At 42.4% G+C, this 144,179-nt stretch overlaps 3 protein-coding genes, 1 long non-coding RNA gene and 1 pseudogene across 11 annotated transcripts; 1 reads left to right on the top strand and 4 right to left on the bottom strand.

Moving 5' to 3' along the window:
• Positions 1-8,844: 8,844 nt before the first annotated feature.
• On the top strand, positions 8,845-18,863 carry LOC131910547 (uncharacterized). Its single transcript, XR_009379153.1, has 3 exons — positions 8,845-9,214; positions 17,868-17,931; positions 18,544-18,863. It is a non-coding gene; the product is annotated as an uncharacterized LOC131910547 (long non-coding RNA).
• Positions 18,864-29,528: 10,665 nt separating this feature from the next.
• Spag6 (sperm associated antigen 6) lies at positions 29,529-90,442 on the bottom strand. Of its 2 annotated transcripts, XM_059263651.1 has the most exons (11): positions 90,308-90,442; positions 90,138-90,233; positions 70,616-70,782; positions 66,158-66,341; positions 50,944-51,149; positions 49,916-50,089; positions 48,629-48,781; positions 46,086-46,277; positions 40,136-40,252; positions 36,186-36,331; positions 29,529-29,769 (listed from the first exon to the last, which is right to left on the bottom strand). In XM_059263651.1, exons 1-11 carry the CDS (start codon positions 90,330-90,332, stop codon positions 29,700-29,702), a joined length of 1,530 nt encoding a protein of 509 aa, XP_059119634.1. In that variant the 5' UTR covers positions 90,333-90,442; the 3' UTR covers positions 29,529-29,699. The 2 variants fall into 2 exon arrangements, with proteins under 2 accessions (XP_059119634.1, XP_059119635.1); XM_059263652.1 differs by lacking the exons at positions 66,158-66,341; positions 70,616-70,782.
• Positions 90,443-102,665: 12,223 nt separating this feature from the next.
• On the bottom strand, positions 102,666-112,159 carry Bmi1 (BMI1 proto-oncogene, polycomb ring finger). 6 transcript variants are annotated; one of them, XM_059263647.1, is made up of 11 exons: positions 107,985-108,133; positions 107,481-107,611; positions 107,105-107,201; positions 106,487-106,542; positions 106,348-106,398; positions 106,093-106,201; positions 105,974-106,013; positions 105,590-105,688; positions 105,281-105,361; positions 105,054-105,192; positions 102,666-102,924 (listed from the first exon to the last, which is right to left on the bottom strand). In XM_059263647.1, the coding sequence occupies exons 2-11, from the start codon at positions 107,590-107,592 to the stop codon at positions 102,893-102,895; spliced, it is 816 nt and encodes a 271-aa protein (XP_059119630.1). In that variant the 5' UTR covers positions 107,593-107,611; positions 107,985-108,133; the 3' UTR covers positions 102,666-102,892. The 6 variants fall into 6 exon arrangements, with proteins under 6 accessions (XP_059119630.1, XP_059119627.1, XP_059119628.1 ...); XM_059263648.1 differs by lacking the exon at positions 102,666-102,924 and adding an exon at positions 104,872-104,971; XM_059263644.1 differs by lacking the exon at positions 107,985-108,133 and adding an exon at positions 112,034-112,159 and having other exon boundaries at positions 102,666-105,192.
• Positions 112,160-113,289: 1,130 nt separating this feature from the next.
• Positions 113,290-117,075, bottom strand: Commd3 (COMM domain containing 3). Of its 2 annotated transcripts, none has more exons than XM_059263649.1 (8): positions 116,873-117,069; positions 115,465-115,576; positions 115,291-115,354; positions 115,160-115,194; positions 114,771-114,831; positions 114,633-114,689; positions 114,485-114,544; positions 113,290-113,625 (listed from the first exon to the last, which is right to left on the bottom strand). In XM_059263649.1, the coding sequence occupies exons 1-8, from the start codon at positions 117,009-117,011 to the stop codon at positions 113,566-113,568; spliced, it is 588 nt and encodes a 195-aa protein (XP_059119632.1). In that variant the 5' UTR covers positions 117,012-117,069; the 3' UTR covers positions 113,290-113,565. The 2 variants fall into 2 exon arrangements, with proteins under 2 accessions (XP_059119632.1, XP_059119633.1); XM_059263650.1 differs by having other exon boundaries at positions 113,580-113,692; positions 116,873-117,075.
• A 6,278-nt stretch (positions 117,076-123,353) lies between these two features.
• Positions 123,354-123,447, bottom strand: LOC131912129 (small nucleolar RNA SNORA70; annotated as a pseudogene).
• Between the last annotated feature and the right edge of the window lie 20,732 nt (positions 123,448-144,179).

Here is a 144,179-nt window from a genome sequence, read left to right as displayed (position 1 = left end):
CAGTCTCCTGAGTGCTAGAACTATAGGTGTGCATCATCGCGCTCTCTCAGTGAGAGATTATGATTCATAGGCCCGTCAGCACGTTTATACTTAGCAGACCCCATACCGGAATCCTGTCAGGAGTGCAGCCCCTTGCCCTTAGAGTTTACGGTAACCTCAATGTTCCAGAAAAGTCACTCTGGCAGCCAGGGTAGGCGCATCAACCAGAACCGGGATAAACGAACCTGCGAGTCCTACACAACCCAGACATGGAGAAGCAGATCCTGGACAGAGAGGCAACTCCCCAGGGTTTTCTCTAGACATTCCTAGAGCTGGCTCCTGTGTAACGCCCGCCAACTTTTATCACCGGAGTGCTGGGAGGACGGACAGAAGCTAGAGCTTTCCTGACACTCCTGGCCATCCCCACCTAGCATCGCCCCACCAAGACGATGCTTAGACGTTAAAATTTAACAAGTAAACCTTTCAGCTGCAAAGCCACAACTTCTGTGCCTCTCAGTTCCTTCATTTGTGTGCATGAGAATTAAATTAGATGACATGTAAAATGCTTTGGGCTGGCCCTGGCCCACAATGGACATGTAACAGCCACCAGCTCCTATTTAACATTGTGCCTGTCAAATTATATGGCAACTCCACTAGGACCTCATCACTCTCTATAGGGATAATAGCACACACACCAGGAGAACATTCCTCTGTGGCAATGGAAAGTCAAGCAGGTAACCGCAGGATGGGGACAGGGGGAACAGGAAGTGATCTGGCTGTATTTTTACATCTGGAAAGTCTATCTTCTACAACCATCCCGTGTGATGACTTGGTTACAGTGTTCTGGAATTTTCTCCACCGTTTGTTGGGTTTTCCACATACTGTATAGTCCACACAGGGAAATCCAAACTTCGTCAACCTGTTTCCTAAATGTAAATCTTCATTTCCTCCACCTTGCAGTGTTTGGTATCATTCCTTTTACACCTTTTAAATGTAATTTTCTGCCTCTAGATGTGTTCTCAAACATTTTCCTTAAATAATTATTGGATAATTACACTTAGTCCCCAAAATGAGACTGGGAAATGCTGGCATGCCACAGGGCTTACGGAGGTTAAAGAAGCTGTATGACAGCAATGCTTGAATGATTTGTTGAGAGCAACAAGTGTTTATACAAATCTATGAGGGTTAAGGAGCCCCAGAGACTAATGAAAAGACTACTCTTAAGGGGCTTACACTGTCAAGAGAAAATGATTAATAATACAGGATAATGGCTAAGTGGGGACAGTTCAGCCAGTAAAAGGCTTGCCTTGTAAGCCTGGGGACCCGGATTTGGTGCCCAGAACCAATGGGAAAGAAAAAAAAAAAAAGGAGCCTTGTGGCACAGCCCTGTAATAGCAGCAGTGTGAGGGCCAGAGAGGGTTATGCAGACAGGAAGATTCCTGGGGATCGCCAGCCAGCTAGCCCAGCTGTATCGGCTAATGCTGGTCCAGCGAGAGACCCTATGTCAAGGAAGAAAAAAAGGTGGGCAGTACCTAAGGAACAGCACCTCAAGTTGGGTTTTGCCCTCCACATGCACACATTTGTATCTCTCCACCCATAGACACACACACACACACACACACACACACACACACACGGAAATCAGGAGAAAATGGTAAATCAAGACAGCCTACACTTGGACAGGCTGGAGGGCTGTCTGTTTCTCCTCTGAGCCTCGCTCTCCTCCTTAGCAAGGCCAACGATAGCCACACCCTTATGGACTGACACTGGGAAGTTTAAGGGAAGGAATGCCTGAAAAGTACTAACGTGTGAGCTGGCGAAGCAGCCGGTTAAAGGTGAGAAATGCTTTTCAAATAATGCACAAACTAAACTTTGACATAAAAGTGCTGCTTTAGTAATTTAAAGTACATGCTTAATGCCAGTCATTCAGAGTCTACAACCTCAGGGCTTGGGCACAAAAGGGCAAAGAGCCCTTATGCTTGGATTCCCGAGGACAAGTCGGACAAGAGAAAAGATATTTTTTTTTTTACACATAATCTTTGGGTTTTGGGAAAATAGTTGTCAATTAAAAACTCAGAGACAATGTGAGGTTGAAGATACAGCAAGTCAAATATTCTAAGTAAGCGGTGCTATGCAAACGGACAACTGATTCTTCCCAGAGTGCTGTCTGCCTTCTGCTACCACACCTTGTTTAACGGCCGCGATAAGCCCCGAGGACACTCAGCTTAACTCATAGGACTTTGGACTTTGTAGATGTGAACAAGCTTCGTCATTTATTGCTAATGGTGGTGATTGTGCTTGGAGACCATTTTTTCAGTTTGTATTGCGTGGAAAGACTGCCTGCAACAGATATACCATTAAAACATTACAGCTCCCCAGAGGACAGGCTACTTTGAAAAAGACATGTGTTCCTGGTTGGCTTTACCAACTTTAACACAAATACCGAAGGAAATCACACATATCCATATGTAAAACTAAACCATTTTCACGTTGAGGTGAGAAGTCATCATTTTAGCTGTGTTAGTAAAACAGCTCTTGTACCAGGAAAGGAGTTTTTCAGGGTGTTCTGTTTGCAACACTACCGTAAGAAGTTTGAAGCACATGTGAGCATGTACACTATGGTGATGCCTTATGTGTGAGCACTCAGCCACAGCAGCCCCCAGCCTCGGTCCCTACCCCAGACCATCGTATCTTTCCCAAGTCCTCCTTCCCACAGTATCAGAGGCAAATTCTAGACATTATATCATTTTACTTGGAAACATTAACAAAACTAAAATAACTGATAAGATGTGCCACCCAAATTGGCAATGTTCAGATTTCTAAATGTCTCATGATATCATAATTAAAAAAAAAAAAAAAAAAACAGGATCCTGGGGCTGGAGAGATAGATGGTGAGAAGTTGAGAGCACTTTCTGCTCTTGCAGAGGACCCAGGTTAGGTTCCCACAACCCTCTGTGACCCCACTTCCAAGGGATCTAAGACCCTCTTCTGACCTCTGCCAGCTCCAGGATGCACATGGTACATAGACATACGTGCAGACAAACACCAATACTCGTAAAATAGAATAACCTGAACACAAAATCAGGATCCAAATAAAGTACACACTTTGCAGCTGATTGCTCTGTCCCCTGCATCTCCTTTGTCCTACAACCCTACTCCAGCTCTTTGTCCCCTTGGCAATTAATTTTTACAAGAAACTTAGTTGCTTGTCCTGAAAGTTTCTTTCCTTAGGATTTTGCTGACTGCATCCTGAGGTGGCATTTCACATCTTCTTCTTTACTCTGTCTTCTAGGAATTGGTAGTCGGAAGCCTGGGCCACATGTAAGACGTTTAAGTGTTTCCCTTGGCCTTTATCTCCTTCCATTCATTCAACTTTTACTTAAATATCTATTGCCTATCTCTGCAGGTTGCTATGGAAACAAAAGTGAAACAGAAACTTGGAAAGCAGTCAAGGAATACAAGAATTGCAATCCATGTTTAAAATCACTGCTAAGGCAATCCCAAGTGGTAGCAGCTTCTAAAAAGTTGTAAGCCTGCATAAACCAGTGCATTTCTTCACATCAATCTCAGCTCACCCTTCCGTAAGCCAGTGCATTTCTTCACATCAATCTCAGCTCACCCTTCCATGAGTGTGTTTCCTTCACCCGTCTTCCCTGACCATAATGAGTCTTGTACTAGACCACTAGAAAAGTAGCAAAGTCTCTCTCTCTCTCTCTCTCTCTCTCTCTCTCTCTCTCTCTCTCTCTCTCTCTCACACACACACACACACACACACACACACACACACACACCAACAAAAAGTCATAAGGCAAAACTAGTGCTTCTCTTGACTTCCATATGATAGGCAAATCAATCTTGCATGCTCAGGCCTACGGGAGAGAACCGGACACACATGGAAGGCACGCAAGTATCTCTGCAGAGGATCTGTCAGCTATAAAAACAGAGTCCTCTTACTTTTGCATAGTTTTCCCATCTGTTTATGCACTCTACACTCTATCATCCCAGGAAATACTTCTATTTTATATGGAGAAAGTCAGGGGCAGGAAGATGTCAAACTTTCCCAGAACCGTACAGCTCATTACATCTGAAGTGAGGCTCCTGGCTCCCAGCTCACCATTCTTCTCTTTGTATTGTGCTGTGATTCAAACACCAGAACACTGTGGAAGAGGGAAAGGATTTGATACATTTTTTTAAAAGCCCATAAAGTAGAGTGTAAAAAAGACACCATAATTTTCAAGCTGATGGAAACAGTTGTGAAATCAGAATTTAGATGCAGTTTATATCTGTAGAAAAAAAAACCAGTATGAAAAAGAAGTAGAGATGTGGGAAAGATGTCAGGTAAGCTCTCATATATATATTTTCCTCTCTGTGTTTCTCTGTGTAACAGCCTTGGCTGTCCTGAAACTTACTTTGTAAACCAGATTGCTTCTGCCCCATGAGTGCTGGCATTAAAGGCATGCACCACCTCGCCCAGTTTACTCTTAGGAAGCTTTGTTGGTCCTTAAAGGAAGATGAGGCAGAAAACCCATGGCTTTAGTTAACTCCTGCTTCTTACCAGCCATCCCAAGATTCAGTATTAAGTCAAGAGCACTTCATCTGCTCACAGTTCATGGGGCTAGCAATTCAGGCATGGACAGTGAGGCCAGCTCTTCTGGGCCACGTGTTCTTTGACCAGGGTACCTCACCTGGGACTACACGGCTGAAATGGCTTCATCTACATGCCCAGGGACTTCAGTGCTGTTGAGTGAGGTACCTTTCTTCTCCTCTAGGTTTCTCTTCCTCCTCCCCTGACCCTGAGCACTAACCCCATGCTCACACCCCTCTCGATTTTGTAATACAGCTCATGTTTATACGACAGCTGTGTTCCACATGGGTAAAATATATCATACAGCACAGCATCATTTCCATTTTATTCTGTTGGCCAAAGCGAGTTAGAGTATCTGCCTAGATTCAAGAGCTGGAAAATAGATGCCAGTCCTAATGGGAGAGTGGTTTGGGCACACTGCAGAAGCTATGGCTAGGCTCATTGAAAGAATCCAGATACACAAATTTAGTTTGTATGGTGGTTTTTATGTATACATGCTTATGTATTTGTATGCACATGTGTGTATATTTGTGGAGGTCAGAGGTCTGAGCCAAGTTTCTTTCTCAATTGCTTCTCCACAGTAATTCTTGAGACAAGGTCTGTCACTGAACTTGGAGCTCACTGATTCAGCTAGGCTGGCTGGCTAGCAAGTCCCAGGAATCCTCTGTTTGCTGCTTCCACAGCACAGGTGATTTTTATGTGGCTGGTGAGGATCTAGACTCAGGTCCTCATGTTTGGACCAGCAAGCTTTTTAATCTACTGAGCCATCTCCCAAGTCTCTGGAGTTATTAAATAAATTCCAGAATAGACAAGCTAATCAATAGTAACAGGAGACAGATCATGGGTTGTTTGGAAATGATGGGTGGGGATTGCCAGCAGAGGGGCACAATCAAACTTTGGAAGTGATAAAAATGTTCTGTACACCGATTGTTGAGGTGTACACACAAAAAAGCACATTTAATGTGTGCATTCACAGTAATTTTCTATTTATGCTCCTATCAGTGTTTTAAGTGATGGATAAGGAAAGTGAACACACAGAGTGACGTACACCTGTAATCCCAGCACTTGGAAGGCAGAGACAAGGGGATACTGAATTTGAGAACTACTGTTTTAAACACATATCTAAGCTTTCTATTACATGAGTTCCCAAAGTAGCTGTTCCACAGAATCTTCCAGATGCTTTATAAAGATACCAACACGAGGACTCCAATTCCACTGGTTATAATTTAACTAGTCAAGGGCAGGCTAGAAACCAGTCATTTTTAAAAGCCTCCCAAGTGATTCTTGTAAGCCAGTCAACACCACGACTCAATAGCACAGCGAGTAATCCATCCCTGACCTCAATATTTGGGCAATTTCAGGAGGAAGGTTGGGAGGAAACCAGCTGACATCTTCCCTTTAGACCAGAGAAATGTTTAGAGCAGGGAAATGTTTTAGCAAATCTGAAATACAATACATTCCAACATGAAATGGGGGAAGGAAGAGAATTCTAATTAAGCTATGGCCTTCAGAGAACATTTTAGGGCAGTGAGTACTTTTTAGACTTAAGGGAGAATTTTTAGAGAAAACTAATGGAATAAAATCAAATGCAGTATAACTAACATAAATTAGGATTGACAGTTCCTTCTGAGGCTGTGTTACACACCAGGATCTTTTCATACAATCGGGATTTCTAAGCTAGTATCATTAACTACTTTCTAAAAATCCTCCAAGAAGTCTGATACAATGGTGCATACCTGTAATCCCAGCACGTAGGAGGCTAAGTCAGAGGGTTGCTGGGAATCTGAGTCCAGGCTGACGTACTGTGTGAGACTCTGTCAAGAGAGACAGAGACCTCGAGAGGGAGAGATGAGAGAGAACAAGGGGGGAAGAGAGAGAAAGGAGAGGGAACGAGGAGGGAGATGAAAGGAAATCAATCTTGAGACCTCTGTTTTTAAATGTTTGTTTAATGTTGCTATTTTCTGCATTCTGTTTTGGGGTGTGTTGTAAAGTTGGCTATGATCAAAGCTTAGGTGAAGAAAACAGTCTTACAGCAGGGTAGAAGCTGACTAGATAGTAATTATTTTCATTTACACAATAGCCAACTGAAAGAAACCAGGGAGGTTAGACTTTTAGCAAATGAAAATTTAAAAATTGATTCTTTTGCTAAAAGTTGGCTTCTTAAATGGCTATGACCTTACATTTTATTTCATCACATTTTATTTCACATATTTATTTCATATATTTATATTTTGAGTGAATCGAGGGAGGGACAGGAAATAGGAACAAATTTAAAAATCTGGTGAAGGGACCTGGGTTGTAAAGAAAGCAGATGGTCAATGAATGATCAAAACAGGAAAAAAGATGCGGTGGAGGAAAGGTCCTGGTAGTGGGATAATGCAGAGCGTGGAAAGACTTGTCTGTTCGCTGCTGTATCTGTGGCATCTATAACAATGCCTGACACATAACAGACGCTCGCTAGCCAAATAGACTTGAACGCATGACCTCCAAAGACATGTCCAGTGTTGCATCCTAGGAAGCCATCATTATTGGAACGATTGCAGATGCATACATGAAATCTTACCCTTCTCATGAAAAGCTTTTCCAGCTCTACTCTGACCGGTATTAGGTATTACAAACCTGCCTAGTACAGGTGTAGACTTTTCCTAACCAAAAGACATGGAAATTGATACAGGAGAATCCCTTGGGGCTAGCTGGCTATTCTGAGTCTCCACACTCCCATTTCATCTCATTTCCCTCGAAACTAAAGAAGGGTCACCCAATTTTCATCCGAAGCACTCTCCAGGTGTGTTTTCAATAGTGTATAATACTGTGTAGGCATTTGTAAAGTCCCACAGCAGCCCACCATGAATGCTACTCAAACTACCATATACTGGAGATCGGTGAACAATTATGGATGTTCATTTTCCTCATACACTTTAGGTGAATTGGCATCACAGTATCAGTCCCTAGAATGAAAGCAGCACAGAGGAGAGTTCCTTTTTTTTTTTTTTTTCCTTTGGAAAATGAAATGGCAGACTGGCTACCTCTTAGCCATTCCTTATGGATTACTGAGCCAAAAAATAAAAGTGAGTCAGGAGAGCAATTTTCCTTGTGTCTTGTGGTTTTTATCCTCAACTCAGAGGACCTTTAAATAATTGTGGTTGCTTCTTATTTGCTGACTCAGCAAATATCTGCAAAAAAAAAAAAAACGCTCCCAGTACATTGCCAAATACTACACACCCTATACTCCAGGGAAAACAGTGAACTCGCTGTTCTCATAGGTTTACAGGGAGAAACCAATGAACAAAGATGAAAACTATCTAATGTTAGCAAGGGGTTAAATGCCATGCTTGTGGGGGATAATTGGCGACAAAGAAACTGTAAAGCCAAACTTGATTCCTAGTCTGCCTTGCTATTTTTTGTTTTTTGTCATTCCTGACAGGTTTTATGCTCAAACAGATGCCTTCCCCGATGACTCAAAGCCGGTCTTCTTGGACTAGTTTCTTCCCACATTCTGTTTCCGTAGTCGTGAATCATATTATGGGGACCCCTAACCTAACTACCCCAGGATGGTTCCCTCCCCTAGGCGCCAAGGCTCTCTGGTTCCATTGCTTCTGCCCAGGGTTGTTCGCCCCGCACGGGCAGGCCTCCGCAGAATGAACAGCCCAGCCTGTGTGCGGCCAGCCCGGCTTTCTCGGGTTTTTTTTTTGACACAACATGATGGTGCAGGGAGCCAGAGAACTTGGTTCCGTGCAAAATTTTCGAGCACGAGAAAACATCAAAACCCAGCCCCGAAGGCCGGTAGCTCGAATCCCAGCGAGAAGGTTGTGCACAAACCCTCCTCGGGCGCGGGCCGGTTCCTCCAGCCCGGGAAGGCCGCAGACACAAAGCCGCCCTGAGTCCGTGAGTGGCCGCTGGGAACAAGGCCGCCGCGCTCGGCAGAAAGCGAAAGTCGGCCCCGGGGTCCGGCGGGGCCAGGCGGGGCCAGGCCGAGGCGCCGCCGGCTCGGTCCCATCGCGTCCAGACACGAAGTCTCCCGGTGCCCTGCAACCAGGACGCCGCGCAGGACGAAGCCAGGTCGGTTCAGCGGACGGCGGCGTGCGGCCAGCCACTCCCGAGGAGCTCAGAAGCAGGAGCGGGAAGGCCGCCCGGCTGGCGCCCGGCCGGGAAGTAGGGCCGCCCGCGCGCGGAGCGGAACGCCTGCGGTGGCGCGGAGTGAGACGCCGGGTGTAGTGCGGCAGAGCGCGCTCGTATATAAGCGCGCTGCTTCTGTGGGCCACAGGCATAGCTGAAGTTCGGGTGTTCTTGCTGTCGGGCTCCCCTTTCTGGGAGCTTGAGGATCTGTGCACCATCTGTGCACTCCAGTGGCCCTGCGGCCGTCCAGCTGGAGCCCTTGGTCCCGGAGGCACTTGCGTGGGCACCGGGCGTCCCGAGGGGGTGGCGACTTCAGCCTCGGGGAAGCCCTGGGCCTGGGGTTCCAAGCATGACTCGTCCACTTCCAGGGTTCATGTTTTGCCAGCGTCTGTTCCACGTCGCTTGGTCCCATCTGTCCCCTCATGCTTCACAGCAGGTGCTAGCAGGTTGGCTGGAGTTGGTCGGTGCTCCCTTCCCAAACTGAACTGCTGTCCATCAGGGTGGTGAAGAGGAACTGGAATGAGGACCATGCAGGTAAAGTTGTCTGAAAGCATATCGTGCCCCAAAAGGTGGCACAGCGTTGACTCAGTGTGAATACGGATCTGAAAATACTGTACTATGAGGGGAAATCTCAGAAAAGACCATGGTCAATTTGAGTCCATGTCTGAGTTTTTAGAAGATGTAAACTAGATACACAAAGCATTTGCCTGGCCAGAAATTGAAAGGAAAGGAGGACACTGGAGGCCAGAAAACAACTGTGTATCTCGAAAGGAGTGGTAGTTACATCACCGTTGCCACAATTCATTGAACTGCAGTCTAAGTGGATAAAGTTTATTCTATTCAAACTATAGGTAAAATAAATTCCTCAAAAGTTGGCTGCAGTAGTGTGTATTTTTTGTCGAGGGGGGGAGCGGGGGCGGGATTCTACCTTCTCATCAAATCTTAGCACTTAAAAATTGGCCTCGAGGTTAGCTTTTCTTTGGCAGTGTTTGAGTGTTGGATATACTTTCCTAAAAAATTTCACAATCAAAACAAACGATTTTTTTTCTCCCGGTTTTGGCTCTGGATTACTGTCTCATTAATGTGCCACTTTAGCAGCAATCGGTTGAGATCAATGCCAAATATCACTATTCGGGGTTGGGAGAGAGATAAAAGTCTGGACTTCTATTTATTTGGTTTCTGCTGGTGTATCCTCACAAGAATTAAGTCCTAGATCGGCTTTTACATGTTTTAAACATCTGGAAATTTGAAAAGTTGAGATGCATGGTTTTTGTGTAAAACAGAAAACACTTTCAATTATGATTATAAAGCTGTTAATCTGGAGCTCTAATTATATGTTTTTAAGTCATTTTCGCAAAGCTATGTTTTGCTTGTTCTAAGCTCACCAGGAGAGGATAAATTACAAGCCTTTAAAAGCAACATCTAGCTCACAATGCTTTGCAATTTTTCTTTGCATTATTTTAAATATCAGAGAGTGAAGGTCATGCTTTTAATGGTAATAGCCACTGATTTGTGGCAAAATGTTTATTGAAGATTCATCAGGCACATTCTGGCTCCCACCTGACCTGCCAATCATCTGTAACTTGATCAACAGTAATTTGAGATGGGACTGGCCAGGGTCATATGTTAAATAGAACATTTCCACTTTTCTGACCACAAAATCCTCCCTTTCCTGGCCACTTAAAAACTGTTACATAATCTGCAAACACGTGAATCTAATGATTTCTGCAGCGGACCTTGGTAAGGATCGTACATTTGCAAATATGCTTTTCTGTTGTCACAGAGTTTTCTACTAGCAACTTAACTGCTTAAAATTCTAACCTTGAAAATTATTTTTAAAATGTATTCTGCTTTCATCTACATCTGTAGTTAGTGAATTGGTTTTTACAGTGAAATTTTTTCCTCTTACTGTGTTTACAGTTTTTAACATTTGCGCTTGAAAAACCTTTCATCTGAATTTAATTATGACCAAAAAAAAAAAAAAATGAAGCAAGGCTGTGTAGATAATGTGTATATTTTCAAAGAAAGTAAAAGGCATTTAGGAATATCTTAGGCTATTCATGTCTATGAAATAGCAGAAGGAATCTTTTTTTTTTTTTTTTGGTTTTTCGAGACAGGGTTTCTCTGTGTAGCTTTGCGCCTTTCCTGGAACTCACTTGGTAGCCCAGGCTGGCCTCGAACTCACAGAGATCCGCCTGGCTCTGCCTCCCAAGTGCTGGGAATAAAGGCGTGCGCCACCACCGCCCGGCCTCAGAAGGAATCTTAAAGGAACAGGAGAACATCTCCTTAAATCCTGGTTGCTAGTTCTCCTCAAATTTCTGAGGACAGACAATGTTCAGCAACCATGCAGGTTTGTGCTTATAGATAGGTCCTGGCCTCTTCAGTAGGTCATAAGCTTGCTGTGGTTGTGTGCTAGTGTTCAAAACATTTTTATAATTCTTTATGCCACTAGTGTCTGAGTCACATTTTAAATGGCATAGTCAGTGTTCAAATCTTTGCCCACTCAGAGCAGAACAAACTGTTAGAAATATCTGAAAGTCATTTGCCACCTCACCTAGCTTACCAGCATTGTTAGACAGGTGAAATTTTAATAAGAAAGAATAACAAAACTAAGTAAAATGAGCAGTACTTAAAACAAAAGCACAATAACCAAATCATCATCATCATCATCATCATCATCATCATCCTCATCATCATCCAAAGAAGGAGGATTGAAGAATGACTACTGCAAGAGAAATGGATGAATTAGAGACTGATAAAAACAGATCAATTCCAAAGGAAAGAGATCAAGACAAATCTCTGGAGAAATCCCTGAAAAATCTGTTTAACAAATTATACGGAACATAAATCAAACTGTAAAACACAAAGGAGCTAGCACTGATAAGGAGTTTGTTTTTAATTACATGCTGCTACCATGACTACATTTTTGTTTTTATTTTTCCTGGAAAGACAAAAATCACTAAAAATTAGACAAGGAGGAGGAGGAGGAGGAAAGTGAAGTGTAAATCAAAGCCAAGGAAGGGCTTTTTAAAGGCTTTAGGCTTAGAAATGCTATAGGCATATCCCAACAAACTTCACAGGACATATAATTTCCTTTTAGAATATATAAATACTTTAAAGATTGTTTTTTATGAATTGAAATGTATCATAAAACTTTTCCAAAATGTTACAAAAAAAAATTTAAATGTAACTTCATACAACAAACCCAGTGTCAGCAAATTAAATTGAAATACAGTAAATCACTTTTAGCATGGTACTTTTTTCTAGAAATAAAATTTTATTTATTTATTTATTTATTTATTTATTTATTCATTCATTCATTCATTTATTTTGGTTTTTCTTTTTTTTAAATTTATTTTATGTAAGAGATTTTCTAGTCATTTTACTTATCAGCCACAGATTCCCCTGTCCTTCCCGCCATCCTCCCTCCTCCCACCCCCCAGCCTTTCCCCCCAATCCATCCCCCATTCCCACCTCCTCCAAGGCAAGGTCTCCCCTGGGGAGTCAGCCCAGCCTGGTACATTCAGTTGAGGCAGGTCCAGTCCCCTCCTCCCTGCACCAAGGCTGAGCAAAGTGTCTCAGCATAGGCCCTAGGTTCCACAAAGCCAGCTCATGCACCAAGGGCAGGTCCCGGTCCCACTGCCTGGGGGCCTCCCAAACAGTTCAGGCTAATTGACTGTCTGACTTATCTAAAGGGCCTAGTCCAGTTCCATGGGGGCTCCTCAGCTATTGTTTTTTTTTAAGACAGGGTTTCTCTGTGTAGCCCTGGCTGTCATGAACCTCGCTCTGTAGACCAGGCTAGCCTCGAACTCAGAACTCAGAGATCTGCCTACCTCTGCCTGGGATTAAAGGCTTGAGCCACCACTTCCCAGTGAAATAAGATATTTTAACATTATAAAAATATAGCTAATACAGTTAGGCCATAAAAGAAAAAGTCTTAAGTGATAAAACTCTAATATCTGTTCTTGATTAAAACAACTACTTTAAAAACATATTTGTTTTTATCTTCTATGTATGGGTACCATGTATGTGCAGTGCCCACAGAAGCCAGACAAGTGTGTTGACTCCTCCAGAACTGGACTTACATGGTTGTTACATGCCATCTGAGTGCTGGGAACTGAACCTGGGTCTTGTGCAAGAGCAACAAGTGCTTTTAATCACTGAGCTATCTCCCCCACCCACAGATAATTTTTAAAAACTCAGCAAAAAGAAAATCATTAACCAATGTTATCTTTCAATAATGGTTTATAAAATAATTTATAAGGAAGCTAATTCTTCTATCACCACACCTCATTCTTCCTGCCCAGAAATAACTTCTATTGGTAGTTTCTTGCAAACTCTTCCAGAAACTCTCATACGTGTGTTCTTTTCTCCTTGGAACAAATTGTGTGTGTGTGTGTGTGTGTGTGTGTGTGTGTGTGTGTGTGTGTGTATTCTTCAATAGCTCCCTGCCCCCCTTTTTGAGACAACAACCTGTTACTGAACCTGGAGCTCACCAGTTAGTGAGGCTGGCTGAAGAATGAGCCCCCATTCCCACCCCACCCCAGGCTGGGGTTACAGATGCACGCCCCTGGCTTCCATGTGAGTGCTGGAAACTAAGTCAGGTTCTTGTTCTTACACAGATGGCCCTTTACCAACTGAGCTGTCTCCCAGCCCATGAAAAATTTAAAAAATAAAATCACACCTGGATATTGTCCTGTGCTTGCGTTTTTAATTTCATAAACTTGACTGTCCTTTTGTGTCAGCATTTTTTATAATTGTCAACTATAATTACATGAATGAATCACAATTTTCACTCACTAATTGGGAACCACTTAGATTGCTATCTAGTTTTCTGCAATCACATAGCAGTGGAATGTTCCTATTAGTTAGGAAAAACCATCATTGAACTTCTTTGACTATTAGTTAGGACTAATACCTCATAATGGAAATGAAGAGCACTGTATGAATAGGTATTTCTCCCATCCAAGTACTGAACAGGCCTGTCCCTGCTTAGCTTCCGAGATCAGACAAATCAGGAGTGTTCGGGGTGGTATGGCTGTAGACATGAATAGGTATTTCTAAGCCTGTATCCAGAAGGGGAGAGTTTGTATCCCTTTGAAAGTATATGCAAAAATGTTGAAGGTAAGTGATTGGCAAATGTTATATTATTATTCACTCTACTTTTGTTCATATTTTAAAATTTCTATACTTAATCAATCATATAACCATAGAACCATTATCATTAAAATCATATATAAAGATGCTTATTATCACTGTTGTGATTTAAAGTTATGTTGAAGTACCCAAAAAGACAAAAATGTAAATAATAGGGAGACTATTGTAAAAAGTGGGAAAAATGCTTTTATTTGCAGGTAATACTTCTACCTGCAAAACTTTAGAGACCTAATTGAAAAGCTACTGTAAAATATTGAAAATTGGGGCTTGGGAGATGGTTCAATGGGTAAAAGTGTTTGCTGTGTAAATATGGGAACCTAGCTGGGCCATGGTGGCTCACACTTTTAATCCCAGTACTCAGGAGGCAAAGGCAGGAAGATCTCTGAGTTCAATTCAAGGCCAGCCTGGATGACATAGTGAGTTCCAGGACAACCAGGGCTACACAGAGAAACTTTGTCTTGAAAAACCAGTGTGTGTGTGTGTGTGTGTGTGTGTGTGTGTGTGTGTGTGTGTGTGTGTGTCTGTCCATCCCCAGCACTGAAGGCAGAGACAGGCAGATCCTGGGAGCATTTTAGTCAGCCAGTGAAAGACTCCTGGAAGGAAATAAGGTAGAGAGAGAGAATGGGACACCTGATGTCCTCCTCTGGCCTCTGTAGGTATATACACAGGTGTGTGCATCTATACACATGCACACCCACATGGAATGCAAACATACGCTGTATACATATATATGTGCATACATGTATGTTATATATAAAAAGGTTTTCTAGTGATCTACCAATTACCTGTTGGGTAATACAACTGTTGAAAAGACCCTATTCAAAGTAACTAAATGACCCTACACACATACATAATGTTGGCAAGAACTGAGTGAGATCTATATCCCAAAGGAAAAGGGGGGCAAAGACTTGAATCAAGATATATATGCTACTGGGTAAATATCTATAATTTTAACTAAAAAAAAATCTCCAATTTTTTTGGAGGTTTGATTTGAAACAATTTCTATCTGGAGGAAAAAACAGAGTAACCAGCATAGATCTAAGATGAAGAGTAAAAGCAGAGATGGTCACTTCACCAGATGTTCATACATATTAGAAAGACTAATAATTACAGTGATATTAAATTACTGAAAAAAGATTGACAAATAGATTAATAGTTTTGAATAGATAGCTCTGAATTCAATATGTCAGTAAATGAAGCATCACTAATGGGGAGGACATGGATTATCAACAAGCAGTACTAGGAATCCTGGCCAGTGGCTGTGGAGACATCTGACTGAGCACATGCTTCTACATGCTGAAATCCATCCCCGGTTAAAGAGGGAGGCGTGAAGAGGGTAAAGGGAGCAATGGGACACTGAAAGTGTAGTGCAAGACAAAAGTTACAAGTAATAAGTCGGAGCGCAGCTGTTTGTGATGGCTATCACGTAGGAGAGCTGGCATTTGCATGCTAGCATCGGTCCTTCACGGTGTTCTGGGACTTTGTACAGTTGCATCAATATATGTGCATGTCAGTGCGAGAAACCCCTCAGAAGAGAGCTCTTTGAAAGACTCATCCCGTTTCTTTTGGAATGCTCAGGTTTTGTTGTTTGTATATTTTGTGTGTTCTCCCCTCATTTCTCTCCCATGGGGTAACATTTAGGTTGTAAATGCTTTTTTTCTCCAGTTTCTTTTTCAAAAGTGTGCCTGAAACATGGCACTTTCCTATATTCTCTGGAAGAGAAGGATTTAAAATTATGCTGAGATCTATAAAACAACAATAATGTAAATGATAGGAAGACTGTTGCATGACAGTGGAAAGGATGCTTTTGTATTTATTTACACAATACTTTGGCCTATAAAAACAGAAGTAAAGTACCTAGAGAACCAGTTGACCTCTTTACCATACTCATTTTCCAGACTGGAAAGGATGATTTCTTTGTGTATCTGCATGTACACACACACACACACACACACACACACACACACACACACACACCTTTTAAGGACACATTGACATCAAAGTGAAAAGTCAACACAAACAAACCACTTGAAGTAAATGTATTAATGAAGCCATGGGGGTGAGCTGGGTTTGGTGAGAGGCAAAGGTTCCTTCAAATCCTCAGAGGATGGTTCTCAACCAGCATCCTCACATCTTGCTGCTGCTTCCATTCTTAACTGCCACAGGCCACACTCAGGGGCTATAGCTTAACTGTGGCAGTCCCCAAATAAGAACCCATCCCAGAGGCCTTGGGCTACAGAGATGGGAGACTTAGAGGAAGTGCCCTGCCTTCAGTGGGACCCTGCAGCTGCCTGCCTTTGTGTTGGCATTTATAGGGAACAGAGATGGCCGTAAGCGTGTTCTGACCTTGTGATCTGCAGGAATTCCCTCATGTAACCATTACCGAACAACCCTAGAATATAGGTATTTTCTGTATTATGAAACTGAAGTACAGAGAAGTAAAGAACCTTGCCATCATCCACTCAAATGGAAACAGGTGTGGCTGTGGTTTGAGCTCTTTGTAGGAGGCTCTTACGATCTTCACAACTTTGTGAGGAGGTCAAGAAATATCCTTCCTAGTTTATACTAAGGCAGTGGGAAGCGCAAATGGGTTACTGGAATTAATACATTTTTGTTCAGTGATCAGAAAGAAACAGCTGAGCAGGGATAGATATGTGATAAGGAATGAATGGAGGGAAAACGGCTTAAAAAGGGCCCTGAACTTTTTTAGATGAAACATGAGCTCCATAAAGGGGAAGAGGACTCGAGAAGAAGCACACGGTGGTAGTGTGGTGGCGGTCCTGAGCACAGAGAGAATGCAGACATGCCAGCCTTAGAACTGTCGAGATCCACAGCAGTCTGGGTAGTAGACAGGAGCAGAAATCACACCCATGCTGCTCCCTCCTGTGGTTTTGGAATCTACCTTCCTGAAATACTAGCTCCCATTTGGTATCGCTGTTTATGTAAGACTCTTATTCATTGTGTGCAACTGTTTATCTAAGACGCTTATTAATTTAGATCTCTGCTTATTTACATAGCTTTTGTTAGTTTAGATAACAAGAGTGTAAGCTGAATGTAAACCACCAAAATGAAGTTTCGATTAAGCAGAAGGATTTTTGCTTACTTTCTGAATATAAGCGTGGCAATCAAGTTTAGGTAACTATTTTTGGAGTTTTAGAACTAAAACAGTATCCGTTAGCCTCTGAACTTGCTGCTTGACTTTTTTAATCATACTTTTTTTTTTTTTTTTTTTTTGGTTTTTCAAGACAGGGTTTCTCTGTATAGTTTTGGTGCCTGTCCTGGATCTTGCTCTGTAGACCAGGCTGGCCTCGAACTCACAGAGATCCACCTGGCTCTGCCTCCCGAGTGCTGGGATTAAAGGTGTGCACCACCACTGTCCAGCTTAATCACACTTTTTAAAAAAATTCTGAAGTGTTCTATAAGTAGCCTTACAAGCAACATACATATGACGAAAAACTTTTATAAAATGATTTGCTAAATGTGATTATTTTCCATTAAGATTGTCACTTACCTGATTTTTGTCTGGCTAATTTGGTAGATATCGAAACTGATGAATTGTTAAAAGTGTTTAGTTTTTTTTTTTTTAATTTAAAATTGATGCTTATCTGCCAGCTGCAAGGGGAATTTGTTTACCTCCTTTATGTTTCAATGTTGTCCAGTTTTGCATAAAGGTATGTCCCTATCAGAGTTACCATTACAAATATTGTCTCTTTAGTGTTAACACATAAATAAGTGTAAGTTCTAAATCCTCTACCAAAGTAGCAAATTCCGAGTCCTAAGCCCTTCCCAGCCTCCCCTGCACCTCTCCACATACATTCTTTCCTCTCTAATCTCTGTCATCCAAGTCCCTCGGTGACTTAGAGCAACCAAACAGGTTTCTAGTGTTTGAACTAATAGGTTTTATGGTTTTTTTGTTTTTAAAAGATTTTTCAGTCTGAAATATTTTGGCTATGCCTCTGGGGAGAAAAATAAAAGATACTTTTAATCCATGGTTATAACAACCTTTTTATGATTTTCTTTTAATTGCTAGAGCTGACATGAAGGAATACAAGATGATTCATTCAGTGAGAATTTGGATGCTGGTGGAAATCCAGGTGAGTTGAAAGAAAGGCCTGGAACTTGTGGGGGAAATGGTGCGGGGAGGAGAAAAGAAAACTGAACACATGCAGGAAAACCCACACAGGCAGCTTGAGCTCTACTGTTTAAGCCCGATCAAGGCCAGTGACACACCACAAACACCAGGATGGGGGGGTGGGGCGGGAGCCCAGGGTGAAAAGTTCCTAAGCTGACTATTACGTAGATGTAACTCACTGACTAGTGTGCCCATGTGGGATTTTAATTACTCGGACATCTGTTTAGCGAAGTGTACTGCTAAATAGGGATCAGATACAGAGATCAGATTACGTGGGGAGGAGAGTGGAGATGACATTCATGAGTCAGAAAGGAGAGCTATCAGCCAGGGGAAAATCAATCCTGGCCTTACGTCTCACCAACAGAGAAGCAATTATTTTAGCTGTGGGGCTGGTTAGCATCCTCGGCCATGAATTTAATTAAATAAGCCTCGAGTGGCGGAAAACAGAACAAAACACCGTATTTAACTGTCAGTAAAACATGCAGCATATAAATGATCCAAATGCCTCCCCCCCCTCCCATAGGTCTGTCATAATCTTCCTTCCTTTGCCTAACTTAGTCTTTTCTTCCCAAAGGCCTCCAGTGAACTCGTTGGTATAGATGGTTTAAACCAGAGCAGCGGAATGTAGCATGGACATCGTTGCAAAGGAGTAATTTGAAAAATGGAAGAAAAAAAAAAAAGATGCAAGGATTGAGTCTCCATTTGAGTTCCTTCCTTGGGCTCAGTACAAACGCTAATAAATTCACAGGGATATCTTGAAATAAAACCCCTGTGACACTCTTACTGATCCTTATTTGGCACCTTGGATGGATAAGGCAAAAGACACAAAACTTAAAAGTTCAAGTGGTCAGAGCAAGAACGGTAGGAAACTTCCCTAAGCATGGAAGAGACCGAGAAGAGTACATGGTTGCTTTTGAGATGGGTATGGCCACGTAGAGCCCTCTTCTGGGTCTTTCTTTGTCTCAGGACTAGCTCCGGACTCTGGTCTCCTTCCCCTTCCTCAACTGCCTCCCTGGGCAACACCAAAGTTCTTCCACAGCCCAACCTGGATTCATCTGGCTTCCTCCAGATGCCGGTCTAGAACTGCAAGCAGCAGTGTTTGTAGACAGCAGAATCCAGCAGGAGAGAACCTGAGTGAAACTGCACATTTACAAATGTGGTGCCAGCAGGGAGCAACCAAGCCACTGCCCTATAAAACAAGTACTGTGCGCTTAGTTCCTACTAGCAGGGAACAACCAAGCCACTGCCCTGTAAAACAAGTACTGTGTGCTTAGTTCCTACTAGCAGGGAACAACCAAGCCACTGCCCTATAAAACAAGCACTGTGAGCTTAGTTCCTACTAGCAGGGAACAACCAAGCCACTGCCCTATAAAACAAGCACAACCAGTGTGCTTCGTTCCCAGTGCCTCAGAGCCACTCCGAAAGACTCAGTTATCACTGTTTCAGGAGTCAATTCTAAAATTCCCAGGAGACTTTGATTGGTGAGTTCACACAGTAAATATTCAAGCGGCAGCTGTGGGATTCATGCTGAAGGTCTCCTCACAGTGTGTGTGTGTGGTGGGGGTGGTTCATTCCTCCTAGTAGTGGTTTTTGTTTGTTTGTTTGTTTTTGCTATTTTAAAATCCTAACAATTGCTTCAGGCACTGCAGTCTTACCATAGCAGAACTTGAAAAGAGCCTGTTCCTGTTTGGGCAAGCTGTCCTTTCATAGCGTCTTCACCTGGGCCAGGGATGTAGTTCAGGGACAGAACATTTGACTATCATGCTGTAGACTCTGGGTTTCATCGACAGCCCTGAAAAAAGAAGACACAGCCAGAGCGGAGTTCCTTTAAGGATCACCAATGGCCAGGATGGTTCATGGGACTCTGCAGGCTCATTCATTCCGTAATCTCTTCTTGATCACTTCCTAGCACCAGGCTGAACACAAAGAGGACCAAGTATGGCTCCTTGCTTGCCCTTGTGAGTAAACCTAGATGTGGGTATAGAATAAGCAACAATTTAAGGCTGCCTCAGAATAACTGCATATGAACACTGGGTTCTAAAACCTCTTCCCTTGTACGAGAAACCTGAGGATTTTTGCCTGGTGTGAGGCAGTCATTGGTACGGAAGGTAAGATGTCAACTATTCAGGGCCTTCCTTATGCTACCTGGAATGAGAACTGAGTTGACTCCATGAGGAAGCCTAGCCTGGTCTTATTTCTTTTCATGCTATAATTCAGAGGATATGGTTTGATTATGGAGTTGCTTTTTGAGAAGTTGATGGTGGGCCGGCCAGTGAGATAGCTCAGCAGGGAAAAAAAGTGTTTGCTGTGTGTAAGACCCACGGGTTTGATCCCAGAACCCATGTAAAGTTGTTAGGAGAGAGCTGGCTCCACAAAGCTGTCTTCTGGCCTTTATACTCCTGCTATGGCATGTAAGCCCACACATGCCCTTGACACACAAGACTTCGTATATAAAAAAAAACTTTCTGCCACTAACAATTCCAAAGCCTACTCCAGAGACACACGGATTGCCTCTGTGCTCACCATGTAAATTCTAAAATTCTTAGGAAATCTGAAGAACTTGGATTATTTTGATCTGGCTGGATTCCAATGTGACCCAGTTGCCTCAATGCTCTTAAATTACTTTTAGTCAAATATAGGTGTTAATTTTAAAATTTGACAAACTATTAAGATTCATTCTGGCTGTGAGTAGATTTAATTCAATTCATTTCTGGGGTTAGGACATAAAACATGACTAGCCATATGGAGTAGTACACATCTATAATCACAACACTATGGAGGCTGAGGCAAGAGGATCTCAAGTTCAAAGCCAGCTTAGGCTTCAAGCAAGACCCTATCTCAGAAAAATGGAAAAGGAAAATTTAAAAAAAAAAAAAAGCGTGACTCTTAGATTCTCCACTTGAGACAAGCAAGTGCAGGCTCATTGCTGGCCTTTACTCCTGAGGAAGCTGGGCATATTTGTGGGGAAACTACAGCTGCTGAGGCCACAGTGGGTCTCCAGTGTGGAGTAAGTACCTCTCCCTTCTCCTCACCCTAGCCCATCCCGTGCTGGTGCATAACCTAGTGCGTGCAAAAACCCAACCACTCATAGTCCCTGGTTGCCATGCCTACCCCAGACGTAATTTCTGTTCTTGTCAGTTTTCTGTTAAAACTAAGAATGGACGTCAAGAGATACCCCTATTGTATCACATGTGTCAAATATTCTTTCCTTCCTGCCTTCTTTCTGTAATGCAGCCTCGCCTCCTCTGGGAGACCAGGTTCAATAATCACTACTGCTACAGTATTGAGTACTGCACTGAGTGGCAGCTGCATTGTAAAGTATAATCAGATCCTGGATCCTTTAATGACATATCACCCCTCTGGGAAACAAGGTTTCCTGACCCAGAGAATGTAAGGTTTGGGTAACAGGAAGCACAATTGCCCAAATGTACCACCGAGAATGACATGAAGCAGGGTCATGCCTACTTCCCTCAGGCCTAATTTCCATATACTTTAGATATAGCACCCATAAAATGTTCATTGATTTAGGGGGGCATCTCAGTCTATGAAGTGTCATCTCTAGGCTGGAATCTCCAAACTGGAGAGAACTAGTGGACTCTGGTCCAAGGCACTGTTACATGGGCATCAGATAGTAACCGTAGCTGGAAGAGCCTTGGTGAATGGAAGACCACACTACTGAAACTCTACCTAACCATTGTCCCCGCACACTTGACCTATCCCTGTACCCTTGTGCCAGCACTACATTGCTCTGAGCTGACTTACATGCGTGGCTCAGTGGTGAATGTCTTTCAGTGTCACTTTGGTAGCAGCTGCTTTGAGGACGGTTGACATGAAATGGGGAAGTTCAACCTTCATATTCATACTAGGGTTTCTCCTGTGTCCCTGATCAAACGACTACCATGCATCTTACCCTGAGCCACACTTCTTCCCATGCAAAGTGGGTAACCAGTGGATCATCAGGAACTTTCCCCATTTTAAGGATTTCCCTTCACCACCCCTTTCAAGGTCATCTCAAGATTACGTAGCACAACAGCACCCATCCTTAGTTTGCACTTTTGACTAAGCAATCTGTGAAAAAATAGGTCACTGTCCCCTCACCCATCAGTCTGCTCAAAGGGCAACCCCATGCAGCCATAGTTATGAAGACCAGTACAATGGCAGTGGATGACATTTGGGTCTAGTCTCTGGTGTCTTCCCTCTATGTTCATGCCCAACTCCATGTCTGCTACTTCCTTTTAATGACAGATTACTTCTACGCCCACCCAGGTTTATGACTTGTGTATAACCAGACCTCTGGCTACACAGCTGCATGATGTCCCATGGTCAGATGATCCATCTAAGTCAGGCCATAGTAGTCTACAAGAACTTTTGGAATGTTGTTTCTATGGGTGGTGTGAATCTTGCTCCAGGATCCTAGAAGTCTATGCTGTGATTCTCCTTTAATGATTCCTAGTAACTTCCTGGCCTAATTTTCCCAACAAATCCCACTAATACCATAGGGTATTCTGAGTGGCATGTCAGAGCTTCCTGCTGTAAAGCTCTTTTACCTGGTAAAGGGATAGAACAACATTCTGGTGATGAGAAAACACCACTAAGTATGTTTCTGAGGCGACGACTCTCTCCTTAGACAGTGGGATAGAGATTTGAGAGTCATGCCGCTCTGGAAACTGAGCTAGTGACTGCAGCAGTATCTAGTGTGGTTTCCATTTCTGTGATAGAACACCGAGCAAAAGCAACTTGGGAAGGAAATGGTTGATTTGGCTTACAGGTTACAGTCCATCATCGAGGAAACCTAAGGCAGGACCCAGAGTCAGGAACTGAAGCAGAGGCCACAGACCTGCTGGTTTGCTTCCTCCAGCTTGTTAAAATCCTTTTCTTCGATAGTCTGGACCCACCTGCTTAGGGATGGCACCACCCACAGTGGGCGGGCTACTTCTTAATCAGTAATTAAGAAAATGCCCCTACAGACATGCCCACAGGCCAACCTGATGGAGACTCTTTTTTGTCTTTTTTTTTTTCTTTTCTTTTCTTTTCTTTTTTTTTTTGGTTTTTTGGTGACAGGATTTCTCTGTGTTACCAGCCTTGGCTGTCCTGGAACTTGCTCTGTAGACCAGGCTGGCCTTGAACTCACATGAATCCACCTGCCTCTGCCTCCTGAGTGCTGGGATTGCAGGCATGCACCACCACGCCCAGCTGGAGGCCATTTCTTAATTGAGACTGCCCAGCACAGGCAGCTACTGAAGTCTCCTAACCCATCCACTCTTGGTTTATCATTGTTTTAAGCTGTTACCCTCGTAGACCACCCTCATCTTGCCTCTAGAACATTGAGTTCTATTCACTGTCTTCATAGATACTTGGATAGGACCACTGGATGACATCACCTTGTCCTTTTGTTGCAATAATTGCACATTTTGCTTCTGGTGTTATCTGGCTTCTGTTATTCTGGGATCCTATCCTTGTTTCTGTCAAAGAGCCCCACTCTATAACTGTGTCACTTCGGTCAGCCCTCCATGCAGAAGACAGCCTCCACTGACGTCCTTAGTAATCATTACCCTGTTAATGTACTTTATCACATGGTCTGTCCTGTGGGCTCTGGCTGGTCAGTTCCATCCTTGCATAGTGTGACACTTGGAACTGTTGGTGCCTTTCATCACTCTGCTGTGACAGTTGTAACATTTCACATCTTTACAAACAGCTGATGTTTTCTCCAAGTTTCTATGAGCCACCCTAGCACCTGTGTCCCCTGCCAGGATGATAAATCCCTTATCCCGACAGAGTTCCCACTATGGATAAACTCTCCTTACGTAATTGTAGCCAGTATTCTCTGTGACTATAGTGTTAGGTATGAAAATGAGCCAAAGTCTTCCTTTCGTATGCAAAAGGAAAGTGTTATCACCACAATAAGGATTTCCTGCTAGAAGAGAGACCTGTTATCCCAGCCCAGGTTCTTGGCTAAATGAAGCACAGCAGACTTGCCTTCCTGGGAGAGACCTGCCATCTTGTAATAAGGATATATTATCAGTATATTAATTTTTGTCTAATTTTTAAAATAAAAGTGCATTTTAAAATAAAAATGTTCTTTTACAATATGCTTTGCTTTTAATACATAAAAAACTCTTAATTTGATCTTATATCCAATGTTTATAAGTGTAAGATTAATGGCTCAGTTTTTTTAAAGAATTATTATTATTATTATTATTATTATTATTATTATTATTATTTTGTGTGTAAGCACGTGTGCATGCAAGAGTGTGCACATGGGTACCTATGGAGGCCAGAATTTGATGTCAGATCTCCTGGATCTGGAGTTACGGATGGTTTTGAGTCCCAGAAGTGGGTGCTGGGAACCTAACTCTGGTCCTCTGCCAAAGTTACAAGCACTCTTTAACTGCTGCTCCTCTCCCCAGCCCTCAGTTGGTATTTCTGCTAACTTTAACTCTAGGTTTCACTGTGGAATGTTCTTTTTGGTAAAGAAGTGGGAAATGATGGTAGTAAGCACAGATGTTTCTAGGCTTTGTAAAAGAAAAATGCTGATTCCTTTTACGAGATTAACTTTGCTGCTGGCTCCATGGTGTAGTGTTTAGTGCTCTGAACTTTGAATCCAGAGATTAACTTTGAATTTTTCAAATTAATTTATTTATACAGCAGTGTTACCTGGGGTGCTTTTCTAAACAGCATTTCCCAAAAGCTGGAAGAGTAGCAAACTGTCATTGAGTGTTTGCGTGCACAACAGTGCAGAGCATGTTCTGTACAGCAGCGCCGGTACTTCTGGGTGTCATGGTCTGTGCATTGGACATCATAGATTTGCGTATTTACAAGGAGAATTTTCCAGCAGATGGCAGTCAAGTGTCTGTTTTAACAAAATAAGATTATTCCACCAATTTCTGCCAATGGAAATAATGTCTTGAGAACTGACCACCCTTTTCAACTCACACACAGTATGTGGAGGGATGGCGGCACTGCTTACTCTCCTGCCGAGTCCTATGCGTTTTCAGCCTTGTTTAACCCTCAGAATTGTATCCAGGGAGCGCTGTTGGTAACCAGCCCATGGCCTCACTCAGCTCATAGTAGTTTGGGGATTCTCGTGGATCTTGGTCTCCTTAAAACTCTGTAGTCCCTTCTACACTACACTATTTCAGAAAACTAAAGCCTCAGAACTTGAAGAGACTTGACTGACCATAGTGTAGTGAGAGAGTTGTCTCAGTCTAAATCAGCCAGGGGCCAGCAGCCCTGGCTCAGCCCAGCCTGCATTCCTTCTGCCCACTGCAGGCTCTCTGCGGTGCTGGAGATACTGGGAGCACCAATGCTTGTATGGTTTACACTGTACATGCCACAGAAATATGTAAAATGAAGAACTCAATGTAGGTTTGAAATCATTCCCACACAGCTGAACATCTTTATATCCAGCATACTTTGAACATATACCATCAGTAATGTATACATTTTATATTTTAGTATAAATTTTTTACTAAGAATGTGTTGCCAATAAATTCTATGCATGGACAAACTAACAGGCTTTGGTTAATGTGTAACTATCTATACCAGACCATCTTGTGATGGTGATATATTAATATTCTTGGTCCAGCATTCAGTTAAAATTACTATAGAAAAAATACCAATCATGAATGAAAGGACCTCAGAAATACATATTTTTATACTGATTACTAAATTAATTACTGAGGAAATACTTTCCCCTAAACCCATTTTAGGTAAATAGTGAAAACTCTGCTCTGTAAAACAAAGAAACTGCTGTGTCTCCAGGAATTTTATTTTAAAATTCTTGAATAACATGGATAAATTTTCCCCAATTTTTTCCCTAACTGTACAAGGCTTAGGAAGCCATCTGAAGTTGGGCTAACTTCTTAATGGCGTCTTTCCTGGGTTCTACGATCTGGAATGTTTTTGCTTCCCTCCCCCCATTTCACACTATAACTGACATTTACAGACAAAGCTCTGAGTTCTTTAAAGCAGTTCCTCTGATTAGGATCTGACTGTAGAGCCTCCAGGACTAATGAAAAACAAAATGATGTTCATATTTTACCAAAACCTAATTTTAGAACTCCAAAATACAACAGTTATAGATACAGACTTGTCACTTGACCCCATCAGTCTCTAAAAAGTAACTACAAATTAAGTTTTCTAAATGTCAAATTTGATGGCCAAATAAGCCCCACTGTTTGCTAGCACCTATCTAAAGGGATGTTACAGAAATTTCTTTGTCCTTTTAGGGTCAGTTTCTAAACCTGATTTCTTGGAGATGGCCTTCGGGATTTAAGGCCAGGGTGACTGTTGGGCAGGGCTTTATCTCTAGCAGCAAGTAAAGCTTTCATTCTTTAAGAGAAGGGGCTTTCGTTGAGAAGAAAGGTTACAAAAACAGGCCAATGTCCTATGAATATGAAGTTGTCATTTGTTTCGCATGCTGAATTAAATATGACTGCTTTGTGCTCAGCGGCTTGTGGCTGTTTTGCTCCATCTGGGAGAGCGTGTATGTGTGTGTTAGAAAACCCCATGAGGGCAGGAAGTGTAGCTTTGCTTTAGTACAAATCATTGGACTTAACCCCCACTTAGTTAAGAATGAGGACTAGGAGACACTGCGTAACTGCTGGCCAACATGTCTAACTTTGTCCATCAGATCTCCCACAGATCACATCAAGTTTATGTAGAATGGAGGTGTTACAGCACTGTCACCTGCTTCATATAAGCTGTTTCCATGAGCATCTTCTGAGAAAGCTGAATGTTATCATCACCCTTCCTCCCTACGAGGCGAGTGACCAGAGCCCAGGCTTCACTATCCCTTTCAGAAAGGTACTGCTCATTTGATCTCTTCCCACACAGGTGACGTAGCTTCATCTACGAAAAAGAAGGTCTGGCCAACTCTACTCCCAAATACCTAACAGCAGTTATCCCTCATACGTGAGGACTCTGTATAAAAAGTTAAAATTTGAATAAACTGCAGGGGACTGAGAGAGAGGTCAGTCTGCAGAGACAATTGGCACCAACAAAACTCAAACGAGGAGTGAAGATACCAGAGAATATCGTCAATGGCAGACATTATGTTTGCTTTAACACACATAAAAGGATTTTCAATGCCATATTTAAAAAGTTTAATGTTGCTTAAAATGTCTTATAATGAAACATTTTATACACGTGGGTGTGGAGGCATGCCCCTTAAAGCCAGTATTTCAAAGGCAGAGGCGAGCAGACCTCTCAGAGTTGGAGGCCAGCCTGGCCTACCTTGTGAGTTTCCAGGACAGCCAGTGGCACATAGAAGACAGACCCTGCCTCAAACAAAACAAACAAAAAAAGAAACATAACTTAAAATTTCCTGATCCCATCTGATCAAATTAGAAACATCTAGCAGAACGGTATTATTTTATTCTTAGTGTAGTATTCTTTGATAAAGATAAAATGACATAGAAAGTGAACAACGTCAACTACAAAGTGTAATGGTAATAGGAAGAAGCAAGAGGGAATTCACCATTCTAATATCTAAGGATATTTTAACCTAGGTAAATTAATTTTTGTTACCACCATTGTGGTCATCTAAGAAAATCTGCTGTGGTGGTTTTGTTGGTTGTTTTGGTTTCAGACGGCGTATTCTGTCACACAGACTAGTCTCGGACTTGAACTCCTGACACCATGGTTTCCCCAGTGCTGAGCTATCACACATGATTGAAAAAGTCTAGTTAATGATGAAGCCAGGCGGTGGTGGGGCACGCCTTCAATTCCAGCACTCAGGAGGCAGAGACTGACAGATCTCTATGAGTTCAAGGCCAGCCTGGTCTACAGAGTGAGTTCCAGGACAGCCAGGGCTACACAGAGAAACCCTGTCTTGAAGAACCAAAAACCAACCAACCAACCAAACACAAAAAGGACTGGTGAAAGCTACTTTTATCTTCTCAAATCATTAAATGGCTCATAAGACAGACTGGATAGACAGGAAAGAGAAAGGGAAGCTAAAAAATTGGGAATAAAATAAAGCGATATTTTCCTATGCAATGAGTCTAAGAAATTGCTGTAAGGAAATAAAATGGGCTATGGAAGTGTTAAGAAAGGAAATCAGGAGTGGGGATTATGCATTGGACACACATGACCATGAGTTCAGTCCTCAGCATGCTCACAAGAAAGAAACCACTAGAGACTAGTTTGACACAAGGAAAAGAGATGGGAGTTTGGTGCTGGTTATGAAGAAGCTTTTAAAGCTGCAACAAAGCTGTTTGCTGGGAGAAGGTAAGGAAGTCAGAGGTAAACCCAGGAGAGTGCTCCATGTAAACGGGTAGGGGTCTAGGGAGGAAACTTGAAACCAGGTTTTCAGGACTGGGCCCACTGTAGCCTGGGAATTTTCTGAGTTATCCTGTCCCTCTCTGGTCTTCAGGTCTCCAGGAAAGGGCACTCAAGAAATACATCTTTAGGAGACATAGAAAGATGGCTTAGTGGTTAAGAGCCCTGGCTGCTTGCTCTTCCAGAGGACCCTAGTTCAATTCCCCCGCACCCACATGATGGCTTACAATTATCTGTAACTCCAGTCCCAGGAGATCTGAAGCCTTCTTCTGGCCTCTGTGGGCACCAGGCATGCACATGGTACACAGATATACATGTAAACAAAACACTCATACGCATAAATAAAATTAATTAAAAAGAGAAATATCCCATTAGACCCAAAGACATAGGCATAACAACCAAGATTCCTGAATCCAAGCACAAGTTCCTAAGGCCAGAAGTGCATTGGCTAAGTAGAAAAAAATTTTTTAAAAATTGCAATGCTATTTTTAATGTTTTGTTAGAATCTGCTTTGATCCCATTACAGCTTCTTAAGTGAAATGCGTTAAGCCTGAGTCTGCTGCTATTCTGCTCAAATTATACCTTAAATCCCTGAGTATGTGAATTCTGAAAATATGTTGGGAAGGTGAACCTGGGACAAGGGAATCCTGAAGACCCATTTTCCATGTCTGCAACCTTGAATGGGAATCACGATAAGACCTCTCAGTGAGAATGGAGAGCTTGAGTGTCAGAGTACATGGAAGGTAAGGAACACTTCATGTAGGGTAAGAAGAAGAGTTTTAAAACATGTAATAAAAGAGGGCTTTCCTAAATCCTTAGGAAACCAGACAGGCTGTCTGTAGATAGATCTCTTGTGTTAATTCAATGCACTTAAGTAGCCATGGGGTTTTAAGGGCCCTGCATTTCTGTCACATTTTCCTCTTTCCATACTCCCTTCCTATTTTCTATGTAACTGACAGGTCAGTTTTCCTTACCCACCCCCAGGAGGAAATAACTAAGGGTTTTCTTTCTTTTTTTTTTTAATCCAAATAATGCATCATAAATTTTTAATTTATTTCTTCTTTTTTTATTAAGAGATTTTTCTATTCGTTTTACATATCAACCACAGATTAACTAAGGGTTTTCAACCAGCATGTCTCATTTATATCTAGTCAAAGGATATGTGTGTTGTGTTGTGTTTATGTGTTTTGTAGAAAAATAAGTACCTTAAAACCCTTTATTGCCTTTTAAATCTTCCTTTATGCATATCTCTATACATGCAAATAATTATGACTAGTCTTTCATACATTGCAGCTAATAATTTATAAAGAATTACATAAATATAGAAAACATTAAGGTATTTCACATTGAACAAAAACTGAGATATACTTAGTTCAAACGTTTTAGAAAGCACTTTAACAACTGCTGTGCACACTCTCCTGTGACTCCGAGTATAAAAATAGACTTTGTTCAGTTAGTAGGCGGCTGATAGCTGTCCACCCTCTGCAGAAGCGTATCTGAGTATCCAGGGGAATAGTACCTGAAAAAGAAAACCTGCTATCAGATATATGGACATGGTTCATACCGTAGGCACGAAAGGGTCTGCATACAGAACTTACTGAGACAACTTATGGGGCCGGTGAGACAGCTCAACCTGTATGAACACTTGCTGAGTTCACCCCTGGAGCCCACACAGTAGAAGGGAGAACCAAACCTTCAGGTCTGACCTTCACATGCATGCTGTGGTACATGTGCACATGTGTGTGCACACATGAACATATGTAAAATGTCTTAATACAGATAATCATGGGTGAAACTTCACATATGTACAGGTAATGCTTATGCATAGGGTTAGAGCATGTGAATAAGGAGGACCCGACTCACAGTGTTGTACTAGACACTTCAAGAATGTAAGTGTGATGACAGAGGAGACATGTTCCAAGTACATGCCTTCAGTCCAGTGGAATATTTCAGAGACTTCCTTTTTATCACATCAAGTGAGTGATGGTACTTAAGGTATATAGCTGATAAATGTCTTTTGTATGTACACCACATAACCTATTATTGCTAATCAATTTCTGAATTCCAGTTGCCTTAGAAATCATGTCTTAAAATATAGCTTGGTCAGAACCAGTCATAATTCATGTTGAAAACAGTTGAAAAATGGTTTGTAAATACTCATTTTATAAAAATAGAAAATTAACCATCTTCATTGGTTCTTGGGCATATATAGTACCATATATTTACACTTCTAGACTTCTAAATCGAGCATCTTATACAATATTTAGTATAAAGTATTAAATGTGTGTATGAACAGAGATATACTATGGAAAGGCTTTTCATTTACATAAAAAGCCAAATAAAATCTAGTAGTTACTCTAATGTAGAAATGGATTTAAAAACCTAGGAAATTATTTAAAATTTTCCAGAACATTTACTAAAAGTGATTAAGCCTCAGAAAATGTTTTCTACAAATAAAAGTTAGTGTTGGGGCCTTGTCCCTTGTTAGTTGTCTTTATGTCTACTTAGAAAGTCATAATTTCAGAGCTGGAGAGACGGCTCAATGGTTTCAAACACTTGTTGCTTTTCCAGACTACCTGGGTTCGATTCCCAGTTATAGCTCCTGTTCCAGGCTTCTGAGTGTACCAGGCACACAAATGGTACACAGTCACACATATGGGCAAAATGCCAATACACATAAAATAAAAATAAAAACATCCTTTTAAAAGTCATAATTTCTTCCACAATGTACAAGTTAAGGTGGGCAAAACAGAGATATATTTTCTTTAGTAGTGTCTTTGTTTATAATTAAACAGAACACATACTACACTAAGACATTCTTTTAAAGAGTGTTCTTCCCCCATGCACTCATGTACACAGACAAAAATATGTACACATAATTAAAAACTAAAAAGAAGACAAAATTTTAGCTGAGTGTGGTAGCACACACCTTTACTCCTAGCTCTCAGGAGGTAGATACAGGTGGATCTCTATGAGTTTGAGACCAGCCTCGTCTACATAGCAAGTTCCAGAGCAGCCAAGGCTACTTAGTAAGACCCTGACCCTGTCTCAAAAAAAAGTTTTCATTAGAAGGCCAAAAAGGCCATCTAATCTAGAAAAATCCATTTCAAAAACGGGTTTTTTAGTTAAAGCTGGTCTTGCTTTCACTGGTGCCTCATAAATATGTCAGGCACAAGACAGGTAGTTTTTATAAAAATGTGAGGAGGCAGGGTTTTAAAAATCTTTTCAGATGTGCTACTTAAAGTGGTATCCATGAGTCACATAGGGCTAAAGAACTACAAATATAGCTACTATGCTTAAGAAACTAAACTTCTACATTTTAACTTCCAAACTGACAGATCAACACAGAAAACCACAAAGACATGTTTGAAATCATTGGTGAGTCTTCCTTTTTCAATGTAAGTTTTATGTGGTCTAAATTTAACCCAAATATTTCCAATGAGATTTACCACTTGAATTAAGATATGTTAAAAGTAACAAAATATACAAATGTAAAATAACTCATAAATTTTATATTGATTATAAGTTGAAATTATATGGTTTGGATATTCGGATTGTTAAAAAAATCATTAAAATCTATTTACCATTTCATTTTACTTTCTTAAATGTGACTACCAGAAAACTAGAAATTATACATGTGGCTCATGTTATGTTTTTACTGGACATTGTTATTTTAAGTGTCCCATTCTATCAGTTAGGATGTGCCGATAATTCACGAGGCTTTCCTAGATTCATTTCCAAGCTTGGAATTCATTGCCATTGCCATAATCCCTTCCCAAAGACCCCAGAGACTTCACAGTCTCTAGGACTCCCCGCCGAGAAACCGTGCTCAAATATACCCACACATCTTCATCAGCAGAGCAGGCACTCACCATTGCCCAGCTTCTCATAACTGCATTCTAACCTCGCCTGGATCTCAAAATATAGACTCATAAATAAACATACCAAGTTACTTCTTTCCTGTGAGAAAGCCTCGTTCCAAATACTATGGTGCTAAGAATTCAAAAGTAATTTCCTATTAGGAAAAACCATGTAATTCCAGCTCAGCAATGAAAGGCATTTGAAATGTACCAGAATAATTTTAGTTTATATTTGTTTGCTATGCATTTATCATCAAAACAAATAGCAAAAAAAAAAAAAAAATCAGGAACCTAATATTACTATACAGTAGTATGATTATAAAATTAAATTTTATTTACCTAATAATGCTATTTAACCTCAAGAGAAAAAAATGAGAATAGAGATACTCCAAAAAGAAAAATAAGAAATATTGACTGGATTAAAATCTTACTAATACAAGCCCCTTGACTATTATGTCATTTAATCCTAATGTTATGAGATAGGTAATAATATTTATAAATACTATCTTAAAGAATTTAAATAATTGCCTGTAAGGTCACACAGGAAATTATTAGAACTGAGATAGTGACCTAGGTCTGTCTGTCCTGACACATGACCTACCTTTCATCAAAGAGCCATAAAGAAAAGTGAGAAATTCCTTCCTTCCCTCAAGCTATCGATCACTGCTACTCTAACCTAGCTCAAATGGCCTCTAATCAGAGGGTAAGCAAATTAACCTTACCTCAGACTATGAGGAATTTGGGTTATTCTTGCCTTGGCCTTTGGGCTTAGATCTAGTGGGCTACACTGTTAAGTGACTGGAACTGTGCTGTGTAGCAGGCTGGACACACGCACCGTCCCCACACAGATGTGTCTGTCCCAAAGGCTCCTTTCCTCCTGGCAGTGGGCAGAGATCCAGAAGGCAAGTTCAGAGCACACCTTGTGGCTGGGGAGTGGGCCAGACCTACAGCATAGGTCCATCGAAAGCCTAGTCCAGACCCCTTCCCTCTCATAACCCCACCTGTGCAGAAATGATGGCATACAATGAGGAGTGGAAGGAAACATGAGATGACTATCGAGCTGATGCTGTCTTATAAAAAATAATTAGTCCTAAAACAGTTGTCACCAGCTTATTTTTGAGAAATAGATAATTAAAAATAAAACCATTTTGAAATTGTATTTGTCTATTTTCACAGTGTTTTAAGGATTTCCATAAAATGTTATTTTCTAACACTAATGCTTTTTTAAAAATCAGAAAATTGAAAAGTTTGGCTAGCCAAAAATCCTCATGAAAATTAGTTTTTAAAATGAAATTTGAGCTGGGCATGATAGTGAATGCCTTTAATCCCAGCACTGAGGCAGAGGCAGGTGGATCTCTATGAGTTTAAGGCCAGCCTGGTCTACAGAGCCAGTTCCAGGAAAGCCAGGACTACACAGAGAAATCCTGTCTCAAAAACCAAAATAATAATAGTAATAATAACAATAATAAAAATGAAATCTCAAAGCATAGAATTTAAGGATTTCAATTTTTATAATAGTATTTTAACAAAGTACCAGATTAAATTCTAATATTATAGTTTTTTTTTAATTTCCACTGGTTCTTAAACCTAGAAAAGGAAAAAAAATGAATTTATTCAAAAAAGCGCCTTATCATTGGTTGATCAATAGATTGTTCCCATTCTGGGGACCTTTAGTTTGCCTTTGTTTTCTCCATTTTTACTTTATTTTGTTTCTTAAAACACTGAATTGAAAGTTATCTTAAGCTTACATAAATTATTCTTATATTAAAATACACAATATTCTTCCATGTACAAAAACAAATTTTATTAATAAAATATTTTCAGAATTCCTTCATTTTATGGTTTTACAAGTATTTTGTTATATAGCTTTTTATTATTTATTTGTGTATTTTATATATGCTCTGGCATACTACTCCTTTGATATCATATACTAGTGTATTAATATTTTCAAGGCTGGCTTATTGGAATTGTTTCAAGTTGTCTTCAGCCTCTCAAGAGTGCATAACTTGGACTGGAGAGATGGCTCAGTGGTTAAGAGTACATACTGCTCTTGCAGAGGACCCAAGTGGGAACCTGAGTTTTGTTCCCAGCACCATCTCAGGTGCTCCACAGGATCCATCTAGGGGCACCTGCCCTGATGTACACACAGGAATGTAACTGTAAGGTTTTGGGTTTTGTGTGTGTGTGTGTGTGTGTGTGTGTGTGTGTGTGTGTGTGTGTGGTTTTTTTTTGTTTTGTTTTTTTTGTTTTTTGGTTTTTTGTTTTTTTTTTTTGGTTTTTCGAGACAGGGTTTCTCTGTGTAGCTTTGCGCCTTTCCTGAAACTCACTTGGTAATCCAGGCTGGCCTCGAACTCACAGAGATCCGCCTGTCTCTGCCTCCCGAGTGCTGGGATTAAAGGCGTGTGCCACCACCGCCTGGCAAGTTTTTTAAAAGAGTTCAAGCTAGACATGGTAGCACATGCTTGTAATTCTAGCACTTGGGAGGCAGAGGAAGGCAAAATCTGTGAGAGTTTCAGGCCAGCCAGGGCTACACAGTTAAGACTCTGTCTCAAGCAAGCAAAAACAAAAACAAGAAAAAAAAAAAAAAAGAAAGAAAAAAAAAAGAAAAGAAAATAGTTGTGAGTAAAAGAACAATTTAATCTTAAAATTATCTTGTGCTTTTAAACTCAATGTTACTATGTTTTTAAAAGTATTAGTATATGCCGGGCGGTGGTGGCGCACGCCTTTAATCCCAGCACTCGGGAGGCAGAGCCAGGCTAATCTCTGTGAGTTGGAGGCCAGCCTGGGCTACCAAGTGAGTTCCAGGAGAGGCGCAAAGCTACACAGAGAAACCCTGTCTCGAAAAACCAAAAAAAAAAAAAAAAAAGTATTAGTATAGCTGGGCCTGGTGGTGCACACCTTTAATCTCAATACTCAGGAGGCAGAGGCAGGCGGATCTTGAGTTTGAGGCCAGCCTGATCTACAAAGCAAGTTTCCAAGACAGCCAGGGCTACACAGAGAAACCCTGTCTCAAAAAAACAAAACATTAAGTTTTAAGTAGGAAGAGTAGGTGAAAGGTATAATTTATATGTTACAGCCTGTGAGTTGTTATGAGGGGAGTTTGTATTTTCTTTTATTTGTGGAGAAAATACAATTATATCTGTACCCTGTACTCCATATTGTTTTTTAAGACTCAAGTCTTTATATTATTCTGTTCTTTGCTTGGCAAATTTTCTTTTATTCTTTTATTTAGGGCTTAACCATATAGTTTTCCTCTAGGTTTATAAGACCTGAGACTTGGGCTTAGTGCTCTAAAAATGGACTTCATTTTGAGAAATCTTAGTCTGGGTTGGAGGTGTAGTGTAGCTCAGTGAGTGGCGCAGGTTCAAGTTGAGCCTGGCGTGGTGTGCTCCTGTGCCATCAGCACTTGGGAGGCAAAGTCCAATCTATACATCAAGATCATCTCAAACAACAGATAAACAGTGGCGTCCTCCTCCTCCTAATCCTCTTCTTGTGTGTGTGTGGGGGGGGGGGGGCATGTATGCACATATGAGTGCATCACTTACCACCTTGTTCTGGGGACAACATCTCTCAGCGAACCTAAATCTCACTGACATCAACTTAGCTGGCTAGCCTGCGAGCTTCCAGGTTCCGCCTGTGTCTGCCCCCCACCCCCCTCCGGTCCCAGGACGCATGCGGCCCAGGTTCCACCTGTGTCTGCCCCCCACCCCACTCCGGTCCCAGGACGCGTGCAGCCCAGGTTCCGCCTGTGTCTGCCCCCCACCCCCCTCCGGTCCCAGGACGCGTGCGGCCCAGGTTCCACCTGTGTCTGCCCCCCACCCCCCTCCGGTCCCAGGACGCGTGCAGCCCAGGTTCCGCCTGTGTCTGCCCCCGGTCCCAGGACGTGTGCGGCCCAGGTTCCACACAGGTGTAGGAATCCTACTCAGGCCCTTGCTTGCACGGCAAGCACCCCTATTATCGAGCCATCTCTCCAGCCCCCCAAATCTACATTTGGGCATAGATATAAAAGCTAAATTTGAATTTTTTTAAAAAGGTGTTTTGTAATGTGGGGCAGTTTAATGTCCATTTCTCCCACCTTACTATTTCCTCTGGGTAACAGCTGTTAATGTTGTTGATGTATTCTTGGAGGAGAGAACCGGGTTCTGCTTTTATCTCTTGGATCTTTTTAAGTCCACCACTCGTAACAAAAAGACGGCGAGCTTTGCTGTCATGAGGCAGCACCTTAAAAAGAGAAACGGATAAAAACTTCATCTTCGCTTTTCCAAGTGAGATTATTTCTCTTTAAAAGCAGAATTGTATCAGCAATAATGTAGAAGAGAATTTGTGTTCAATACATCACCTACAAAATAAAGAGCTGATGACTGGAAGTGAAATGCATTCTCCTCAAATTACATTAACCCTTATGTTACAGAGGTAGAAGGAAGCAATTCAGTGGGCAGAGCTGATGGGTCCACTCCCATCAGCGTGAGTCTGAGGTCTCCCCACTAGCTCGACAAGTGAAGGCGGGCTCCTTAACACAGCAGGAAGGGCCTCTCCCTACATACTCTCTAAATACTCTCGAGTCTCCATTCTAAGCTTGTCCCCAGAACATCGGAGCAGGCATGCCATGTCATCGGTTGCATTTCCCACTGAGGAAATGTCCCCTGGTGTAGTGGGTAGCCATTCCAGCTTTGATCTGGAAGTTCCAACCCCCATTGAGGCTTGGCGGGGCCAAGGGAGGACCCTGAAGACCCGAGATCAGGACGGGCTGCTCTCTCTGTTCCTGGACTCTGAACAGTGGAGGTTGACTGAGGAGAGCTCCAGAGAACACCGCTGGACTGTGATACACCTTCCCCAGACCCCACGACCTACCTATCCCTTCATTTGTAAGTTACGCCACTAATAAACTTTCCTTTCAACTACGTGGAGTGGCCTTAATAATTTCACCAATACCCTGGCCTGGTTAACTCTTTCTTGTTGTTCAATACTCAGCTCCCATAGTACCTCCTTTAAGAAAATACAGGTTGGGTATGGTGGCATACACCTATATCTCAGCAGGCAAAGGCCAGAGGGTCATGAGCTAGGCAGATTATGAACTGAAGGCCAACCTAGGCTATACAATGATACCCTGTCTTTAAAATAAGAACATTTGGCAAACATGTACAAGATCCCAGCACTGGAGATAAAGATGGGAGATAAAATGGAGGGCAGGGGTTGGGAGGAGGTGGAGGAAATGACCTTGTTTATAATAGCATTAAAACTGACTATTCAACCGAGTTTGTCTTCTTCCATGAACTAAAGAGAATTTAGTTGGCTTTAAACACGTGAATGTTTGTTTGTTTACTTATTATAGTGGGTGGGCCACAACATGCATGTGGACATCAGAGAACAACTCCATAAAGTCGGTTCTCTCTTCCCACCTTTCCACAGGCTGTAGGGATTGAACTCAGGTCAAGCCTGGCTGGCCAATGCCTGTACTTTCTGAGGCAGCTCACCAGCCCCAATGTGCGGTGTTGTTTTAACGTCTATTGATTTGTGTGGTGGGGGTGCACATGCCAGAGCACATGCGTGGAAGTCAGAAGACGACCTGGAAGAGTTGTTGGCTCGGCTTGCACTCATTGTCAGGTGTGATGGAAGTACCTTTACCTGCTGAGCCATGTCGCTGGGCCCAAATGTCTTGTTTTTTAAAAACAAAATTTTGCTTGTTTTTGTTTTCATTTTTGGTATTTTTTATGTACCGTAGCTTGAATTAAACTCTTACCATATGCCATCTCATTTAACCTCTACAACAATATATGGAGTAAGTACTTTTATTCCTGTCTTCTGTAGAGTAAAACTAAGGGTTAGAGAGGTCAAAACTTTCTGAAGAGTTAGAGCTATAACTTGGAGCAGTTACCATGTGTGTGGCCTCAAGTGCCATCCTCAGCACCAAAATCAAAACAAAACATGTAGGGAAACAGAACCGAGCCTACACCCATAAACACTCTGGCACACGACTTATGCAGACCACATTTTCTCTTTTGCTTTTTGTTTGTTTGTTTGTTTTGTTTGCTTGTTGCTTATTTTTTTGAGATAGGTCTCACTTTAAAGCTCTGGCTGGCCTGGTAATCTCTGTATTGATCAGACTGGCCTCTAATTCCTAGACAACCACCTGCCTCTGCCTCAACCTACATGGTAATAATTTATTTTTTAAAATGTGTATGGTGTTTGGTCTGTATTTAGTTCTGTGTACCATGTGCATGCCTAGTGACCATGGAGACCAGAAGAAGCCATGGATCTCCTGGGAATGGAGTTAGAGACACTTATGGGTTGCTGTGTGGGTACTGGGAATCGAAGCCAAGTCCCCTGGAGGAACAGCCAGTATTCTTAACAGCTGAGTCATCTCTAGCCCCTGTAGAGTGTGTATTTTAACTCAGATGTGCAAAGCACAGTTCCCCAGTCCCCAGCAGCTGAGGGGCACCACCCTGATGTCAGTGACGACGACAGTCATTCACCTTTAGCCCTTGCTGTCTTGCTGCGAGCCGCAGGAAAACGTCATGGAATTCAGCTACTATCACAAAAGCTACTACTTGGAAAAGTCAAGGACTTCTCCAAAGGTCAAGCCATGGCTTAAGAAGTCTTGGTGATATTTTAGCTTTTATATATATTAGCTGGTTCCTAAAATGATTTTCTTGTGTGCTTCCAAAGAACTCCTAACAGTGTATTTATTTAAAATGCCTATCAGACATCCAAGGCTGAACGAAACTACACCTGTCTCCTAGGGCAGGCAGATAGCTTTATTTCTTGTGCAATTTAGAGTGAGACCCTCCTTTCTTATACAACCTTACTAATAGACCCCTAACTTCTTACCTAACCACTTCTAGGAATGTAGACTGAGCACATAGATCCCCTTTTAGATATACTAACCGGTCATTAGCACTCAGTTGACCTCCTCTACCACTCCCATTTTGGGTTGTAAAAGAAGGCCTGACAGTCACTACCTGAGGAAAATTCTTACCTGTCTTTACCACCCTGTAGAATTCAAGCCTGGTGACCTTGCTCACAGGGGATTGCTATTGCTTGGGTTTATACTGCATTCCTGGGAGACTTAGGAGGAATGTGGAGAACTGAGAGATGGAGAATGGAGAGGGATAAGGAGGATTTTGATCAGAGAGAACATGTGGACGAGATGGAAGATGAGAAAGAGTCAGATGGGGAAGTACAAGCTGGGTAAGAATGAGATAAAAAGGACCTAGGTGAGGCAGAATTAAGACAAGAGAATTAAGATAGAACTTAGAGGGGACAGCAGATTAATGTAGGGAGAAATCAGGCAAGAAAGGAACTAGGCATGAGAGCAGAATAGGAGCTGTGTAGAGAGAACTGACTCAGAAGAATAAAGTGTGTGGACTAAGGAGTTTCGTGTACATAGATTCACTTCTTTTCATCAAAGATGAATTGTCAGCTGGCTGTAGATTCTTCCCGCACCCTGGAGGGGACTGTTGAGGGGCTGGACTCCCCAGTCCCTGTTACCGTCTGAACCTGTGTTGTTGGCTGTACATTTCAGCAGCTTGACCTCTACACTACTGTTAATCTGCGATGATTGATGAAATATGACAGTTACGTTTGTTTAAATTGTTCCTAAGAAGTCACTGTGTACCAAAGGACTGAGATCACCTCCAGCAAGTTTAGAGTTTCTGAAAAAATATTTCAGTGGCTCAAAGACATTTTTCTAAAAATGTTTGCTATGTTCTTAGACTAAAGGACACGGGAAATTACTAAAAGATAAGTTTCAGCATAAATTATCTATAAGTTTTTTATGTGTTGGCATATTACTTCCTTTTTATACTGTTTAAGAAGATAGTACAGAGCTATGAAAACTATATGAAGAAGAATGAAGTGTTTCATTTATCTGAGAGTTTTACTAACCTATGCTACCTGTATCATTTGAGATTGGTTAAGACTTAAATAGTAAAGCCCAGACCAAATTTTACAGAAGAAAGCAGAAAAACAAGTCCACAAATCATTTTCCCTTTCTTCCCTTTCCCAGACTATGGTAGCGTTTCTTACCTTACTGAACTGCCCAGCCACATACTTCAGGATATTGGGAGGCGCATCGTAGAGAAAGGGTTCAAGGGCTGGGAGGTAGGTGCATCTCTGTATGATGTTCTTTATGGCCTTTTTACTCTATTGAGACACAAAGCAGATGCATACAAAGATTGGCAATTCATGTCTTATATTCCCAGATTTTGAAAATGAAATTAGTTTCTTGCAGTTGTTTCATTTTTAAACAGTTTTCTGGGGAATTCAGCAGCTGAGCTATCACTGCAGCCCCTGTAGACCCTGTGTTTTAAGTCAGAAATGCAGGGTATAGTTTCACAAGTCCTCAACAGCTGAAGAACTATTTTGACTGATTTTATTATCAGTTTTATCAGTTGGATTCTGTTAAACTCAAAACAATGCAGTGAGTTGCTGAGCTCTTAAATACATATCAGGTCATTAAAATTATAAAGTGTACTTATGCACTGTAAATGAACATGTTTAAGTAGAAATATATGGATAAATATACATGTATAACTATGAAACAGATAACCAAAGCATCCTATTTGTTTTAATCAACAACTATGAGATAATAGTTATGATAGCGTATTCTATATTACCTATATGGCATAGGTATCCTATACTGTCTAAAGGATTTCGTGCTCATATAGATGCATTGATAAACTGCTAGCGTATGACTTATTCAGTGTGCATTTGTAGATACTGCTATAGCTCATGGGTAGAAATTGACCCATTCTCAAGTGGAATAGAAACAGAATCTAAACTGTTGGATCAACTGTCAACTGAGAATCACTCTCCGAAACATAGGCACCACATGTACCTTTCCCACCTCCGCTTCCCGCCAGCACTCTTCCGTCTTTTAAATTAATGCCACATTGCTGCCCCCTCCTGTAAATGTGGCTGAGGGCCCTAATGTGACTAGGGAACACTGCTACAGCTATAGCTTGTTGTAACTCTGTTCCTTCGTATGACACGGCGCCCCCTTCATATTAAAGAGCTTTACAACTGTTGTGTTTGTCCACAGCTGTTTCCCCTAGAATTCCACGTCTTGTATGTGGTGTGCATCTGAGCTCCCTTTGGACTTTGCTCTTTTCTTCCCCTGAAGCCACAGCCAATATGGTCTTCTGGTTTTATTACTGTATGCCTGACAATGCTCTTGAAGTGAAGGAACATTTTGGTTTTTACAGCATGGACTTTATAAATGGTCATTGTATTCAGCAAAACTTTTATCATATTTGTGCGATCAGCAAATTATCTCTTGAATTTTAGGTTTTCTTTAGAGACCCAGACTATGAAGTCTTACACATCCTCATCTCCTGACACATTTGACCAAAACCATTGCTGCATAGGTTAAATAAGGAATGCAGAACTGTAACCCACAAGTAGTGTAAGTTGAAAATAAACCCCCAGCTTTCAACACACCTAATTATACTGTACCTTTATAAACCATCTTAAGACCACGATGACCTTAGCAGACCAAGAAATTTAACTTAACTGCCATTGCTAACAAGGCCAAATAGCTGTAATAGCACTGACTGTCTAGTGTGAAAGAAACATTGGTTAGTTAAGAGTTTGCTTACCTGCCTACCTCTGAGCTGTAATAATTGACAGACAAATGACTCCGTTTAGAAATGAACAGGGCTGGAGATATAGCTCAGGGACAAAAGGCTTGCCTAACATGTGCAAGGCCCTGAGACCAATGCCCACCACTACAAAAAATTGTTTAAATAATAAAAGGGATGAAAGGTCAAAGAATACACATACACAGCCAAGACATATATGAAAATATTTTCAATGCTACTGGCCGTTAGGCAAATCAAAAGTACACATTAGGACAGCTGCAGTAAAAAATAGAATGAGTGGCCGGGCGGTGGTGGCGCACGCCTTTAATCCCAGCACTCGGGAGGCAGAGCCAGGCGGATCTCTGTGAGTTCGAGGCCAGCCTGGGCTACCAAGTGAGTTCCAGGAAAGGCGCAAAGCTACACAGAGAAACCCTGTCTCGAAAAATCAAAAAAAAAAAAAAAAAAAAAAAAATAGAATGAGTGAATAAAATTCATTCACAAGAATGCAAAAATTGGAACCTCCTATACTGCTGGTGGATGTAAAGCAGCACAGTTGTGTTAGAACAGTCCAGTAGTTCCTCAAAAATCTTAAAGAATTTCCAGTGACCCAGCAATTTTACTTATGGAAATATACCCAAAAGAAATGCAGGCATGCATCCAGCTTGGAGACATGCCTCAGCACGTAAAGGTGCCTGCTGCTCAAACCCGGCCCAGCAGCCTGAATTTGACCCCTGGATGGAAGGAGAGAATCAACTCCAAAGAGCTGGCTTCTAACCTCCACATTCAGCCATGGCACACGTGTCCATGCATACACATCATGCACACACATACATGTGCACACACATACATGCATACACACACTAATGATACATTTTTATAAATAAAAAAAAAAACACCCACATGAAAACACATGCAAATAGCTAAAGAGTTTAAATACCCCAGTGTCCATCCACTGGTGAATGGATAAACAATGGGAAATTATCTAGCATAAGGAGGAACAAGGGACTGATACATATTACATGGAAGAATCTCAAAACTCAGGTTAGGGGCTGGAGAGATGGCTCACTGGCTAATAGTGCTGCTCTTCCAGAGGACCCAGGTTTGAGTGCCAGCACCCACATGGTGGCTCACAGTGACTGGTAATTCCAGGGCGAGGGAAGCTGATGCCCTCTTCTGGCCTCCACAGGCACAAGGTACACAAGGTACACATGGTATACATGGTACACATGGTACACAAGGTACACAAGCAGGCAAAATAGCTGTACACATTAAAAAACAAACTAACGAAACACCCTCAGACTGGGTAATAAAGACGAGGCACAAGGACACATCTGTTACACGATCTCTTTTAAATGAAATGCCCAGAAGAGGCAAAGCCACAGAGATGGGAAGAAAATTGACAGTTGTTGGATTTAGACAGAGATGTGGAGTGAGTGATGTCTGACAGAGGAGGGAAAAAAAAAAAACTTTAAAATCAGTTTGTGATGATTTCACAATTCTGTAAATACACTAAAAACTATTGAATCTTATACTTTAGATAAGTGAATTGTATACATTATATCTCAATAAAGCTACTTAAAAATGCAATGAGAACTATGACCACGGAACTTGAAAGCTATGTGAAATAAATAATCTAGAAAGTTTCATAACGGTTCAAATGCCACCATGAGCTAAAGCATTTCAGCGTAACAGATGATCTTTTCAGCTAACAGAATTTCCACTCTTTATTAAGATATTAGAATAACGTAGGGGCAGGCAAACAGTGACCACACAGGAGGAATTCCAAGAGGCTGCTCACTGGTTCTCCCAGATTAGAACCAATTAGCCAGTGCTTACAGAAGCGGACATGCCTTTGAGACAGAAAGAACCTTGAGGTAGCTTTATTCTTTGAAAGCTGCCACAGAGTAACAAATAAGAAAGGCCACTAGACAGTTTCTAATGCTTTTGGATACACATTTTCTCACAGAGCTAGTGTTAAATCGAACAGACTTGACGGACTTCGCTCTAGAAGCAGCAGCTATGTGCTCCAAGAGACCCTACAGAGGAACAAAAGAGATGACATCCCACAGTAAGAAGCTATTCAGATGAACTTCAAGTTTGGGGAAGGTTTTGTTGCCAGGGAAATTACTAAACGTTTGCTTTTTACATATAATGCCCAGTATATTTCCTAAAAGTAAATACTGTATCAAAAGAAACCATTTCTATTAGTTAACTTAACAAAACCATCTTTGATGAATTAAATCAGAATAAAGATTATCTTATTTTAAAAAGTAATGGTTTTACTCCATGGATATTTATACAATATAATGTCACAGTAGTTCATTTAAAAAAAAATTATAAGGGCAGGGGAGATAGCTTAGTGATTGAGTGCTTACATGCCTGACATGTCCAAGCTCTGGAGTTAATCTCCAGTACCACCTAGAAGTATATAAAAAGTATCCAAGGCTCCCAAGGACTACATTGCCAGGGTTTCTCAAGCTATAATTACTGTTGATTACATCAATCAGCCATAGCTGGACAGATCAAGACTGCAAATGGAGCTGGGATTTCTGACTAGAAAGTCAAAGAATCAGACACCCCTTTAACTGGAAAAGACCTGGGAGGGCCCACTGTCCATCTCTTTCTGTCAGCCAGTTAGTGCTAACTTGTTACATTACCTCAGTGCCATGGTCTTATGAGGAGAGCCCTAAATCTATGTAAGATGTTGCTTTTTTTTTTTTTTTTTTTTTTGGTTTGAGTTTGGGGTGTGCCCCCAAAAGCTCATAGGGAGTGTCACTATTAGGAGGTATGGCTTTGTTGGAGTTGGTGTGGTCTTATTGGGTGAAATGTGTCACTGTTGGGGTGGGCTTTGAGGTGTCCCTTGCTCAAGTCATGCCCAGTATCTCGGTTCACTTCCTGTTGCCTGCAGGTCAAGATGTAGAACTCTTAACTCCCTCTCCAGCACCATGTCTGCCTGTATGACACCATGTCCTGCAAGCCACTCCATTAAATGTTTTCCTTCCTAAGAGTTGCCATGGTCATGGTGTCTCTTCACAGCAATAGAAACCCTAACTAAGACAGGGTTTGGTTTGGTTTGGTTTTTGTTTTCTGTTTGTTTGGTTTTTTGTTTTTCAAGGCAGTTTCTCTGTGTAGCCCTGGCTGTCCTGGAACTTACTATGTAGACCTGGCTGGCCTTGAACTCACAGAGATCCAACTACCTATGCCTCCTGAGTGCTGGGATAAAAGGCATGAGCCACTAAGCCCAGCTGTATGCCATTGTTTTGATCTGGAAAATCTTACAACTACTAAGAAAAGTCTTACTCTTGGAAATCAATTTGTAGAAACTTATCATGTAAACATAACCAGATAAAGAAACTCATGAAATTTGGGAACTTCCTGCCTTGTCATCCAAGGTTACATTCAGTAAATATGTTTACTATTCCCTAATTTAACCATCTAATTAAATGTTTATGTCCTTTGCTATTAATTTTATTTTGGGTTTTAATTACATTTATTTATTTATTTTGTGTGTGCCTACAGCAAGTACGTGGGGCTCAGTGGGTGACGTGGCCTGCGTCAGATTCTCTTCTTCTCCCATGTGTGTCCTGGGGATTAAACTCAGGTCATGAGGGTTGGCAGTGACCACCTGGACCACCTGGACTCACTAAGCCATCCAGCTGGCCATGTTCAGTTTATTTGGAATTACTGTCTTTGCGGTAAATGTCTCCCATCATTTCAAAGACCTCCATATTTTCCTAATATGTATGCTATAAAATATTTCTTTTTTTTAATTGTAGAATTATTAAATAGTCCATCCTACTTTCTGTGCATGTTTCATGAATCACCTTGACAGCCAGTAATAATTTTCTTATAAAACTTGCCTTTTAAAAATGCACAATTCAAAAATGTTAGTGAATCTTATACACACTTTAAAAAGAAATAAGACAAAGAATTAAAAGATCAGACATCCTTGAAGTTAGGAGAAGTAAATGATAGCTTCAGGAATATACTCTTACTAGTTATATCTTTGAAAAGCAACTTAAATTCTTTGGGACTCTGTTTTTAAAGTAAAAAGGGACAGTGTACTCTCTAGCAACTCCAAATTCAAAAATTCTATTATTCTTCCATTTCTATTTCATAGAAAATGTCAACAGCAATATAGAATGCAAAAACCTGACATTCACTTTACAACCAAGTTTTCGTCTGTGCAAAATTTCCTTGAAAATATATCACTAACTGTGGGAACAAGGGTAACCAGTTTTCAAAGATAAATTACCCAATCTTCTGACAGATTTGTATTTCCTGACTCAGAAAAGCAACACAGTCCATCAGAAAAATCAAAATATTTAAACCACATATTTTAAAGGCTAAGTCAGTGTCCGCCCAGTCTCCCCAAGGCGGTTCAAAGCAGTACTCACCTTCACCTGCAGGTCCTCGGAGCTCTCTGGGGACAAGTACAGAGCCAGCAGTACTGGGAGCACCTCTGTGATGGCCACGGCCCGTGCGTGCTCCGGAGTGTGTCTCCCAACCTGTCCTAGAGCCCAGGCAGCCGCGGCTTTAATATGATCTTCCGGTTCCTCTGACAGGCAGGCCGACAGCTGGGGCACACCCTGGAGTGGGGATCAAAAGAGCAAGTGTTCTAAATCTGGAGCGGGATTAAAGAGTCCAACGTGTCTTTTGGGCGTTAGAAGAAATCATTTCAGCCTTGATCTCTTCTTTTCCTAAATGGTTCAATAAATGTGCACATCACAAGGGCGGTCATTTCTTAAGTCAATAAAATGACTAGGACTAAATTGCCTTAATTACCTGTAACAATCCAACTTAAATAAGAATGTCTCTACTAGCTTTACCCCCCAAATAGAGGGACATTTAAGCAAACAACAGAGATGCCTCAGACCAGGCAGAAACAGATTCCATGGTGACAAACTGAAATGTTTTGGATCTCCAAATTTATTTCCTTTGTTTAAGAAGTAAAGACTGAGGACAGCCTTCAGTTCAGTCCTCAGCAACATACACCCCCCAAGTACAGTAATCCGAAAATAAAACAACTACAACAAACTAAAAATCAAATGAATCCGAGCAAGAATCCACTCTATGAGCCTTTTACATGGAATACACTCCACTAACATCTTCCCTGAAACACCACGTGCTTTCCCAGTACTTTTGGTCGCCTTTATACTGACAGTTCTGCTGCGACCACAGGCTGAATCCAGCCAGGGTGCTTTTGTTATACAGGTGGCATATGGACATTTTGCATTTTAGACTCTAATTTTATTTAAATAAGATAAAAACATCATCAAAGGGCCTCAAAAATCGGTTTATAGACCTAAGGAAGAATCAAATAAACATATCAATTTTTAATTCCAGCTTTTGTATAGGCATAATTTTGTAACTAGTTTGAGACAATAGTAATTATTTCAAATTTAGTACTGTAAGAACCAGTATCCCATGTTGATGCTGCTGTGGCAAAAGTCAAGACCATCCCATGTGCCTCCCCCGGCCTTTTTGTCTGCTTTTTCTTTTCTTTTTTCTTTCACCCACACCTGGAATCAGTTTCGTGAAACTTACCATGTTTCCATATCTGTCCTTTTCCAAGCACTGAAATGGTCTGTCCACAATAGAAAAGATCAGACCTGCTGAGGATGGAGTAACTTTGTAAAGCCCATGTTTGTAGGACATAAGACTGAGGAGGAGGGGATGAAGCGAGGAAAAGCAGAATGCTCTCGCACCTCATCCCATGCCCCACATTACTGGCCCCAACTGTGCATACTCCGATGAGACCAGGAGCATGTATGTGCTTCAGAGCTAAGAGAGTGCCATAAATGGTAGACATTATCTCCCAGTTCCTGACGCACCTCAGAGGACAAGGAGAAAAGCCTCACTGCTGTGTGGTTTGCTTCAGACACTGGGAGAGACGGGCAGCAGCCCTCCACCAAGGAAGGGGAGAGTGCCCTGGCCAGATTCAAAAGGATGTGTAGGATGCACAAGCAACTGCCGGGCTCTCTTCGTCCTCTGAGGAGCTATCTTCCTGATGAAGGGAGCAAGGATCAAAACCCAGTCACATCCTAACGACCCCTCCAGACACACAGTCCTGCTCCAGTCATTGCTGCGTCTGCAGTGACAGAACAAAAGACAGGCAGGATGAGGGAGCTCAGTACCGCAGAGCATCACTGTGGGCTAGGTAGAAAATCAAGATCTCCTTTGTATTCTGAGGATTAGCAAGGGAAAAAAGATCCCCATTTTTGTTTAACAAACAGCAGCAGGTTTTCTATGCTCATAAGAGCCCTACCCCCGAGAGGGCTGCCACACACAGTGTGAGCACATGGTCTTTGAAATGGTCTTTGGAAATCCATATCTATATACCAACCTATTTTGTGAGCACCTACTATGGACCAAGGCTAACTATAGGGTGGACTCATAGAATGCTGTAATTGAGAAAAGGCTAAATCCCCAGAACATGAAGAAAAAAAATATATTGCTGTCTGTTGTGCCCTCTGATTGCCTGATTGACCACATCTGAAAGAGAAATGGCCAGCACCATCTCTTCATCCAAATGACAGGAACAGGAATGGGAGGAATACACAGACCTCTGAGGTGCATGAAGTGATAAATGGGCAAGTCATTTAAATGATGTTTTTAACTATAGTGTGCTTTTGCATGGATGCACAATTAATCCTTCAAGATATATAATATATATACATAATATTTAAAGACAGATTATAGTAATGTTCAAAAAGAGTTGATAGTAGATGTGGAAAGCTGTACTTTTTCCGTAACTCACACCTTTTGTCCAGGATCCCCCTGGAAAACAAACCAATCGACACTGACATCAGCAGTAAAACAAGGGAACACATTTAGACAATTCTTTCACTATGTGCAGCTATGTTTCCTATTTGGTGTCAGTCCGTGGTTGTCTTGGAATCGTACCACAGTATCTAGGAGAAAAGAAGTAAGCACCGACCTTGGAAATGATCACTGCCATGGCCAGGTTCTCGGAATGAGCAGCCACGTAGCCGAGCATCATGATGCCGGGCAGTCGTATGTTCCCTCGGCAGGTTTCCATGCAGTCGATCACGGCAGCCACACCTCCTGCATTGACAATCAGCTGTGAGAGCTGAAAGACAGGGAAAAGGCCCCAGATAGCACAAAATGGTCTTTAAATATGATTTGGCCACTTTATATAGGACTTCAAAATACCTGGTGAAATTGAAATACCATTCAAAGAGATTCCTTGCATTTATTAAGGAAATGTTCAAGTATAATAATCCCACTATTTCAAAAGCTCAACTATTCATAGTAGAAAAGTTTATTCTGTGATTTTAAAAAAATTACACAACTTTTATCCCTCTTGTAATGAATTTCAAAATTCATCACGTAGACACTAAGCTGAGGGCTAATTCATACCTGGCTAACTACAGAAGTGTCCAATCACAGTGCCTTAGCATAAAGATGAATCAGTGTCCAAAGACATCAGACCTAACGTCTGACCTAATTACCCCACACACTAACGGTGATTACTAGCTGGGTTTCTTCCATTCTTGAAAAGTCTCAGCTACATATAGATGTTGGGTAAAATAAGAGTGAGGATTTTAACATGTAATAAAATGAAAACAGATTAGTCAAAATACACACAGGAAAAGTCGTCTCAACCTCAAAATCGACACAGGCGTGCTTTGCCTCTCTTTCTTTTACATCTAAAAACTCAGAGCAGAAAATCATATTACAGCAGCTAGCTATCAGAGTGTCACCGTAGGCCAGGAGCCTCTGTGGCCTGTCCCAACCTACAGATGCAATATCATTCTCACTGCTCCCAGCTGTCATAAAATGATAAGGATGACAGAGGTTCATAGTCCCCACAATCTAGAAATGGAAAGCTAGCAATGATTAGAAACTGGATTTCAAACTCGAATGTCATTAATACAATTCAGTGGTTCTCAAATGGAGGTGATTTTGTACCCTAGAGAACGTCTGACAATGTGTGGAGTCGGTTTTATTGCCACTATTTGTGGGGGAGGGGCAGTGACGCCATCAAGTGGGCAGAGCCCCGGAACCCTGGTGAATAGCCACTCTACCATGTACAGTCACATCATCCAAAATGTCTGCGGTGCTGAGGACGTGGAGCAATGGCCTAGTTAGAGGGCCTGGAGCAAGCCTCAGACCTCATCAACAAATTGGTGTTTTATTTAAAAAACTGGAACTAAGTGTAACTGCCCCCAGAGACTGCTTCGTTTGTTTGTTTTGTTTTTACCTCGGGTGTGTGCTTTGCGATCTCTCTAATTAAAGTGCACGCGTTCTTCTTCACATATTCATCTTTGTCCTTCAGACAGGTAAGGACAACCGGGAAAATCTCCGCTTCAACAACCATCTCTGCCAGGTCCACAGAGTGCTTTGCGATGTGACTGAGAGCTGAGAGGACCTGGTGCTGATAAGCAGAAAAATAGGTAAGTAAAACAAAGTACTATATAGAGTCCACTAGTCCACCTCGGTGTTCAGATGTAACGTAAACAGCTTTATAATATTCAAATTTCTTCATGAGAAAAAAAAAGAGCTACATAGTTTAGCACAATCTAAGATTTCTGAGCATTGAGACTTTCACATATTAGTCACAAACTCAAATTTTTAGATTTCCCCAGTAATTCTCTATTGAGTACTTTAAGACCTTTTACAGGTAATTAAGATGTGGGACCTTTAGGTTAAAAAAAAATCACTTCTTAATTACACAGCACACATAATTTATGATATGTGTGGTATGTAATACAATAACAAGCCGAATTAATGTCTTTATCACATGATATTGATAACATCTCAAAGAAATTCCCATCATTTAGCTAATGTTAACAATTAATGTATGTGTGTGTTAGTTGTATAATTGGTGAATTTAAAAAGCGAACAGAGGACTAATAAACATGAAAATTTCATAAGAAATTCAAATATTCTAGTGGTGGGCTAGAAAATCTTTAGGTTCTTATACTAGTCAAAGGCTCGCCTAACTAGCTACTTTGGTCAGGCCAATGCCTTATTTTAGTTGTTAATGTTAATACTAATGCTACCTGGAGTCTTCAGTATTGCACATAGATTTCCAAATAATCTCTTAAATGTGACACTCAAAGCATTATTTCCACGTCTTAAAAGACCCAAGACATGATATATTTGTATCTGCTTTCAACGGTATTTCTAATTGTTTTCCTCTGTAACATTAGTCTGTACACATCTTCATGTTCTTGGATTGTAAGAACCCTGGCTTGTCTGTTGTCTCTTGACCTCCGTTTTAAATACCTTCAATTTTTCATCAGGGTTGAGGATCATCTGGGCTAAGTGAGCAATAGCTCCGACATCCACCACCGTCTGTGCTAACTCTGGAGAATGCTTTGAAATGTCACTGAGGGCCGAGGCAGCAATCCTTTTCAAAGCAATTTCTGGCTCCTGGATACAGAGCACTAAAAGAGGAACAGCTCCCGCATCCACCACAGCTTGTGACAGTTCTGTGGGTCCAAGAAAAGTAATTAAGTGAGTATGGGTGACTGACCCTTGTGCAAGCCATGTTTCACCCTGACAGATAGAGCAAAGAAAAGAGGGAGGGTGCACTCCACTCTCCCGACATCTGCATTTCAAATCAGCCTTTCTGGTTTCATAAACCATGTGGACCAATCCCGAGCTGAAAAGAACACAGGTCAATAGATGGACCTCCATTTACATGAACACATTTGAGGTAGATTAGGCTGAAATGGCTTGTTATCCTTTTTTTTTTTTTTTTTAAGAGAGTAAGCAGATGTCAGCTGTTTAAGCTCTGGCAATTCTGCACTTCTCAATAGGCAAGCGTTTTATGCATGGTTTACAATAACAGAGAAAATTAAAGTACCAAAAATTTACCAACCACACTAATTAGGCAGTATTTTGTTCTATTTACATGAGTAAACATTAGCATGAATCATGGACCAATAATGTCGATTTTTAAATTCCTTTCATTTTCTAATACTTCAAAAAGATTTTAAAAAATATTTTACACAAAAAAATTTTATACAAAGTAAAAGGCTGTCTTTTCATTGTATGCTAAAACACTTTAAAAATGAGGTTTAAAACTTATCAACATACTTTTATATATAAGTATTAATATAGATAATTTAGATATATCTATATCTATATAGATAATATAGATAATTTAGATAAGGGAATAAATTTATATTTACCATGTTATACAGAGAGCAAACAAATATCTTTTGAATATACATGTTGATTTACTTATATGTGCAAAAATAACAGCTATAAAGTAATAATTTTACATTTCAGAGAATGAGAGATGTTGGAGCAGACCCTTATAATACACATGCAATAAATGCCATTTGAGAAGCAGGAACCTCTGTCCAGTAACACATTATACTCCTGATGCATGTGTGGTCTCATGGAATCACATACACCATTTCTCCAATTTCTTCCTCCCAAATTACATCTGTATTTCCCCATATTTCTACTGCCTTAGACATAAATAAATGTCTTAATTGTCAAGCTAAAATAGCTATTTACCATGTCACTTTAGTCTTTAATTTGAAGAAAATACTTAATTTTTCAAAAGATTGGTAATACTACATTTTCTATTGTTAGCAAATACAGGTTAGTGTCTATAATTTGTTTTCCTCAAATTATCATAATTGAAGTCTCAATAATGTATAAACATCTTATTCATTCCTTCATTAAACAAGTATTAATGGAAGGTTATCATGTACCAGGGTCATTAAGTTCTGGAGCCTGTGACACACTTCTACAAATTAACACTACATTCATTAGCAAATGTTTGAATTTTTTAAAAAAAAATCTGGTGTGTAATATGATATAAAAGTGAAGTTTAGATGCCATCTCAAAAACTTGGGGAAATAAGAGGGATTTTTTTTTTTTTTTTACAAACGTAATATCAGAAAGACTGGGGTACCACACAACAATGTAGCCGGTCCCTCAGAAGCATCTGCTGCTCCATCCACTGGAAGATGGACAGGACAGCAGTCACAGAAGGCAATCCCTGTTTCTCTCACACACACCCACTCAAGGGAAAGAGAAGAGAATATAAAGTTCTGTGTGTGTCGTTTCTAAATACAACACTCAAATTTCCTGTTAATTAACAGGTTCCTGAGAGATTCAAACCAACCCAAATTATACAGGTGTTATCTGGTAATATCAGTTTTATATATGCCCATTGGAATATAATGGACAAGATGGTAAACACTGTCAACTTGACACCCAGGAGGCAGACCTCCAGGCACACTTGTGAGGGACTGTTTAGATTAAAGTTAGCCTCTAAGAGTGTCTGAGGAGGATTGTCTCACTAAGTTAATTGTGTGGGGAGACCTATTGCGGACAATACCATTCTCTGAGCCGGGGCCCCGGGCTCTGTAAGACTGAGACTGCAAACTGAGCACTATCATGGATGACTTCATTCATTCCTCTCTGCTCTTGACTATGGATGCAATGTGACCAGTTCTTTCAAGTTCCTCCCACTGATGGGCTGAAACCCGGAATCATGATAAACCCTGTCTCCCTCACAGCATTTTTCACAGCTGCAGGAAAGAAACTGAGACAATTGGCCAAACATTTATCTACAGAAAGTAGAGAGATTAATTCACTTCAGCGCTTTCACTCTCATACAATTTCCAGGAGTAAAGAGCACACAGTGAACTTCAACTCTTTAAAGGAAATATTAAACCATCTCCAGCCAAATAAATAAGTCACTAACAACAAAAACTTAAGGTTCTTTCTATAAGACACCTATTTTATAATATGCATATATTTTTCTCATTGAATAGTTGTTGGAGTATCAAACACTCCACCACCCAAATGCTGAACCATTAATAATAAAACACACGTCCTGAAATGCTACCTCGCTTTACCCTATGCTGCTCTGCAACAGAGCAGTGTTGTGAAATGTCAGGAGGCTGGGAACGTCCCTGGAAAAAGATTTGCAATAAGGTGATGAAATTTCCAAGGACCTGCACTAGGCCCAGCAACTCTGTACTTAGATTTTCCCATCCTTTACATCAGTGAATGTATATAGTCCAACGATGCTGGCATCTGCCCTTGAATGCCACATGGTGTTCCTTAGAAATAATATTGACCTATGACCTTCACACATGCAGTCTCTATTAGCTGTTCTTCCCCAGGTGAGGACACATTATCCCGGGAATATGGTACACACCCTGCCTTCAACTCCACTCTCTTTTCAATGGTGTCTCTTCCTTCTTTTCTCAATTACTGCTTCCTAGTATGTCAAGTCAGTGATCACTGGTGTATACCCAGCATACTTGTCAGTGAGGGCATGGGCTTGGGAGTCCATCTTGACCAAAAGGACCTAAGTTGAAGTCTACTTGAAGCTTTATAAAGAGCTTTTCTGCAATAGACTAAGATTCACAATAACAAACAGCGCTATTTTTTCACTGGGTATGGGCATGTCTGCAAATGACATCTGGAACGCTTACCCCCATCTTGTGGAAGACATCACCAATATTTTGAAGATGGCTGAGTACAAAAATGAAAAACATCTGGGTCCTGTTCAGCTTGGAACTGCCCTGACTCTGAACTTTATGTCATCTCACATTTTTTTTTTTTAAAGTTCTTATTGCTTAAGTCACTATGGTCAATATTCTGTAACCTACAGCTAGAAACACCCAGATACAATTCTTTTCTGTCCTGTGCTTGCTGTATGTCCATATGTCCACATCTTCCTTCACTTGCTTAAGGATTCAGAGTATGCTTCCTGCTGGCTGGAAACTTGGAGGAAGTAAACAGAGTAAAATCTTGTTCTAGACTAGAACTGGATCCAGGTGATTGCAGGAACAGACCCCACACTCACAGAGCAGAACTAGGCCTTGGGTCTGTGGTGCATTCCAGGAAATGTGTGCAGGGGCTTCATTCCAGGAAGTGCTTCCCACCTGCTACCTTCTCCCCTCCCCCTCCTTTGCTTTTCTACTCTACACAAAGGGTAACAGGAACCGAACATCCAGAAAATTCTGCACATCTACAACTTCTCTGAAGAAAAATCTCGGGGAGCTGGCTATTTTGGTTTCTTTGTGTGTGTGTGTGTGTGTGTGTGTGTGTGTGTGTGTGTGTGTGTGTTTTGTCTGCACTTAGGTCAGTGCACGGTAACCATGCCTGGTGCCCACGGAGGCCAGGAGAGGGTGTCAGATCCCTGGCGTCACCGATGGTTGTGAGCCACCATGTGGTTGCTAGGACTCAAACCCAAGTCCTCTAGAAGAGCAGTCAGTACTCTTAACCACTGAGCCATCTCTCCGCAGGGAGCTCATTTTAAAACTGTTTTAGAAGCCAGCTTTTGGATGTTCAATTAACGTGCTTATGAAAGCAATGATTGGTATGTACACAGATGCTCACTGAAAGCTGTTTCAAAAATAAATAGAATAGGTCAGGTGTGGTGGTGAACGCCTTTAACCCCAGCACTCAGGAGGCAGATGTAGGCAAGTTCTGTGAAGTCCATGCTAGCCTGGTCTATACAGTGAGTTCCAGGCCAATCAGGCCTACATAGGAAGACCTTATCTCAAAAATCAATTAATTTTTTAAGTGTAGCTAAGAAACTTGTCTTCAGTACCTGAAAATATCTTAGCCTCATTTTAAATTTTAAACTAATCTTCAAAATCAATTTATAAACATCTTTTATTATATAACAACGTGACATAATCTTACATTGTTCAACAACAGATTAAAAGTGTATATAACTATGTTTCAAAAATACATAGGAGGCTTGGTATGGTTGTACAATCCTTGGTATGGTTGTGTAATGCAGAATTTGGAAGGGTAGGTATGACAGTCCAAAGTCTTCCTCAGCTCCACAGCAAGTTTAAGACCAGCCTAGGCTACAAGAAATCCTGCTTATTGCCATTTTATACATAACAGCGAGGAAATAGAAGCAGCCTAGAAGTCCATCAACTGATGAATGGATAATGAAAATATGACATATAAAATGTAATTTTATTAAATTTTCAAGTTAACGTATGAAATTGGAAAAAATATATTCAGTAAAGTAACCCAGACATATAACAGACCCCTCCCACCAGGCCTGGTGGCACATACCTTTAATCCCAGCACTTGGGAGGCAGTAGCAAGTGAACCTCTGGGAGTTTGAAGCCAGCTTGGTCTACAGAGTGAGTTCCAGGCCAGCCAGGACTACATAGAGAGACCCTGTCTCAAAAACAAAACAAAACAAAAAACAAACACCTTATGTTCTCCTTCACATGTGGACTGTGTTAGTTGAGGTTACTATTGCTCTGTTGAAACACCATGATCAAAGCAACTTGGAAAGGAAAGGGTTTATTTGGCTCACACTTCCATATCACTGTCCATCACTGAAGGAAGTCAGGACAGAACCCAGGGAGGGCAGGAGCCTGGAGCAGGAGCTGATGCAGAGGCCATGGAGGAGTTTTGTACTTAATGGTTTGCTCATCGTGGTTTGCTCAGCCCACTTTCTTATAGAACCCAGGACTACCAGCCCAGGGATGGCACCACCCACAATGGGCTGGGCTCTGGCCCTCCCCCATCAATCACTAAGAAAATGCCCTCTAGATGAATCTTATGAAGGCATTTTCTCAGTTGAGGTTCCCTCCTTTCAGATGACTCTAGCTGTGTCAAGGTGACATAAAAGCAGTCAGCACAGGACCCTCACTTCAAATCTTTAATTGTGTGTGTTTAACTTAGAAAGAGGCTGTTCTTCCCTGCCAGAACCAGAAGATGCTCTGAAGGCAGCTGTGGGGGAAAAGGCATCAGAGGTCTGTCTTACCCATCTGTGAAACACTGGGCTGTGCCCTAAACCCTCAATCTTACTTCTTAATTGTGCATTAAGAAGTTGTCTGTTAAGATCAAAGTGAGTGAACTCAAGCCTACGGGGCCCAGGAAAGAAACTAAATAAAGCCTGAAGAAATAAGGCAAACAGGACCCTTCGGAGTAGCGGAGAAGGGGAAGGCCTCTATCTACAACAGACAGCAGTTCCCAGCCGGAGCCCTGTGTGGCCATGCTGGAATACAGGCATGCTGTTGTTAGAGCCTTTGCAAATGTGAACTTCCCTGGCCTTTAAGGGTTAGCAACTTTCTTTTTGAAAAGAACTCTGTGTGAGACAACATAATGCAGGCCAAATCAAACACATCCACCTGGGAGCCGGCTTCCAACCCAACCACCGTTTTACAGCCTGGGGCTTAACTCTAATGCCTTCTTAAACGACCTGTGCAGGGGCAGGGGCTCTCTTGATATGGAAACATGGTGTTCTTTCTCCCTTTCATTCTTACAGGCATGGTCAGGGCTCTCATAGAGGAAGGCCCTCTACAGAGCTGCCAGAAGGGGAAAACGACCAACACAACAAAGGGGCGGGGCCCCTCTAAACACAGATGCGGCTGCTGCTTCTGCTCATAATCATAGAGGAGAATTTGAGCAAAAGGAAGTGACTCTGGGGACTCATACATGGTACACCAAATGAAGAGGCCTTCCAAAATGAAAAAAAAGGAAGAAAAAGTATATGTGTGTGTGTTCTGGCATACAAATTCAGCAACTCCTCTGGAAACCTAATTTCTTTAACTTTACTTATTTTTATTTTATTTCTAAGCCCTGCAAAATTATATTTCAACCTGTTTCCTTATAAAAATACAAGAAGTCATTAATCCAATTCCTTATGCCCTATTTCAGTTTAAAAATCGGCTGGCTGGTTTTTGCGTTAGTCATAAAAATAACTACATAGCTGTATCACTTCTAAACTTTCCCTTATTTGTTTATTTATTCTGAGACAGGCTAGTGGCCTCAATCTCATTATGTTGTTGAGGGTGACCTTCAATTTCTGATTCTCCTGCTTGGGTCTTGGGAGTGTCAGGATTGCATGTCACTTTACACAGAGCTGGAGATCCACACTCTGCATGTGCTAGGCAAGCATTCTACTAACTGAACTACATCCCCAGCCCAATTAAAACTTTAAAAAAAGATATAGAAACACATTGAGAACATCATCTTACATTAATAATAATCTGACATCCCATTCAACCAGTTGCTCATAATTAGGTGAAACTACAATTAAAAACAAACAAGTTTCAGTCCCAAAGCTTCAGTATGGATTTAACGACAGCTCTTCCAAAGCAAGATTCATTTAGTTTTGGTCTAGCCCAGCTGCTTGCCACTGGTTTGGTTATCTACTACTACCGTGTAATAAATCACATCAAACTTAGAAACCTAAAGCATTTACTTCCTAGTGGTCTCTGTTAGTCAGAAATTAGGAAATGGCTTAGCCAAGGGGCTCAAGTCTTTCACTAGGCTACAATCAAGGGGCCATTCTGGGCTGGGTGGCTGCTCTAGTCATCTGAAATGCACTTCAAGTGTTCTCGTGAGTCTTGGGAGAAACCTGCCCTTTCCAGTATGTGAGCTTCCTGATAGGCCACGGAGGGTGTGTCTAAAATGAGTGATCCAGAACACACGATCTAGCACGAACCCTGCAGTCTGTCAGAACCAAACTTGGAAGTTACAAAACGTTGCTTCTGTTGGGGGAAGGGACCACACAGGATGTGCACAGTAGGAAGCAGATATCACTGGGCTGGCTCCCACAGCACCCTGTTCTTCACCAACACAGCTGAAAGATGCAACATCCATAGTCAAAAATCCCTCGATTTGGCTATAATTTTGAGCTGATTGCTTGACATTTCAATTTGCAGATAGAAATGAGAAAAGCATGGAGAGGAAATTTCCGTGTATTATGAAAATGCTTCATTTGATTTTTCTTTCTCCTCCCAATACAAGTGTCATTGTCTTTCCCTCATCCCCATCTCACATCCCTCTACTAGATGCTCATAGTCCTTGGTCTAGCCCTAACATATGTATTGAATGGTAGATTTAGGGGGTAACATATACATACATTTGTTTCCAAGGCAAAATGATTCTGGTGCCTTTAAAAACTCAAGTGTCAGCCGGGCGGTGGTGGCACACGCCTTTAATCCCAGCACTTGGGAGGCAGAGCCAGGTGGATCTCTGTGAGTTTGAGGCCAGCCTGGTCTATAAATGAGTTCCAGGAAAGGCACAAAACTACACAGAGAAACCCTGTCTCGAAAAAACAAAAACAAAAACAAACAAACAAAAAAAAAAAACCCAATAAAAACTCAAGTGTCAAACAGGCCACTGATCTGCAGATAATGGGGCTTTCGTTAGAAATTACAGTCAGCTGGTTGGACAGGGCAGGCAGCGCTTCCACTGGCTTCTATGAAAAGAGGCTCAATGATGTGGGAAAGTCAAGAAATGGAGGCCAAGGAGCAGAAAGCAAAGAGAATGAAACCTGGCTCTAGCCTGAGTGACAGCGGGTAGGAAGAGCTTGAAAGCATCCTGAGCCCACCCCAGCTCCCACCTTAACCTTGAAAGCATCCTGAGCCCACCCCAGCTCCCACCTTAGCCTTGAAAGCATCCTGAGCCCACCCCAGCTCCCACCTTAGCCTTGAAAGCATCCTGAGCCCACCCCAGCTCCCACCTTAGCCTCTGACTCTCCACAGCTGAGACCCAGCAAAGCCAAGCTACTGAGCAGGTCTACAGTGCCCCAGTTAAAAAAAAAAAAAAAAACCAACGGAGTGAAGTGAGTGGACCCAGAGCTTTACAAACTACGCGTTTCATATCTAGAAGACTTCTTATGTTTTCCACTTGCTTGGTAGTGCTTTGCACCCGTAGCTGGGATTTCACTTAGCCTGCAATGTTAAAAACAAGAATCCTCCTGAGGGGAAAAGCCACCGTGTGTTATTCAGACTTCACTGGTATTCCTTTTGCTTCAGCCCAGTGCTAGGTAAGGTCCCTGCCTTCTAGAAACTCAATAGGATGGAGAAGGCTGTCCAGTCCAAGGTCACAAAGTTCTGATGGAATTCTCTATGGAAACAGGCCAAGGAGGGAGGCCCCTGAAAGGCAAACAAAAATAAGACCCTGGAGATTAAAAGGTCACACCAGATGCCAGGTGTGATGGCGCACACCTTTGATCTCAGCGTGCAGGAGGCAGAGGCAGGGGGATCTTTGTGTGTTCAAGGTCTGACTATCTGCAATTAGTGCCGAGACTACAAAGAGAGACCCTATCTTAGAACAAACAACAACAAAGTCACACCAGGCTCTTAGAAAAGGTCTCTGTTCACGAGTTTCTGCTGTGCCTCCCCTGAGTGACTCCTGCAAGTCCCCCGGGCTTCACCGTCTATTTTTAATTCTGGAAGTGGATCTAACCTAACATTTTTTAAATGACTTATCTTAAGTGTGTGTGCAGGTATCTATGTGGGTAAGTGTTCAGTGAATCCACGAGAGTCTGTCAAAGGGTATCAAGGGTTTATTGAGATATAAAATGGGGAGAAATACACTCTCCGATACAGACAAAGTAAACAGCCATAGCTCTCCTCTGTTCTGCCCAGGGGGTGAATGGAACCAGCCGTCCAGTCTCCGACAGCTGAGAGAGAGAGAGAGAGAGAGAGAGAGAGAGAGAGAGAGAGAGCCCACCCCCTCCTCAGTTTTAAGCAGTCATCTACCCAGAAAAAAAACACACCTCTATTGGGCCAGATACCCCAATGTTTTTGGCGGAGCAAATTCCCACAACAGGTAAGTGCAGGTGCCCATGGAGTTACAGCGGGTGTCATCCCTGGAGCTGGAGTTACAGCGGGTATGAGCCACCTGACACTGGCATTAGGAGCTGAACTCAGGTCCTCTGGAAGAGCAGGATGTTCTCTTAACCACTGAGCCATCTCTCCAGCTCCTTGCCTAGCATTTTTAATGTTTCTGAAATCACATTGGGTAAACATGGCCATTATTTCCTCAGCCAGTATAATAGTACTTGGCTCTAAGGAAAAATTAATTTTAAAAAATGCAGGAATAATGGACTTTTATAATATTAAGTGAGGTCATACAATCTGAGAAATGGTGTGTTCTCTCTCATACATGGTACCTACTCAATAATATATGTAGATATGTAAATAAATGTACATGTAGGTACAATATAACATATAGAAAAGGAGAGAAGAAAAGCTAAATGTCAATGGTGAGGAAGGACTGAACGTGGGTTATGAAAAAGGATATAAAGCTGTTTTTCTAGTTTTGATTCCATCACAGATTTTTTTGTTTGAAGTGGTAGATAAGAGCTCAGATATATTTGATACTTAAAGTGTAAAAAAAAAAAAAATTTTTTTCAAGTCAGGGTTTCTCTGTGTAGCCTTGGCTGTCTTGGAACTCACTCAGTAGACTGGCTTCGAACTCAGAGATCTGCCTGCCTCCCAAGTGCTAGGATTAAAGGCCTGAGTTCTTAATAACAACAACAAAATAAAAATAAAAAACAAACAACGAAAATTACAAGAATTTAAAAATACAAGAAAATCACAGTTACCGGAACGCACACTAATGACTAGCAAAGTAACTGCCCAGTGGAACACGGTTCTAACTAGAATGCCATTTTAACACACTTGGCCTCTGCTCCCCCAAAACACACAAGAGAGGTTTGTTTTCCACTTTCCCTAACACCTGGGTCATCAGAAAGGAATTTGGGGAAATAAGTGTCATATATTTGATAAAATATATATAAAATCTCATGACCCTCTAAGACTCATTTTTCTTGGTGTACTACAAGCACTCCAAGATTAAATAAATATATATATTAAAATAGAAAGCAAACATGTTACAGAAATCGGTATTATTGTTTACAGTCACCAGTCTCCAGGGCTTTGTTTTTGTTGTTGAGATGGAGTATTCACTCTGTTGCTTGGGCTCCTCTCAAACTCACAGGATGATCCCTCCCCCCACCTCCTCAGTACCTGAGACAGTAGAAGTGGTTGCTTATCTATTCTAATGCTATTAGTACAACATAACTAATACTTCTCTTCAATAGTGATCATTAAAATTTGCACTTTTAAAAGTTAATTACTTTGAAAATTGTTAAGTAGATTTAGGCAGTTTCTTCATAAATAAGTATGTGGTTTTAAAATTGATTATCGCCTCCTAGGCCATTTTACCCTCTTTGTGCCACTGACATTTGCACATTGAGGGAGATGAATATTTATAAAAATGCTAAATTTTAAAGCCTTCTCCTTTCTCATTTCATTATTCTACATAATTAAGATTCCTTCCACATGCTACTCTAAAAAGCGGCTGTAATGTAGCAAATGTTTGTGTGGTGTCCACAGTGGCCAGGCCTGACAGGAAGGCCCCAGGCTGCAGAAGCTCCATCTCATGGCTGAGCTGCCCATAAATCAGGCCTGAAGAGGAAGAGCACACATGTGGAAGCCAGCCCCTGGCAATCAGAGGCAGAGGAGTCTGAGGTCACGAGGAGCTCGACCTGAAGAGGAGGGCATCCTGGGGACAGTCTTTCCTCACACAGGGAGGCGCTGAGAAGCTACTGGTTGTCTGAGTCCATCAGAAGGTGCTGCTGACAGAGGCAGCTTCCTTGGCTTGACCCTGGCACAGAATCAAGCTTAAGTTGTACACTATCTGATCAAATGTACTCCTCACTAGCCTTGAGTTCAACCAAAGCTTACTACCAAAAGACAGCCTGACTTTTTTTTTTTTTTTTTTTTTTGTTTTGTTTTGTTTTTGTTTTTTGAGACAGGGTTTCTCTGTGTAGCTTTGTGCCTCTCCTGGAACTCACTTGGTAGCCCAGGCTGGCCTCGAACTCACAGAGATCCTCCTGGCTCTGCCTCCCGAGTGCTGGGATTAAAGGCGTGCGCCACCACCGCCCGGCTGACAGCCTGACTTTTAACTAACACTCTCAACACCTGAAACTTGTTTTTGAGCCCAGGTGTAGAGAGGTTTCCCTCAAAACCCCAAGCAGTTTCTCGCCTTTCCTTCAGTTTGAGCTTTTAATTAGGCCGCCCACGGCACTGAGCGGTTCAGCTTGGGAGGCTGGGGACAGGGCTCCTGTGGCATCTCTCTGTGCCCGCTGCCCATTGCCCAGGGGCTACAATCCCACAGTCCTTTCTACCTCATCCCTCATGCTTCTGGTCAGACACTTATCTCCAAAAGCAAGACCAGGCCCTGAAAATCGAGGCAGACTTGTTAACTGACCTGTTAGCAAAGTGGGAAAAACTAATAAGGAAGGAAAAAAGACCATTCTGAAAAAAAGGGCTAACCTCAGACCTCCAATCTTCTCCTCCTCTTGCCCTTAAGTAAAATATACCTCCTTTGGCATTTCACTTAAGGTCTAAAACTTTTTTTTTTTTTTTTTGGTTTTACAAGAGGGTTTCTCTGTGTAGCTTTGCGCCTCTCCTGGAACTCACTTGGTAGCCCAGGCTGGCCTCGAACTCACAGAGATCCGCCTGCCTCTGCCTCCTGAGTGCTGGGATTAAAGGCGTGTGCCACCACCACCCGGCAAGGTCTAAAACATTTTATACCATCGAGTGCCTTAGCGTGGATAGCAAGAAAAGGACAATGAAGGGGTGTTTCCAAGTGATCTTGATAAGTTCCACTTTCAGGGACGTTGGGAAATAAACCAGTTATTTGGGGGTAAATATTCATTGTATTGGTGGAAATATTAAGGCAACTCCATGCAGTTAAAAGGGAGGTTTATTTTGGGGGGTAACTTACAACAAGTAAAGGATTAGGTTATAGGGTCTGGGAGAGGTGAAGTGCAGTCCAGCAGTGTTCTCCAGAGAACTCTGCTCAGTCTACCATCCAACATGCAGGATTACCAGAAACCAAGAGAGCCGGCACATCCGGATCTCAGGTCTTAAGGGCTCCGGTCTCAGCCCTGCCTCAGAGGCAGGCCATAGGTAGGTGTGACAGTTACCAGAAGCCTCACTGGGGGTAGTACTTCCAGGTCAAAGCTGGAACAGCTACCCACTACAGTCTAAAACATTTTAAACCATCGAGTGCCTTAGCCTGGATAGTAAGAAAAGGACAATGAATGGATGTTTCCAAGTGATCTTGATAAGTTCCATTTTTAGGGACATTGGGAAATAAACCAGTTATTTGGGGTAAATATTCATTGTCTTCGATTTGGCTGTTCCTGGTGACTTCGGTGGAACTGGACAGTAGTTCCTTTTCCTTCTGAGAAACTGACACAGTAATCTCTTTGAGGATATCTGGGTCCTAGGCCCCTAACGCCTCTGAAATATCAAGTTAGAGTGGGAGTTCCACACGGGATCCAGGACATTAAAAGAAAGTGGAATGTGATCCCTAAGTGGGATCCTGCTTATGAACTACAGGAATATCTCCCAGGTGGGGCAAAAAGGGAAGCTAGGCAGGACATCCATGGCACATGCCCACCAGTGTGTGGCTGTTCCACAGAGCTTCTGTGTACTCCTCAGATTGGCTCATCACATTGTGGACCAGTCCTCTGACTTATCAGAACCCACCAGATCCAAATGGGAAGCTTTTGACTTCTGATTGAAAACACCGAGTTCTCTCAACACAGTATATAACAGGCCGACAACTTACGAACTCCAGACACTGTGGGATGGAAATTAACTTGAATATGAATCTTTCTAAACGTGACAAGAGTTTTCTTTTTCTTCAGCTTAGTTTCCTGCTCCCCTTTTTCTATTCTGTTGCTAGTGCTGTCCCCATTTTAAGACCCAAATTCAATCTGAGGGAGCCTCTGCCTGCTTCTGTGGGTTTCCTCCAGCACTGGCAGGAAGTGGTCCGGCCTGCTGTGTGTGCAGCTCACATGAACTTGGAATAGACAGATTTAGAGTCCGACTCCGATGCCACCACTCACATCACCCCAGGCCTCTTCTGTAAGTCACACTTTTCTCATCAAACAGGGAGAGAAACACCTCAGGGCAGCTGCAAGCAACATGAGGTAATGGAGCAGAACTGCAAGGTAGAGGGCCAGCCTCGGAATGACAGCCCCCACCCAGCAGCCGCTCTGCTCTACACACTGGAAAATCTAGACACGAAAGAAAAGAGGCATCTTTAATCTACCAGCTTGGTAATGCAACACACATTTTATAATCTACAGCCATAGGAAAGTTCATTTTACAATACTGTAACCATAATATACGACTTTCTCCTTTTTAGTATTTAATTACTTTTCCTCGTTAACATGTAAGGACTCTGATTACCTTTTACTTTGTTGCATGAGATTTCATTAAATGGATTACTATAATTTAACCACTCAAGTTCTGTCAAATATTTGAGGCATTTGGTACTATAAATAATGTTATAATAACATTTCCACAAATACAGCTTTTCCCTTCCGTGACAGTCTTGCTTCATTTCCAAAGCAGGTGTTTGGGGTGAGCCTGAGCTCTCCCATGACTTCCACTAATTTTGACAAACTACTTTCCATTAGTTTGTACAATTTGTACTTCCTCCTCCAACCTCATAAACGTCATTCTGTTTTACTTTACTTTTTTTTTTTTTTTTAAGATTCAAGCTTTACTATGTAGTATAGGGTGGCCTCAGACTTTCATTCTTCCATCCTCCACACCTGGCTAAAACCCACCAGTGTTATAATGTCCTTTCCAGTATGCCACACTGATGTCGGGCATCTTGTGTTCACCAGGTACATGGCACGCACTGATTGGAGTTCTTTGCTTCTAATTTCACCGCCCTCATTACAAACCTCTGAAATAACTTTTAGCTCCCTTCTGTTCAGATGAGGGTGTTAAAGTTCAGAAGTTCCCAAGCTGTGGCTGAGGTCACACAGCAGCAAAGTGTACTAGACTGGAATTCAGACCCTACCGTGTGGCTGTCCTACCCTGTGCCTCCTCCCCATCAGCAGATGGCTATCCTGTTTGAACGTGTGGTTTGTTGATTCCTAGCAAAGCTGATCATTCTCATATGCCATTTGTCATTTGTTCTTTAGCAACTTCTACAGAGAGATGGAGTGAGTCCATCCCCCACATATCATTTATCCATCATGTGTCTGCACAGCCTTCTCCCAGGAGACCCCATCCCATCTTGTTGATTTCACCAAGATGTCAGTTTATAGAAGAACGTTGCCTTGTTTTCTTCCTCCTCCTTCCTGCTAACATAAGGAATAAAACGTTTTCTACAACTTTATATCATCTTTTCACATCATTCATGCATGTGATTTGGATCTTTGATTGGCTTGGAATGTCCTGTCATGAGTGACAATGAGCTCAGGTGATGACAAGCCACAAAAACATTATTTGACTAGTTACCAAGAATATATTTATCTGGTTGGTTGGCTGAACTTTTTTGTTTTGTTTTGTTTTATCTGGCTTGGTTTGGTTTGGTTTTGAGACAGTGTCTTGCTGTGTAACCCAGGTTTGTTGAACTTACTTTGGATCTTCCTGCCCCTGATTCTTGAATGCTGGGATTACAGGCATGTACCATTGCCAATCCTGCTCTGCCCTACCACCCATCTCCTTCAAATTTCTCTTCTGTTGGGACTCAACTGTGGAAGTGTTTGGTAAATATGTGATCCAAACAGTATGGCTAGCCTTTGAGACTGCTCTTTCATGATATCCAGCAACACCTTTAAAACTCCATCGATTTACTAAACAAAGCTGTTTTTTATCTAATAAATCTAAACTTGAGCCACCCAATTTTCAAACACACCCAGTACCTGCATTATGCCTTGCAATATATGCAAGTGCCCAGGCTGCAGCTTCCTTCACTCCAGGGTCAAAATCTTCCAAGCATATCACCAGAGAGTCCAGGGCGCCACAGTCAACTGTGGCCTGTGCCAGCTGAGGAGAGTGTTTACCAACTGCTCGCAGCACAAAGGCAGCTGCTTTCTTGTAGACACACTACAGGGAAAAGAGAACAAACCCAGACTCTAAAATAGCCTGAAAGCAACACAGAACATGGCATTAACGTAAAGCACAGTGCCTCTGAATGCAAACAATGCAAACAGCTGATTCTTTGCTATCCCCCATTGCTTCTGTTCAGTAACTAACCTGGAGGAGAGGCAAGGTTTAAATTATGCTGCAAATGTTTTACTCTGAAGCATGCATTTGGAAATTACATAAAATCAAATACGACCATGGCACTTTCTGCAAATTCATAAAATAATGGGGTTTCTGTATCTGCTTGATACTGAAAGGTTCTGCTTGGCTCCTGGGAACTCTAGAATGTCTCTGTCCACTGGATACCTCTTTTCCTTTACTTCCTCTCAACCTCTAAGCACAGCAAGCTCTCCCGACCTCAGCAAATCATCCTGAATAGCAGCTATGCTCCAAGATACACCTAGCAATCACAGGCAGTAAGGTAAAACATTCACACTTCTAAAACTTCTCCTGCTTAAAAAAAGAAGATAAACAATAGGATATCTTATTTTTTCTATCCTAGAAAGGCTTTTTTAAAGATAAAAAACAAGCCAGCCATTGTGTGAATTGGGAATGCTGCTTCATATGTGTAGTATGCCCTGTGTATAAATTTCATTTGGCTAGGGAATAAAAAACTGGAAGTGAAACATAGAAGTAACACGTTTCCCTCCATTGGCTAAAAGGTTACACACGCAGGAAATATCTGGCTACCACACAGTTGTTATGTGACTAAAATAACAGAGAGGTGATCTCATAATTCTCTGTTGGTTTCATCGATTATTTGTTTTTTTAAGATAAGGTCTCACTGTGTGTACTGGGCTGACCTGGAATGAACCACACAGCTGACGCTGGTCTTGAACTCATAGAGATCTGCCTGCCTCTACCTCCTGAGTGCAGACATTAAAGGTGTGCGCTACCATATTCAGCTGATCTCACTATCCTTATTAATATAAAACACAATTAATCTCCCACTTGGCATTGCCAGTTTTGAGTTCTTTATACTAACTATTGTCTTGGTTACTTTTCTATTGCTGTGAAGACACAATGACCAAAGTAACTTATGGAAGAAAGAATTTCATCAAGGGCTCACGATTCTCAAAGGTTATAGTCCATGATCATCAGGGTCAGCAGCAGGGCAGCAGCCAGGCAGGCATGTCTCTGGAGCAGCAGCTGAGAGCTCATATCTGATCCACAGCCAGGAAGCAGACAGAAAACTAACTGGAAATGGCTAGCACTGGCTTTTGAAACCTCAAAGCCCACCCCCAGTGACACACCTCCTCCGACAAGGCCACACCTCCTAATCTTTCCCAAACAGTTCCACCGACTGGGGAAACAAGCATTCAGATACTTGAGCCTAAGATGGCCATTGTCATTCAAACCACCACATTACTAAAGAAGGAACAGCCAACTACCTTCTCTGAAAGATTTCTAGTCACTTAGGCTAAAAACATAAACAATAAAAATATCAGGAAAAGAAAACATACCAAGTGTATTTTAACAAGTTATATCTTAAACAGTGGCACATGTTAATATAAAAAATATACTATGCTAGTACTGATGTTTTAATGTGGCATATTTCCTTTTGTTTCTAAAATTATGTCAAAAACCCAGTCTCTACCAATTTATTCAAAATTAAGGTAGACTTTTAAAATAACTTTCTAAAGACTTAATAAATACATTATGAAATTCCCATCCTTATTGTACTTTATTTACTACTTTATTATAATCATAAAAATAATGTTGGCACATTTCTTGTCATTATCTTAAACTAATTTAACTTTTATTCTGTAGAATTACCAATTTATAATGTAAAGTTATCAATAGCTACCTGCTAACTACCAGTGCCTAATTACACTTTCTGATCACTTTCTCCTGTACATTATTAATGTTTCACATTTCACGTTCTTATTCCTATAACCAAAAGAACTGAAAACAAAAAGTAAAATCACAGGGCCTAAGTGACAAATAGGGCGTGGTTTGCAGCCACTTCGAGGTGGCAGAGCCTCATGGGTAATAATGCATGCATTCTTGTTTTTATTGTAGTCAAGCCCCCTCCTCACTTCTCTGCTGTTAGACATCTGTTTACAACTAGTGCACAGTCATTCATACTCGGCAAACTGTCAAGACTTTACACACGGGAGGCAAAAGCATGAAGCCTGCTCTCCAAGGAAAGACTGAATGGTCCAGAGGAAGAAAGCCTGGCAGTCCATATGGAGCAGGAACACCCACAGAAAAATGAGATTTCTATAATTCCTCTAAAAGGCATCAGAAATAAACTTACAAAATAAAACAAATTTCTGTAGTTAAGATGTTTTAGTCTGGTAAAATAAATACATCATGAAATTCCCATCTTAATTGTGATGCATTCCTAGTGTGTGCAGGTGTTGCTGCTGTCTGGTTCTAGAACATTTTCACCACCCAAGAATCCTTTACAGGGCCAGGCAGTGGAGGTGCACACCTTTAATCTCAGCACTTGGGAGGCAGAGGCAGGCGGATCTCTGAGTTCGAGGCCAGCCTGGTCTACAGAGCGAGATCCAGGACAGCCAGAGCTACACAGAGAAACACTGTCTCAAAACCCACCCCCAAAAAGAATCCTTAAAAGTAAGTAGTCGCTCCCTCGCTTCCCTTCCCTCAGCCTTCGGCACCCAGGAGTCTGCTTCTGCCTTATGGATTTGCATATTCTGTATATTCATATAAATTCTACTATGCAGTCTTTTGTGTGTGGCATCTTTCACTTGGATAATGATTTAAGAGTCATCCATGGTGTGATATTTATCAGTCCCAGTTCCTTTTTCTGACACAGCAGCAGTCACTGTGTGGGGAATGGGGTGGATGGCATTCTGTTTTCTCACTGATCTGTTGATGGACCTGCACTGCTCTCCCTCCAGACCACTGAGAGCCATGCTGCTCTGAACACTTGTATATGACTTTTGTGAGCATTGCATTTAGTTCTTTCCGATGCATAGCTAGAAGAATTGCTCGTCCATATCACAAACCCTGGACTCACTACATACCTGCAGACTTACTTTCCATAGCGATCATGCCGTTCCACATTCCTTCCGGCAACAGCCGAGGGTTCATTTCTCCACATCATCACCACACTGCTAATTTCCCTTGAAAATATTTGTCATGCTCATCCTGATATGTGGGCCACACCATGATAAGTGATACCACACCATGCCTTTAACTTGTACCTCTTACCAATGCTGCCATGTTTCTCTTTGTTTGTTCACCATTTGGAGATGTTCTTTGGGGCAAGTATCTATTCAAGTTCTCTGACCATTCTTCAGTTCTTTTTTATTTTTTTGTTAGATAAGTAGGAATCTAGTCTTAAGGTCATCAAAAGAAGGTGCATACCTGCATTATGATAAACTAAGAGTGGAATGAGTAGTCTAAAACTCTACTTATAGATACCACATAGTCAGAGAAACATAGAATAACACCAAAGTGCTCTGTGTGTGCATGTGCGTGCATGCGTGTGTGCGTGTGTGCGTGTGTGTGTGTGTGTGTGTGTGTGTGTGTGTGTGTGTGTGTGTGTATGTGTGTGTGTAGACCAGAGGTCAACTTTGGGGTCATCCTTGGGAAAATCTTCTGATCCTTTGAGATAGTGTCCCTCTTTGGCCCAGCTCATCAATTGTGCTAGACTGGCTGGTCAGTGAACCCCACAGGTCCTAATGTCCCTGCCTTTCATCCCCAGTGCTGAGATTAGAAGCATGTGACACTGTGCCTGCCCTTTGTACATGAATTCTGGAGACTGAACACGGGTACTGGTGTTAATGGGGCAAGCAGTTTATGGACTGAGGTATCTCTCCAGCCCCCAGAGAGTGTTCTAAAGAGAGTTAGAATGCTTGTTTACTCGGAAAAATGCTTTCTCAAACTTTCCATGTGACACAGTCTCTCCCTCAGGGCTGTCTCTCACTCTTTCACCTGCATGCAAGGGTTGCTGAAAGCAGCTATGTTCTTTCCCAGGGTGCTAGCCTCTTCCCTGAGGTGGATCCTAGAGCTCTGAAGTGTAGAGAAACGCTGCATATGTCTAATCGCCTGAACTTTTTGCATAGTTCTCTTAAATTAAAAGTAATGGAAAAAAATCATATCAGTCCCAAAGCAAAATTCCCTAAAGATGTTCTCATGCACACATAGGAATCCAAGGTTGTATTAACATCTTAGTAATTCTTCAAGTTTACAACTGTGCCAAGGTTATCAATTTTTTAAATCTAAGGGGAAAAAAAAACAAAAGTTTTTTTAAAAAGTCTTACATTCTGCTCTGCCAGTGAATAGACAAGCTGTGGAAGAATGTCGCCCTTCACCACTGCTTCTGCTAAGTCATCATTGTAGTTGGCCAGCCTCCCCAGAGCCAAGGCAGCAGTCTGTTGAATCGTTGGGACCACGTCCAGAAGAAGAGGCCTCAGCAACGACATTATACCTGAGTTAAAGTGTGAAAACCAGAACTCGGCAAAAGTTTAGTTTAAAAAGCAAACCATGTGATTCAACATATATACAGTGAGAAAATGAAGGTTTAAAAACAAAACAAAAATCAGTAAAAAAAATAAACGAAAGTGAGCTAGGCATAGTAGTACACACCTGTATGTAATGCCCTGCTTTCAAAAGGCTGAGGCAGAGGAATCATGAGTTCAAAGCGCTCTCTCTCTCTCTCTCTCTCTCTCTCTCTCTCTCTCTCTCTCTCACACACACACACACACACCCACACACACACACACACACACATACACACACACACACACACACACACACACACACACACACGAGTATTCAGTGAAAACTAACTGGATACTTATAGAGGTATCTAACTGGTCAAGACACAAATCATGCTAGCCGCCAAAATTACTAACACAGTGGGAAATACAGGCTCTGGAGCTGGATGAGAATTCACATTTCTGACTCAGCAGGTAAACACCTATGATGTCATCAGGAGGAATGTGGAGAGAGGTTAGAGCATCTGGGGCAAAGCCCAGGCCCCAGCCCACCACCTTAGCCAGTCCTCTCTCTCAAGGATCATTCCAGGTCCTTTGTTCTATTCGGTCTTTTTTTCTGACTGAACTACATTTTATTACGGAAAATGTTTTCAGGCTCTATCTCAGACCTGAGAGCCAGGAGAGTCATTGTGTCTGGCCAGTACTCACACTCACAAAAGGCACAAGTGGATCTTTAAGCAAATCCTTGTGCTAAGGAAGCATTATATGTCACTAGCTCTCCCATAGTATTTGTGCCAGGGTTGACTACACAATGGCCACGTGGCCATCATCACCACAGTAAGTCATTTATATGGACCGGGCGCTTCATGCAAAAGCATTGCTCTGGGAGCCTTCTTCTATATTAACTCACCCAACTCTCACGACACACCCAAGGACTTGGTCCTCTCTTTATGTCCATTTCACCAACGAAGAACTGAAGCTGGGCATGACTAAGTATATTGTCCACAATTAGGAACTAATGGAATGAATCTAGAATTCAGACATTCTCTATTGATAATTAGTGAACAAAGGTGTATTGGGAACTGAGGAGGCTGGGGAGGAGAACCCAATAACAAATGCTTTATGGTTACCTTACAGGACATTTCAACTCTTCACACTGACTTTATCTTACTATCTAAAGCCGGCAAAGTGCCATGTGCTACTTCTGCCTTAATGTCACTACATAAGTCTAAAGTTACAAGGGATAAGGACAGCATTCAAACTGGAGCAAAGTGCTCCTTGACTTTCTAAATGTTATTTAGCATACACATTTATTAAATTTCATATCACTACATCTATTCTTTAAAAATATATCCTGGTGGGGTCCAGCAGCTCGGCAGGTAAAGGCACCTGTCACCAAGCCTAACTACCTAAGTTCCATCCCCAGGACCCACATGGAGAGAACCAACTTCTTCAAGTTGTCCTCTGACCTCCACATATACCCTGTGGTACATAGACACCCACATAAACACACGCATACACATTACACAAAATTAGTAAATAAAAATGTAATAATTTTTATGAAGAATATATATGTATTTACGTATGTGTTATATATTCTTATGATAGACAAACTCGAATATTGCCAAATATTCTTGTATCATTTTATATTTAGAAACACTTGAAAGAGAAAAAAATAGCATTTACAGTAACACGAAATCAGACCAAAAATAGCACTGCCAAATAGCATGAGCTAGAAACAACTATGCTTGTCAAGATGGATTTAATTATGCAGCCTGTGAGTCTTCCTAGTTTTCCAGTTTCATTTGGTTATTATTTATGTGTTTAAATTGGCTGGATTGGACCATGCTCTATAAGACCACAGCTGCCTGTATGGGAGAGGCTGCCTGCTCACATGTGCTTCGGGATCTGTGTTAACCAAGCCCTGACATTCGTGAACGCTGTTTATTCTTTTATCTAGACCTCCTAATACAGAGAGCATCAGAAGTCTCATGACAAAAGTTTAAAGCACAGAATAAAGGATTAAAATAATTACCAGCTGGGCGGTGGTGGCACACGCCTTTAATCCCAGCACTCGGGAGGCAGAGCCAGGCGGATCTCTGTGAGTTCGAGGCCAGCCTGGGCTACCAAGTGAGTTCCAGGAAAGGCGCAAAGCTACACAGAGAAACCCTGTCTCGAAAAACCAAAAAAAAAAAAAAAAAAAAAAAAAAAAAAAAAAAAAAAATTACCAAATGCTGACATGGGTTATTTCTGGAAAGATTCTAGATATTAAAAATATATATATTTCTTTTTAATACTTCATTATTTGTTTTGTTTTGCTATGATAAAATACAAATGACAAACTTACCATTCTCATCGTTTTTAAGTACATGATGAGTGTGTTGTCTGATTACAGTGCTAGTTAACAATCACCAGCTAAGAACTACCTGTCTTCCGTAGCAGCTATGCCACAAAGGGCTCAACATCTCTGCACCCTCCCCATCACAGCTGGTCTCCATTTTTGAAAATGGTGGCTATCCTAATGGGGGTGCATCGGTACTTCACTGTGGCTGGTCTGCATCCCCCCAGCTAAGGCTGTTGAGCATCTTCTCACGTGCTTACTGGTCATGTCTATGTCGTTCCTAGAAAAATGTCTATTTAAGTGTTTGGCCCCTCTCTTCATTGGGTTGACTTGTCAAATGTCATTTGCCATATTTATAATAAATATATGACAGTTTTATTAAAGAGGCCAACAGCATAAACAGTAAAGTATCACAATGAATGCACCTTTGAGACCACAACCAGAAAGTTGCTTAAAATAGTTTTTTAAGAACCACAATGTGGTTTTATGTTTTTTTTTTCTTTTTTCCAGATGAATCTGGCATTTCTTTTTTTTTTTTTTCCTTTTCTCTTTTTGATATATGTATGTGACGGCAACAGCTTGTTGCCTTTTGAAATATGTAATTGAGAAAACAGTCAATACTGTGTTATTCATATTGGATTGCATTTTAAATTAAACTCTGAATTGTTAGGGATGTGAAAAACAGCCGGGCATGGTAGTGCACATCTTTAATCTCAGTACTAAGGAGGCAGAGGCAGGAGAATCTGTGAGTTTGAAATCAGCTTAGTTTCCGTAGCACATTGCAATCCAGCCAGGGCAGCACAGTGAGACCCTTCCCTGTCTTTAAAATTAATAAATAAATAAAAATTATAGAGCTTACAGTGCATTGTTATCTAGGATTATAATATTTAATTATAAGTCTTTATTATTAACGGTTTGTTAGTTACAACTAACCAACTACAAATCTCCCAACTTCGGAAGTTTTCAGTTTTTATTTCACCAGTCCACACAGTCAAAGGAATTTTCTTCCTTTTATGTTTTCCTCATTTTTCAAATACATCTGGCTCATAAAATATTAAGCCAGGGTTGGAGAGAGAGCTCAAAGGTTATGAGCATTTGCTGTTCTTCCAAAGAACCTAAATTCAGTTCCCAGTGACATCAGACAACTTACAACACATGTAACTGCATCTCCAGGGGACTCTGAGAATCCACTCTAGGGGGCACTCTTCTGCCTCCTCAGGCACCTGCACATAAATGCACAAAGCAACACACACACACACACACACACACACACACACACACACACATCTTTTTTAAAATGCAAAGCCAATAAATGGTTGGTAATTCTTTTTCTTCTGTTCCTTTGCGCCAAATCAGAGTTCACTTTCTATGTCAGTTTATCTGCCATATCATAATATTTCTAAATTCCTTATTTTAGACAGAAGCACAATGCAAATTTTTTAAACCTCCAAAATTACAGAAAATAGGACAGTCAGTTTGAAATACTTTGAATAACTTTTTTCAATAAATGACCTTGTGAAGGGTAACTTTTTATTAGAGAAGAAAATAAATTTTCAAATATTGCCCCAAATGTCTACCTCCTAAATTACAGCTTATGCTTTATACGTCTTCAGGCAGTCTTCAGGCACTTCTCTTTACTTGGATGTGTTCTTACCTTTCCACAGGCATGGAGACTTCATTATTCTAAGTTTGGGGTTGAACATGTACCTCAGTGGTAGAGCACTCACTGTGCTGCCTGGTCTTCTGTCAACCTGACACAAGCTAGAACTATCTGAGAGGAGGGAGCCTCAGTTGAGGAAATGCCTCCATAAGATCTGGCTGCAGGGCATTTTCTTAATCAGTGATTGATGGGGAAGGGCCCATGGTGGGTATGCCATTCTTGACTGGTGGTCCTGGATTCTGTAAGAGGGCAAGCTGGGCAGACCACAGGGAGCAAGCCAGTAGGCAGCACCCCTCCATGGCCTCAGTTTTAGCTCCTGCCTCCAAGTTCCTGCCCTGTTCGAGATCCACCCCTGGCTTCCTTCAGTGATGGACTACAATGTAGAAGTGTAAGCCAAACAGACCTTTTCCTCCCCAGCTTGCTTTTTGGCTACGGTGTTTCATGGCAGCAATAGAAACCCTAAGACACTTGCCTAATGTGTCTATGACCCTGGGTTTAATCCACAGAACCATATGACAGAGGATAGAGAAGGGGAGATAGGTAGGTAGGTAGGTGTGTTCCCCAAACATACAGATATGAGAGGAATGATATAAAAACAAGCACTCATTAAAGGAAGAAGGAAAGTGACAGAGACAGTGAGGAAGGAAGTAGGAAAAGTAAGGGAAAAAAACAAAACACAGCAGCTTTCTTCTTACCGACCGTCCCTGAGGACCCCGCAGTCACAATGAGTGCACGGAAGTAAAAGCCCATTGGGGGGACATAGCCTCTGGTCACCAAGCCTCTAATGAGGAGCTCTAACGCTATTACCAGCATTTCCTGTGAAGGCCCCAGCAAACACTAACAGTTCTAAAAATCAGTTTTTATTCTTCAATAATTAATACACATATAAAATGAATTTTGGTCATTTCATCCCACCCCACCCCCATTACCTTTTCTCACGGCCCTCTCTCTCCCACTAAAGTCCCCCTTCATCTCAGAACGTCTCTGCCCTGTTTTGATGTCTTATGTGTGTGACCCACTAGGTTAAATTAGGACTATTTGCATGAGCAAGGTTGGGCATTGTTTATTGGCGCATGGGTACCACATCAATGGCTACACCACTAAAGTAAGATGACACTATCCCCTCCAGCAAAATCAATTGCCAATAGTCCCTCAGAAAGGGGTGGGGCCTCACAAGCCCCTCCCTATTCATGATGAAATGTCCATGGGGCTCAGTATTGTACAGTCTTTTACCAGTAACTACAACTTCTGTTAGCCCGTGAGTATAACAACGGCCAAGTCACATCCAAAAGGTTCTTTTTGTTTGTTGTTTTGTTTTGTTTCGTTTTGTTTTACAACACTCTTTCCTCATCATCTGACTCTTACGTCCTTTCTGCCCCCTTCTGCCACATTGTCCCTAAACCTTGGTGGGTGTAACATATGACATAGATGTCCTGTTTAGGACTGAGCACTCAGCAGTCACTTATTCTCAGCATTTTGATCAGTTATGAGTCTGCATTAGCTGCCACCCACTGCTAACAGATGCTTCTCTGACCAAATGCTCCACTTTGCTTTCTGTTGCTGTAATGAAACACTAACCAAAAGCAGCCTAGGAGAGAAGAGGGTTTATTTGGCTTACACTCCAAGGTCCCAATCCATCATTGAGGGATGTCAGGGCAGGAGCTTAAGCAGAACTTGAAGCAGAAGCCACAGAGGAGTGTACTTACTTCCTTGCTCACTGGCTTATGCTCAGCTAGCTTTCTTATACAGTCCAGACCCACCTGCGTAGGGATGGTGCCTCCCACAGTGGACTGAGCCCTCCTACACTGATCATCAATCAAGGCGATCTCTCACAGACTTGGCTACAGGCCAGTCTGATCTGGGCAGTCCCTCAGTTGAGAATCCCTCTTCCCAGGTGACTCTGGGTTCTGTCAAGCTGACTATAAAAAATAATTTTAAACTAAGTTTTAAAATTAAAGAAACTAATTGTTCTCATTTGGGGTCTGATACATCCGCAAGCTCAAATATTTGAAAACGGTCCCCAGCTGTGGTGGTGGTCTGAGAGGTTATGGAGCCTTTAACATGGAGCCTGGCTGTCAGATGAAGGACACTAAGAGCAGGTGTTTGACGGTTATAACCACCTTTGCTTCTAGTCTGGCTCTAATGTCCTGTTCTCCAAACCAGTAAGATCCTGCAAGGACACTGGCAAGGACAGAGCTGCTCCTGTCACTAAGCCAGCACAGAGGATGGAGACCTCTGAGACTGTGAGCCACAACCAGCCTCTTCTCCGCTAAGTCACTCCGCCAGGCATTCTGTCATGATAAAGAATGCAATTACACCCAAATAGTCAAGGGAGGGTTACAGCCTCTAATAGTCACAACGCTATCGGTCAACCCTTACACTGCAATGTAGGACAAATTACTTGAACTCTACATGTCAACGTTGCATAGAAATCATTAGGAAACAATAACTATTTCCAATGACAAAATGATTTTCATTTTACACACAGATAATATATATATATATATAATATATATATAGAAATGCTACCTCTATCTGCTATTTATTTTCATTTCTTTTTTGAGACAGGGTTTCTCTAGGTAGCCTGGCTGTCCTAGAACTTGATAATGTAGACCAGGCTGGCCTTGAACTCACAGAGATCCAACTCACAGAGCCTCTGCGTCTTGAGTGCTGGAATTAAAGGTGTATACTTACTTTTTTTTTTAAGTATTGACATTTTTTTCTTCTAGTTGTGAAGCTATATCATAATAGTATTTAAAAGTATCACTGTAATAAAAAGTTAATATTATTCTTAAAAGGTCTGCTAATAGGCCTTTGGTCTACTTATGTCATAGTAAAGTCTTTCAGCCAGGTGAGGTGGGGCCCACAAACAGAACCAGCTACTCAAGAGGCTAAGAATTGTCTCCTGTGAGCAGAGCTTGGAGCCAGCTTGGGCAACACCGTGAGATCATGTCTTTTAAACATAAATAAAAGCGTGGCATGGCAGCCCGTACTCAGATTAGTAGTACTGCTTCTGCCTCTAAGTAGAAGCATTGGGGTTTGAAATAACCACCACACGCTCAAATGTTTGAAGACTTGGTCCCCAACTGTAATGGAGCTAACTTGGACTACATAGCAAGCCCCTGTCTCCTAAAGAAAGAAAACAATAAAAATAAAAATAAAAAGGGTAGCAAAATGGGTGGGTAAAAGTGCCTGCCTAGGATTTAACTGAATCTACAGGTCCCACATGGTGGAAAGAGAAAAGTGACTCCTGAAAGTTGTCTTCTGACCTCACACGTGCACTACACTACACTTTCTCTCCTCTCTCTCTCTCTCTCTCTCTCTCTCTCTCTCTCTCTCTCTCTCTCAAAACTTTTAAAAAGAACGGAGACGCCAGTTGTGGTGGCGCACGCCGGTAGGATTTGCTGAAGGAGGCGGAGGCAGGAGGATCACGAATTCGAGGCCAGCCTGGGCTACACATTTTTGAGGCCGGGCAGTGGTGGTACACGCCTTTAATCCCAGCACTCGGGAGGCAGAGCCAGGCGGATCTCTGTGAATTCAAGGCCAGCCTGGGCTACCAAGTGAGTCCCAGGAAAGGCGCAAAGCTACACAGAGAAACCCTGTCTCGAAAAACCAAAAAAAAAAAAAAAAAAAAAAAAAAAACACGGAGAGAAGGAAGAGCAAAGGGGGTATCCATTGTTGCTCAGGTTCTCTGTCACCAGCTTTGTTTAAATATCTTAAATTTACTTTTGACTGAGAAAAATATGAAATAAATTTTAACTGTTTTTAGTGTGTGTGTGTGTGTGTGTGTAGTGCACGTGTGGACACACATGTGCCACAACATGTACTTGTGGAAGTCAACGGACAGCTAAGAGTGCATGGTGACTACAGCCCGGGAAGACAGAGGCAGGAGGAAAGGGCTGAGAAAACAGATGAAGTCTTCAAGTTTCCCACTGACTGACTGGAGTATTTTGAACTTTATCCCAGCAGTAAAGTGGCAACAGGATCACATGTTAAATCTCTCTGATTACAGTGAGGGGAAAGGATGGCAGAGGACCACATGGGAGGTTGGAAGAACAAGTAGGAAGCTATGTGAGGAAGGAGGGAAACAAAAAACTAAGGAGACAATTGAGAAGGCGGGAGGGATGAGCAACACTGCTGTGTCCCTGGCTAGGAAGAGCAATGGGTCTCCGGTTGCTGAGTCCTGATAAATTCCTATTTCCCTGAAATACAAGACTGGAGAAGGGCCATAATGCAAGAGATAAAGCTAGAAAGGTTGGTTGGTGCTAGATCAAATTTAGCTGTAGGCCAAATCCAGCTTCCAGTTGATTTTACTGGAAGTGTGGTGGGAAGTCACTTCATGTTTGCACCACTTACTCTGGGAAGTACATAAATGATTTTTACTAATGCCCACATGCACTGGGGATGGCTATTCAGGTCGTGTGCTGCTGGGGACGCCACTTCCTTAAATCCTGCTGCAAACAGCACCACTGAAAGGGGCTTGGGTATGTAGGAAAGCACAGCAGCCACCTCTGACACACCACCAGGCATGCTCTGCGGTCTCTTGTCTATGTGAGGAGGTATGTTCCATTCTTCAAGTTACCTAGCAGAGTTCTGAATACGCGGCTCACTCAGACTCTTGACGCTGGCCCCAAACACCCATCCACTTTTTCCTATGGTAAGCATGTTCCAGTATAACTGGTTAGTAAACCTTATTCTAATTTTTCCAAGTTTACTCTATGTGTATGTGTGCCTAGGTGGACGTGTGTACCACGTACATGTAAGAGCCTAAGGAGGCCAGAAGAGGGCATCAGACTCGCTGGAACTGGAGCTGCAGATGGTTGTGAGTCACCATGTGGGTGATGAGAACCTAACCCAGGTCCTCAACCAGGGAAGCAAGTGCTCTGGCCTGCCAAACCACCTCTCCAGCCCTCTGGTAGGTTTGTAACTTGGATTCCTCTAAGCTCTTATATTTAAGTGGCTATATTTTACTGAGACTAGTTTCACAACACTGATTAATACACAACATGCTCTCATTTCCTTCACTGTTTTTTTTTTCATTATAATAAGTTGCCTTTTGATGCTTGCTTGTTTGTTCTTTCTACATGTTTTTATTGATTATTTGGGAATTTCTCATAATGTACCCGATCACACTCACTTCCCAGTGACCCCACTACCACCACTGTGATGACCCCCCAATAAAAGAAGAAGAGGAAACCAAAAACAAATCCAATTTATGTTGCCCATATCCTCACTGGAGCTTGGTCAAGCTCCCAGTGGCCAGCCCCTTAAAGCAAACCCCACCCCTGCCAGAAGCCATCAGCTGAGAAGAGCTGCACTTCAGCATCCCCATCGTAATTTCTAAGTGATCTCTTCAATGGCTTCCTGTCTAGGCTGTTTCTTTTCTTTTTTGAGACTGGGGAGAGGTTGTCACAGAAGTATAATGAGTCTTTTTCTGTCCCCCCAGCCAGCTCAAATAATGACACGGAGTCTTCTTATTAACTATGAAAGCTTGGCATATAGCCTATAGGGTAGATTTTGGTTGTTTGGTGGGTTATGGATGTTTGTGATCATTTAGGGGGTTGGTTACAAGTTGTTATTGGTCATGGTCAGGAAAAAAGCTGAACCAAGAGATTAGATTCGGGAATCTCTTTCTGAAGGGGACAGGGGGGATATAGTATAGAAATTATGGGATAAAAGGGTAGATTGTTGAGTTTACTTTTGAACAACCACTAGCCTCAAACGGACTAAACATTGTAAATGTAATTCTTAGCTGATGATTGTTCTTATTGTATATAGTTTTACTATGTGAGAGTTAAAACCTTTCCTTTTTATTTAGACAAAAAAGGGGAAATGGCTGGGCGGTGCTGGCTCATGCCTTTAATCCCAGCACTTGGGAGGCAGAGCCAGTCAGATCTCTGTGAGTTCAAGGCCAGCCTGGTCTACAGAGCGAGATCCAGGACAGGCACCAAAACGACACAGAGAAACCCTGTCTCGAAAAACCAAAAAAAAAAGGGGGGGAGGGGAGTGTTGTGGGATATTTGCACACTGTGTGAAGATGTACTGCTGTGATTGGTGTAATAAAAAGCTGATTGGCCAATAGCGGGGCAGGAGAGACAGGTGGGAGTTCCAAGGAGAGAGAGAAGAGGAGGAGGAATCTACGCATGAAGGAGAGGCCAGGAGACACGGAGAGGAAACAGGAGGTGCAAGATGGGAGAGAGGTAATGCCATGTGATAGAATGTAGATTAATATAAATGGGTTAATTTAAGTTGTAAGAGCTAGTTAGGAACAAGCCTAAGCTATAGGCTGAGCTTTCATAATTAATAAGAAGTCTCTCGCCTGGCATTGGTGGTGCATGCCTTAAATCCCAGCACTCAGGAGGCAGAGCCAGGTGGATCTCTGTGATTTTGAGGCCAGCATGGTCTACAGAGCGAGATCCAGGACAGGTACCAAAACTACACAGAGAAACCCTGTCTCAAAAAATCAAAAAGAAGAAGAAGAAGAAGAAGAAGAAGAAGAAGAAGAAGAAGAAGAAGAAGAAGAAGAAGAAGAAGTCGTCCCCTGGTCCCCTGTTATTATTTGTGAGCTGGTGGCCCAAATAAAAAATCTGACTACATATGGCATACAACATGGAGGCTCAAATATCCAAACACAGGGCCTGAGAAAGCTAAGAAAAGTTCTGGACAAGGAGCCGGATGTGGATTCCTAGTCCTGCAGTCTCTCAGGCAGCCCAGGGCTCAATGGCATACAGAGACAGATGCTGCTCCTGGCCTCTGCCTGAGGGCTTGAGCCAGCCACCAGCACCATGCTCCAGAGCCATGTGCTAGGCTGAGCCTCATGGCAGATGACATGGCAGTTTAAGATTTGTCTCACGTGGTCAAAAAATGCTGCAGGCGCTTAGTAAAACCAGCTCCAGACACAGAAAACCTCTAAAAAGGTAAAGTATGTTTGAAAATATGCTTAGATGCTGAATAAAGAAAAAAATGGGTATAGACAGTTAATAGAAAAAATAAATATTAAAAAATAATGAAGTCTTTAAAGAGAGTAAAGTAATATAAAAAAAATAAGCCACATAAAGGGGAAATAATAGGATGTCTGGATCCTGTATGGTGCTTTGTTGACTTTGAATTTTTTAAATGCTAATGTACAAAAAAACAAATAGCTTCTGAGAGACATTGGATTACGGGAACTGCTAAATTAAACCAACCTATATATTTTTAAGAACATCTTAACTGCAAAATGGAAGTCAGAAAATGTGTTGCATTGGGGGAGAGGTTATGCCTTTGTTTCCACAGAAAATAAAAAGTTATGGTTCTCTTCAAAATTAATAAAGATCAGCTTTGATTGGGGGAGAACTCCTGAGGATCTTGGGTGCAGATATGAGGGAAAAAGCTAAGAAAGACTACAGGACAGGTGACATGTATGCTGATCCCTTAACATGGGAACAGCTCTGCAACTGGATGAGATATGATAAGTCTTGTTGGCTACAGAGCCCTCATGATTTATGATGATGATGATGCCATCCTTTATATAACATGGATGGAGATTTATATTACAGTTTGGTTATACAGTCCAAACAGACTTATAACGTTGACAGATACCTTTTACCTGCTCAAACATAAAACCAAAATAAAAAAACAAACCATCTTTAACTGACTTGTGCACACTGCCCATTCCATACTTGTGTCAATGCTGATATATATGTTACCCTTACAAGTTTGTGTTTTCAGAAAGAAAAAAAGTAGCCCAGGTGATCCAGTTTCTCAGAATGCCTCTGTTGCAGTTTCCTCAAAATTCTGCATCTAGAACAACTTCAAAGCTGCTAGCTGAAATGGTCCAGCCTCACTCCAGCCAAGACTTCAGATAAGCCCTGCATTTTCCCATTACACAGAGACTAAACAAAAAATAAAGTCCTAGCTTTCCCAGGACTTGACCATTATCCCAATTTTCTCAGAGTCCCCTAGAGATGCCATTGCCCCCCAGGTAGTAGGAAGCAGTCTAGAGAACACGATGCCCACATTCCCAAGCTTCACACAGTGTACAAATATCCCACAACACAGAAGTCTTCTATGTGTCTCCTTCTCAACTGTGAGTCTGCAGTCATCAAGACCACTGCAAAAGAAGTGTCCGTGCCCTTTACAGTCAGTGGCAACATGGATCATGGACTTCTACTTGGTTTCTGGTGACAGCATGGACCACAGACATCCATCCACATAACCTCCAGGATCAGCACAGACCACAGACCTCAGCATGGTCTCCAGTTGCAGTACAGACCACAGACATCAACATGACCTTTGGTGGTAACATAGATGACAGACATCAACATGGCCTCCTGCAGGAGCAGACCATGGACATCCACACTGCATCCGGCTGCCACATGGACCACAGATCTCAATATGGCCTCCAGCAGCAGGGCAGACCAGGACACCAACATAGCCCTTGGCTGCAGCATGGGCCAGCATGGACCACAGACATCCACATGGCCTTCGGTGGTAACAGAGGCCACGGACATCAACATGGCCTCATGCCACCACATAGCCTTCGGTGGCAGCAAAGGCCACACACTGCTTATTTTTGTTTTAAGTCTTTCTTGCGTTTTAAAAGTTGTGGCCTTCAGGACTTCATCCAGTTTCTTCTGAACTTTATGATTATTGCCTCTGACCACTAAAACTGCACTTGATTACTCACAAATTTTAGTATATTTGTCATAGTTTTAGTACTATTATACATAACTTAGTACTAGTTTCATTGTCATAGTTATTGTGATTTAAGATGTTATATGGCTCTTCCAGCACAGAAAGTCTTGTCATTTACTTTAAAAGTCAGAACAAGTTCCAAAAAGTATATTGTTTTTACAAAGAGTATTTGCAATGGCAAATGGTTCAAGAAACAGTTGGGAGCAAAACTTGCTCATTTTTATCTTTTCTATTTATTCTCATTAGCTGTAAGACCTTCTGAGATCTGCTTGGTGCTTCACTGTTAATCAGCATTGAGTGGGGGACTGCCACACCTGGTGTCACTGCTGAAGGAGGAGACCTGGGAAGGTGGGACAGAGGCCACGGACACTTGGTGACCAGCTAGTGACTTCTGAGAAGGCAGAAGTTATTACAAATGTGTTTCTTGTTTAACAAACACAGTCTTGTAATGTATCAGGCACATCCCTAAGAAACAAGCAGATGCCGACCCACTAAATCCTCCTTTCAAACCTTGAGGTAGAGACCATAGCACTAGTCTATGTGGTCTGTTTCTGCTACTGTCAATCTCGTAGTCTACTGGCCAATGAAAAGTGGCTCATGTGCTAACTTCACAGAGGACACTGAAGGGCTCAATCTCTTTAATTCATATTACTCTGCCATTAGCATTACTATAATTATCTTCTATGGTCACTAATTAAACGAAAGCTCCCCTAATTTTCCTAGTGTATCTACCTCACTCTGGACTTGATCAACACCACTACCATCTGTCCATGAGATTTCAAGAGAGAACCTACATGTTATTTCAGGGCAGAGTGCATAGCTCAGTGATGGCATGTGCAGGGCCCTGGATTCAATCTGGCTAACTTCTAGAAATTCAACCGAGGTAATACCTATACCAAGATGCATCCTTAATTTAGGTGTCCTTCAAATAAATAGTAATGTGTAGATATATAACAATAGTAATATATAGTTACATAACTATAATATATATTACATATATAACCTATACCATTAGCAAATAAGCCACAGAAGAGGAAGAACTGTTCCTTTTAATGTTTGCATCATCTGCACATATATTCAGTGTCCATCTGGCACCTGTGCATGCAATAAATATTCATTAATGGCAAATGAGCCAACTGTGCAAACTAGTGTGCTACTTTCTCTCTTTGCTGATAGTTACTTTCATGTTAGGCATACAATGTTAAGTGTAGCAATCATGCAATTATATATTCATAAAACTTTAGGGTACTCTCATTGTCCCCTCCCTTAAAAATTACACCACACCTTTCTGGAGTCCATTAATTGTGGTAGGACGCCTTGCTCAGCCTTGATGAAAGGGGAGGGGCTTGGTCCTGCCTCAGCTGAATGTACCAGGCTTTGCTGACTCCCCATGGGAACCCCTTCACTTTTGGAGGAGGGGACCCTTTTGGAGGAGGGACGGGGTGGGGGAGGCTGGGGGAGAGTGGGAGGAGGGATGAGAGGGAGATCTGTGGTTGGTGTGTAAAATGAATAAAAAAATTTTCTTAAGTTAAAAAAAAAATCACATCATCCCCCCCAAAAAATCACACCATACAGACAGTTTCATATATTTTGAAAGTCATGTAGATAGCTGAAAATTGATTTTATCTTTTCTTTTACTAATGTGTTGTTCCTTACTCGATATATATGATTATTTAACTTCAGGTGATTAAAATATCTAGGGAGAAGGCAAAATGCTAAGTAAAAAGAGCTGTACCAAAAGGACTAGCTGCTGCTACACATTTCTTGGGTAATATCTGTAGAGAAAATATTTGTAAGGCAGTTCATTAGAAAAACCTGTTTGAGGGGCTGGAGAGATGGCTCAGCAATTAAGAGCACTAACTGCTCTTTCAGAGGAGCTGGGTTCAATACCAGCACCCACATGGCAGCTCACAGCAGTCTGTAACTCCAAGACCAGACAAACACGCAGGCAAAACACCAGTGTACGTTAAAATAAAGTAAATAAATAAAAAAAATCTGTCTGAGGCTTAGGGTAGACATAATTCAATGGGAGAGCACCTGGCTAGCATACATGAGACTGGGGTTTAATGTGCAGCAAAACACACACGCAGTCACAATCCTCACATGGAGTTAATTCCTTATTCACATACTTTTTCTAAACTATTTAGACAGTTTGCTCTACTTTCACACTATATGCTCAGCATGTTAGCAGCCCTGGTTCAATCCACAGCACCCACAAAAATGGTATATTTAAAATGGCAACAATTAATAGCTATGTATCAGGGGAGGGGATTGATAACTGTATCCAAGATATAGAGTAAGGTTATTATTGAAGTTGAGGACTGAACACAAGTTTCCTGGCAGCAAGAGGGAGAATATTTTACAAAATAAAGAGGAACAACTTTTTTCTTACCAGAAATACCATATAGAGTAGCTAACTTGACATATAATAAATAATTAATGAGTAACTCTGGGATAAATAACTGTATCTTTTGATAAATTCTTTTGGCAAGATGGTCAATGTCTTCATTGACAGGTATCTATTTCATTTTAAAGTTAGACTTCAGTTTTCTAAAAAAACACATGTTCTGTGCATTGTGTCGTGGTGCACACCTGCAATGCCAGCACTCGGGGAGCTGAGGCAGAAGGATTGTGAGTTCCAGAGAAACCTAAGATACATAGTGAGTTCAAGGCCAGCCTGGATGACTTTAACAAGATGTATGTTGCTACAAAAACATTTCTATGGAAAAACAATATAGTCCACATGTACATTGGCAATGACTGACTTGACAGGCATAAAAGTTAGAATGTCTGGAAAAGTAGACAGCGATTATTCTCCCTAGAGATAGATGTACACATGTACAAATATCACTTATTTTCAGCTGGACTTTTGAAAGAACTCAAACAAGCCAGGGGTTTAACATTGAGGGGCTGGAGAGATGGCTTAGCAGTTAAGAGGTCTTGTTGCTTACAACCATCCAACCGCCCATGACTTCAGTTCCAGGGGATTCTCTTTTGATCTCCATGGGTACCAGTCTTAAACATGGTGTGCATACATACATAAGTGCAGGCAAAACACTCATACACACAAAATTAATTAAATCTTCAAAAAGTCATATTGAATGAGCATCATGGCAAGAAGCATAGGCAAATGGCAAATCCAACATCCTCTTTGAAAAGTAGGGTACCCTAGCTTGTGTCCTTGCAGGCCATCCCATTAGCTCTTAGGCAAGGCCAACATTCATTCCAGAATATAGCTATGGGTTCTCCTAGGATCAACATAACTGTTTAGCAGAAATCCCAGTTTTTGCTCCACTGGAAAGAACTTCATACAAAGTATGATCTAAGCCAAAAACAAAGAATAAAGTGTTCATCACAGACTTGAAGTCAACCAACAAATAGCAAATTCACCTCTTGTTCCCTTCTACCTCTCACAGTCAGTCAATCATAGATCACTTGACTGCCCAGAGCTTGAAACAATGCTAGGTGGACCTGTCTAGATGCAGGCAGATTATCAGTCCAATTCTTTGAACTACTATCTTGGTTCTCAGTGCCTAGGGGATCCTAGACTTTTCTCTGTATACTTTTAAAGAGCTTCTGGTTTGATAAGACTGTTTACGACAGAGAGCCTAAAGCTCCCTAAGAGACCAGCTTGTTTTTACTATCAGCCCCACTCCCTCACACCTCCAGGGATTTATCTGCCAAAGTTTGTCAAGGCTGGGTCATTCACATTCCCATAGTGGTTCCCAAGGAGATCTCAAAGGCTGACAAGTTTCACTATTATTTAATAACCACTAGTACCTAAATATATAAACAGAGAACTTCTTTAAACTGTTAACATCAAAGTTCATTAATAATTTTTACCTTTAATATTATTTTCACATACAATGATTTAAAATTTTTAGCAAGAGAATGTCTTTCTCATTATGCCTATATGGAAAATGTTTTTCCTATTATCCTGGATCCATGCTGCATGTCTAATTAAAGAGTATGTTGGGGCTGGAAGAGCAAAACAAAATCTTGCCAGATACATAGGCCATGTGTCCAAGTCAAGAGTAAAATGCATCCATATTTTACAATATCAAAGGGAAGGCCCTTGTCTGATGAAAGCTTGCCTGTAATATGAAATGCACACACTCCAAAGCATGTTTAAATCAATAGTGATTTTGTTTCAAGAATAAACTATTAGAATGGTTAATCTTATTGACTAGTAAGGAAAGAAAGGTTTCATAATAAAATTTGTAGGTTATTTTTAACTAAAGGAATATATATACAGGGATATTCATGATTTCAAATTACTAAAAGGGTTATCAGATCTAGTAAATGTAAGTATGTTTAAAATGTTCCCCCAGAAAAAAAAAAAAAACCATAACATGCCATTAAGATGATAATTTTAACCAAGTGAGTCCCAGGAAAGGCGCAAAGCTACACAGAGAAACCCTGTCTCGAAAAACAAAAAAGCAAACAAAAAAACAAAACAAAACAAAAAAAGATGATAATTTTAAAAAGTAGATAATTTAAAAAGACTACTATTTCTCTTTTGTATCCATTTCTTCACAAGCCAAACGTAAGTGTAGGGTGTCAAGTCTGAGTCACGTGCCTCTGTAGCTTGGTGATCACTTAGTCAGCTAATTTAAATTAAATTCCTCATACACTTGGAGCATAACCCTGGCTACTTGGTAGAAGGAAGCAGGAGGATCATTTGAGACAGGGAGTTCAAGGCCAAACTCTGTGCCAAAGTTGAAACCTTGTCTTAGAAAGAAAAACAAAACAAAACAAACAAAATACAACGTATTTTACCTTGTACTCTTATGAGAAGAGGGAACCTGCCATTAAAATCCCCAAAGACACTCTATATCTTCAGTGTTATATACATTTCAATATTTCAGAATTTTCTAAGTATTTTCTAATTTAAAAAGTATTCATTTGCCCGTGTACATATTGTCCAAGCAATAAATCCTTGTAAATAGCAAGCATCCATTCACAGAGTACATTGAGTAAGACTGAGAAAAAATAAAGTAACTGTTTTTAAAATGTAAAATGCCCTAATAAATGTAATGTTTGTACATAGAATAAAGAAAATAAATCTACATGACACAATTACAGAACAAAATGAGTTCTACAATGACAACATTTTTGAATACTAGTTCAGTGGTTGCCCAGGGGTTAGTGACATCAGGGAGTGATCATGATTGTAAAAGGACAGTACAAGGGCTGCCATGATGCCTCGGTGGGTGAAAGTACTTAGTGATAAGCCAGACAACCTGGTTCAATACCCAGGACCCATGAGATGGAAGGAGAGAGCTGACCTCGAATTCTACCAATGCACCATGGCATGTGCAAACACACTAATTCCTCTAGAATTTAAAAGGAAAACACAAAAGATCTTTGCCATAATCAAAGTATCTTGACTATGACAGAGGTTCTCGAGACAAAAGTTTATAGAATGAAACAAGAGAAACAAAACTAGAAAGATGTGAATTAGGATCAAGGAATATCTGCGTCAGCATCCTCACTGTAACCGTGTCCTAAACTTTTGAAAGATGTCTCAGGAGGAAGCTAAATAAAAAGAACTGGATTATTCCTTGCAACTACACATACACCTATAATTATCTCTCAGATATTTAAAGACTTTTAAAAAATACTGTCTTCATTGTAAATGGCTCCGTATCACAACCACAAACAGCTCACAACCCCAGTGAGGAAAGAAAGTATCTGATAAGTAGAAGGGTGTTTCCACAAAGAAACCCAGAATAAACACTGTCTAAATACTGTGGCCATGACAATCTGTTCTTCATTTATTTTTAATGATGTGTTTCTTTAAACTAGTCTTAAAGATCGCATCCTATAAACTAAGGATTTCTTAAGACCTAATAAGTCGTATCTAGCTTACAGTTCAGTCACTGACTCTTGGAAAGCCGTCCTCTGAGCAAGGCTGGTGCCCTCTTGAACTCTCAGCAGCTGTGGTTACCAGTAGGCACTCTCCCAACTCTCTCTCTCTCTCTCTCTCTCTCTCTCTCTCTCTCTCTCTCTCTCTCTCTCTCTCTCTCTCTCTCCTCTCCCCTCCCCCCCCCCCCAGAGGTAGATAAAATCAGGACTGATATCGCCAAAAGTGAACTCCCCTCTCTCCCATCCTCCCTTTCAGACTAAGGGGTGAAAAGGGGGATGCCTCATGGAATTCACAAAGCCAGGTCCTTACCTACTTCGAATCTCTCGGAAAAGATCCAAGCATACTACCACTCCTCTTCCATTAATGTCAAGAGGAGAACTGCGAAAACAGCCTGAAATTTCTCCGCTGCTAGGAAGCGAACGTGATCAAAGAGTGACAAGAAAGGGCATCGGGATAAATGGGTCTGGTTAGGGTAGATTCCCATCCAGGAAAATGACTTCCAGGCAGTTCATATGGCTGGCCCATTGCAATGAAGATGGAAACGGTACCAGGCCTCCTCCATCTTCTCCGCTTCACCCACAAGTTCCCGCGGAGAGGAGAGGGTCCGGAGGAACTTGGAAGCACTTAAACCCATTCCCAAAGCTCCCCAAAGTTGAGCTGGTAAGGGGGCGGGGAGGCTGACAGCTGGGCGAGAAGGAGGACCCGGGACCTGGTGAGGCCCGCGCTGGGTGGTAGGAGGACCCAGGATGGATGCGGGATGAGGTGTGGGGTCAAGACGCCATGCGTGGCTCAGGCTCACCCGCATTCTGCAGTGTCTCGATGTTCTGAGGTCTGGTCGCCTGCTCCGCCACCATCTGCACGAATCGGGTCCGGGCATTCTGGTACAACTCGAACACTGGGGAGACAGGCAAGGTGGAGCAGCCGGCCCGCGGCGCCATCCCGTCGGGGCGCCCGCCCCCAGCTCCTTACCTTGCAGCACCTGCCGCTGGCTCATGGCTTCCCGCGTGGGGTCCGCTCTCCGCGACCCCTGGGCCTCCGGCGGGACTGCTGTGTGTACCCAGGCTCCGGGGCAACCGACCGGAACCGGAACGCAGCCGTCTCGTGGCAACGGTAGGTCCCGGGCGTGACGTCACAACCGTGATAGAAGGAGCGGCCGAGGGAACGGGGACTCACGTCGCGCCCCGTCTGGTGTCACTTCCCTGCTGACCGGTAACGGGGCGCAGGCGTCCACCTGGAGAACTCGGTCGGCACCCACACACCCAGAGCGGCAGGGTCCCCCGACTGCCGCGGGCTGGGCGCTGGGGGACCCGATGTCAGTTCCGATAGATACGAGTCATCATCGGATCAATACAACTCTGGCAGCACAACCTCAACTTACTCTGTGTTCCTCTCAATGGCTCTCTGACCTACCTGACATTTCTGACTTCCGAATTCCTGGAGGGTCACAGCAACTGTGTTCACACACTAAATTACAATATATTAACAGCAATTAAGGACACTTAGAGAGTCCATGTGAAAGCAGAGAAGGAAAAGGATATGATAAATATCCAGTCTTGCAGGTTTTCCTAATTACTACCAAGTTTGCTGTCTCCTTATTTCAATATGATTTTTTTTAAAAGAATTTCTTTTAAATTCGGGCGTCATTTTGTTGCCGAGTGATATTTCCAAAAGAAGAGCCTTTACCTGGAAAGACTACATCTTACATCAGTTGGGCTCCTCAGCGTTTCTTTTTTACCAGAATTAAGCACTGTAGCTCACCATCAGTTCTAGCTACTCTTTGAAAATTCTGCACCAAATGTTTCAGTGACAAGTGTCAACTTTAAATATTTCTCTCTCTGAAACTACCATTTCACCAGGTGTCAAGTGGGCAGCTAGCCACAGCTGCTGCCTAATAGTGGCAGACCGGAAATCCTTGATGTCTCTCTTCCTCCCCAGGAGGAAGCACACACATCACTAGCTTTCACATTTGGAATCTTCTGCAGTCACTTTAAAAATCTTGTCTGAAGGAGTCTTGGTAGTCTGTGGAATCCCCAGAAAGTTGGGAAAAGAACTACCTATCCAAGAAAGGGAGAAATGTGTGGAGTTCTCTGCTTCCCACATAGGGGCAGGTACAAGCCTTTTGCTTCTTGCAGCTCAGAAGCCAGACACACAATTCTTTGACTTAAGTATAAGTTTCACAGTGGTCTTTTACATTCTTCCCAACAGGGCCTTTAAAGTAGAAGTGTCTGTTCCCATGTAGAGATGTAGAGGAAAACCCTGAGTGAATAATTCAAACTGCTAATGAAGTGTCCTAATTTTATTTTTTCAGTTCCCTGTTGCATTTTGAAGAACAAAAATCTCTTAAATCTAAAGGGTCCCATTGCTTAGTTTCAGTCTTTAAACAAGTCAAACTCCAAAATTGCTACATCTTCCATTTTTAGTAGGTGCTTTACTATGTATTTCCTACTTTAAAATTGTTAAGAGCTCAATAATCTGCTTATGGGATGCTACCCAGTTTGAAAAGTTAAGTAGAAAGAGTATTTGAAACTAGAAAATCTGTGTATGTCATGAACAATGCCCATGAATAGAATTTATTGCCCTAATGAAACACATTATAGGATGCCTATTTCATATCTGAAGTTATATGTATTACAAAGAAGTTATATCTTTTTATCTAGTATTTTTTTCCAAAAGTCATTAAAGTTCAATGAAGAAATGTAACCTAATGATCATATTATACCCATAAGTGGAATTGTTGGTAATTTAAATATAAAATATAGTGAAGAGATAACTGTAATTAAAAAGAAAGCTACTCTATATTTTCTGACCCATTTTCAATTTATTAACTTTAAAACAAAATACTTCTCTAATTACATAGTTAAATGAATGTTCCAAGATCACATATACGTCTCTAGACTATTGGTTAAGTGAAGAACTACTCAAAATGTTATCAAACTAAGATTATTGTTCTTAAAGCACCAGCTGCATGTACAGGTATATCATGTACTTGCCAAATAAAACTATGCATTTGACTGGAATGAAATATTAACTTGAAAAACTATTTCAATAAAGTGTGAAAGTCTCTGCCTCCTTTTGGAAAAGGCTAATTATACAATTTCAAAATCATTATCCACTTATTTATGAAAATGAGACTGAAAACCCAAAAGTATAAAACCAGTGTTTAAATCTTGTTCCGTTTCTCTATACAAATCTCCTCTGAGAATCCAGAAAAATCCCATTATTGTGGGGCTGTATGCTACTCACGCCTAAAAGCTTTGCTAATTTCAACACACGTCCGCTTTCCGGTTCCTAGCTGAATTTTAAAGGTAAAGTTCTCTATAGTCTAACCATAGCCTGCCGTCCACATTTTTAGAAACCTGTTGAGGTCTCTGAAGTGTACAGCTGTTCCTCTATTGAGCCTAGCACATAACAGCATCACTGCGTGTGCGACACTCTGCTCTTGAGAGAATGTGCCTGTCTTCCAGAGTATCAAGTCTAGTAAGAGAAATTAATTCTTTCTTCATAAGATACAATCTCTATTAATTCAGCACGTGTACGCCTAACACTGATTTCAGGTCTAAAATCACTCCAAATACTGTGTCTTAAGAGCAAAGACAGAGAGAGTTTGGGTAAAGCAGGGAATGATAAACTATCTGAAACATGTAAATAAGGAAAAACTTCTTATTGTTAACAGACCATTGTCTGTTTTATAGAGACATGAAATCTCTTTAATTCAAACATGTTAGCATTTTTCAAAGGCATTCAATTGGTAATTGAATGGCATTTGTCAACTTGTGAGACATCAATAATCCTTTTTGCCAACATCAAGTGGAAAAATCACTGAAGTAGCTTCACATTTCCACACTTCAATTAAAGATAGAAATGCTGTGTACGCCAGAGCCAAATTGGTGGACTCAAATGTTATCTATAATGAAGAAAGCAAACACAGACTATCTGAATTACGGTACGACCCTGATTGAAGCATAAGCATCAGGATCTTGCGGTTAGGTCTGAGCTGACCAGTCAGTTGTGCCAGCAAATTTGCCAGCAGAGCAAAAAACGAGATGTGGACACTTCCCTATGAATCGGCAGACTGACATTCCTATGCAAGTGTTGTGGTTGTGTCTTATTGTGTCAAATTTGCCTTTGTTTCTCAAATCTTTTACAGTCCGCCTCATAAGTCTTAAGGGTCTAGTGCTTTTCAGGCCAGTACCACGTCAAGGCGATAGTGACTAACTAGTCCGACCGACCTAGATACAGCTAGACATGGCTTCCCTGGAAGTGTCTCAGTGGATGCAGAGCTTCAAGGCATCTGGTCCACTCCCAAAGAAAGCTATGATCAGAGGGATGACTTCATTTCCCCCCACCCACCCCCAAAACACCAAGGAGCACAGTGATGATTACTTAAAAAAAAAAAAAAATCTACGTTTTAAAAGTAGAAGTCAAACAGTGTAATATGTCTCATGCTGTAACATGCAGAGCAAAATCAAATTATTGCTGCGTCGTGTACGCATGTATGCATCTTACTTACACAAGCTTTCTTAATTAAAAATTGCTCCAAAGCCAGCACGACTACAAAGAAAAGTGAGCACTCTGCGTTTGAGATTATCCACCGCCATCTCAAGAAACCCTGTGTCTCACAAATTTTATTGTTGTTTAATTTTTACTTTTCTTAGAAATCATGTGGGGTTTTGCTCTCCCGTGCTTAAAAATTCCTATTATTATTACTGTACAAAACACAAGAGACAATGCTGGAAGGTGCTTCGCTGGAGACTACCCCCGGCATCACCGAGCACACGCATCGCTCAAATGCAGGTCCCCAAGATACAGACCCGAGGGCGGGGTGGCACCGGTGGATTACCCTATGCCACCAGGTCCCCAGAGCGAGGGGCCTGCCCGCGACAGGCCACTGCGTGCGACACTGGGTCGAGGGCAAGGCCCCGGCCTCCTTTTACTTTATCCCTCGCCCCAAGTTCTCCAGCTCCCAGGAGCATCCTCAGGACCTCAGGCCCAGGAGAGAGCAGCGGGGTGGGGACCAGGGGCAAAATGGTGAGACCAGCCTGAGGCCACGGGGACGCGCGGGCAGCAGGGCGGTGAGCGCGCGGGGGCCCGGGAGGGGAGGGCGCGCGCCAGCCGAGTGCGGAAGCGCCTGGCCGCGCAGCCGGCCTCGCCCAGCGGCCTCCGCTCCCGGCTCCCCCACTCTGCCCTCCGGCCGCGCTCAGGCCTTGGAGCCGGCGGGGCCGAGCTAAGCCGGGCCTCGCTGGCCTTCCGCTGGCCTTCCGCGGCCCGGCCTCCCACGCAGGCCGCGAGGGGTCTCGGCAGGAGTCGCCACTCCAACTCCCCGCGGCGCGCCTGCGGAGAGCGCGGCCACGACGCGGGCCAGGCCTCCGCCGCCCCGGCCCGGAACCCAGCGGCCAGGCCGCAGCCAAGAGACGGCCCCGCGGCGGCTAGGCTAGGCTGGCCCGGCCCGTCTCCTCCCCGGACGCTCCCGAGCTGCGGGGAAAGTGGGGAAGGGCTCCGGAACCAGGGCCAGGGCTGTGTGAGAAGCCTGCGAGGTCCCCCGCAGCCAGCTCCTGCAGACCCCAGGCGCACACCGGGACCCAGAGGCGGGGACAGGACACAGTAGCTTATTTAAGGGGAAGGCGGAGGCCAGGGGTGGCTGAGCAGCTGCACCTCACTGCGCATGTGCGAGGTTCCAAAAAAAAATTTTTTTTTTTTTTTTTTTTTTTTTTTTTTAACTTTTGCGGTTCTGAATAAGTCCCAAGCCAAAATGTCTTGGGCCGAGATTATTTCAGAAACTAGTTGGCTGTGTGCGCTGACTCCTGAAAGTCACTGCAAAAGAACAGAAAAGGTTTGCGAGGTTTCTGAAACCTTTGAAGTAAAAATAGCGTCACTTGTTTATCAACTCGGCAGGTCCGAGAAATGGTCAGAGAGGTCAGTGATCCCCGCTGAAATGTAGAGTGAATTCAAGGACCCCATAGCACTACATATCATTCCTACAGAGGACATGCGTGCGCTATTATTAATTATTGTTTCAGAAGTAACGTGGATATTCTAAATTGAATTATTTAAATTTACTTCTCACTATTAACCCATATTTAATTTTATACCGATGAGCAACGTTCTTATACAAATAACACAAAAGATAGTTCACATGAAGGAAATATGATTACCTTTCCCATTGATGAGAAAAATGTAGTCTTAACTGCAAAGGAATGCTTTCTGTTCTGGGAGCCTTGTTCTCCTGGTAAAACAATATGGAATTGCTTATCTTTTTTTTACAAAGCAAGGATAAAGTTCTTGAAAGTTTCCAAATAATTTCAGCATTTTAATGGACATATCCCAAAGATAAACAGCTGATGAAATCTTGGCAATACCAAGATGTGTGAACCCAAAGTGGAGAGACTTCTTGTAACACAACAGGATAGAAAGCGTTGGGTTTTGTTTTTGTTTTTGTTTTTTAAATGTGGCGCTCCTCCTGTAAAATGTTGCACATTTAGGCAGAAGCTCCAGAAGAGTGCTCAGTAACTGGCACCATGTATCTTTCTGGGAAAGGGTATCCCCAGAACCCACTGCAGACCAAGATAACAGTAAAATTGGGTTGCTCTAGTGTCCACCTTTAAGTTAAAAAAGACTACATGTACTATGTTAAAGTTCATGAAAATGCATTTTCCTAAGCCTAAATTAAAGGTTGCTCAAATTATCCAGTGTAAGGTTACTTTGTTGTAATGGGTTTCCTAAAAATGTGTTCTCCAAAGGGATGGAGGCATGTTAATAAATGAACTCTGATCAGAATGATCATTTGGTAAAACTAAGCAGGTTTCATTGAATCTGGTAGCCTCTTTCTCCTCAGAAAAAAATGAGTTTGAAGAAAACCCAAGTGAAAATACTTTAAGAAAATTGTCATGAGGCATATATAGAAACAGCTGGTAAACACATTTTCTCAAGCTTGCCCCAAATGAGTTCTTCAGTTTCACTGGGGAACAAATTGTAATGAATCATGTTCAAAGCAAAAGTCACTCCCATGAGCTAATTACTGATAACACTAATTTGTCTGGTTCCTGAACAGTTAAAAGTGTACCTCTGTACCTTCTCGTTGTGATCCATCCCTGGACATTTGGGAAGTGTACTTGCTGAACACAGGAGTTTTGTTTTAAAAAGCTGGAAAGAAGTCAAAATTTGAATGGCAAGAGTCTATAGAAATGTAACTGCTCCATTTTTTTTTTTTTTTTGAGACTCGTTTGTACGTGCATTATGGAAATGGCATGGTTTGTCAGACGTCATTGCTTGGTCTTTGAGTCCTCACACAAGTTCTACAGCCTTAAGGGTGTAGCCTCCAGAGCAAGAGTGTTCCAGGTTTCAGTATAAATAACAATAAAATCCATCATTATTCAAGTCAAAAGCGAGAATTCACAGGAATATGAATGCTCTTTGGTCTTCCCCTTCAGTTCACTGAAAGACCCAGTTGTAATAAAAAAGGGAGATAATCTCTTGAAGTTGGCCCAAAGCAAGTTGTTGGCACTTTCCTTTTTGGAAAGAAGGTAGAAAAAAGCTTTTCACTACAGCCTTGCCTTCATGTTTTTAAGGGGATGGTGGGAGTGGTTGGTAAAATACAGGGTTAGGTTGCCTCTAGGAACCAAGGAGGCTATGTTTCTTTTTTGAAGTAAACTATCTTAATGAACTTGACATTTTGTAAGGCTTGAATGTGAACTACTTTTAATAACATTTCCATGAGTCATTTTAATATATTTTACCATAGTAGATGATAAAGACATTGTAAACATTTATTAGTGTAATTTAACGTTTATTGCATAGGCATTTCAAAGTGCTCTGTCTTAGCAGATCTACAGTATCCCTCCTAGTCCTTTGAGCATTCTCATAAACTGTAGACAGTTTGGTGAGTATCCTATCTACGTTAGTTGAAAGTATGAAAAGCAATTTTAAAATCCTATCCATGGCCACTTAAGCAAAATTTCAGACATTTTGGATGAGAAAGGAACAATATTACAAATTCTTATGTACAGGGTATTTTAGAATCCAGAAATATCTGTCAGATGTTTTAAAACACAACCCACCACATTTGAAATATAATTAAGTTAAAATATGTGTAGATGAGGGTGTCTGGTTAATGCCACTAACTGGGAAAGATGCTGAACTTTTCATTGAGTCCATTAAACATAGTTAAGATTGTGCTCTAATACTAAGTTTTTGTTTTCTACTAAGGGTAGTGGATTTCCTCTGCAAATCCGACAAATGTCTGTTGAGTTGTAAAAAGGATTCCAGAGCATACAAAGGTAAATAAGACAGGTGCTTGTCCCCGAGGAACTCTGAACTTAGAAATGCCAGCTCATTTGCGACTTAGGTAAAATTTCAATCCACAAAAACCACTCAGCTAAATGTAATAGATACATAAGGCCAGAGCAAGTATTAAGATCCAAAGAAATTTAGCAATGTAGATTATATAATAGTAGTTAAGTAAAACACTTTGCAAGATACTTTAAAGACCTTTCCTCAGTAATACCTATGTGAAACACTTAAGATTTTGTTTTCTAAAGTTAGCGTCCTAAAAACATAGTCCCCACTCACATCCACCCCGCACACACACACGGGGGGGGGGGGGACACTTCTTGTCAATCACTTTATGCAACTCCTCAGTCTACACTGACTAAAGCTGCTGTGGGTCATCAAATGAAATCGGGTGGAGGTGAGGGGCTCTATGCACTTAACAAATAACAGGAACCAAGACCCTGCCTGCAGTTGGAGTCAACGTGGCAGGTGGTTAAATATTCGTGGTGCACAAAGAAGGAGAACCAGAGGTGTGTTTATGCGTGTGGGAAAGCCACCCCTCACCAAGAGCAAACACAGCGAGCACGGCTTTGTGTCCCTGTGGCTAGAAAGGTAGTGACCATCTTGGTGTCGCTTTCTTTCACACCATCCTTGTTCCAATTAACTGGCCCTTGAAGAGGGATTTCGACTTAAGTCAGAGAAGAGGGCACCTAGGGCTTGTGCTAAGTAAGGAAACCGCCCGCATCTCGAAGGTGTGGGTTCCGCCCTGCGCCGCCCGCCGGGTGCGCTGGCAGCTGTCCCTATTGTCTGCCGTGGGGGCAGGGCGAAGCCCCGCACGCTGGCTTTGGAGCCCAGCCGAGGATCCTGCGGGATGAGGTCGCGGGTGGGGGAGAGAGCTGTCACCGAGGGCCACCCCCAGATTCTAATGCTCAGCCCCGAGGCGTCCGAGGAGGCGGCGGTCCCCGCGGCTGCGGCGACGGTCCCGGCTGCGAATCGCCGTCGTGTGGTTGCTACTGGCAACCGAGCCTCCGCCGAGCGCGCAGGGAGGAAGGTGGCCGAGGGAAGCGGCTATGGCGCGCCGGGTGCTCGGCCCTGGCCGCCCACGGGACGGTCACCCCCCGCCAGCCCCCCCCCCCGAGGCCCTCCGCACCCCCGGATTGCAGCTGGGCTCGGCGACCAGCCGGAGGCCTCGGCGCTGCCCTGCCTGCGAGCGAGCGTCAAAATCCTGGCGCCCTCCGTGAAAGCAACATGGCAGCCTTGGCCTCGAAGCCCCGCGGGCTCGGCCGAGCGCCCGCCCCGGGGTGGCTGCGCCTTCAGTGGGTGGCCGCCCGCGCCCGCGCCCCGCCAGGCCCCGGGTGGCGGCACGCGCGCGAGTCGCCCTTTGTTCTCCCCTCTCCCTGGGGGTGGCTAGGGGGTCTGCACGGCGACCCCGAGACGCCGCCACGGGGGTGGGGTGGGGGGATCGGCTGCTGCACGCAGGGCTGTGACCCCGATCGCGTCACCACCCCCCTCTCCCCCCCACCCCCCGGGGCCGACACTCGTCGGGTCGCCTCTGTCCCCGCAGGCCTGGGTTCCCATTTCCCCTTCTCACACCTCGGAGGTGTGAGGCGGGAGACCCGGGACGGGAAGTGGCAGGGACGGAGAAATAAGATCTTCCGGACCGGGCAGAGGACAGCAGGGCTCCACGGGCTGCCACACCAGCCCCTGGGTACAGAGGGCCGAGGGAAGGTCCCCGGGGCCAGGCAGGGCGGTGCATTGGCCCCGGAGGAGGAAAAGCAGGGCGGCGGGGGGGGGGGGGGGGGGGGGGGATTGCATTCGCTGAACTGCAGCGGGGTGTGCATTGCATTTGTAGGACCAGAGCCCCGTGCGCCGGCCAGCCGTGACGTTCCACGCGGCGTGCTGCACAAACCCCAAATGGCGGTCCCTGCAGCCGGCTGCCCCGATAGGGGACTGGCCCGCCCGCGTCGCCCGTGGCGGCAAGCCACTTTCACTTCTCTGCGGTCCGAGAAGCGCCTGCGCCGCCGTCACGTCCCCGCGACCCATTTCGGGGAGCGGGATCCCCTCGGGGACCCTTCGTCCGGAGCCTGCGCCGCCCTCCCACCCCGGCGCCCACCCGGGAGAGTGGCACGCTCACAGACAGCCGCCTCCCTCCCCGTCACCCGCGGGGACCTCGGGGGCTTCGCGTTGCTTTGCAACTCGGCCTCAGACTTCACAAAACCCACAGACTCCGAGCTCCGAGGACACCTCGTCGGCGTCGGTGGGGGAGAAAGGGCGGTGCGACTGGGGCGAGCCGAAGGGAAGGGGACGAAGCGGCGGTTGTCACGCCACCCCGGGGGGAAGGCCCGGCCCACGCGCGCGGGACGCCGGCGGCCGGCGCCTCAGCCTCGCGCCTCGCCGGCCGCGCGCGCGCGCACGCGGTCCCGGGGAGTGGACGGCGGCGGCGCCTGAGAAGGAGCCCTGTCCCGAGGCCGCAGCCCCGCAGCGGCCGCCTCTCGGCCCCCGGGGCTCCGGTTCTGCCAGCCTGCCAGCCCGCCAGCCCGCCAGCCCGCCGGGTCGAGCGGCCGCCCGAGCCCGCTGGGGCCTGACCAGCTCACTTTCAAATTTGGCGGGAGCGGCGTCCGCGGGGCTGAGGGCGGCGCGAGGCGAGCGGCGCACGCGCAAAATGGCCTCCCGCTTCCCCCCCGCGGCCTGTGCTCGCGCGGGGGAGAGGCGCAGCAGCGCGCGGCGCGGCCGGGGCCTGCCTGGGGGAGCCCGGGGTGCTGCTCCAAGTCCGAACCGAGGGCAGGGGCGGAGGAGGGACGCTTTCTCTCCAGCCTGCTCCTGACGGGGAAGGCGGCCCGGCCGTCCGGCCGTCCACGCGAGGTCGTTACCTCAGGCGTCCCGCTCCTTCCCACCCCGCGCTGGCTGGAAACTTTTTTTGTTTTTGAACAGGTGCGACAATCCAGACAGTCACCCTGGTCCCCGGTTTTATTGTCTGCAACCCTTTGCCTTGGCTGGACTACCCTCTTAGGTTCCCGGACGTTTGGACGGGAAGACATCTCTCAATCTGCAGCACTCTTTAACGTTGCTCGCCCCCCGATTTTCGACGCGTTTCCTTCTCATCCTGGTCCATAGCTTTCTAAGTCACGTTGCTCCTGTCAGCCTGGGTTCGAGCTGATGTGGGACAGACTTGGAGATCTTCCAACCTGCCTGAACCTTGAAATCACGTCCATTTTGAAGTTAGGGTTTTCTGACAGCCCAAAATTAATGCCAAGCAGGGATATTTTTATTGATGTGTGGGACCAAGAGAACACCAGCTTTTTTTTTTTTAAAGTTATTCTGATAATCTCTGGAAGTAGTATTTTTATGGCGAGGGTCAGAGAAAAGGTAACTTAATTCAAGTTTTTATTGAGTGCTTTACTATTTATTCAGAGGGCTAAATGAGATTTCAGGATGAGTTTTCCACTTGAACGTTTTCAGAAAACCTATAAGATCCCTGGAATGATAAATGACTTCCGATGTCGTCGTCTTGGTGAAGGCAGTTATAGTAAAGTTCTTCGTGTGACAAAGACCTCCAGAAATTACACACTAAGAAAAAGAAACTGATGCAAATAAAGGAAATCCGTTTCAGGAACCAAAAGAAAAAAAACGTTTTAAAAATTAACTGCGGAAACAGGAAACACTAGACTGTGTAAACATTTTTTCTGAGACTTTCATAATCAAAGCTGGGTGATCTTGAGATTTGCAGGGCGATTCTCTGGTTCAAGGACTTCGCGGGACTGTTTCTCAAGTCATGTTTACTAGAGGCTGGAATGTGTGATAACTTGTTTCCTCTTCCTTACATAGAACCTGATCCTGTGGTCCCATTTGAGTTCAGGGGATATTTTTCGGAGGAGGGCTGTTATTGGTTCACGAGTCGGATTTTTTTATTTTTAAGGCTAGTTTTGGAAATAACCACCTGTTGTACTGTTCATTTTATATAGGAAGAGACTTCCTTAAGAGGTACATGTGTATCTAACTCAAGAGCTTTTAATTAGAGCCGACGGTCCGTGTTCCATTCCATTAGGTGTCTTAAAGGGATATGCAATTTTTGAGAAGGGTTTTGTGTGGTGTTAGAAGATGCACAGATCTAAATGATGGAAAGCCAAGTTATTTTATATGCAATTAAGAGCTTTTTGTTTGCTTCAGTCTCTCGTGAAAGCACCATCAGAACTTCTATCATTCCTGGTGCAATGGGAGGAAAGGTGTCTATCAAACCTTTAGAATACAAAAGAGAAAAAGCAAAACAACTTCCTTCACCCCAGGATGCTGAGTTCCTGGTGCAGCGTGCTTCTGAATCTTATTCCGTCTGAAGCTATAAACTACGTAAAATAAAATAAAATCATACATCTTCATTTCTTGCTGATCGGTACAAGTAGTATTTCATGTGGGTATTTAAGTTCCTGTTAAAGGCTTCAGAAAAAAAAAACAAACAAACTTTTTGATAGGCCCACACAAACATTACAGTGAAATGAAAGACATCACTAGTTTAATTTCAACCCTTGGAGAAACAGGAAAAGATGAAGGAAAGGTCCCACCAGTCTGCTTGTGGTGTATTTTACTTCCTGAGAACCTACCCTCTGAACATACGCATATGGAAATGAAGCAATGTGCTTAACTAGTTAAGTCAACTGAAGGGCAACCCTTTTCTCCTCAGTGCAATTAACGGCCGGCAATTTAGGAGGTAAAAGTACTTGTAAAGTGTTATGCATGTGTAAAGCAAGATAGATCACTATTTACACAACAGCAGCGGGGCCCCACTTCTCTCTCTACCTTTAAGCTAAGTATCTGTGGGATCAATTTAGGCATTTTCTGTAGACCACTTGGTTTAGCTTTGTATTCTAGGACTCTAGAATACATTTAGGAGTAAAAGTCAAACTTTAAAGTCAGCTTTTCATGTACCCTAATTTGGTAAATTACAAATTTAGGAGACTTGATAGATTTCACTTTCTTAAGGTGAAGGTTTTCAAGTGGTAACTTGGAAAGATTTTAAATCTCAGTGTTAAGAGCAATAATGACTAGTCATTTAAGAAGCAAACCATGATTCATCTTTCTCTTGTTTTATTAAAAGACAGTTTTTTGACTGAAATATCTTTTAAGCTTAAGCAATTTTCAAATTGAGTAAGGGTAAAAAGCCTCTTCCCAGATCCAATAAATGGAAATGTTTTCAAGTATGATGACACACTGCCGAATAAGCCTTTAAGTGCCTCTGACGTTTTAACAAGCACTTTCAGAAGAAAGTCCATCACAGAGGGTGAGATGTCTTCTGTCCTAGATAACATCATGAAAACCTTGAGAAAAACCTAGAAAAATGAGTTAAATTCACCAAAAGTTGGCAAACAATGGTAACTTTTGCTTCAAAGATTGTAAATAAACAGATACATCTTTCATTGGGCTTTCAAGCAATATACAACAAAGCATTTACTTAGCAACATCATTTGAAGACAACAATGTATTCTCCTTAGGTTTTAGCTCTTGTAATCCACTACAGGGTTCCCAAAACTTATGCACATTGTGCTTTTCATAGCAAATTTTTAATTAAAGATCATAGCTATTTTCTAAATGAATATCCTTTTATTGAATTTTTCCAATTAAAAATGAAATTTAATTTTACATCTATAATTAGAAACAACACACACAATAGGACTGTACAAATTTAGGTCAAAATAAAAATATATGTATTTGTGGCTTCATAAAACATCATTTACTGAATCTTTAAAGAAAGCAGAAGTAATAGCAATATATGTAAAAGTAATGATTTAATGGCTATAAGCAAGACAAAGCAATAGAATTGTGCTTCTTTTGCAGACTGGAGACAATGAAATGCTTAGCTACAATTTCCCATACAAACATGAAACAATATTCCTATAGAATGAACATCCTCACAAACAACCGATAGATGATGAGCACACACTAAGTTCGACCAAAGCAAAACAGAATGGTGGGGTCACTCATATTTTAAATTCAACATGTTTACTCTTTCAAAATACCTGTAGAAACCCATAATAAATTGCTTCTATTTCCAGACATTACAGAAAAGGCAGATTCCTTTAACTATGAAAACAACTTTTAAATTTGAAATTATTATTTGATGCCACATACACTAAAATAATTGTAAATAAAATGCTTTCCTTCAGCAATCAGCTGGTTGACTTAAAAAATCTACTTTAGAATTCCAGTGATAAACATTATTTAAAAACACATTCTCTTTTAACCAATGGAAAATTAAAACACTATTTCCATTTGCCTTGGTTAAAATTTTTCTTTACTGAAACATTAATTTCGAAAGTATTATTGGAGAAAAGCCAGAACTATGACGATCTGCCATTTGGTTCTAAATGGTAAAGAATTTGAAACTAATCATCAACATTAAAACAAATTCTGTGCTGGTGGTAAGTAAGCCTCAACATGGGGTGCACTATGGGTATCTGCAAAGGTCGAACCAGTTTGGAGAATTTTAACAACTGTTTTTGAATGCATGAAACACAATATTTTTATAGTATTTATAAATATATCATACAATACTGTTTCCTGTTATGTCATATACCAATATGGCATTGTACAACAAGCATAATGCCATCTGATTCTTACAAAAGCGAATCATTTAAACAAGTCAGTAAAATAAACGGTAGTACCCGCTTTTTAGGCATACAGATTGTAAAACTGAAGTTTCCTTTGATCATTTTGCAGAGCAACAGAGAAGTAAAAATCAAACAGGAATTAAAATGGCTAAATATGCAAGAAATTGTTATTCACAGTGACATGGCTACATAGAATGCATTATTCTATGCTTATTCTTTCCATTTGTTGAAGTTCAAGATAAAAAGCACTTGTTTTCTACAGGTCCACAAAACAGCATAAGAACAAGAACAATCAAAGAGAATGTAATGTCGACAATGTTAGTTGAGATTAACAAACTATGGCCCAATGTTTCTACCCACTGCAGAACGTTTCCAAATCCAAACAATGGTCACAGAAGCCATTTCACATCTTTCCTAACACAGAAACAATCTTGCCTGCCTTCCCAGAATCCACTTCTTTACAGAAAGAATCTTTCTTTTCAATTAACATCCATATGATGTATCATCACATATAGTCCATCTTTTATGGCCAAATTTAATGTCACTACAAAAGAAAGCAAACTGGACGATAGTCACATGTATTAGCATCTATAAAGCTGTAATGGATTTGAAGGTATCTAAATCAGGGTTGAAAAATCTTTTCCTTAACAGTCTCAGGATTCAACCAGATGAAGTTGCTGATGACCCATTTATTGATGATTTTCGAGGTCTACTGGCAAAGGAAGATTGGTGGTTACCACTGGGGCTGTTGCTGGTTCCATTCATTGTACTGGAAATGTGAGGGAACTGTGGGTGAGGAGACTGCACTGGAGTAGTGGGGCTGGGCAAACAAGAAGAGGTGGAGGGAATACCTCCTGCTGGGCTGCTGGCCTTGTCACTCCCAGAGTCACTTTCCAGTTCTCCAGTGTTTGGCAGTCCATCTCTCTGGTGACTGATCTTCATTCTTTTACAAGTTGGCCGAACTCTGTATTTCAAAGGAAGTGGGCCATTCTACAAAGTTTAAAGGAAAAAGAAATAATCATTCTCAATTCTTTACATGAATCTGGCCAACACAGGTTAAGGGTAGAGAGCCACTTACTCTTCTCCAGGTATAAATGTAGGCAATGTCCATCAGTGTATAGTAATCCTTTAGAGGTTCCTCTTCATACATGACATCAATCTATTGAAGTACATTTCAGGTATTCAGTGATAAAAAGACAAAGATAAACTCTTATGTTTTTGTCATCTAAACATAATCCAAAATGTTTTTAAAAGCATCTTCACCAGCTATTTTAGGAGAGAGCTTAAACTCTGCCACCAAATGTAAGGTTTCTTTGTATTGCTTTTTAAGGTCCAGGATCAGAACTGGAAACATGTAAACATCTACATAAATGCATGAGGTAGGTACCTGGAAAGTATTGGGTATGTCCATCTTACTCCTGAGAAACTTCCTCAAGTGCATCACGGTCATCGCTGCTGGGCAGCGTAAGTATCTTTTATCATTCACCTAGAAGCACAGTTACAAACATAATTTTCTCCTAATTCCTAACCTTCAGGTAAAAAGAAAGTTTGAATTGCCTAAATATGATTAAAAACAAGTACTAATATCCACACCAAAATGCAACAAAACTCTCAACTAGTTATATTTTGAATTTACTATTGAAAATACTAAATCAACAAATTCCCAACACAACTTGGCCATTTAACAGCATTGTATGAGCCCCAAGTATTGGAAAGGACAACATAGAATGAAGAACCCCAAGTCGCCTTGTGTTCTGTAATGTGGGCATACCTCTTCCTTAGACTTCTCTTTGTTGACCTTCCGATCAGATCTAAGAGACAGACAGTGACTGGTGAGACCAAGCATCTAATAACCACTTTACCATCAAACACATTTCCTGGAGAACTTACCTGCTCTGATCAAAGAATTCAATAGATAAGCTTATTATCTCATCATCAGTTATAATTCGCTTATCTTCATCTGCAACTTCTCCTCTGTCTTCATTAGAGCCATTGGCAGCTATAAAGACATTTAGAAATTCGATTTTAAAAAACTGAATATTTTGCATATAAAAAGATAGAAGGGATAATTTTGAGTAGACACAATAAATTACTAAATAGGTTTTCTTCCCCAAATAAAATATCTTTTGTCCCACAAAAGTTTACCATCAGCTGAAGGATGAGCTGCATAAAAATCCCTCCTTCTCTTCATTTCATCTGAAAGGTATGAGAAGGGGAATACAGAAATTTGGTCCAACAGGTAACACCAACCGTTTTTTAAAATTCATTTAATTAAGTTACTCACTTTTGAAAAGCCCTGGAACTAGTTTGTATACAATATCTTGAAGAGTTTTATCTGACCTGAAAATGGAAGAATCAATTAATATGGCAAAACTAGAAATGTTCTTAAGTTTTAGGTATTTTTGGTGTTTTGGTTATTTTACTATTGTGATACAGTGTAAAAGTACACTGATAAGAAAAACAGTGAGGTCTCTATAGTAGTTCTTCAAATCAGCTGGTCCTTTATATTTAATAATTAGTTCTTCACATTCATTGAGTCAAGGGAACTGGGCCTTTCATGTAACTAACTTCACTAATAAGATACAGAAAATAGAGAAGCATTGAGAAATTATTCTTGTCTGTCATTACGTCAATAAAGCAATGCACAAACAAGGGCAACTAATTCAGTTTTAAAGGACAGAAAAGACACCTTATAACACTGGATGATACTGCTGAGCTTTGTCTAAACATAGTCATCATTAAGATGGCAAGAAATTAAAGTTCTATCCCCTATAAATCACACATGTCACATTAAGACTCAAGAATAAATATCCTTCAAAGCAAAACCAGGGATGCCTTCACCACTTGTGAATTATGCAATTCCACTAACAACTACCACCAAGAAATGTCAGCATTTCCCTACCTTATATTCAGTAGTGGTCTAGTTTTGTGAACTTGGACATCACAGATAGGACAGTACTTGCTGGTCTCCAAGTAACGCACAATACATGTTTTACAGACTAGAAAGAGGAACATAAAAAGGTTTTGTAAGTTTACAAAGTAGAGGTTCAAGTATTAACAGTATCAGAACTTAAAATTCAAGGATGGGAAATGACAAGGGTATTTCTCAAAGTAAAAAGTGAAACCAGTCAATACCCTGAACACTACATACTGCCTAATTGTAACAAAATCAGTAACAAATCACTATATGTAAAAGAAAGAAAGTCCCACAACTGTGTACTAACATCTGAGGATGAGCTGTGAACTACACAGACACAAGACGACGACAGTGCACTTACAGGAATGTAGACATTCTATTATGGTAGTGGCATCAATGAAGTACCCTCCACACAGTACACACATTAGGTGAGGATTTAGCTCGGTGATCTTGATTCTGGTTGTTCGATGCATTTCTGCCTGATAAAAGATCCTGCAAGACACAAAAATATTGGCTGTAATTCAAAGAAAGAGAATCAAGATTATCTCCACAACTCTTAAGTAACTGTATACCCTGAAACACTGGGTAGTTCATAAAACTCGTTTAACACTGTACAGCTGGACTCTCCAAACGTTTCCACAGAAGGAATTTACTAATGAGATCAGAATAACCTCCACTGAAATGGTGTAAAAGGATCCAACTAAATTTACTCCTGGCCTTTCAGGTCATTTCAGGAGTGAGATGAAAAGGTCTGGGGTGGGGGCTGGGAGCTGAGTGGATTCAGGTCTCTTTCTTCCATTTGTCCTCCAACTCCTCAGACACCACGCAACTCTTCGGACACCATGCAGCCCCCGCAGATATTTACCAGCCACTAGGGCTTGATCTAAGTCTCCGAATTTACTGTGGAATTTCCTGCAGGTCCTCCAGTCAAAAACTTCGGGATATTTTAGACAGCTCAAGCAACTAGGACCTGGCAGGGCTCAGGCCCCACACAAAGAGAAAGCGCTCGGTGCTGCATCCCTGGCATTTCCGGACTGGGTGCACAGGACAGAAGCACCTCGTGGGCCTCCGCTGAGGCCTGGGCGCCGAGGACACGGGCGGGATGTGAGGGGCGGATCCCGAGGTGCCCCAGGCTAGGTCTTGCTCCGGATTCGGAACTCGCCTCTGTTGGGGTTTCCATAGCAACTTACACTTACACTTGGCATCCGGCCACCGCTGCAACTCTGCGAGGAGCTGGCCAAGCCGAGCCTCTGCGGGCGTGCGGGGTGGCGGGCGCGGGGGAGGGGAGGGGCGGGGTTGTAGGGTGCGGATCTTCGGGTGACCGCCACCGCAGTCCCAGCCCCAAAGAGCGTGCACCGGCCATTCCAAACACTCTCCGGGTCTCTTCCACATCCATTGGGAGGGAAGAGCTACTTTCTTATCTTGCCCTTTTTCTGTCCGTCCTGTTAGCAATCGCTTCGTCAAAAATTTCACTTAGAGATCTTTTGAGAATTGCCAACTGTGCACTTAGCCCCAACCCGGCAAGGCTCGAGTTGCAGAGACGGTTATTGAACTGAACCTCTAAGGCTCCCTACTCTAATAAGTCCTCCAGTAGATTAGATGAGCCATGCAAAGTTTTTGGAAGGGCTAAATACTGAAATCTGTTTTACAAGGGCAGAAGGAGGGGCAAACTTCCATTTGAATAGACTACCCTGGAAGCAAGAAAAACTACTTTAGTGGGCAGGATCGTGACAACATGTAAAAAAGCCATGTGACCAGCCCATTCCCAAAGCTAAATGCAGAGTAAAGCTTGGGCACGGAGAAACAAATGTCATTTTCTCATCTAACTTCCATACAATACTCACAAGATGAAATGATAATCCAAACAGATACATTTTTAGAAAACTCACAGTTGAGAACTGTCAGCAATACCACACCAGAAAGTAATCAGGGAAGTCAATTACCTAGTGTACTGCTGTGGGATGTAGCTTCAATTACTACCCTTTCATTCACTACAGACTTCTAACAGGGCGGCTGACCCTCTACACCTGACTGAAATACATCCTCAAAGCTGTCTGCAATGGAAGTCTAGGAACTTGCATAATTTGTAGTAAAATGCACCGGGGGCTTTAATTTTAAGTACATTTTCATACAGACGAGGGAAATAACAACTAGCATACCCCAAATGGCTGGAAATTACAGCAATGAGTACTAAAAGATGGCCCAAACACAAAACAAGCTGCTCTGTGGATGTGGCTCAGTGGCAGCCAGTGACTTCAATCAGAGCATCTTTGATGACTTGTTTAGAATACTGTCAACAAATAGCATCAACCTAAGTAGAGTAGTAGAGGAGGTGTGGATGGAATCATGTCTCCAAAGAGCAAGATCCAAATTCAACTCTACTTAGTGATTAAAGACCACCCTGCCTGCTGCTTCAAGGAACTCTCCTGGTGAGACCACAGGTTCTTTCCTAGAAAGATGGTCAGTGAAGTTGATACTCTGCCTATGAAAGAAACCATATCCTACTCATACCAGTCATCATAAAGTTCACCAAAGGGCCCTGCCTTCTCCCTCTGTATTACAGAAGGCACATTCTATCACATAAGTGCAAATACTAACTCAAAACAACAGTCAAGCCTCAACAGAAGGTGATCACTAGATATCTTTGAACACTTCAGTTGCATGCACTTGACTAAACCTCTCAAATTCACCTTAAATTGGAATTCATGCAACTCTCCTACCTCAGTTGAAAATAATTTGGCCCCATTTCCTATAACCATTATAACCTAGAATGCTAATCAATTATCACTTTGTTATTAATACAAACATCAATTCTTCATCATTTTGTCCTATTGGATAGTACTGGCAACCTAATAAAGACTTTCTGGAATGCTTAGTAAAACTTAAACAATCTCTTGCACCACAGAAACTGCCTGTAGTAAGCTAGTAAAAACACAAGCATATAACGTTGAAAATACTCAATAGTTAAAACATGCCTTTATAGCTTACTCAGTTGAAGCTGTCAGCTTTTAGTTGGAGGCCTAACACCAGTAAGGTCCAAATGACGGAAAACAGAAGCAAGCTCTTATGTTAACAATCAGCTTGACGACTGCAACCTAAGAAATGCAAATGAACTCCATAATCCCTTTGGGGGCTCACTGCTCAAATGCGAGTATGGGTAAAGTTGGGGGTGACTTGACTCATGGGGAGAACTTTGCCTATTTGGACACTTAACATACATCCAAGAGCTCAATGATAGAGTATTAATGGACTTATCAAATACATCTAAATGCTTGCTTGCCTTACAGAAGTGTGTATGTGACTGTATTTGAGTGTCTACACATGCATACACAATCTTTTACATAGCTTTAAAGATATTATTACAAGAGTATAATTTGCCCTGGTAGGTTACTTCAAATACTGCACTTTTGTAGGAGATATATGGAAATGAACTGGGCTTAAAAAAATTGTAATTTTACTTAAGAAAAAGAATCAACCTCTGAAAAATCCTCCTTAATCTGTCACTATTCTATTTAAAACCCAAATGTTACTACATAGTCTCACAACTTGGTTACACACATACCGTCAACAATTTACATCCTTTAGTATCAAGTCTTTACTACGTTTTACAACGTGTTTCCAAAGGTTGTTGCGGGGGGGGGGGGGTGTTTCCCTATAAAAATAGGCTGAGCTAACATCATACATCTGCATTTGGGTAAATATGCCTGGAATTTTTGCCTACTTTAAGGGAAGGGGTTAACACTCAATTCTCTTTCAGATATTGAACCGTGACCACTAAGCCCACCAAATCCTTTTATTGCAATTGGGAATGATCAAAGTCTCTCTCCTTGTTTATTTCCAATTATTAACTGTAAAGCTCTGGGGAAAAGATCATGCTCCAGCGCTGTCAAGTCCAAATGACTACGTAAACATAAGTAATCAATGCGTTAGTACTCCTTCCCCAAAGCATCCCCTTACTACATGACCTATGCTGACATTTAGCGAAATCTATAAAACGTAGTGGACCTGAGTCACGAGTCTCTGCGCATCCCACAGAATGGGGGAAAGTTGTAGTGTCTTCGAAGGAAAAGAAGGAAAAGGGGGGGAAAGAAGTGGACAGAGAAAGGGAGCCTTCAGCAAGGCTAACGACCAGTCACCGTCTTCACGACAAAACAAAGCTCTAAATTTGAAATGCCCACCTCCTGGAGAGCTCGCCCCAAGTACGCATGGAACCCCTACCCAAGACTCCCAACAAATACCACCTTGAAAACTTTACCCTTTCCAACACAAATGCACAAGACCTTGGAAACAACCGGGAACCGCCATCTTACCAACCATCCAATTTCACACAAGTGTCCCTCCAACTTAAGTTAATAACATTTTTGTCCGGGCTCCCCCCAGCCTAACACCCACCTCGTCGGGATCGCTGCCCCCCACAGTACCCGTCCCTATAAAATGGGGGCGTTCCCTGGAGGTTCAAAGACCTCCAGAGCCCTTTCTTCGGGAGAGGAGGGAAGCCACTGGACCCAGGCAGCGCCCGATCTCGGGATCCCGTCCCCATTTCAGCCAAGTCTACCTCTCAACAAAGGGCGCAGCGGCCGCGGGAGCCGCGCAGGCTGAAGACACAAGTGCCGCTCTCGGGGACCATGTGCGGCGCGAGGGTGCCGGGGGGCGCTCGGGGGAGCGGGGAACTAAAACGTGGGGCGGCGCGGCGCGAGCGGGCGCGGGCGGCGGCTGGAGCGGCTGGAGCGCGGCCGGGCGGCGCTGGTCCGGGCTGCGGGGCGTCCGGCGCCGCGGGAGGTGGCGGGCGCGCGGGCGCGGGCGCGGGGCGCGGGCCGGTTGCCCACGCTGTCAGCTCCGCCGCCCCCCCCCCCCACCGCCCCGACCCCCACCAGTCCCCGGCCACGGCCCGCCGGCGCCTCGCCTCCTACGTACCCGGAAAGAGCGGCCGGCGCGAGGCGATCGGAGCGGGCGGAAAAGACAATGAAAGTTAAAAGTCGTTCAGCAGAAAATGAATGCGAGCCAAGCGGCCATCTTGGAGCGAGCTGCCGCCGCCGCTGTCAATGGGCACCGAGCGCGGCCGAGAGCAGCCGCGGCCGCCGCGCTCGGCTCATGCCGCTCCCCCGCCGGCCTCCTGCTCGCGCGCTGCGGCCTCCTCCTCCCGCGCGGCCTCCTCCTCCGCCTCCGCGCGGCCTCCGCCGCCGCCTCCTCAGGGCCTCTCCTCCTCCTCGGCGCAGCCGCCGCCTCCCGGCCGCGCTCGGGGGAGGGCGCGCGGAGGGGCCGAGCCGTATTATTCTGCGGGGCTGGGAGGTGTTGCTAAGCCGGCGCGGGGCTCCCTCGCCAACCTCCCCATTGTCTCGCCCGGTCTCTGCCTTTAATAGTACGATTATTATTTCAGACTCGCGTGGGGGAGGCGGGCGGGCGGGCGGGCGGGCGGGGGGCGCCGAGTGTGCGTGCGGGCGGGGAGGCGGGGGAGGGGAGGAAGGACGAGGAGGGGGAGGGGAGGGTGGAAAAAAATGCACCGCTGAAGGCAGAGTGGAAACTGACACCGGCTCCAAAATGGCTCGGAGTCCGCCCGCCCCCTCCCCCCGCCCCCCGCCGGGTCACGTGCTCCCCTCATTCCTTAAGGGCGGCCTGGGAATTAGTGTCGGTGTAGTCGGGCCCGTGGCCGCCCCCTCCCCTGCGCGCCGCGCGCCCAGCCCCCTCCCCTCGCTGCGCGCCGCGGCCGCGGCGGTGGCGGCGGCGGCGGCATTTCTCCACAGCGCCACACGCCGCCCGCTCGGCGCGGCCCGCTCGGCCCCGCACGCCGCCCCGCCCCCCACCATGTCTCCCGCTCGCGGCGCACACGTCCGCGGGGCCCGCCGCCGGGGGCGCCCGGCCGCTGCCCCCGCTCGGCCCCGCGGAACCTGCGCCGAGTCAGGCCCGCGGAAACAACAGCGGCCGCCCCGCCCGCTGGTGGCCGGGAAGAGGCGCGCGCGGGCAGCAGCAGCCGGGCTGGCCCCGTGCGCAGGGGCGGGCGGGCGGGCGGGCGCAGGTAACGGGCCGCCCCGGCTGCCAGCGCGGCTCCCCGCACACCTTTCCCGCGGCGCTTAGCGCCCCGGGCACCGCAGGCGTCCCGAGCCAGCGCCAGTGGGATCTGCTTCGCACGCACGGTCGTCATTCACACACAAACTCCAAACAGAATACCGCCCTTCTTGTGGGAACACCACCTTATTTATTCAGGGTACGAGACTTTGATAGGGCTTGAGAACGCTCAAAAAGAGGGGATGCATGCTTTAATACTGAAAATTCAAATGCTTAAGAGTTTTCCTCTTAACCATTTCACATGTGTAAAAAAGTGTCAAAAATAGATGTGTGGCGTAACTTCAAAAGGACGCTCTTTTTCTCCTGAAAATGACATCCAGCTCGCATGGTCCTGCAGGAGGCAAGGCGCGTCTGGTTTTCCTCTAGGCTCCTGGGGTCCCAAGTTACAACTGAGTTGCTCTTTCCAGGCTTTTTGAAGCATCCTTAAGTTTCCCCACCAAATCCTAAAAGATGTACAGCTCATGTCACAATTTTAGGATACAAGTAAAGAAGCACCCAACTTGGAGGCAGCTGCAAGAAAAAAGTCGGAAGAACACCTAACGAGTCTAAAATTAAAGGTGGTTTTAACCGTTGGCAAATGACTATCAAAAGAAGCGCTTCCCTTACAGGATCTTGTCTTTGAATCAACTATTCAAGTTCTAATTAAAGGAGAATTTCTCACAGAATTTTTGCAGGCGGAGAATATCTAAATTATGTCCACAACTTCTCTAAGGAAGGTTATTATTTACACACATTTTCTAACTTTTTTAAGTGTCATTATTATTTACACTGAAATGACTGCAGATGTCTCTGGAACATTCAATTTCATCCAAATTTTCAGGGATGATCTTCATTTTATTTAATTGGCAAGAAATAAATTCGTTGCCATATCCATCAATCAACGAAAATTTCAATTCTTCAGCTTTACACTGATAATATAAACAGTTTTAAGAACTTATGTGACTTTCCCTTTATAGAGTAATTTAAAAACTACTGCTTAAAAATACAACTTCGGAAGTTTAATTTGTGAAAGGCATTTTTAAATCTTTGCTCTTACTTTTGCCCAGTTTTACTGAATCAGATGCATGACAAATTGAAGGAAAGTGTACTGGATACAACATTTTAGAAGTATGTTTTAAATAGAACAGCAAATACAGGCTACTGGAAATCTTCCTATCTTACTTTGAAAAGTGAAGTCTATGTTAAATTTCTGCCACTCTCCTTTGCCAGTAAGTCCTGAAGCATCATTCATTATCTAATGACAGGCAGATAGACAGCAGCTCTAAACAGAAAGGAGCATACTCAAAGAGCCCCATACTGTACCTGTAACTCTTCCATGCTGCAGCTAAAACTAATCTCTGGGGAGGACCTGGAATCACTGTTCTATGGAAGAAAAAATGCTGTTTATTTAAATCAAGGAAATGACAATTTCTGTTACACATTTTATTTTTAGACAAGGATCTATACCTACCTCTACATTTAAGGTCACCAAATATCCAGGTCGGTACATCTTGTGAAGTTGATTGGTCTAGAACAACACAAAACACCAGTCTTTAACCTAATTTAAAAGTTCCCTAAACCCCTCTATAGAGAGTTTGTTAAACTTTACCTTTATCTGATATTCCAAGCGCCAAGAAACATCAGTTATATGAGGGAGAGACCTGCCTATACTGAAAGACAAGGATAATTTTGTAATGTCTACAGAAAACTTTCAGTATCTGCTAAATGATGTCCTTCTCTCCTCCACCCACTTCATCCCACTCTGAACTTAAGGTACTGTTGAACTTCATCTTCAAAAGAGTAAAAGCATCTAAGATGAAGTCAGGTTCCACCTTTAAAAACATTAGCTTAACTTCAATTGTTCCCCATGCCCTTTGGCCCCTTTATTTTGGGTCAGGATCCCAGGATTTTGGGTCGTGTTTTGTTTCACACCAGCACACTCCATTCATTACCCACAAGTGAGAAGTGCCCCAGCTTGACACCTAATACAGTACCTACCTTCCCAGTAGGATTTCAAGAGAATTCTTATTATTCTGGGGAGGGGGAAAAAAAAAGAAGAAAACACATTTTTGCAAACAGAACGGGGGAAAGGGGACTAATTGTTAATTTAAAAGTTTAAAGTAAGTAACCTGATACTCCGTACAAAATATTTCTATTCGATCTTGGTCAAATTTACAGTCTTCGAGATGAGTGCTGGAGGGGTGGGAAAACAAACCAAGGTTTAGTCTCCGTCTTTAAGGACTGAAATTACAATCACAAAGATACCACTTAACAATCCATGGGCGTTTAGTTAGAGCCTGTACCTTAGAGTAGCTTTGTCAAGTCCGTGCTTCCCTGCCTCCAGAATGCAAGTTGCAGCTGCCGCATGACAATGCTTTAAGACCACTGGGTCGATATGTTTCAGGCCTGGGTGATCTAAAATAAATTAATTGCTAATGATTACAGATTCTCTAGACCCCCTGTTCCGAAGAGGGATATTTTGGTTTGGGTAAAACTTCCTTTCAAAAAACATAACAAAAATTTAAGTGTCAATGAATGAGATGAACAAGGTCAACTGCAAAACAATAAAGAGACTAATACATCAATAATCTGCTGTCAATCTCTCTTCAATTACCTTCTTTTATTTTGTCTTAATATTTTTAAATATACCAGGCCTCAGAGAAAAGGGGGCAGTGGTTGCTGGGCCGACTGGAAGCAAGGGAGAAACTGAAAGTGGCTTACACAGTGTAAATTTCAAAATGAACAACTTTGAAAAAATGACATTTTAGAGTAATTGGTTCCGTGGACATAAATACACCAAGGAAGCTTGACGAGAGGGCATACACTAGAATATACAACAGAAGTTTCAAAATCGCACTGTTTACACACACACACACACACACACACACACACACACACACACGCACACACCGCTCCGAGATTAACCCAGGTGGTGGTTACTATTTTTTGCTTGAAGACCAGCTTCCACTTTCATACTTTTTGTCCCAGAGTCTAGTATGAAACCGGGGGTGAGGGGTTGGGGGCGGGGGACGCACACAACCAAAGAGATCTGAATTGTGTTGATACATTTAAGGAAATAACCTAGACGTGATCTGTCTTGAAGTACGCTCTTAATCCATAATGCCAACTGCATTCTGCGACCAGACATTTAAAACTGTCTCTCTTCCTGGTAACCGCTGCAGAACAAAACATTATGCGCCCTACTCGAAGGTTCTGGGAGAAGAACCTGGATTTAACACACAGAACTACGGTGTTGGAGTGATCACGGGATCCGGAGGTGTTCTCTAGGGTGGAAAATGTCAATGCTATTTGACCCAGCTGAAACAGACCCTTTTCAACCCCCTCGAGCCCAGCCGAGAGAGCATGAATCACAGGACCTCCCCAGTTGAAGTCCAAGTGTCAAAACAGCCGCAGCCTCCGAGAAGGCTGAAAACCCCACACATTTAGGCCACAAACAAGACTTGAACGCGGCTTTACAAAGGAACAAAGAGACTGGCAGGGGAACCAGGCCAGGAGCGTGGAGCTGGCCGCTTGCAGGTGCCCTGCAGGGGCTGAACGGCGCTCGGGGGCCCGCTCGGGTCCCCACACTCGGGCCGAGCGCTGGGCGAAGCCCGGGGACTTGCCCGGGCCGGGGCTGTGCCCACGGCGCCGGGCTGGCGGCTCTGCCGGGCGCCCCTCCGCCCAGGCCACGGCGGCGAGCGAGCCGCTTACCTAGCGCGGCCTCGTCCGCCCGGGCGTCCAGCAGGCTCTGGAAAGCCGCCCGGAGGAGAAGCGCGAAGGCGTTGGAGTCAAAGGAGCCGGGATCCGCCAGCGTCTGGATGCCTCTCTGCACATACTCCGAGAGCTCCATTGTGAGCGCGCCGTGACCTTCGACATGCGCACCACGTGACTCCCCGACGCGCGCCCAGCTGATCGGTCGCGCGCGCCCGCGGCCCGGGCGGCTCGGGGAGGTTCGGCGACGGCTCGGGACGGTTCGGGGAGGTTCGGGCCGCGGCTCGGGGAGGTTCGGGAAGGTTCGGGCAAAGCTCGGGCGGCGGCTGGGCCTCTCGGCCTCGGCCGCCCTGCGGGCCTTGCGCGGAGCGCCCCGGCCTTTCCTACTCTCTTGGTGCCGCTGGCCTCGGCCTCGGCGGCCGCAGTCGCCCATTGGATGCGCTTGGCGCTCACCTGGGACCGCACCCGCTCTGTCCCCACCGGGCCCGGTGCCGAGAGGCGCGGGAATCCCTCCGCCGCCCGTGCGGCGGGAAGCTGGGCTTCGGGACGGCGGGAGGCTGCGTGCGTGCCAGCCTAACCCGCAGCGCTGCCCTTTTGTGAAGCTGTAGACGGCGAAATGCACCAGTTTCCCCTTGTCTTTGTCACCTCAGGAATAAGGCAGTAGATCCCCGCGTTGTGTGCACGGAGACACAGGCATAAAGAGCAGGGGGGGTGCGCGCGCCGGACTTAACAATTGGGAGATTAATAAATTATTCATGAACATATTTGACAGGATTATTAAAATTTTTATATGCTACTGCAAATAAATACCTTTCAAAAGCGCTCTGTGATATACATTCTGTGCTCCCAAACTCATTACGTCCGTGGCTTTAATTACTCAATCAACAGAGTCTTCAGAAATATATATGAGATAGTTATCTTAGGAAAGTTCGGTTAGGAATGGCAGGATCTTTAGTAGAAATGAATTACTTTTTCAGATACCCATAACTTCAAAGACAAATCCTGTGTAAAGTTTAACTTCCCCTTTTTTTTTACTCCGAAGGTGGTTTAGGAGAACAAGAATAATAGTTCTTCGTAAAGAAAACCGCGAAGTAAGATACATTAGACATTTTTTTTAAATCAAGAGAGTTTGAAAACTTAAAAAAAAAAAAAAAAGAAGAAGGAAAGAAAGAAGAAGCAGAAGAAGAAAATTCCAGTTCTTGAAGGCTGAGGGAAAGGGCCATGGAACAAGAAATGTGTTTTACTCTTCCGGAGCGATAATACGTAACGCCAGATTCAACACGAAATACTCTTGTTTGCCCTAATTTAGGTGCCTGTTTGTGGGGGGAAGGTTGTTATTAATGAATAAAGTCAATATGCCACGTTACACCGACGTGTGGACGGTACCCCTCTTCACAGTAACAGGACGCGAATGGAATGTTTCCCCCTCCAACAAGTTGAATAGCGCTGCTCAGCGAGCTTTGAAAAGCACGTGCTGTCCTTCTCTAGGTGAGAACACAGCAGCAGGAAAGGCTTAGAGGTCTCCTTAGGGCTTTAGGGAACAAATACCCATTAATTATGCTCTTTTTTTCTTTCCATTTCTCTATTTCTTTTTAAATTCTGAACCCCCATAAAATGACAGTTGAAAAATTTCAAGATACTTATTTTACAGGACAGAACCATCTACATGTTAATTTTAACAACACCCAAACACTGTGTTTATTATATATTTTATGACCACTGAGTGTTACCACTCAAATAGAATTTGAGTTGATAACTCTGATCAAACTTTAGTATCAAAAATGGAAAGATTAATGTGTGAGCATGGGCTTTTGAAATGCAGTTTTAAAAAAGAATAGTGAGCAAGTGGTAGTGAGTTAGTTTATCTTCATAAAAGCTAAGAAATTCACAATGGTTGTTTTTTCCTATAGCCCTCACATTACTGTCTTGTCCATGTGTCAGTAGTGGGAGGATATGTGTCTCTTCTGTCTAAATATATTCATATGTTAGGCCCCCAAAATGGGTACATTTCCAGTTCTCACAAAAAAGTTAAACCATAATGTTTTCTCATGCTAAAATTTGGATTTTCTTACTACAGGTCAATTTCTTTTTATTCTCTTTGGTGAAGGCACAGGATTAAATATTTCATTTAATAAACATGTGTGCCTTTGATAAACTGTGGCAATGTATAGAAACATGATCATTAAATTCATGCTGTAGACTTCCTCAACCACAGTCATAAAATCAATGCATTTTATATTGTTAGAAAAACTGAATAACATTCTGAAAGTGAGCAAATAAGAACTTAAAATTTTTGCTTCCATGGCTGAAAACAGCTTTGAAACTTCCATTAAACTTTACAAATTTTTGCAGACTCACTCAAAGACTGTATCTGACCTCAAAGGGCGTTTTAAAAGAGCAGTTTTAGGGAGCTGAAAATAACAATATTTAAATATCTTCATGTCAACAATGTGGCTTGCCCTATTGTTACAAATATTGAAGTATCAGGTACTGATAAATTTGTTTTGCTATTTAGGAACCTAGAAGTTATTTCAAGAACTAAAGAACATCATTTTAAACAATGTTTTAGAGTTTCAGAGCACAGTGTATCCTTTCAACAGGCTGTTGTTTTAACAGCTGAATGTTGGCCACTGCACTGCCATTATAATGGCAAGCGACCAGGGCTTTAATGTGATCTCTGTGTTCAGCCTTCTCCAAAGGCCTTATTGCTGTATGTTTGTTAGTTTTATGAATTAAAAAAAAAAAAAACCAACAATTTTTAGGTGAGCAAGTACTTTTGCTTTTGTGCAAAGCAAGCTGAGAGAAAGTATTCTTGTAGATTAAAGAGGCCATTAGACATCTCCGGGCAAGAAATCAAAACTAACATTCGGGGAGACCTACAAGATATCCAAAAGTTTGCCAGACTATGGGAAAGAAGGTCTGTTTGATTCCGGCCCATCAAACAACCTGCTCGTTTTCTAAGGAGAGAGAAGGCAACAAGCATGTAAAGGCTACCCATACAAAAGAAACCATTTTGCTTATTATTCCCAATACGTTGTCTTTGATGGTTAATTATAATAAACTCTTGAAAAATCCACTAATAAAAATGGAATTTATTGGGTTTTTTTTTCTGCTAACCTTATCACAACCAGACAGTTGAAAGAAACATTTAACTGATATATACGACCTTTGAAGAGTTTAGGTCAAAAGCATTTCAGTACGGTTTATAAGACTATCCACACACATTTATTTTATTAAGTATCTTAACTTGGTCAGGCACAAATTGGGCCTAGAGATTTGAATGGTCAGATTTTTGCACATTCAGGATCATAGAGTTCAAGTAACCTGGGTATTAAGAGGAGATACTAAAGCTTTTATTTTTGAGTTAATATATAAAATGAAATCTCAAATAATTTTTAAAGTGGCCATTGCTACAATAATTAATTTAGAAGCATATAACAGTTTTCCTCAAGGTGGTCTAGTTTAGTCTGTATATGTAGATTTAAGAACAACATGCAAGTTTACTTCAATGGAGTCAGAGTCAAAAATGGGAGGAAAAGTGAGATGTGAGGTAACTTTAAAAAAATTGGAACCACAGAAGTAGAAATCCATGATAAAACTTTCTCTTAAAACACTCAGAAAAAGCCATGATTATGATTTTGCACAAGTATTTTGGGTTTTCTCCTTGAAATTTTAATTTAAGATATTGAAATTAAATACTAAATTGCTTAATTTCCATTTTGATAAGATTTTTCACAATTTTGAACTGTTTTCTTATTATTAAATGAATACATGTAAAGTATAATAACTTCAAAATTGAACAATAAGGAAAATTAAATAGATTAAATCTAAGATTCAAAAAAGCCAAAGCATTACGTTGATAACAATTTTTTTGTTTTTGTTTTTTTGTTTTTTCGAGACAGGGTTTCTCTGTGTAGCTTTGCGCCTTTTCCTGGAACTCACTTGGTAGCCCAAGCTGGCCTCGAACTCACAGAGATCCGCCTGGCTCTGCCTCCCAAGTGCTGGGATTAAAGGCGTGCGCTACCACCGCCCGGCAAGAATTTTTTTTTTAAGGCAACATCTTAAGGCCTTTTCTGAAAGAAGGATGCTAATTTTGTTAAAACTTTGGAAATAGAGAGTTCTATAGTCAAGACAGTGACAGGAAATCTTTTGCATGTCTGAAGCGACATGTGGGGACTGCTGTCGCTGGTGCCATGCACAGTTTTGTTAGCTACTAAAGGAAGAATAAGACGACTGTAAAATGAAAGGGGCACACATGAACATCAAGTTACATATTTCTAGTATCGGGTCTTTGTAACTCATCAGTGTAGGAAATAAGAAAGACCTTTCAGACAGACTTTCTACATATTAATAAATAATTTCTTCCCTTTAGGGACAGGGTAACATAACAATAATGGTGCCCAAGTCCTTACTCTGAAGCAGAGCGGCTCAGTTACGTGGGAATACATGAGCCACAGATGCCAACGCTGTGAAAGAGAAAGGAGGAAATGTTTCGTGAGAAGGAAGTGGACGAGCAAATGCCGTTTGTCAAAAGATGAAGGCAAATTTTAATTACAAGGTGAAGAAACTAGGAAGAAATAAGAAAAAGAATATTCATGCATCATTCAAGGAGAAAAGAAAGGGCAGAATTTTAAGTCTTGGAATTTCTGCACAAATAGGAAACACTAGTTTGTCTTTAAACTCATCACGTGGCCTAAGTGACTGCTATTTCCTTAAAAAAAATGATTAAAAGCAAGTTTACTCCAGAAACAACATTGTTTTTATTTCCATCACCAGGGGACAGCTGTGACAATCAGGAGTTGGTCAGTCACCTAGCAATTTCTATAAAATAGATGAAATAGAACACTTAGACAAGAAAAAAACAAAAAAACCATAGGCCCTCAATAGCAAGGTTTCTCTCTCTCTCTCTCTCTCTCTCTCTCTCTCTCTCTCTCTCTCTCTCTCTCTCTCCTTAAATTTTAAAGATCACAGCTTCAGTTTCCAACGTCATTTTGATTCGGTCATTTGTGAATGACCCATGGTTGAGCTAAAAGAGAACAAAAAATGAAGCACAGACTTGTGGAGACAAGTTCATGCTGATGAATATATCAAATTCCTTGTGAGTACAGCCTGTTCATTACATTGTTAGGAGATTTTTAAGAAGAGAGAAAGGAAGAGAGAGAAATAGAAAGTAAGGAAGTGGGTGGAAGCAGGAAGGAGAAAGATCAGAGCTCGCTGGTTCCCACAGAGCATCGTGGTAACATTCAAGGTGAACTGGGTGGGTCATCATCTATGGTGTTCAGAAACCCTTCGGTTTCCAGGTGTTCCATATCTCAACCACAGCAGGGACTGTCTGACAGTATTTTTCCTCTTTGCTTCTAGAAATATTCTCAGGCCTCAGAAATTGGAATTTTAGTCAGATCCATGAATTCCAGCAAAACCACAAACAGGCCTATGCCAGGTAATATGGTTGCCTATAGCAATAATTTTTAAAGTTTGTATTTTGAGAGCATGCTTTTCACACATTAAAATTTAAAGTGTAGCCGGGCGGTGGTGGCGCACGCCTTTAATCCCAGCACTCGGGAGGCAGAGGCAGGCGGATCTCTGTGAGTTCGAGGCCAGCCTGGGCTACCAAGTGAGTTCCAGGAAAGGCGCAAAGCTACACAGAGAAACCCTGTTTCGAAAACCAAAAAAAAAAAAAAAAAAATTAAAGTGTAAATACCTCATTTATTTTAATCAAGAGAATTTAACTTTCAAAGGTAAATCAAAACAAAACGAGAAAAGGGAAAGGAATGTTTTATGGATTAAAACGCAGATGACGAGACTCTGTCCTTGTTTATAAACTGCAAGAGTTGACTATACTCACTTATCAAACGATACATTCTGGCAGGAAAATTACATGTAGAAAGGATGTTTTGAATAAATGCATTATAAACACTAAAAGGACTATGTTAAACGTACTTTGAACTCACTTAAAATAAGCATTTAAAAGAAAATTCAATTTTAAAAGAGACTGGGGGTGTAGCTCAGCAACAGAGCACTTGCTTAGCTCATTCATGCAAGGCCCTGGATTCAATCCCTAACACAGCTAAAAACAAACCCACAAACATGCAAATGACTTTTAAAGAGCTTAGCAAAGAAAGGTCTAGGAAAAAAAAAAGGGGGGGGGGTGTTTCAGAATAGATGTGAAATTTATTAATGAGCCTGATTTGGTGGGGTGTAGAGGAATTAATTCTTCGGTGGAAGCCCTCAGGCATGCAGAGCTTGCCTTTCCAGGGAACCACAACCGGGATGTGTTTGACCCCCACAGCCATCAGAGATGAGTTTGGCGACCATATCTCCAAATTCATCTACATTAAGCTTGCTGAAGCCCCACTTCTTCAAGATGGGGATCTTCTGGTGGCCAGGGAACTTGAACTTGGCTCTACAAAGAACCTCCATCACAAGTCCGTACTCTGCAGCTTGATGAAGATGGACTTGATGACCTCATGACCTCCCTCACCAAGGTTTCCAAGGTGCTTTAGAGCAACCTGTAGAAGCAACAGGTTATATACATTACCAACGAGACGGCTGTTAACAGTCAATAAAAGTTTTAGAATGTTTTGAAATACATATACAATTTAAAGTAATACTGGCTTAGAACTTAATATTTTAATTATGATTATTAATGAATATGTTATTTTCAACAAAATCTATATTCTATTTCTCCTTCCAAAATAAAACATAGACTTGAAACAATTTTGTAAGCAGTTCAGCCAAAAAAGTAATTTGTAGGAAACCTTAGTAGTTCCACTTTCTCAAATTTCTTGCATAGATAGAATTTTTCTGAACAACCTTTGCATCATTATACTAACTTCAAAAAAAATTTTTTTTTTACTGTTGAGAAAGCAAGTACCACAAAAACAGATACATCTTTCCTACTGTTTATTCTGTGCATTCAGTTTTTTCTCTTTGTTTCATTAGTTTATTAAGGTTTAAAATATAGTGTTGTAATTTCTTTAAATGTTACAATCTAAATTAGAATTGTTTTCTTTGTGCTTCTGGGGATTTATCCAGGGCCGTGTGCTTGCTAAGTAAGCATAGTCCCAAGCCCAGGCTAGAGGCCTCTGTGCAAGCGTTTTCTGTGCAAGCATTTTCTGTGTAAGCGTTTTCTGTGCAAGCATTTTCTGTGCAAGCATTTTCTGTGCAAGCATTTTCTGTGCAAGCATTCTCAGTGCAAACATTTTCTGTGCGAGCATTCTCAGTGCAAGCATTTTCTGTGCAAGCATTTTCTGTGCAAGCATTTTCTGTGCAAGCATTCTCAGTGCAAACATTTTCTGTGCGAGCATTCTCAGTGCAAGCATTTTCTGTGCAAGCATTTTCTGTGCGAGCATTTTCTGTGCAAGCATTTTCTGTGCGAGCATTTTCTGTGCGAGCATTTTCTGTGCAAGCATTTTCAGTGCGAGCATTTTCATCCACATTTTAAGGAAAGAGATTGGGTTGAGGCAAATTTTACAAAATCTTTTCCTTTTCTTTTTTCTTCTCCTGCCTGGAGCTGGGGTTCAAACTGAGGAACACGCAGGCTAGGTAAGTACTCTGCACTGGGCTACATCCCCGGGCCCATAAAATCTTTTTAATGTAATAAAATACCAAGAAAATATTGTTAACTGTTAACAGGGTGAAACGGGGAATTGTATTATATAGTCAATTTAGTCTGTGAAATTAGAAACCTGGACCTCTATTACCAGTATTTACGTAATTACTCAACTCCACAGGCTTGTGTGTGTGAGTGTGTGTGTGTGTGTGTGTGTGTGTGTGTGTGTTGATAGAAATAGGTCTTTATCATTTGGAGTACCTTAAAATCATCATAAAATAATAATTTAAATCTTATTTATAGTTCTCTATAAAATCCAGGTCAAGAAATAAAAATTTCAGAGAATAATAGTAATACGGATGGATGAAAATGTATGGGGCAGGAGTGGAGAGATCCCAGACACTCTGAACTGCATTGAAAATGCTCGCACAGAAAATGCTCGCACTTAGCCGGGCGGTGGTGGCGCACGCCTTTAATCCCAGCACTCGGGAGGCAGAGCCAGGCGGATCTCTGTGAGTTCGAGGCCAGCCTGGGCTACCAAGTGAGTTCCAGGAAAGGCGCAAAGCTACACAGAGAAACCCTGTCTCGAAAAACCAAAAAAAAAAAAAAAAAAAAAAAAAAAAGAAAATGCTCGCACTTAAAATGCTCGCACAGAAAACGCTCGCACAGAAAACGCTCGCACAGAAAATGCTTGCACAGAAAATGCTTGCACAGAAAACGCTTGCACAGAAAACGCTTGCACAGAAAATGCTCACACAGAAAATGCTTGCACAGAAAACGCTTGCACAGAAAACACTTGCACAGAAAACGCTTGCACAGATGCCTCTAGCCTGGGCTTGGGACTATGCTTACTTAGCAAGCACACGGCCCTGGATAAATCCCCAGAAGCACAAAGAAAACAATTCTAATTTAGAATGTAACATTTGAAGAAATTACATTATATTTTAAACCTTAATAAACTAATGAAACAAAGAGAAAAAACTGAATGCACAGAATAAACAGTAGGAAAGATGTATCTGTTTTTGTGGTACTTGTTTTCTCAACAGCCAGAAAATGAAATAAGCTTTTCTTTGCTTTTTAAAAAAAACAGTGAAATGTTCTTAATTTTTTATTTTTATTTATGAGACAGAATTTCTCTGGGTAGCCCCAGCTGTGCTGGAATTCACTCTGTAGACCAGGCTAGCCTCAAACTCAGAGATCTGCCTACCTCTGCCTCTCAAGTACTGGGATTAAAGGCGTGCGCCACCATGCCTGGCCCTCATAAACTTTTCTTAACTCAAGACAGAGAATTTTAAATGAAGCCCGAGTATAATAGGTAAATATATACCAATGATATATAATATATGACATATACAGGCCCAAGTATAATATATAAATATATATATTTCTTAAATAGTAGAAGAAAATTGTTAGTTTTTCTAAAACAATAATAGTGTCATACATGTATTTGTGGATAAAAATGAAGAACAGTTTCCTAAGACCACGGGCACCAACGAAAGAGACAGGTTTTGTTCCATAAATTACTTTAGACAATATACATTCTCCTTTGCAAACCTGTCGTTTTTGGGCTAGAGGGTTGGCTCAGCAGTTAATACCTGTTCAGTTCCCAGCACTCACACGGTGGATCCCAACCACCCATAACTCCGATTCCAGAAGATCCAATGCCCTCTTCTGACTACCTTAGGCATCAGGCATACATGGGGTGCACATACACACATACAGGCAGAATACTCAAATATAACATAAAATAGGTGAATCTAAGAAAAAATTTAATTAAGTCTTTCTTTTAGCAATATGCACTAGAAATATTGGGAAATACTGATTTTTTTATTTATTAGTAATAACCATAGGAAAAATATATTCTACATACATTGTTATAGTTTTTGAAAATTACCTTAGATTTTTTTTTAAAAGATTTATTTATTTATTATGTATACAGAACAGGGCGCCAGATCTCATTACAGATGGTTGTGAGCCACCATGTGGGTGCTGGGAATTGAACTCAGGACCTCTGGAAGAGCAGTTGGTGCTCTTAACCTCTAAGCCATCTCTCCAGCCCCTAGATGGTTTTGGTAACAAAATGGATGTAAATAAAAATATAAGGATACATCTTTTGTGAGATGTTTTAACCAATGATTAAAGAGAATCTTCAAACTGATACTTTTAAATTAATTTACAATTCACTTTTTATTTCTTTATTTCTAAGTTGCTATGATCAATATTTGTCTGTTTATAGAGACAGTGGCATTTAATGTTTAAGCTGAGTCATAATAATAGTCTGTTAAGTTAAAATCAAGAGCAACTATAGGAAGGTAGTCATTTTGAAAGCAAACATCCTGCCACGTGGAGGCAGCCAGCATGTCTCATAAGTAACAGACTCAAATATTTACCTCAGCCAACAAGTGTCTGTCCATTGACGTAAATGGTTTAAAGACAAGTTAATTGTATTTGCTTAAGCCTTTTCTTGGTTCCCTTTATTAGAATTCTAGAAAATAATATTAAGTCTTGGTCAGATTTAAACATACAGTATCAATATGATTCCTAAGGTGGTTTTTAGGAAACGTCTCCGTGGGTGGGAAAGAGGGCTCAGTAGTTTTTTTTTTGTTTTTTTTTTTTGTTTTTTGTTTTTTTTTTTTTTTTTTTTTTTGGTTTTTCGAGAAAGGGTTTCTCTGCGTAGCTTTGCGCCTTTCCTGGAACTCGCTTTGGAGACCAAGCTGGCCTCGAACTCACAGAGATCCGCCTGCCTCTGCCTCCCGAGTGCTGGGATTAAAGGCGTGTGCCACCTCCGCCCGGCGGGCTCAGTAGTTTTAAGAGCACCCGCTGCTTCTCTCAAAGGACCAGCGGTTTGATTCCCAGCCCCAACATGGTGGCTCACAACCTTCTGAACCCCAGTTGCAGGGGATCCCATACCCTCTTCTGGCCTGTGTGGGCAGTGCATGCACATGGAGCGCACAAGACACCCATACACATTAAAAAAAAAAAGTAAAAATAAATAAATCTTTAAAAAGAAAGAAAGAAAAAAGCCGCCAGGGCTATGCATACGGCTCAATGGAGTGTGTGCTTTGCATAGCAACCCCCTGAGCAGAGTCTCCGCACCGGCAAAGAAAGCCAAGTATGTAGCGCAGTTGGCGGAGTGTTTGCTCCGCGTGTGCAAAGCTCCAGGTTTCATCTCCGGCATCTCCCAAAGCAGATACGGTGATCCACTCCTGTAAGCTCAGCATGAGGAGATGGACGCAGGAGGGTCAGGTGCTCAAGGTCATTCTCAACTACGTGGAGAATTTGAAGTTAGCCTGGGCTACATGAGATCCATCTAAATAAATAAATATTTTAAGCCGGGGGTGGTGGTACATGCATTTAATCCCAGCACTCAGACAGGTGGATCTCTGAGTTCAAGGCCAGTCTGGTCTACAGATCAAGTTCTAGGACAGGCAGGGCAATGCAGAGAAACCGTGTCTCAAAAAATAATTTTATTTATTAATTAATTTTTTTTTTTAATTTAAGAAAGCTGTTCCAACTCAGCCCTAAAAGGGATGTCTCCATCAAACCCTTCCTCTCAGGGATCAGGGAACCCTGCGGAAGAAGAGGCAGAAAGAGTGTAAGAACCGGAAGGGATGGAGGACAGCAAGAAGACAAGCCTCCTAAATCAACATGATCAAAGCTCACATGAATTCACGCACAGACTGCGGCAGCATGCACACACAGACTGCGGCAGCATGCACGCACAGGGCCTGCCCGGGTCTGCACCGAGTCTCCGCGTGTATACTAATGGCTTCCAGTTCAGTGTTTTTGTGAGATTGCCGAGTGCGAACATGCAGGGTCTCTGGTTTCTTGTGCCTTCTCTTGGCCTCTCTTCCTTCTGTTTATTTGTTTCGCTTGATTCCAATGTGTTAGTTTTTGTTTTGTCTGACTGTATTTTATTTTATTATTATCCCTTTGAAGTCTGTTTGTTTTCTAACGAGAGACAGAAAAGGAGTGGATCTAGAAGGGAGGGGAGGTGGGGAGGAACTGGGAAGAGTAGAGGGAGGGGAAACTGTAATCAGGCGAGGAAAAAAAATATGTTTCTAATGAAAGGAAAAAATAAAAGAAAGAAAATTCATAAGAGAGAGAGAAAAAGAAAGGAAAGAAGAGAAAGAAAGAAAGAAAGAAAGAAGAGAAAGAAAGAAAAGAAAGAAAGAAAGAAAGAAGAGAAAGAAAGCTGTTCTGTAGAACTGGCATCAGAATTTCTTACAGTTTTGACAATTTTTAATTAAATATTTATTTATTTTTAGTGCATAAGAGCGTAGATGATCTCTGTGTGGGCACTGGTGTGCTCCGTGCCCATGTGGAGGTCTGGGAACAGCTTGGTAAAGGTGGTTCTCTCACTCCACTTTCGTCTGGTTCTGGTCCTGGAGGTCAGGCTGTAAGGTTGTATTGCTGAGCCTCTGTGTCTGCGTCATGACGAAATCACATTTGCTTCTTTATTTATTTGTATGTGGGCCCAGCATGTCATGTGGAGATACAACTCACTGGTGTGGGTTCTCTCCTTCTACCGTCTGGGTCCTGGGGATTGAGATACGCAAAAATCTTCAAATCTTCATTCTACCTATATAAAACATGGTAACAAGAGAGTAGCTGTGTTAGGATTCTCTAGCATCACAGAACTTAGGTGAATCTCTCTCTCTCCCTCTCCCTCTTTATACATATATATACACTTATATAACATATATATATTCCAACAATGGCAGGCTGTGAACAGAAAGTCCAAGAATCTAGCAGTTGCTCAGTCCCACAAGGCGGGATGTCTCCTCTGGTCTTCTGTACATGCTGGAATCCTGAAGAATGTGGCTCTTATGTCAGTGAAGGGATGGAGGTGCTAGCAAGGTGAGAGCAAGCAGGCAAAGAGAAAATCCTCCTTCTTCTTCCACATCCTGATACAGACTTCGAGCAGAAAGTGTAGCCCAGATTAAAGGTGCGTCATCTGCCCCCAGATCCAGATCGAAAGCCTGTGTCATCCCACCTCAAAGGTCCAGACTAGAAGTGGATCCACCCACTTCGAACCAAGCAGAAACTCTCACGGATGTGCCCTCCGTTTCTGGACTGTAGTTCATGCCAAAAAGAGTCAAGTTGACCACCAGGAGGTAGCCGTCACGGTAGCCAATACGACTGTATGCATTATAGTAGCTCACTATTCTCCGAGTGAAAAGTTATCTCATTTTTTGTTAAAGATGCTCAAATAATTGTATGATTTATTATTAAGGGAAATATAAAGTGGCAATTTTCAGTTATTAGAGTTTATTTTCAGTTCTAAGTAGAACATCGTCTTTTCTAATAGCATAATCAGTTATAGCAAGATTGATTGAAAAGGAGTATTTAGAACCTTTTTAGACAGCATTCATCCAAAGGTAAAATCACATTTTTTTTAACAGTATCAAATGTAGCGCAGTTGGCTGAGTGTTTGCACACTAACTTTTCTTTAAAAGTTAATTTTTATCTTAATAATAGTGAAGATCACCAAAAAGTTACACAGATAAGCTGTAGTGCCTTCTCAGCATGCACTGAAGTTCAGGAGATTTATAAAATGGATTATAAAAAAAGGCATGGGTGGATACTTTTCACTTTGCTGTTCTTATAAAGAGCCCTTTTATTAGGGAAGTGCCTGGAATATAATAAATAGCCAGTAAGAATTTGCTAACTGAATGGAGGTGGGAGAGAACGAGGAATGGAGGAAACCGGGGTCAAGCCCCCCTCCCACCTGCTTCCTCTTTTATGACCTTGGGCTACAGATATTCTCTCTAAGTCTCGTTTTCTCAAGTGTACCGTGGCGATGACAAAGACATCGTTTCCAGAGGCCATTGAAAAGCATTCAGAGAAAATATGTTTTATACATGCCGTTTCAACCAAATGCAAGAATCCTGTAATTGTGAATTTTGATTTTACTGACACAGATTGCTTCTCAGTTAAGTTTATAGCTGTTGCACATGTGACTAACCACTTGTGGACCCCAAGTTCCTACTTAGAAACTAAAATAAAAATCTTAGAGGCTGCCTGGCACTGCACTCAGGGACTCAAAAGTGAATCTTTTAGAGTTTTGTTCTGGTTTGGTTTTGTTTGGTTTTTCAAGACAGGGTTTCTCTGTGTAACAGCTCTGGCTGTCCCAGAACTCACTCTATAGACCAGACTGGCCTCGAACTCACAGAGATCCACCTGCCTCTGCCTCCTGAGTGCTGGGATTAAAAGCGTGCGCCACCATGCCTGGCTAAGAAGTATTATAATAACACTAATCATATTATATCCTCCAAGGTTTCAATAATAATAATTTTCTTACCCTCCCATCTCTTGACATCATCCTCCCCCAACTCTCAGGAATCTTAGAGTCCACAGTGCCTGTCATGGTCATCCTTAAATCCCTGCCTCTAAAGGAGGGCTAACTAGCTTTTACTACAGGAAAGTTGTTTTTATTAGTATTATTTTTAAAGTAAGTGTGTGTGTGTGTGTGTGTGTGTGTGTGTGTGTGTGTGTGAAGGCCAGAAGCATTGGATCTCCCTGAAGTTACAGGTAGTTATGAGCTGTTCCATGACAGATTCTGAGAATTGAACTTGGGGCCTCTGCAAGAGCAGTATGTGCTTTTAACCACAGAACCATCTCTCCAGCCCTCTAGGTTTTCTTGAAACAATTGCTTTGGTTAGTGTTCCCTGAGAAAGTCTCAGGGAGAGCAGGTGAGATGAATCAGTGGGTAAAGGTGTTTGTTGCCAAGGCTGGCAGCTTGAGTTCAGTTCCTGGAACCGACATGATAGGAAGAACAAGTTGACTTACCTGCACCTGTGCAAGTGAGTGTGCAAGTGAGTGTGCAAATGAGTGTGCAAGCGAGTGCACGTGCACACACAAGACATAAATAAATGCGCTTTTTTTTTTAAGTCTGGGGAAGCAAAATCAAGATACATACATATTCTCCTTAGGATGGTCTCTTGTCTTATTTCAGAGAGTGGTTGTCACCCTTTTACTGAGTGATCTGTCATTTGTGATTCCTTCTAATCTGTTTGAAGTATCTTCTACAAAGACCCACACGTTCCATAAGGCATTGAGAAAAGAAACCATGTCTAACAGCAGTGAGAACTCTCATTCACTGTGGACTGAAGGACACAGCATTTGGAATGTAGGGGCTCAAGCCCTATGACCCCACAGTGTGAACAGTTCACCGAGCACTGGGCTCAAGATCCATGACTCCACAGTGTGAACAGTTCACCGAGCACTGGGCTCAAGCGCCATGACTCCACAGTGTGAACGGTTCACTGAGCACTGGGCTCAAGCTCCATGCATGACCCCACAGTGTGAACAGTTCACCGAGCACTGGGCTCAAACCCTGTGACTCCACATGTGAACAATTCACCGAGCACTGGGCTCAAGCCCTATGACTCCACAGTGTGAACAATTCACCGAGCACTGGGCTCAAGCTCCATGCATGACTCCACAGTGTGAACAGTTCACCGAGCACTGGGCTCAAGCCCTATGACTCCACAGTGTGAGTGGTTCACCGAGCACTGGGCTCAAACCCTGTGACTCCACAGTGTGAATGGTTCACCGAGCACTGGGCTCAAGCCCTATGACCCCACAGTGTGAACGGTTCACGGAGCACTGGGCTCAAGCCCTGTGACCCCACAGTGTGAACAGTTCACTGAGCACTGGGCTCAAACTCCATGCATGACCCCACAGTGTGAACGGTTCACCGAGCACTGGGCTCAAGCCCTGTGACTCCACAGTGTGAACAGTTCACCAAGCACTGGGCTCAAGCCCTGTGACTCCACAGTGTGAACAGTTCACCGAGCACTGGGCTCAAGCTCTATGACCCCACAGTGTGAACGGTTCACCGAGCCCTGGGCTCAAGCGTCATGACCCCACAGTGTGAACGGTTCACGGAGCACTGGACTCAAACCCTGTGACCCCACAGTGTGAACGGTTCACCGAGCACTGGCCAATGAGAGCAGCGGTGTCACCACACCACACTCGGGATCAAGTATTACCACATCGAACATGTTTTCAAGCCCCCTTTCGCAGGCGTCAGAACTGACCCTCCCCTGAACCCAAAGAACCAACGAACTACTCTACCCCGTTGTAGCTTTGCCATTTCTGGACCATCATGCGACAGGGGAGGCTTTGTGTCTGGTTTCTTTTACCTCACATAGCAACTTGCGGATTGACCACTATTGGCGCCTTGACGGTTTCCTCCTTCTCCTTCCTGCTGTCCCATACACCGGATATACCACCTCGAGTTTCCATTTGCCACTGATGAACACATGGATTGCTTCCGGTTTTTTGGAAACTATGAATAAAACCTATATAACGATGTGTGGGCTGAGTTTGTTGTTATTTGATATTTTTAGTTTGTTGGGAGGCATATTTTTATTTTGGGGGGAAGCATATTTTTATTGTGTTGGAATAAATGCCGAGGTGTGGAATTGCTCGTGTATATAATATGGGCACACCTAACTTTATAAAGAATTGTCAGACTATTTCCCATAGTAGCCAGGCCACACTGCATTTCCCCCCATTATGGTGTGGTATAGTAAATGAGAAGTTCAGCTGCTTCATGCGCCCTTCCATGTGTGATTTTTTTTTAAGATTTATTTATTATGTATACAGAAGAGGGTGCCAAATCTCATTACAGATGGCTGTGAGCCACCATGTGGGTGCTGGGAATTGAACTCAGGACCTCTGGAAGAGCAGTCGGTGCTCTTAACCTCTGAGCCATCTCTCCAGCCCCTCACGTGTGATTTTAAGACTTCTTGCCTCTTCCCTTCTTTTCTAGACAGAACCATGCTATGTTGTCTGTTTTAATAGCCATGTTCTAACACTAGGCTTTTAATGTTCATTTCTCCAGTGACTAATAGTGAGCTCCTTTTCTGTGTTATTTGTAATGCGGTCTTCATTAGTGAAAGTATATTCAAATCTTTGGCCATCAGGTTATTTGTATCATTGAGTTTTGGGTGCACCTTATAGATTCTGCATGCATACCCTTCATTAGAGGTTTTGCAAATATTATTGTGGACATCTCATGGCTTGCATTTTCACAATTTTTAATTATGTCTTCCAAATAGAATATATTAATTGTGTAAATCCAGTTATCATGATGGCTTATACTTTTGAAATTGCATCTGAAGATTATCTTCTAAACAAGTCATGAAGAATTTCTCCTTTGTTTTATTCTTGAAGTTATCTAGCTTTTCTTTATTTTATATTCATGTTTGTGATTAATCTTAAGTCAACTTTTATATGTGGCAGAAAATGAATTAAGTTGTTTTGTTTTGTTATTATTATTTGTTCCATATGGATATTCAGTTATTCATCTTTTTTAAAAGATTTATTTATATTTTTTATATGTGTGAGTATTTTGCTTGCATGTATGTGCATCACGCTCATGTCTGTTGCGCCTTGAGACCAGTAGAAGATGCCAGCTCCCTGGGAACTAGAGTTATAGATGGTTGTGGGCTGCCATGTGGGAGCTAAACCTGCATCCTCTGCCAAAGCCTCCAGTGCTCTTCTAACGAATGTGGTGCTTTGATTAGGAAGGTCCCCTTAGCCTCATCGGTTTGAATGCTTGGTCCCCAGGGAATAGCACTATTAAGAGAGGTAACCTTGATGGAGGAAGTGTGTCACTGGAGATGGGCTTTGAGGCCGAATCCAGGCCCAGTGTTTTTCTCTCTGCCTGCAGATCCAGATGTAGAGCTCTATCTCCTTCTCCAGCACCTTGTCTGTCTACATGCTGCCGTGCTCCCTACTGCTGCAATAACAGACTTAGCCTCTGAAACTGTAAGCAAGCCCCAGCTAAATACTTTCTTTGATAAGAGTTGCTATGGTCATGGTGTCCCTTCACAGCAATAAAATGCTGACTAAGACAACCACTGAGCCATTTTTTCTGGCCCCAATTTTGTCACCTTTTAAGACTGATCTACACTAAATTATTATTACACTTTTTTCAAAAGTCAGTTGAACTATTGGGCCTATTTTTGGATCTTCTATTTTGTTGATTTTTATACCTACCCTTTTGCTAATATTATTCAGTATTGGTTATTAAAAATTTAAGTCTTAAAATAGGGAGTGTGAATCTTCTAAACCTGTTTTTTTAAGTTGTTTTGATAACTTCTTTTGTTTGCTTTTTCCACACTAATTTTTGAGTAGCTTTGTTAATTTATAAACAACAACAAAAGCCTACAGAAATTTCTGTCTTACATGTAGGTTTGTTTTAAAACAGAATCTCATAGCCTAGGCTAGACTGGAGCTCAATATATAGACCAGGCTGGTTTTGAACTTGTAGCATGCCCGAGTATCCTTATTCATGTGATTATAGCTATGAACCTCACTGTCTGGCTTTGTATGACCTTATAACTTCACGAGAACCCATTCACTACTTCCAGACCCTAAGATTTTTATAGACCCTAAGATTTTTCTGTGTAGATAATTCTGTCTTTTATAAAGAGGTAGTTTTATGCCTTTCTTTCCAACTTCTAAGTCTTTTATCTACTGCTCATACCTCAATACACTGGCAAGGATCTTCAGTGTGAATGCTGAGTAGGAATAGTGAAAGTGGACATACTTGTTCATGTTGCTTCAATCATATTCCCATTTTCAAGTGTAGGGTCATAAATATAAATACTAACCATATTGTGTTTGTTTCTAAATGTTTTATTTTTATAAAATAAGGAGATTGGCTTACTCTGATGAATAACATTAGAGGGTATTACAATCCCAGTCCTTAGGAGACTGAAGGAGGGAATTACCATGAGTTCAAGGCCAGTCTGGGTTTACATACTGAGTTTTAGACCAAGCAGTCTCAAAGGAAAAAGTACCCTTATATATACTCAGTCTGGCCCTTGAATATCTGGTTTGTATTATGTATGAGAAAACCCTAGGAGGGAGAATAGCAAGCCATAGTAATCCTTTGGCGGGGTAGTGTTGAGATAGGGTGTCATTATGTAGTTCTCCTTGTCCTGAAACTCACTGTGTAGAGGCTGGCCTCAAACTCACAGAGATACATTTGCCTCTGCCTCCCGAGTGCTAGGATTAAAGGCCTGCACCGCCACATCTGGCTATAATAATCTTAACAAAATCAGATAACTTGAAAAACAAAGAGAAATGCCATTTTAGGACTTTAAATAAGCTTGCTTCATGAGATGACTATGCAGGGCTGTCTACTGAATCTCCTGGGTACCATGTGCTTGATGTTTGAGGCATGCATCCTCACAGCAATTCTTTCAGGCTGACTTACTTCTTTTTCACAAATAAGAAACTGAGATTAACCTGCTGAAGAGAGGATTGTAGGAGCCAGAGTGATCAAGGACATCACAAGAAAACCCACAGAATCAAACTAACCTGGCTCATAGGAGCTCACAGAGTCTGAACCGACAACCAGGGAACATGCATGGACTGACCTAAGCCCTCTACTGTAGTGGGTAGATGTTCCAGCTTTGACCTGGAAATACCACCCCCTTTGAGGCTTCGGTAACTATCACACCTACAAGGCAGAGCCGAGAGAGGACCCCTGAAGACCCGAGATCCAGAGCAGGGAGCTCTCTTGGTTCCTAGATCCTGGACGCTGGACATAGACCGAGCAGAGTTCTCCAGAGAACACCGCTGGACTGCGCTACACCTTTCCCAGACCCTGTAACCTATCCCTTCACTTGTAGGTTACCCCACAAAATAAACCTCCCTTTTAACTATGTGGCAAACCTCCCTTTTAACTACGTGGAGTTGCCTTAATATTTAAACCAATACTATACATCTATGTAACAGTTGTATAGCTTGAACTATTTGTGGGACTCCTAACAGTGGGAGCAGAGGCTGTCCCTAACACTTTGGCTGGCTCTTGGGAGCCTATTCCTCACATTGGTCTTGCCAAGTCTTAATATAAGGGACCGTGCTTAGTCCTAAGGCAACTTGATACACCATGTTTTGTTGATACCTTTTCTGAACGGAAACAGAGGAGGGGGCGTGGGGAGAGGAAACTACAGTTGGGATGTAAAATAAATTAATTAAATAAAATTTTAAATTTACTTAATAAAAAACATCAATGATTTGATAGTGCCAAAAAAAAAAAAAAAGAAAAAGAAAGAAAAAGAAAAAAGAAGCTGAGATTAAGAGAGTATTCATCTGTTACTTGAGGGAACAGTGTGCTGGCTTTATATTGGGGACATTGGCCAAACTAGAATGATCTTTTCCAGAGTTCCTGAAATGGTACTGTAATGATTAATACCGTCAACTTGACAGCTCTAGACTAACCACCCAGACAACAAATCTCTAGCATGTTTGTGAGAGATTATCTGGAATAGGTTTATTGAGATGGGAGGATCCACCTTACCTGGGGGCTGGAACACTGCATGGAGAGAAAAGAAAAAAGCGATCTGAGCATGAGCACTCGTGGTTGCCATATGACCCAGTTACCTCCAGCTCCTGCCACCATAATGAGCTACATTCTCAACCCTTAAGTTGATTTTTTATCAGGTATTTATCACAGCAATGAAAAAATTAATACAGAAAGTTGGTATACTGAGAAGCGGGCCTGTGGCTATAATAAACATGACCATGTGGTTCTTAGGCCTCTAGAGTTGGTTTGTGGGAGGAATATGGAAAAGTTTGGAACTTTGGGTAAGAATATCCCTTGGATGTTGTTTGCAGAGCTTGATGGACTTCTGGGAGCTTGGAAGACATGATAAGAGAAATGCTGCTGGGGGATAGCTTTCTGTGTGCTATGAGTATATGTTATTCCCATGGGTTAATAAATAAGCTGTTTTGGCCTATGGCAAGGCAGCTTAGAGGCAGGCGGGAAAGAAGAGTGATAGGAAAGAGAAAGGCAGAGTCTGGGGAGATGCCAGCCTACCACCCAAGGAACAACATGCCAGCAGACCGGTAAGCCACTGAACACATGGCAAAACATAGATTAATAAAAATGGGTTAATTTAAGATGAAAGAGCTAACTAGCAAGAAGCCTGCCATAGGCCATACAGTTTGTAAATAATATTAAGCCTCTGAATGATTATTTTATAAGCGGCTGCAGGACTGCAGGGCTGGGCAGAACTGGAGAAACCTTCTGACTACAAAACGCAGACTGTGGAGGCCCAGTTCATGATGTTTCAGACATGAACAAGGACTTTATTGGGAACTGGGCTAGAGGCCATTCAAGTTGTGTCTTGGCAAATAATCGTGCTGTATTCTTCCCATGTCTTAATAACCTGGATGAGGCTGAATTTAAGAGCAATAGACTTGGGGCTAAAGAGATGGCTTATCAATTAAGACAGCATAGTGCTCTTGCAGAGGGACTGTGTGCAGTTCCCAGCTCCTGCACTGGGTGGCTCACAATAGCCTATAACTCCAGCTCCAGGGAAATCTGATGCCTTCTTCTGTTCTTCACAAGCACCTTCAACTATGTGCACGTGCACACATAACATAATTTTAAAATAAAAATAAATCTTTTTTTAAAGTAATGGAAAAATATGTTTAAAAGAAGAAATTTGAAGGCAAGACCGCACTTAGTACGTGGCATGGTTATTACTCACCACTCTTACCCAGGTTAACAGTGAAAAAGAGCAATAAATGGAGTAGAAAGATAATGAAAATATGCAGTTTGTCAAGGAACAGAGCTAGAACAAGTTTAAAGTTTCTGCTGGAGAATGTGAAGGAAAAAAAACCCATCTCTCCAATCATTAAAGAGAAACCTTCTGTTCTGCACTGGGACAATAGGAAAGCACCTGGAAGACAATACCCTACCCACCAAAGGTTCCAACCTGTGAAAATGAAAATTAATTTGAAAGAAGAGAGCGTGAATTGGGAGTGCTGAAGGAAACGCTCCTGGAAAGCAAGGTCCTCGGGAAGCGTTTCTTGCGCTTGTGACCTCAGGCAGGCCGGTGCCATCTCAAGCTGGCAGCCTTGTCCACATGCCACATGGTACTGGTTTTGCCGACATGAAAGATGCAAGACTGAAGGAGTCACGAAATCTTGCATTTCGGTTCCGGAGAGCTACTGAGGACAGGCAGTGTGTGGCAGGGCCATGCGACGTTGTGGAGGTGAAGCCTGAGCTGCAGTGGAGACTCCCCGATGTTGTAGATGCCAGCGCCATTCCCCAGGAAAAGCTACATGCATGGAGTGGAGTTGGTTCAAGGAAGAGGCTGCTGCGTGTGCTATGGGCAGCGGGGCTGAAGGGACGGAGGTACCCAAGCCCTCTGGAGCCCAGATGATTCCATCACCGTTCCCAAATGCTCAACATATAGATGCAAGATTTGTTTTTTCCCTGATGTGTTTCAGTCTCTCCCTGGTCTGGTCATTCCTTCCTATGACCCGATTCCTTCTTTGGGGAACACTACCTCCCACTCTTTCCATGGTGATTTCCCCACCACGATGGACTACACCCTCAAACTGTGAGCCAGAGCAAACACTCTCTTCCTTAAATTGCTTTTGTTAAGTATTTTATCACAGTGGTGAGAAAAGTAACTAATATACCCTACCTCTTGAAAAAAGGCAGAATCATTCCTTCCTTTGAACTAAGGCTTCTCACAGGGATTTTTAAATGTATTATTGAAAGGATATCTATCTCATTACAAATGGAGTAATGTGTGCAACACGTTTCCTGTTTTTAAGAAACAGACTCTAATGTCCTCCCAAACAATGCTGGTGGAAGCGCACTGTGGTTGTGGCTACTATGGCTAACAGCTTGACGTTTCCTTATTTACATTCTATGTCAGCACTTCCACATCTTCAAATTTATTCTGGCAAAATTAAACCATATCTCTATATAAAATCAGCCCACACATCTTTATACAGGCTTTATTCATAATTGTCAAAAAGTCCGTGGTGAATGAGACACAAAGTGGTATATCCTGTATGTGGGCCAGTAGTAAGGAGAGGGAAGGAATTGTTGATACATCGACAATGGCAGATCTCTACATTGTTATGTGAGGGAAAAGAAACCAGACCCAGACTGTATGATTCCGTTTGTGAGATGTTCTAGAAATGGCAAAGCTGTGATGGGGCAGAGGAGTTCAAGTGGCTTCCTGAGGTCAGGGGAGGGCAGGTGTGCTTCCAGTTCTAACCCTCCTCGTTCCGATATTCAGGGATCTGTGGGCTTACATAAAATTAATCACCAGGTTAATTTATATAAAATGGTGTGGAAATGAGAATTGGGGAAAAGGAAAATTAGGAAGTGATGCAAAGCTCTTGCCGGACTTTGGAGGGAAACACATTGGTCCTCAGTTGTGTCATGGAGCGCTAGGTAAACGGAGATGTGCTGACTGCCCTCTTCTGCTTCCTGTTGTTTGCCTTCACAGATCTTCACTTGGTGGAGATTCAGAAGCCGAAGAGCTCCATCTACCATTCCCACGGCACGTGAGTCCGTCAAGGTCCTGCCTACATGGAGCTTCTGGAATCCTCACGATGGCTAAGGTAGTAGTGAGAGATGATTGAGGTTTTCTCAACTTTCTTTTACGGGCTGGAGAGGCAGCTCAGTGATTAAGAGCACTTACTGCCCTTGCAGAGGACCCTAGTTCAGTTGCTGGGCCGCACATGGTAACTTACTACCATCTGTAACTCTAGGTCCAGAAGATCCAATGCACTCTTCCGGCTTCCTTGGGCAACTGGACTCTCGTGCACGTACTAACACATCCACATAAATTACAAATATTTTTTTTTTTTCGAAGAGAATTTTTCCTTAACTTTTATTTAGTAGCAAACTTACTTTCCTCTAGTAACCAATAATATTCATGTCAGAGGACAATGAGATAACTTTCTTAAACCGCTGATGTTAAATTACAGCTCTGAATCTTTTTTTTTTCATTTATACTGTTGACTTTCAGTGTTTAACAGTGCTAAATTATTATAAGATCCTAGGCCAGATTACTTAACCTCATTAAGCCTCAATTTCCTAATTTGTAAAAAATAATGGGCATAATATTTATTTTCTTGCTGGATAGGGTTATTATGTCAATTAAATACAGTAATCTTTAAAGTGCTCAATGGCAAAGGCTGAGAATCCAGTAGTCTTGTATCTTCTATTTCCTAAGCAAAATCTACTAAGAGCTTTAAAAGTACCTGGTGTCATCAGCAGGACATGGACAAATGACTGTACAGTACCTCAGGGAGTGCCTAATATCACCCACTGAAAAACTGTCATTGCTAAGCAGGAGCCCATGGACACTGCCTCAACTCTAGAAATTCTCAGTGTCAAATTCAGAGAACAGTAAAGCTGCCTCTTGAGTTCTGGTCTCTTTTCTTTGCTAGGGCATGGCTGTGTGGTTTTGAATGTCCAACCCTCCTGCATCAGCCTCCCAGGTGAACAGTGTACCCAGCTCCTTCAGTGCCAAGCATGTCTTGTTTACCACTGTGCCCCCTTCCAAGTTACAGCATCCTAGGAAAAAAATGTGGCAAACACTAGGATGAAGTATCCCCTGAATAAATATTGTTTCTTCTGATCATGTCTCCAAATTCTAGAGGTACTTTTTTTTTTTTTAACCTTCAGCTTCTAGAGCCCATTGGAATAAGATACTCCCAGTTAAAAATTCCAGCAATTTTTTTTCTTCTCTATAGAAACAGAAAGCCAATTCCAAAAAGGCAGACTTGTAAAGGATGGAGGATGCGTTACAAAACTTTGGAGAGACAGAGAAGAACTCTTGTTGCTCTTGCAGAAGACCCAGGTTTGATTACCAGCACCCACGCAATAGCTCATAACCATCTGTAGCTCCGGTTCCAGAGGATCTGATGCCGTTTTCTGACTTCCATGGGTACCAAGCATGCATATGGTGCACATATATACGTGTAGGCAAAACATTCATACGCATAAAGTAAAATAAATAAGAAAGATTTAAGACAACTTTGAAGAATACAGTTGGAGGACATTCACTGTCAGGCACTAGGGCTGCTGGGGTGGTGGGGACAATGTAATTCCTGTGTGCAGGTAGGCAATCTTCTGTGCAGACAGAAGAGAAATGCAACAGTATGACTGTGTGTGTGGTTATCTGATTTACGCTATGGGTGGCAATGGAGGGCAATGAGGAAAATATTGGTGCTGGATCAATTACATATTGCTAGAAAAGAAGTATACCTCAACCCTTATCTCCCACCCTGTACAAAAAATAAGTTCCAGATAGCCTGCACATCAAACAATAGTGCTTGCTAAGGAAAAACAGAGGAAATCTTTTTGACATTGCCATGAGCAAAGAGATGATTTACTCACCGTACAAACAGGCAACCACACAAGACCACAAAAAGAGGGTGTGCCAGGGCTATATTAAATTTAAAAGTCTGTTCATCAAAAGAAGCTCTTAAGGGCTAGAGCTATGGCTCAGTGGTGAAGAGCACTGGTTGCTCTTCCAGAGAACCTGGGTTCAATTCCCAGCACCCACATGGCAGCTCACAATGCGAAGGCCTAGACTTGACTCTACAGGCTCTACCTTAGGGAAAGGGCCACCATCTCAGACCACCTGGCTGTACTCTCAGTTCCAGGAAGGACCTCAGGAATGTGCCATGACAACTGGAACGGATAGAGCAGTATCCTCCTGCAGACATCCTATCTGCAGTTTAGGCCCTTGAAGATATCTAGATAATCTTGCTGAGCGGTCCAGATAATCCTGTTCAGCAGGTTGTGGTTCCCCACCAAAAGTCTAACCCAATGGTTTCAAATGTGGTTTCGCGCCCAAAGTCTAGACCAATAATTTCAAAAAATCACCTTGCCCCTTCTACCCAATCCCAAATTGCCAATTCCCAGCTTGTGGTTTTTCCCTATAAAAATCCTCTACACCTGGGCTCATGGCCACGGCCACATCTTTCCATCTGTCGTGCAGTGGCCCAGGTTGAACCTGAATTAAAGGACCTTTATGTGCTTGCATCAGAAACCAGCTCCTTGGTGGTCTCTGGGGGTTTCAAGAAACGGGTACAACAGGACAACTGTCTATAACTCCAGTTCCGGGGGATCTGACATCCATGGCAAAACACCAATGCACATAAAAAAATAAAAATAAATAAATTTTTAAAAAAGGAGCCCTTAAGAGAAATAAAAGGAGTTATGTAATAGGGGTACCTACTTATAACCTCGGTGCTTAAGAGGCTGATGCAGGAGAATCAGGAATTCCAGGCCAGCTTGGCGTACATAAACAAAACCCTGGAGAAAAAAGCGGTGGCGATGGTGGGGGATTGAGAGAGAGAATCTACAGAAGGAGGAAGAGCTGACATACTGTCCCTGACAAAGGCAGCCTCCAGAACACATGGAAACGTCTGTAAGTCAAGGAAAGAAACAATGCCAATTGGCAATGGTCAAAAGACTGGAACAGACTTTCTCAAAGGCGATGTAAATTGTCCGACATGCCCATGAAAAGATGCCTAACTCCGCTGAACAATAGAAAACTCAAACTGAACCATATTACGTTTACCAAACACTTAAAGAATTAGCACCAACCCGCTTTAGGCTCTGGCAGAGAACAGAAGAGAAGGAAACCCTAAGTCACTCTGTGTGGCCGGTAGCTGGAGACAGGCAGACGGCAGGGGAAGAGTCTACAGACAATATTCCTTATGGCTGTTCAAATAAAAACCCTCGGCCAGTTAGTGTTCATCCAAACCCAACATCACAGTAGGAGAATTATACACTGACTGAGTGGATTATTTTCTCTTTGTTTTTGGTTAGGGTCTCACTACTTAGCTGGAGCACGTATCAGACTCTCAATCCTACTGTCGCAGGCTCGTGAGTGCTGGAATTCCAAGAATGTGCCACCATACCTGGCATGTAGGTTTAACTGGAGATGCAAAGGTGGTTGAAACCCAAGATAATTAGCACTTTACACCACAGGATGAAGGAAAAAAAACACACACAAGAGTTTCAATTGGGTTAATTGAAAGAAAGAAAGATAGAAAAAAAGAAAGGAAGGAAGGAAGAAAAAAGAAAGAAAGAAAAGAAAAGAAAGAAAGAGAGAAGACATTTGACCGAATCCTTTTATAAAACAGAAAAAGAAAAAGGAAGGAAGTCTGTCAAGTTAGAAAAGTAGGACTAGCCGGGCAGCAGTGGCGCATGCCTTTAATCCCAGCACTCAGGAGGCAGAGGCAGGTGAATCTCTGAGTTCGAAGCCAGCCTGGTCTACAGAGAGAGTTTCAGGACAGCCAGGGCTACACAGAGAAATCCTGTCTTGAAAAACAAAACAACAAAAATGTAGTCATGGAGGGAACCTCCTCACTGTGCTGAAGGGCACACTTACAGGATGTCCTCAGTAGACCATCTGCCTGGCATGCACAAGGCCCTAGGGTCAATCACCAGCAGTGCAAAGAAAGAGAAAGACAAACTTGTTTGTGACAGACTTACAACTAACATTGTACCCAATGGTGAGAGATGGAAAAATTTCCCCAGATTAATAATGAGGTAAGGGTATTCATTACAACCTCTACTAGTCAACAATGTGCTTCAGGTTCTCGATAGAGCAATTAGGCAGGAAAAAGCAACAAGGGTATCTAATTTGGAAAGAAGAAAGCAGAAGCATTTATAACGACAGAGGACATCAGAGGCAGAGATGTTCACAGATGGCAAAAACAAGCACTAAAGCCAACAAGCGAATTCCCAAAGCTGCAAAGTCAAAGGTTAACACTCAACAAAAACAGTTTTGTTTTGGGGTTTTTTTTAATCCTTTTTTTAAAAAAAATGGGGTCCTGCTATGTTGCCCAAGCTTGTCCTGAGCTCCTGGGCTCAAGCCATCCTCTGCCTCAGCCTCATGACTGGCTAGGATTCCAAGTGCAGGCTACCACACCTAGTTGAAGCTGATT

Source organism: Peromyscus eremicus, chromosome 5 (genome assembly GCF_949786415.1).
Source record: "Peromyscus eremicus chromosome 5, PerEre_H2_v1, whole genome shotgun sequence".
NCBI classification, from domain to species: domain Eukaryota; kingdom Metazoa; phylum Chordata; class Mammalia; order Rodentia; family Cricetidae; genus Peromyscus; species Peromyscus eremicus.
The sequence above is the reverse complement of the archived record's forward strand: the minus strand, read 5'-3'. Positions and strand labels throughout refer to the sequence as shown.

Bases quoted from the DNA above. Each gene is read 5' to 3' on its own strand.
- Spag6 (XM_059263651.1), bottom strand. From the start codon at position 90,332: ATGAGCCAGCGGCAGGTGCTGCAAG. The intron at 70,783-90,137 runs GTGAGCCTGAGC...ACTTTAACTCAG, and splicing joins CGAGACACTGCAGAATGCGG to GTATAATGTCGTTGCTGAGG. The intron at 66,342-70,615 runs GTAAGACTTTTT...TTTTCCCTGTAG, and splicing joins ATTCACTGGCAGAGCAGAAT to TGTGTCTACAAGAAAGCAGC.
- Bmi1 (XM_059263644.1), bottom strand. From the start codon at position 107,592: ATGCATCGAACAACCAGAATCAAGATCACCGAGCTAAATCCTCACCTA. The intron at 106,202-106,347 runs GTAAACTTTTGT...ATGTCTTTATAG, and splicing joins AGCTCATCCTTCAGCTGATG to CTGCCAATGGCTCTAATGAA. The intron at 105,362-105,589 runs GTACCTACCTCA...GTACTTCAATAG, and splicing joins ACATACCCAATACTTTCCAG to ATTGATGTCATGTATGAAGA.
- Commd3 (XM_059263649.1), bottom strand. From the start codon at position 117,011: ATGGAGCTCTCGGAGTATGTGCAGAGAGGCATCCAGACGCTGGCGGAT. The intron at 114,832-115,159 runs GTAGGTACTGTA...CTTGTCTTTCAG, and splicing joins CTTGAAATCCTACTGGGAAG to TATAGGCAGGTCTCTCCCTC. The intron at 114,545-114,632 runs GTAGGTATAGAT...TTTCTTCCATAG, and splicing joins TGGTGACCTTAAATGTAGAG to AACAGTGATTCCAGGTCCTC.